Here is a 116,927-nt window from a genome sequence, read left to right as displayed (position 1 = left end):
GATGAAGAGAAAAGGATAATTGCATTCCTTATTTACTCATTGTCATAGGTCTAGTCAAACTCCCCCTTCTGGACACTCACCAGGCTGCTGTATCCAGGTTCACTTCCCACACACTGGACCCATATGCTTTTAAGCTCCCTTTGTCTGGGCAGACTTCAGTCTCTCCCATTAGTCTTTCTGGCACACTCTCTCTGTTTGGTACCCCTGCTGGAAGTGGTAGCTCATAGCCCAGCTGCCTTAGGGCCATACAACCAGTGCTGACCCTCTACATTCCAGTAGCTTAAGCACTCCCTTTCCCAGAGGCAGAGCTCCACTTTGTGGGCAATCTGGTGTACTGTTTAAATCTTCAGGAACATGTGATAGTTGAAGCAAAAATACATGGACTGAAAAAGAAATTCTAAACCAGTCATACTTTATGCAGAGAGGCACAAGAGATACACACCTGTATGGGAAAACAACAAAACCTGTACACAAATCCTTGCCACAGTGTCCTCACTCCAAAAGTCCCTTGGTCAGTGTCTGTTAAGGGGAGTCCAGAATTCCGCTGCACCCCATCTCCTCCTTCCTTCCTTCTACTCAGTCTTTCCTTCTCGTTCTGGTCTCTTTTCACTCTCTGCTGCCCACAGTACTTCCCAGAAATTGTATTAATTCTGTCTTCTTCTTAAAGAAGTTTCATACAGTGTCACACTAAAACATAAATATTTTCATTTGTAATACAATGAAGTTCTAAAAATACTTAATTCAATAATGTTTAACTTAATTTAAGAAGGTTTGTTCAGGTTATTGCCATCTGTCACAAACAGTTGCCCAACAAAAAAGTTATAGTACTAGTACCATTTTCCTTATGCTCTGCCAACATCACTCACTGCTGGCCCATTCGCACTCTTCCTTCAACTAGTATAGTGAGTATCAAATTGCTTTTGCAGTGCAGAGAGTACTTGTGTACCACTTGCCAGCCAGACAGCAGCCAAGTGGAAATTACTGTGAGCAATAAAAAAAAATCTCTTAAACATGCAGTATGTGAGCCATGTTTAGGAATGTAAGGATGATGAGTGTGAGGGGGAGAACAAGGTTTTCAGACAGGCTATAGGCAGCAGGCTAGATGTATTGGAGCCCTGCATGGGACTAGTGTAGAGCCCTGCAGTGGGACTGGGATCCTGTGGGTCCCGCACGACCCGCTGCAATAATAGTGGGAGCAGGATTAAAGAATAGTCCCATGCAGGGATCTAAAATGTACCACAGAAGTACTAACAATATAGTAACTCAGCTTTCTCTCTGTCTCTGATTTTGAATATTACTACACTGAATTACTACATGAGAGCTTTGCCATCAACTTCATGGGATACAAATTTTCATTGCTGATGTGGTGCTATGCCACCTTAATTAATTTTATAATATTTGATAATTGCTACTAAGATTATTTCTAGTATTTTTTATTTAAAGGGGAGCCTAACCAAAACCCCAACATTCAAAGAATCCTAAAGGGTGGTGAAGCTCAGCGTCAGATCAGAACTTTGTGGGAGGCCACTTTTCTAAAACAGAATGACTCAGAAACTCAGATCCAAACAAAGCCAAACTTTAGAGAAATTTTCAGATCCACTGGGCCCATCTCTAATTGTATACTTTGTTGGTGATTTTACTATAAGGCGCATAAAACATGCATTATGTGTACTAAAACAATTTCATGACTACTTATATGATTTGTGCACTCAGTCTTTGTAAATGCAGGTGAGGGCAGCAAGTATGCTGGTTTGGGAAGGCTTGGATGCCAAGTGGGGCTCTGCTGCATTGGCTTCCTCATGGTGAGGTTTAGATGCTTTCTTCTCTAATCTGTTTTATTAGCACTACAGGACAGAATGTGCTAGTACTTGCCCAAGTAGTAAGAAAATAAAATTACATTTATAGTGAATTGTGCAAACTTTAATAATATGATTCTTCCTCTTTTTTTCATATATGCTTTGATCTGCAGTGAAATAATTAATGTTGACATTTAAATTTTCATTATTGGGCATCTTGAGTCAACACCCCATTAGAGCTATTCTTTCATGCTATCAGCAGATGCAGGCAGACAGTGAACACTGCACTGGTTTTCACTCAGATTATGTTTTTTCATGGTTTTCTTTGCAAACATAAGGGCAGGAGATTTAGGTTTTATCTATATAGGAAGGTTACTCTGGAATAAGGTAGGGGAACTGAAAGTGCAATAGCTATTCCAGAATAGCTCCCCATGTAGACACTCTTATTCCAGAAAAAGTGTTTTTTTCCCAGTTTATCTTAATTCACGTCCCGTAGCTAGTAGGGTTAATTTCTCTATGTAGACAACCCCTTAAAGAAAGCAATTCTGAGATGTCAGTCTAGGTTGCCAACTAGGTTGCCAATCTGGCATTACCTAGCCCAAGTCAAGCCGTGTGTGTTCCTCACAAGAAAGGTGGGAAAAACACTATTTTGGTCAGCCTCCCAGGATATTTATCAGGAATCCCTATTTCTTCCTTTTAACGTCTATTTTCAGCCCTTCAGTTTTATACTCAATTTAACTTGACTGTGTAAAGATATCCAGAAGACTTCAACCAGAAGCCTTTAGACTTTCTAGAAACAACTTTTAGGCATTCTATTTTTCTCTGCTTCCCCCAACCATCCTTTAACCAAAACGACTGATTTCTTGAGTAGTAATAGCATTATTTTCTCATTCATTGGGTCTGCACATTTGCCAGCTTGCTGGGATTGTTGTGTAAAGAAAAACTAATCAAGTAATGCATTGCATATGCCTGTGCTTTACACTCTGCTGCATTTTGCTGGCACCGTAATCTTTAATAGGCATAAGTGAAAAGGAATAGCAAATATTTTACAGCCAAATTCAGCCCTAGCCTGATCGGACAGAACTTCATTGACTTCAATTAATGTGTACTATTTCATTAGTTAATGTGAAAGGGTGCCCTGGAGTCTTCTGTTTTGACCTTTGCAAAGGTGACACCCCCCCTTTACCTATGGCATCTTACGGGAATAATTTCTTTAATTAAAGCTAATATTAAAATTATCTAATACAAAGGTTAAGGAAAGAGTTTCTATACAACTGGGTATAATGTACTGCAAGATGAGCAGCATCAACCTTGTACCAGTTTATTAGCAGACTAATTATTATTACTGAGGGTATGTTTGCACTACAAGCAGGGCCAGGTTTACACCTTATGCGCCCTTAGGTACAACATCTTCAGCACCCCCTCTGCCTACAGCTGACCTTTGTGTTTTTCATAATAATTGAAACTTTTAACCCATTTTTAACTTTTAGGTGCCTCTAGGCACGTGCCTACTGTGCCTAATTGGAAATCTGGCCCTCACTACAACAACAGTGTCAGTGGCCCAGCTGTGGTGCTCCGCTGTGATGCAGACCCTTATTTCAGAGATGGATGGAAGTAGGGTGACCAGACAACAAATGTGAAAAATAGGGACGGGGGTGGGGGGTAATAGGAGCCTATATAAGAAAAAGACCCCAAAATCGGGACTGTCCCTATAAAATCGGGACATCTGGTCACCCTAGATGGAAGGGATTTTCTGTTGCAGTAGTAGAACCACCCCATCCAGAGGTGGTAGTAGGTGGATGCAAGAATTCTTCATTGTACCTAGCTTCATCTACGAGGGGGCTAGGCTGCCTTAGGAGCAAAATTTTTCATAGCCCTGAGAGTGGCAGCTAGATTGACCTAGGTTTTAGGTGTACTGTACACCATGCCTTAGAGGTAGGGCCACAGAAAGCCCCTCCCTGCTATGCACCCCCAACCAACCACAAACAGGCTGTGCTCAGACCAGCCCCAGCTCCTTCCGGCCACATCTGCTCATGAATAATTAACAACGTCATAAATAATTAATGACGATTTACCACGGTGGTAAAATGGTTAAATGCACTACGCAGGCGGGGAGCAGCTGAGGCAAAATTACCTGCAGCGACGACATAGTCGCTAAACTTCATTGGTCGCTGGCGTGTGATTGACTGGTGGCATCCTACGGATTTGATTGGCTTTCACCGCACGCAGCAGGTTGGACCAAATGTGTTGATTGGTTGCTAGAGCTTGCCGTGGCTGGTATTGGTTGTCTGAGCTCGGCGGGGGCGCGGCTGAATGCTTTGATTGGTTGTGATGTGGACCGCGAGGGGTGCCTGTGCTTTGGTTGGTCATTGGCGCTCTCAGAGGTGTAGGGAGGGGTCGAGCGGCGATGGCGTGGTTGTCTGGGCCCTGCTGAGCCGGGCCCGGCTCTGCCCGTCCCCTGTTCCTTCCCTGCCGCGCGGGTTGGTTTCGCCCCGCGCACTGGTAGCGCCCGCAGCTGCCGCCGCCCGGAGGTGGCGGGGCGGCCGCGGCGATGATGAAGGGGGCGCTGGGGAGCCCGGTGTCCGCCGCCATGCAGGAGAGCTTCGGCTGCGCGGTCGCCAACCGCTTCCACCAGCTGCTGGACGATGAGTCCGACCCCTTCGACGTCCTCCGCGAGGCCGAGCGCCGCCAACAGCAGCGCAGGAAGCGTGATGAGGCCGCGGCGGCCGCTGGCGGCAGGAAACCCGGCCCCGGCCAGAGACCCGGCCCCGCCGCCGGCAAGAGAGAGTCCCAGAAAGAGCGCAAGGTCCTGCAGCCCGAGAGCCCCGCGGCCTCCGGAGCCCCGCCGCAGCCCGGTACGGGGAGCGGCCCGGCCCGGTCCGCGCACACCGCGGCCGGCGGGAGGCAGTTGAACTCTTCCCTGTGGGGGGTAGGAGAGCACTGGGGGCCGGCTGGGCAGGGGGCCAGGACGCGCGAGAGTGCGTGCATGGGCGGGCGGAGCGGCGGGTTCCTGCTGCTCAGGGCTGGGGCCGGCAGCGGTTACCGCCTGGCCCTGTGCTGGGCGGTGTCTAGCTGAACGCGGGGAGTCTCTCCCAGAGTAGCTGTGAGCCTAGGGTGCAGCGCTGGCCAGCAGAGGGTGGGAAGCGCTTGGCCATTGGCCTTGCGAGAACGGTTCAGCGCGTTGCCGGGTTCAGCGATTGCAGGTAGGCAGGAAGCCTGTGTGCGGAACGGGAGGACGCGGACAAGTGACTGGGCCCAGGTCACCTAGTGAGTCTGGCGAGCTGCCCACAACACACCGCCTGACTTCCAGCCCTGCCTGACACGAACCACAGGACTGGCCTCTCCCTCCCTTGCTGTCTCTTATCTTATTTTCCCCAGGCTTTTCTCCTCCAATCATCTCTTGATGTTTGAGAACTGAAGAACTTGGGGATCAGCTGGTTGTGACTTTAAAGAGGCTACATTTAAGTCAAAATACATGATCCAGTGATTATCTTGGTTCAGCATTAAAACAATGAGGTTAGAAATGAAGTTATACCGTTGTTCAGCAGTAGGTGAACTAAAATCTGTGTACAATTGAGTTTATGCTTTTAATGTTTTTATTGTTCTGAACACAAAAATTGTTCAGATAGCAGATAATCAGATGCACAGACTAAACTGTGGTGGCGTGACTTAAACCCTTTACATTTTGTAAGTAAGTCCACTCTTTGTTGAAGGCGAGAGTGCTTCTGGTAGAAATGTAGTGAAACTACTCTAATAGCACTGAAACTAAAATAAGTAGAGGTAACACAGTTTCAAGTGCATGAGCCAGAATAATTTAGGAGAGTGGTGACATTGCGATTGAGCATTATTTAGGTTGTCTTTACTTTTTAGCATTTTGGAGGCGAGCCTGGATGCTGATGAAACAAACACAGCTCACTGATTTAAGGAACTAATTTAGTAAAGAGAAACTCCTGATATCTGTAAAGTGATTTAGAAGAAGAGGGCTAGTGTTACTAAATAACAAAGTTGATAAGCATTTGTGGATCCTATAATCAGACTGCAGTTATATAACATCAGTTGAACATGAACAGCTTAATGGAGCCAGGATGTCACTTCTGTTTTTAAGTCCAGTGTTGCAGAACTCCTGCCAGGACAGTCTGCATCTGAAAGTTCACTATTTTTTTATATATAGATGCTTATATTGCTTTCAATACTGTAGTACCTGAGCACCTTACACCTTATGTGTAGAACAACTTTAGATACAGGCTTGCCAAGGCTGTGATTTGTTTCCAGTACAAAATGAGCTGTGCAAATGTAAATATTGTATATCTGGTTCTAGATATTGCAATGGATTCTTTATATTTTGGAGCACTATAGTAGTAGTTGATTTACTTTGAGGGGTTAGTAAACTGAACACCATGGGGTGGTTCTGTGTGGTGCTTGTCTTCTCAGTCCTTCAGCGTGTTTGGCCAGTTTAGTGTTTTGCAGTCTCCCCACACCTGAGGTGCTAGAGAGCTGACTTAGACTTTTGAAGAGCACAGCAGCACCTGCTTTGTGAGCTCAGATCTGTTTGTTTCATGCCTGCATTGGTGCTGTAGCATAATTCCAGTCAAGGATAAACAACAAATCCCTCTTTTCAGTTGTTTTCTTTTCAAGTATGACATCAAATGAGGAAGGAGAGCCATTCTGCAACTTCAAACCCTGTCTGTGGCAGCATTGTGCTGAAGACCCATGTTTGTTGCATTGTCTGCCTTGAAATTGACCAAAATGCTCTGGGGGCCAATGTCACCCTGAGCACCGAAGAAGCATCAGTAAAACCTCAGGGAGATTACAGTAAGAATGGCACCAGGCTGGCTTTGACTACTTTGAAGGGTAATTCCTTAAAGTTAAAACTTTGAGTTGGTCAAGACTGCTGAGTGCTAAGATTTGGTACTAGAGCTGCTTAAACAGTGCAGGCCCAACTCTTCTCTGTTAAATCTGGCAGGGCAGCTTTTCTATCAAAGTAGCTGGTAATGTGATCTTCAGAGCTGAAGGCTCTGCAAGGCATTTGTGGTCATTGGTACTGCTCTTCAGGTCACAGGATGAGACAGTCTCTTCCAAAGAGGGAGGAGTTACTGAGGAGTGGCTAGCAGCACCCCACTACTCGGTTTCTGCATTGTAGCCTCTAGACCAAAGGTGGGCAAACTACGGCCCGCGGGCCACATCCGGCCCATGGGACCGTCCTGCCCAGCCCCTGATCTCCCAGCTGGGGAGGCTACCCCAGGCCCCTCTCCTGCTGTCCCCCCTCCTCCGCAGCCACGCCGCCATGCAGGCAGCACTCAGGGCAGCAGGGTTGCGCGCTCCTGCAGAGCAGCGTGTCTGGCTCCAGCCGGGTGGCGCGGTTGCCAGACATGCTGCTCTGAGCGGCATGGTCAGGGGGTTGGATAAGGGGTGGAGGTTTGGGGGGCAGTCATGATGGGGAACAGGGGGTGGGGAGTTGGATAAGCATGGGAGTCTGGGGGGCCTGTCAGGGGGCGGGCGTGTGGATAGGGGACGGGGAACGGGGGGGTTGGATAGGCGTGGGGTCCTGGGGGGGGCTATCAGGGAGTGGAGGTGTGGATAGGGGTCAGGGGGGCAGTCAGGGGTCTGGGAGCAGGGGGTTTGGATGGGAGTGAGGTCCCAGGAGGCAGTCAGGGCAGGGGTCCTGGGAGGGGGCGGTTAGGGGACAAGGAGCGGGGGGGGGGTTGGATGGGTTGGGGATTCTGAGAGGGGCAGTCGGGGGGTGGGAGTGGGGGCCAGGCTGTTTGGGGAGGCACACCCTTCCCTACCTAGTCCTCCATACAGTTTTGCCACCCCAGTGTGGCCCTCGGGCCAAAAAGTGTGCCCACCCCTGCTCTAGGCTCTCTCCCTCAGTCGTTCATGTACAAGTAACAAAAGGGGATGCCTCTTCACAACTAGTCCTGTGCAAGGCTGCCATGAAGCTAAAAGTTAGGGCCCTACCAAAATCAGGGTCAATTTCACGGTCAGAGGGTTTTAAAATCAGTCAATTTAATGTTTTCAGATGTTTACATCTGAAATTTCATGATGATATAACTGTGGGGTCCCAACCCAAAAATGAGTAGTGAGGGGGTCACAAAGCTATTGTAGGGGGGGTTGCAGGATTGCCACCATCATTTCTGCACTGCCTTCAGAGCTGGACTCTGAAGTCAGCAGCCATGGAGAATCCTGCAGCTGGAAGAGGCTCGTGGAGGTGGGTCTGATCTCCCCCATGCAGCTGGGGGCTCCTACTGTGCAGGGGCTCCAGCTACAAATCCTGGCCGGGCTGGAGAGAGATGGGACTTCCTCTTTCCACTGAGCTTCCTGCAGCTGAAGAAGCTTCTCAGAGGTGGGTCTGATCTTCCCCCAAACTGCTGGGAAAGCCCCAGCTGTGGGCTCCTAGTTGCTAGTCTGGACAGGCTGGGGAGGGACAGGGCTTCCTCTTCCCCTGCAGGGTGTGTGTGATTAGTTGATCCAGATACTTCCTGCTAATCAAAATGACAAAAGATCTCTGGCCCACCCTAGATTTCAGGGAACTAAATCAGTATGTTGTTAAAGAGAAATTGAAGATGGTCACCCTGAGAGTGGCCATGCCTCTTGTAGAACAAGGCAGCTGACTATGCGCTCTGGACTTAATTTCAGTGCTCAGAAAGTATTTCTATGAGCATATATACAGCCATAATCTGATTTGCAGTTGAGGAACATTGCTACCAATTTTGTGACTTGTCTTCTGGGAGAGTGTTGGCTTCATATGTTTTCACAAAAGCCACAACTACAATCAAGCATATCTGCATAGGCAGGAAGGGTATATGATGTCTGTCTTGAACAATTGACTGATTAAGGACACTACTCTGAAGAGTTTTGGATGACTGATCTATATCAACATTGGGGTGTTCCTAATATTAGGGTTCATGATAAACTACCAAAAATCTAAACTTGTCCCTAATAGGCAATTAGAATTCTTTGGAGCCTTGCCTGGATGTGGTTTGACTGAAAGCCTACTGCCGGACCCAGTACAGGAGCCAGAGTATCACCAATTTGGCAGAAAAGAATACGCAAGAGCTTGTTAAACTCCTTACAGGCTGAATTTGGCAAAACTGTAGAGTTTTCTAATGATCCCCACATGTGTTGAAGGGTACAGCTTTATTTTAAAGATAAGTGAGGTTTTCTTGAATTGGCTTGTAATAGACTTCAAGGGACTTGTTACTAGACTCTTTGCAAATTAAAAGTTTAAGTACTTGAACAGCCAAGACTGATTCTGGTATTAGGGTTAAAGTACTACTGTGCAATTTTCATTATAGTAGCTTGATCTAAATTATTTTGTTATGTAGGTTGACTAGAAAAAAATTGCTAGTTAAGAGCTGTTCCTTGCAACATGTAAAATCTGAATATAAACATTCAGCATTTTTTCAGCAAGATTTGAATTTCACTCGTCTAGACATCCTGTGACTTCAGACCTTCAACTAGTAAAACTGTCCCTCTGTCAGGCTCTGCTCAAAAGTTCTATGTAATATTCTTCAATATAATTTTTTTGTGTGGTTTGAATGGAGGTTTTGTTGTATTTGCATACTACTGTAAATCAGCTGCCTTTTTTTCTTTGTCTTGACTGGTTCTCAACCTTTATTCCTAAGTGAGTTCCCACTTAATCGTGGAGCTCACCTGAAAGCGAGCGGTTCGTAAAGCAAATGGAAGTCACAAGTCCAGTTGTCTGTTAGGTGTTGGCCTTGCACAGCTTAATATTAAATCTTTTTGAATCCAGAATACTCTCTCTCTAGGCTTTGTTGTTAATTAGATGACACAATAAGAAGAGCAGTACCATTGTCAGTAGTTAATTGATCTAACCTTTATTTAAAAAATAGATCTCTATTCTTCAGACTACCAAGCTTCTGGTGCTTCCTTATTCTTTCAGAATAGTGGTGGATGTTTACTGTTTGCAAATGCCTTGTTCTTTGGTCCTTGAGCTGTTTTTTGTGTGTGGTGATAGGGCAAGGGGAGGGGTATGAAATGTAGGTATTATAGCTTTTGTAATTGTCTCTTGATGTTAGTTCAGCTCACCCATTCTTAAAACAGTGATCAAATTGCATTTGCCAGCAATTTATTGAAAGGGCCCAGTGAAATGCAGAGCTTGCATTCTCTACCAGTCCAGGCAAATAAAAGTTGCTGATCCTGCAGTAATAAAAAGCTCTGTTCAGTTTGTCTCTAAGCCTATTATGAACATTTTAGGTGATTGCTTCCTATCTTTAGCATGTACACTTTGGAGATGGTGTAGTTTAGACATCTTCCCTGATTGCTAAAAGATTAATTGTATTATCATCCACCATTTTAGTGGGTAGTAAGACACTGAATGTTTTGAAGAATCGAAGATCATGATGGTAGCTGTGAAAACCAGTCTTTTTTTTTTTTATGACTAACTTCAATATAATTATTCCAGATATATAGGCATGAGGTTGTACAGGGGGAAACAGCTGTAGGTGATTCCGTTACAGAATGCTGGCATATTGAAAGCACAAGATCACAAGGTGGAAGTCTATCTCCATTTAGTTCACTGTGTTTATTGTATGAAATAGATATCAAAAATAGTTCTCTTTTTAATGCAATTTCCTATCCTTTTTAAGGGAAAAATGAAAAACAAATCTGTTGGTTACAACTGTACTTCTTCCTGAGTCATTAATGAATTAATGTCCTGTGTGGTGCCATATCTTATGTCAGTGACCTTTGAATTCTAGAGCACCATCCACCCTTCTCAATTCTAGTCAATCAGGACAGTAACCTTGCTTTGATGTTTAAATTCATTGTATTTTGAGCTTTCCCAAAACTTTCAATTTTGTGTGCCATAGATTTTTATATTTAAAATAAACGGCACTCAAGTCTTGAGTACCAAGGGGAGAGAGGTATGATAGCTGGGTGTTTTGGCAACTGAGTAGGGAATATTTGGATGGGAAGGGGTTGGAACACCTATTAAGTGTGGATGTTGGTTTTGTGTTTTGATAACCACAAGGCATTTGAGGCTTTAGACAGTGGGTTTTTAATTCCCTTTTTTTTTTTTTTTTACCGTAATGTCATGACAGCAACTAGCTGCCCTGCTACTCATTTTCAATATCTGTTACTACATGCAACAGCAGTGAAGTGTGTTAGCTTGACATTTCTTCAAAAATGGTCAGCAGTGAAAAAGCTAAGTGTTGACAGTCTTATCATTCGGCTTCAATGTCAACAGCCCAGTGGGATGAATGGGGCAGCTGACCCCATTCACAGCTAGTTTTGATCTGCCTACATGCTCATGCAAATATCACAACATCAGTTAGCATTTTGAAAGCTAACCTTCATAACACAAAGCTAGAGATTTTTTTAGTTGTGCTAAGTTTTTAACTGTTTAAGAATCCGTTTTCATTTTTGTGGCAAATTGAGATATATGGACGGGGCAATTTATATGATCATAATCACATTTTTAGGGCCCTGTGTTAAGTTTGATGATGGAATTGCTCTGTTAGATGGGACGTAATAGTGTGGCTCTGATCACTTGTCTTATGTAACGTTAGCAACCAATTTGGACTAGATTAGGGATGTTAACCTCAGCTTCTGGCCACATTCCAACATTACTAAATATATTCTGCTTATCTACATTTTCCCCTTTGGTTTCAAATCAATAGTGTTCTTCACTTACTGTTTTATATAATGTTGTGTATAATCTGTTGGCTGCACTTCAGTAATGGGCAGAATGATTTATATACAGTTTTTAAATTGCTTTAGTTTCCAATTCTGTAGGAAAGATACTACATAAAATGTTTGCTCTAAGGCTAACCTGTTTGGAGTTTTCAATTTAAGTTGGGTTAGTAATTTTCAGTGTAGTAACCTGCATTATATTTCCTTTATGGAAGGTTGAGTGAACTCCCAGAATCCCATAAATTTCTGTGGCATACATTAGCTGCCCAAAAGTGAGAGAGTGGAAGTTAGTGAGGGATATGTGAATAGCTTAAATAAGCCACAATTGATGATGATGTTGCCTGTGGAACTTTAATTCAAGCCCCTCCTGTGCATGTGTTGTGAAAGTCCTGAATTACGTGATCATATCTGACCTTTTCCACAGGACCCCTGCTTCATTCATTGAGTGTCTCCAGGTGTTGTTTAACACTTGTCATGCAAACCCTACACTGAACCCATTATTTTCCATGTGTGTTTCTATAGTGCCCTGGTGATCAGGGTCCCGGGGGTGGCCACAGTGAGGTTAGTCAATTGGGGCCAACTGCAAAGAATGGGGCAGCAATCCCCAAAGCTAGTGTATATTCCAATACTTAGATTTATCAAGCCAGCACAAAACAGCTTCTATAATACCTTACTAATTACCCAGAAGTCAAAACACAGTTCCCTTAAAAGCAGTCCAGTTTTTGGGCTCCCTCCCAAGCAGCCAAGTCAAATATGAAAGTTCTACTAATACATATTATCTCCCAAAATAATGAATACGTGCTTACAGCCAATTCTTATTAACTAAACTAAAAATTATTTTAAAAGAAAAAAAGTGAGTGAATATTGGTTAAAAGCTCAATATACATACAGACATGAGTACAGTTCTGATATCAGTTTCATAGTAGAGATGGTGAGCTTTGTAGTTGCAAAGAATTATTTCAGAATTAGACCATAGGTTATAGTACAATGTTCATATTCATGGCTATCGAGGTGGGACTGAACGTCTGTCTTATGGACTCAAGCTTCCCCTGCATAAAGCCTCAAGATCTGAGATCAAAGGATCAGGTCCCAAGAGTCTTTTATATAGTTTTCTAGCAGCCTCTTGAACAATAGGCTTTTGATGTAACCTTCTATTTCCTAAACATCACCGATAATTAACTACATGGATTAACATAAGGTAAATTATTCATTAAGCAGTTCATATACAGTTTACTACAAACTTCAAACAGACATATAGACATTTTCACCCAAGATTCATCTAAATGTTAATATTCCCTTTTGATCTCTGAATCAATAGCTATAGTAATAGACAGGAACTGTCTGTTTACATGGCTAACATCTAACAAGATATAAGTAAACACATACAATTAATGTCACTTCTAATTCTCTAACAATACAGGTTTGCATTTCAAAGTCTATCCAAAGTGGAATGGCCCTAATTTACCATTTACATACTCTTCTAAAGGTTGAACCTGGGTTAATTAGCCTGTGAGCTGCTTAACCCTTTCTGGCCATGTTTCACAGCTCTCCTCATGGTGTCTGAGTGCTTCATAAAGATTAAGGAATTCATCCTCACAACATCCAGGTTAAATTCAGTGGTGGTATTACCTTCATTTTATAGATGAGGGAACTGAAGCACAGAGGCCAAAATTGCCAAGTGACCACTAATTTTGGATGCTCACCTTGAGACACCTGTGCTCTGGTTTGTTTTAAGATTACTTAGGGTTTGTATAGCTCTTCATATGTTCAGAACTCATCTTCCATTGACTTCAGTTGCATTTGTGTGCTCAACACATCTGTGTATCTGGGCCTTCGGTCACATTTTGGGCACTCAAAAAAAGACACCACTAGTAGCTAACTGTAAAAAGTTTGGTTGAAGTGATTTGCCAATTAACCCATTGGAATTCAATGGCAGAGGCAGGGATAGAATTCAGTTCTCCAAGGTGGCATTAACTACAAGACCATCCTTTCTTGCTTTCTGTGATCCCCTGCCTCATTCACTACACACCTTCCAACTTCTGCAACAATTGAGGCAATGATACTATATACAACAGCCTTATTCATTTCCAGAGCATTCTGTGCACTGAGTAAGGCAGGGGTCCTATGAGAAAAATAGTATGGGATCATGTAATTTAAAGACTGTATCGTGGTGCTTACATAAAAGGGGAGCAAATTGATTGCATGGGCAACCTCAATTCTGGCATTTCCTGAGTGCTTGGCTTTGCAACCTTTACATACTCTCATACGTAATTTTTGTGTAATTTCCTAATTTAGAAAAAAAAGTTTTTTTTTTTAATAGTATGGTGTGATAAATAAAGGGGGGGATAGCTCCCTTTGATGGACAGCCAGCCAGTTAGCTGTAAAATCCCTCTTGGTAGCTGTTCTTTACTTGCTTTACCTGTAAAGGGTTAAAAAATCCCCCAGCTGTAATGTAATAAATAAATAAAGTGGGCACCTGACCAAAAGTGCCAATGGGAAGGTAGAACTTTTTAAAATTGGGAAAGAAACTTTCCCTTTGTCTGTTGTTCTTGGGCTGCAGGGACACGGGCAGTAATGCTGTAACCAGCTTTAAGCCAGGTATGATTATAGATTATCAATTCATACGTTGAACCTACTTATCTGGAGCCTCAGATATGTAAGTAAAATTAGGGAATATCTAAAAAGATGCAATTAGGGTTATTTCTTTTATTTCTTATTGGCTTGTGGACTCCTCTGTGCTAACCCCAGATGCTTTTGTTTTGCTTGTAACCTTTAAGCTGAACCCCCAAGAAAGCTATTTTGAGTGCTTGATTTTTGGAATTGCTCTTTTAAAATCTAGCAAAAGCCTAAGTTCCAGATGTTTGTTTTCTTTCTTGTTTTTAATAAAATTTACCTTTCTTAAGAACAGGATTGGATTTTTGGTGTCCTAAGAGGTTTGTGTGTGGTGTTTGATTAGCTGGTAGGCACAGCTAATTTCCTTTGATTTCTTTCTTAGCTCTTCCCCGGAGGGTGTGTGTGAAAGGGCTTGAGGGTACCCCACAGGGAGGAATTCCCAAGTGCTCCTCCTTAGGTTCAAAGGGCTTTTTTTTTTTTTTTTTTTTTTTTTGCATTTGGGTGGTGGCAGTGTTTACCAAGCCAAGGTCCGAAAAAAGCTTGGGAGTTTAATACAAGCCTGGAGTGGCCAGTATTAATTTTTAACTTCCTTGCAGGCCCCCACCCTCTGCACTCGAAGTGCCAGAGTGGGGAATCAGCCTTGACATATGGCATCATAATTACACCCACATGTTTCATCAGCAGGTTAGGTCCATTGCACAGACTTCTTCCATTTAAACTAACGGAGTAACTGATAGCCGTATAATTAGAGCAGGGGTAGGCAACCTATGGCACACGTGCCGAAGGCGGCACGTGAGCTGATTTTCAGTGGCACTCACACTGCCCAGGTCCTAGCCACCAGTCCGGGAGGCTCTGCATTTTAATTTAATTATAAGTGAAGCTTCTTAAACATTTTAAAAACCTTATTTACTTTACAACAATAGTTTAGCTATATATTATAGGCTTATAGAAAGAGCCCTTCTAAAAACGTTAAAATGTATTACTGGCACGCAAAATCTTAAATTAGAGTGAATAAATGAAGACTCGGCACACCACTTCTGAAAGGTTGCCAACCCCTGAATTAGAGTCAAGTTGGGTGAGGTAATATCTTTGCTTGGACCAACTGCTGTTGGCGCGAGAGAGAAGCTTTCACACAGTTTCCGCTTCAGCTCTGTGTAAGCTCGAAAACTTGTCTTTCACACCAATAGCAGTTGTTCCAATAAAAGATAATACCTCACCCATCTTGTGTCTCTAATATCCTGGGACTGGTATGGCAACAACAACACTGCATACAGCAGTAGTAATTGTCACTCTCTATGGACCACCACTAGAAAGGGATGACTCTTTGTCAGTGGGTTTCACATCTGTTTACTGATGGTAGAGGAATGTAGACACTGAGGACTCCTGGGTTCAATTCCAGGTTGTGGTGGAATATGTTCTAAGGGGTATAAATCTGCCTGTTTTTGTCCCCCTCTGCTCCTATTTACATCCAGCTCCCTGACTCCTGTTCCCCATCCTCTGGCTCCTGCGGCAGCCTCGCTTCCCCTCTGCCCATTCCTCATCCCTCTGTGTTCCAGTCAGGCTGTTCTGACATCTTGCTGTCTGGGTGACCACAGAGGGAGACAGAGTTCCTATAACATTTTTTTTTTAACATGAGCAAAATGAGGTATTTTTCCTAATCTTGTTTTCTGAAATGGCTGCACTATGTTAGCCGAAACATTCCAGAATTTTCAGCCTGGGGCAGATGCCTGGCATGGTAATTTCAGCCTGAATGGCTAAAGTTTGGAGTTATAAGCAGCAGAAAATATGGTCTTTGATAGTAGGAAGTGTTAGCACCACCTGTGGTCAAGGTTGCCTATCAGCTCAGCCTATAGTAACTTGGTAGAAGTGCAAAACTAGAGGACTATATGGTGGCATAGTCATCTCTTTTGAGCCAGTAGTCCGGTAATTGCAACTAAATCTATTCATGTTGCTTATGTTTAGACTCTTCACAATTTTTTTGTTTGCAGGTCAGAAGCGAGCTCCTAAAAGGGGAGAACAACAAGGATGGAATGATAACAGGGGAACGGAGGTAAAACAAGACAAAGCCGAATGGAGACCTTCCTTCAGGGAATACCGTCCCTATGAAAAGGAGAGACAAGTGGAGTTCACAGTAGAAAAGTATGTATTTCTAAGAAGATGCAAGGTGGCCCGCAATGAAGGGTTTGATGTCCTGAGAGGCTTTGATGGACTACTATTTAGTTAACACCTAGTAGTGTGGTAGCCTAGTTTTGGCTGTATAAAGACTGATATGACAAAAAATCTATCAGTTCTCAAGTAAATTATACTGTAGTCAGAATGTTGTATGGGTCTGGTGTCTTCATGTCAGTTACATTTCTAATGGAATAATACAAGCTTTTTTGGTAGTTAAGCAATTGGTTTAAAGGTCTGGGTTCAGTGTCTGCCATATAGAACTTAATGTTTCATGACTTCTGCATATGGGTATTAACATCACCAACCAGATTTTAAGTAATTGTAAATCTAGGCCCCATAGACTCTGAAGCAAAATAGGACCAAATTCCATTAACCCTTAAATTCTGTGGCAATGCTCACTTATTGTATCTCCATGAAATACCTCTGCCCAACTGTATACAACTAGCTCGTAGCTAAAAATAATAGATGTACAACTTGTCAATGCTTGTTTTCAGCAATGGCTGTTTGTGATCCCCTTCTCCCCTGCCCATGTGTGCTGCCCCCTCCCACCCAAGACAGCCCATCTCTCTGGGCTTCAGTGGTTAGTGTTGTCTGGGCAGTCAAGCTCAGAATATCCTTCCTGCCACACAAGTACTAGGTGGGTGGGGAGCTTGTTGTCAGCTTCAGCAATTCATTTCTCAGTACCCTGGGTCTCCGTTGCTGCTCTATCCTCTAAGTTGCCTAGCTGTGCAACCTGCATTTCTTGTTACCCCTGCTCCTTGGCTGAAAGCTGTGCCTCCTTTTCACCACCACCCCTCTTTCCTTCTCTCCCCAAAAAGAAATGTGAAGAGCATGCACTGTAATGCAGTTCCCCCTTGTGGGGAAACATGCAGAGCAAGAGGTAGTTTCAGGCAGATCCCAGCAGGGCAGGGAGACAGAAAACAATGTGGGTTGCCTGGCTGCAGCAAAGTAACACATGCTGCAGTAAAAACTGTTGAATTCTGTGGTATCTTGGGGGGGAGGGGGGGAATGCCAGATTGCACAGAGTCAGTCCAGGGGCCCTGAGTGAGATGAATGGGGCAGCTCACAGACACAGATGGTTATCGGTTAAGCATGAGTCACATTTTCAAGGTTATTTTCATAGCCATAATGGTTAGAAACTTAAAAAAAATTAAATGAAAGCTGAGATTATGGAGTATAACCCTGCAGATAGGGGTGGATTTTTCACCCAATTCTACAATTACAAGAGTACATGGGGGGGCCCTACTTATACCCACATTAGTTAATAAACCAGATCTACTCCTGACCATGCTGTATGCTGCTTGGTTAGTGAACTCAGATAAGTCAGTCTTGCTTTCTGTGGTTGTACTAGAACAACTCTTGAGTTTCTTGTACTCATGGGGTTGAAACTGTTTTGTTAATTATTTCTCATGATAGTCTGACTTTAAAAAATCCAACGCTTACACCCTGCTACATGCAAATCTAACATATGAGGGCAGTAATAGTGCCTAATAAAATGCTTTTAGATGTTTGGCATATTTAGAAAAAAAGCAAACAATTAATAGTCACTATTACTGACATAAGGATAAAAGAATGCAGACCTAAAATTCTGCTCACATTTAGCTTCTGTCTGTTTTTAATGCTGACAAAGAGCACCAGTCTGGGCATAAGATCAGTTTAGCGTAAGATGTGATCTAAAAACTTCTAGTAATAGTGAGTGAGTATAATAATTCATCTATTATGACAACTGCACTAAAGCATCCCTATAACACCAGATTTTCCCCTACTAACTTTTATGAAGAAATAGTCTAACTAGAAATCTTCCTTGTCTTTCAGGCCAGTTGACAGATTTGACCGGGAAAGACCAATGCGAGGTCGTGGGGGAGGAAGAGGTGGAATGCGAAGCCGAGGAAGAGGTGGTGGGACGAACAGAAGTCTTAATGGCTATGACCAAAGAGGGAAACGGGAATTTGAAAGACAGAGTGGGAGTGATAAAACGTAAGTGCTTTGTGTACCTACTGCTCTCATCTAATATATTGATAACAAACACATACCTCAAACATTTCAATATCTTTTTGAAGGGTTGGAGTGGGAAAGGAGTATATTCAACAATTTAATACTGCTTTTGGTTTGGTACATCAATGAGGGATGAATTTCTTAATTTGAAGAATACTGTTTCTGTCTCTAGAGGAATCAGAACAGAAGACAAAAGGGGTGGAAGTGGAGCTCACAACTGGGGAACAGTTAAAGATGATCTGAGGTACATGCAAATTTGTGCCTATTCTAGTTTATAACGATTTCTGTAAAGTAATATGTTTGGTCACAGTTGCCTTTATTTCAAGCTTTATCCATTCACCCTGTCTTTAACTGTTATGGCCCTTTTGCTCAAGCTTACTGAATAGATCCTAGCCTGAAGGAGATTCTTCATTTATGGCAGGCTTCTAAGTATATATTTGCCTAAGGTCAAGTCATCCTTTTGACTAGAGTGAAATATAATTGGCTTTCCTATTTTAGTAAATGATGGGCTTGTGTAGTAAATGGTGGGCACTGTGACTGGCCTGTGTCAATTTTAAGGAAAATTCTACAACTCTAACAAGTATCTAGGTCTTAAAAATTGTTCTGTACTCTTTATCTGGTTCTGTTTGAAATCGCCTCGAACTGGAAACAGGACCATAAGCCACCTTTTCTACCCCTTGACACAGCTGGAGATGTGCTGCTATTTCAGCTAAATATTATTCATAAGCCAGCTTTCCTCCAGGACTAAGTTGCTTATCTGGGTGGTCCTGAGCTGGTTTACCCTGGGGAGAAGGGAGGCAAAACTTCTAATTTATAGCAGTCTCTGTAATGGCCATTAAATTCTATTCTTACTATTGCATTGTCTAAATAACGTGTAACGTGCTACGTCTTTATATATAAACAACTTAATAGCTCACAAAGGCATATTTTGGTAATTTGAACTTAAAATAACAAGTTTTTCAAGGGTTAAAAATGGGAGATAGTTAGTTATAACTTATAATAAATCAGTTAGGTAATCTTAAAGGCTTAGGGTAAAATTTTCAAAAGTTTGTACCTTCCATCAATAGAAATTGGTCCAATAAAAGATGCTACCTCACCTACATTGTGTCTCTTTCAAAAGCATGTAGGTCATCTGGGCATTCCAAGTGCTGTTGAAAGTCAATAAAAATGAAATTAGGCATATGAAATGGTATAGAGAAGGTCAGTTGGGTATTTCTAGTTTACCTTTTCTCATAAAACAAGGGAACACCTATTGAAACTTAAAAATAAAATTTAAAGCTTATTAGGACATACAACATATTACACAGCACACAACTAACTTGTGGAAATCAGGGCCGCAAGATGTTGAGGCAGATGTATATGATTCTAGAAAATTCATGTAAATGCATTAGGTCTGATTGCTGTGGAATTTTCTCGTATCCTGAACATGCACACTTTTGACTTTCACATATTTGTGGATACCACTTCCTCCAGCCAAGGATTTCCAGTGCTTCCCACTGTATAATCCTTTATTACTAGCACACTAAACTAGTCTCATTTAATGGTTTTGTTGTGGTTTTTGGGTGAACAGTAGATTGGGAACTCTTATGATCACAGACAAGTTCTGATAGAATTCATCTATACAATTCCAGAAAGGGTACTATCTTCAGTTGGTCATGAAATATGCACATTTACAAAGAATGGGGTTTATTGAACTGTAAGCTTTCAGTATGACCTAGGTATGGTATGTGTGTGTGTGTGTGTGTTTTTTGTTTTTTTGGTTTTTTGGTTTTCCTTCCCTTTCTTTCTATTTTGCAGTGAGATGGAACAGACTGCTCCTGTGGAAGAGACTGCAGAAACAGAGGATCACCAAGGGGCACCTGAAGGAGAACCTCTGACCAAGTACAGTCTGTCTTGAATATCTTAATTCTAAAATGCAAACAAAATAACTGGCCAGTGCCAATATTCTTGATTCGTGTGGGGAGAGATTCCAAGACCATGCCTTTCAATGTGTCTGTAAAGCACTTAACAGACATTTGGCACTATATAAATATTTTAAAATGGAAATATATACCTACAAAAAAAGTTGTTTCCTGGCAAAATGGGGCTCCAATCTCAGTTGAGGCCTTCAGATGCTACAATACATACATACTAATTCGAAGTAGTGGCAATATTAACCTGTTTAAAAAAAAAAAAAAAAAAAAAAAAAAAACCCTCTAGGTCAGTAACTTAGATGATAAAATTCTGTAACATATAAACTTGTATTTAAATGAGAGAGAGTGCTCTCTAAGTTATTCTTAAACCCTATAAGGAATATAAATGATATAATGGTGTTGTAGTTCCCAGTTTATTTTTAGATATATTACAACAGACATTTTACTTGTAAAACAACCCCTCATCAAGGTACCTGTGGAACCATATAGTGATAACATGATTGAAATACATTAACAAAAAATTCCCGTATGCATCAGTCAATCAGGGGTGTCTCCGATACAACAGGAACTTCTCCCTTGAGATTCATATGGGGCAAGAGTGGCCTTCCTCCTCCAAACCCAATTTTTAAAAAATGACTGCTTGGAAAGAGTGTTGTGTTGTATTGTTAAAGCTAAGGTAAATTGAGATGTTTGCATCCCGATACTCAGTCGTTGGTTCTGACTAGTGTCCAAATGTGAAAATTAATTTTGCTTCAAAAGATCTTAATTATCAAGTTAAAAATTAGATCAACTCAACTGTTTTTAAATATCTCCAACTTGAACACTACCAACACAAATAACTTGTAATGAAGGGGTGGTGACATCGAAGTAAGGAGTAATATTTCATCCAACTTTCCTTTACGTTTGAAGTTGGAAAGAATATCACTATCTAACTGACTGTGTTTGGGTCAGCCATTAGACAAAAGTTGAAGGCATCTAGTTATTGCCAGCCACTTCACTACGATTTATGTACATCCATGTTCAAGTTGGAGCTATTTTAAAAGATTCTAAGTTGACCTAATTTTTCAACTATGCAATTAACATATTTGGGTTACTCAGTGGTTTAAAGTAACTGGAGGTGAGGAGGGTCTCTTGGACAAACTTAAGTTAGGAATGTTGAGTTTCCAGAAACTTAGTTTTCAGCAGACTTAAATTATGTGGGCAGTGCAGGTAATCTACATAGAACTTAACTCGTATGTATGCACTACTATACACTTTAACAGAGCTAAATATTAAAACTAGCGGTTAAGCCTTTTTACTTGAGTATCCTGGGTCATATTTCAGAGTCTCACATAATTTTCCTCTTTATGGTAGTTGAAATCAAAATCAAATTCAGCTGTCCTAGCTCTTTCTGTGTAAGTACATGTGTTCTAACCTCAGTTTTCTATTGAACATAAAGACATGAAAAGTACATCCAACTGTAGTGGGCAAATCCGGTTGGCTTTTAATTATGAAACTATTAAATGTGTAAGCTTATCACTCTGAAATAGCAACAGACTATTCTCTGCAGAATCAATAAGATAGCTCTGTATTTTCTTACCCTGCTAAGGCTTTTGTTGCAGACAGGAAGGCTAGAAACTTTCCTCCTCGATGAAAGTTTAGATGTAGGAGAAGTCCACAGCAATCTGGAAGACAGCAGTATATACAAAGGTTCTGTGAAAGGCACATAATCGTATAGTATCTTACATCAATGTAAATGACTCTCATCCTGAGAATTCTCAAAGCTGTGTGAAAACTAAATACTTATTAAATATATGGGCTTCACTGTGACTACCTCTGGTGGAAGATAGTAGCACAATGCGCCCACACTTCAGAAGAGCGAGTAAATACCATATCTAATAGAGGCAGAATATATAATTAGGGATTGAATTTATTCAGAACATCTGCTAACACCTACACTCTTGCATAAAGTCAGACTGGGACAGTATCTTTATTTATGACCTTTGCTGTTCAGAAGCAGGGGTTAGTTGAATAGAATACTAGTTTTAGTCTGTTTAAAATGACTTGTTTTGGTGCTCCTGTGTGCCTAATGCTCCCCTTCCTCTTGGAGGCCCTGCCTTCCAGAATTGCAGTCTGTTGGCAGGTAGTGCAGTAGCAACAGAGGCCTCCTGGTCAGGCAACTCAACAGGGGCCCCAAAATAGCTTTAATCTTCCCAGACTTAAATAGTTAATTTTGACTTCTTAGAGTTCAGTGATTCCAGCTGCCTTTTAATAACCACTTGTAGTCAGGCACTTGGTTTCAAGTGTCATCTGAAAGCTCTAACTATTTAGTCATTCCCTCCCTTCTCAGTTTATTAGAACTGATCCTTTTAGGAAAAAGACTCCAGAAATTGGGTATAGCATTTGTGAGGCTGTAGAACTATTGTTACTTTCCTGGTATTGGATTTAATAACCTGGGAGGCTTTTAATAGTATTGCACTGCAAGCCTGTATATAACTTTTCTGCCATTATCACTAGATTCTTGTCCATGTTACCGTTCTTCAGCTTTCATTTTTATATTGGTGCCAGGCAGCATAGTTTCTTGTATTTATCTAAGTGTAACCTTATCTTAGTTCTATTTGCCCATATTTTTGAATTGTTTAGATTCCTTTCTAGCTTCTTTTTGTTTGCAGCCTCCCCTAACATAGGCTATATGCATGCTGTAGTATGAACATGTTCCAGGATGTAATTAATATATTAAACTATAAAAACAGTACTGGTCCCAATTGTCTTTATATTCCCATTTTTATAATTACCTGGAAGACTTCTATGGGGCTTGTCTGCACAATTGGTTTAGGATGTTAAAGCATTTTTTGAGTAGTAGCTAGTAATATTTACAGATATATTCCTCTATTTTCTTATTTTACCTCTTATTGACATTAGACTTATTTCCTTGATCATCTACTTACTCTTGGTATTAAATCTGTCTTTTTTCAGTTCTCTGGCACCTAATAAATTCACAGCTAATTACCACTATTGGTTCTACATTTCCTTCTGATCATTCTTTCTTTAGGAAACCTCCAATTTCCATCATCTAGTTTGCTGATCTGGCTACCATTTTAATAGCTCTATACAGCTAATCTATAGGTTTAACCAAATCCTCATTAGCATTTCATTCAATATATTTCTCAGTTTTGTTTGCAAAACTGATAGTGTTGATTGTCTCACCTACCAGCGTTGTTGGTCTTCTGGAATCACTTATTAGCTTGATTAACCTTTTTTCTTAACCCTTTGGCTAATTGTCTTAATTTTAACCTTAATTTTGGCACTAAAATGTATTGTTGCTGTGGTTTTCTGATTTTCCCGCCCACCCTCCATCAGCTAGTTACACAATGTAGGTTGAATCTTTTCAGTTGAAGGTAAAGTAAATAAAGTGTTTGCTGTCACCAAACTAACCCATGTTTAGTGTTTACCAGCTCTTAAGGTTTGTCCCTGGCTACTTTTAGAACTGGTAATGTGCTATGAGGCAGATATGTTTGTGATTCCAGCTCCAACCCCTTCTGTATATTCCTGTTCATTCAAACAAAGCAATCTCTCTGCAACCAAGAGGAAAAGATACTTTAAACTAATGCTTAGTAAAGGGCTATATAAAAAAAAAATAGAAAAGAGAAACTGAAGCAGAATTGAAAAGCAATGTGCAGCATTACTAAAAGCCTCTTAAATGTATACAGGGATAACAAACTAATCGAATTACAAACTTATTTTATTACTGTCCTGCAATGAGGCCCCAGTCGGGGACTCTGCAAGGTATTGTGCAAACGTTGTAAATGGTCAATCCCTGAACTCAGAAGCTTATAACTTTAGTTAATGAAAACATTCAACAGCTGGATAAAATAAATGGGTAGGAGTGGAGAGCAGGAGAATGAAGTAACAGTATGAACATCCTTTCAGTAGACCTTTAGTGTGCACAATGTAGTTTGCCACAATGATATCACTATCTTAAATCCAAATTGAAATTATTTTCTTCGGGTCTTTTGTTAAGCCCTTGGTCTCAGAATTTTAGATCCTCATGTGAACCTGCTTGTTACTTGCCAGATAAAACCTATACTTCAAATAAAGGATCCACTCAGGCTGCCTAAGTGACTTTATCTTCTTTCCGGAAAATCTCTAGAATGTATATCCCCATGCACTTCTTGGGCAGTTGGCATGTGGTCAGCTTTGATACAGATGTATATCAGTTAAATCTCACAGCTCCCTCATTGCTTTCCAGTCTTCAGCACTTAGTCTTCAGATTGGCCATTTGCACTTAAGTAGTAGAATCTCCGCCTGTTGTACTATAATCTGTAGCATTTTTGAAATACAAAAAGAATTCAGGAAGAATCCTAATACTTACTCTTATTGGCTTCCTTCTCCATTCCTTGCTTTCCTGAAGGTAGTGTACCTTTATATAGATTCCCATCAGATCCCTCTTCAACATAGTGAACACACCATATAATCTTTCTCCATACTACTTATTGTCCCAGGGTCACCGTTAAATCCTCATTCTCAGCACTCCATCCAAAACTGTTTTAACTACCCTCAACTTTTGGCTTGTGTAAACTGAACATAATTTGCGAAGTTCCTAGACAAGAGTATTGAGACATGCCAAGAGATGGGTTTATGTAATTCTTTTATGACTATTAAGTGATGATTTACTTGTTTTAGGAAACCTTATTTTAAAAGGTCTTCAGTCTGAGAGCCCAAATTAAAATTTTTCCTTTGCTTGTTTTTCCTATATTATCTTGATATTCAGTTAAGTGCTTTCTCCTTCTACCAAGTTTCTCCTGCTAGATCCTGCAGTAAAGTGACACACACTGTTACTATGGAGACAGATCTGTCAACATTATGACTTCTACTGCAGGATCAGGTTGAAAGAAGGAGTAAGCCCTTTCTCTGATAATCTAATAGGCACAATCTCTAAATTTACGGTTATCAGATGTTCATTGAACGCACTCCTATAATCTAAAAACAAATACATAATATGCTGCTGAAGTTAGTTCTGACTCCTCATGCCTCCAAGATAAAACTGTTCCCCCTTTCATGTTTCAAATTTCTATTTACAAAGTACAAAATGAAGTAAATCTATTCTAAGCCAAACCCTAATGATTAAAAGTGTTGTGCTTGAGGCCAACAAGAGAAGCAAAGTGCAGATCTTGAGAGCCTTTCACCATAAAATGGCCTAACAAGCTTTAGGACATTCAAAACTTGTTCGTAAAACACTTCAATTAATCTCTACCATTGTGGCAATGCATTGTGGGGAAAAAACAGCTTCTCAGATGGTCATGACCCAAACCACATTTATATCAACACCTTGAATTACAACCAAAAACTAAGATGATGAGCTCTCTGCAGCTACCACCACATAACAATGCACTAGCTATAGCTTCCAGGTGCCCTTCAGTGGTAGTCACGTATGGAGCATATTGTAATAGTTAGCTGTACCAGTCTGGATTGTGGCATGGTCTGCATCTTAAAGATTGTGGGAAGTGTAGCCAAGTGTTGATAGAAAGGGGCTTTCGGACACCACCATCTCACTCTGGGGAATCTACAAACGATCAGATATAGAAGCCTTTCAGATTAGGAACTTTGTCTGCCCTGGGTATGCTTGCTTTTTGTCAGTCTGTCCTACTTTATATGCTTCCTGGGACATACCAGCATTGTCAGTCTTCAACCTGATTGACGTTTAGCCAGCTTGATCTCATCCATGCCTTTCTTGGCCAGTTAATGAACCACATCATCTGGGTCTGACATCAGAGCTGCATGTTACATGCATATTGATGACTACACAGCCCAAATTATATCTCTTCCCTCGGTCTCCTATACACATTTTTAAAAAAGGGCTAAACAAAGTAGAATCCTGTGATTACCCAAAACAACGTCCTGGGATCTCCCGAGAAGTGTGATTCTCTGAAGCATGAGTCTGTCTAGTCTTGTCAGTCAGCAGGACTGGCCAACAAAACCTTGTGGTCAGTGGTGTCCAAACCTGCTGACATGTTGGTCTGAACTTATTGCTAGGAGTAGCTCCACCAGCAAAACTGCAGGGTCTATGCTATACCAGATCAAAAGCCAGACTGGCTTAATCTGGAGTTCATGTTCCTTGACCCTTGTTAGCTGTCCCAGCTATGCCAAACCTTTTCATGATAAGGGAAGTTAGACACGGCAGTAGTTAATGATTGGTTTCAAATATAGCATGAGAAATTATGAAAAGTAAATGGGTCTATGCTTCAGGTGTGTATTCTGTAGTATTGAAGCTCTTCAAATACAATTCAGAGATGGCAGAGAATCTGAAGCATTCAAAATACTGTATTTAGCAAAGTAGTCTTACTTTAGGTTTTTTTGTTCTTCCTGGAATGTAACAAGCTAATGGTTTTTACTTTACAACTATAAACCTTTAGAGTTGCTGAAGGGGAGCCAGTGGAAGAAGTAGCTCAAGAAATGACGTTAGATGAGTGGAAAAATCTGCAGCAACAGAGTCGACCAAAGCCTGAATTCAACATCCGGAAGCCAGAATCCACTGTTCCTTCCAAAGCAGTGGTGATTCACAAGTCAAAGTATAGAGATGATGTAAGCATTGCTTTAGTATTCTCTAAATTCTGCTTTCACCCAGGGTTAAGACACTGGCTCCTACCTGATTCTGAACAAACTGGAAATAAATATTCATATTTCAAGCTCCTGTAATCGTGTGCAAAAACCCCATCAGATTCATTTTGTTCAGTCTCCAGGCATCCCTTTTGTATTATGAGCATGGAACACTTGACATATCAAGTAGTATTAGCCCAAGTAAAGTTTCAGTTCTGCTTACTTTATGGCTAAGTTTTAGGAGATTGAAGTCTGTCGTCTTGCCTATGCCACCTTATGTACAATTCTGTTAACTGAATTGTAGGCACAAGTGAACTCCATTTACTAAATGTTTTATATTTTAACTTTGAATCACTTTTTGATACACCTGGTGTTTAGCTTACTTGTTGCTTTACTAATGAATTTTTATCTGTGTATACTGGAAATTCAGTTTCCCAGCATCAGCATACCAAGTTGTCCTGAATCTGGTCACGATCGCTGAACCACTTGAGCACATCTGAATGATTTTTATGAGGACTATGGTTCTGCTTCTTAGAGATCCAGGAGAGCTTGTTTTATTTTCCATAACTCTTGTTCTGTTCAGAGCCACTACACTGTTATAACTAAAGTTGTAGGGTGAAATCTTGGCCCCATTGATGTCAGTGGAACCAGATTTCTACCGTAGATTCTTGCCTAGACTTACTTAGACTGTAAGCTTTTCAGGGAAGGGAAGTCGCTGTGTCTGTTCAGTATCTGGCATGATGGTGGGGGCTTGATCCTTGACTGGGAGCCTTACCCACCAAGAATCTGAATAAAAAATTGATTTAGCATATAGACTCATAGACTTTAAGGTCAGAAGGGACCATTATGATCATCTAGTCTGACCTCCCGCATGATGCAGGCCACAAAATCTGACCCACCCACTCCTGGAATAATTCTCTCCCTTGACTCAGCTATTGAAGTCCCCAAATCATGATTTAAAGACTTCAAGTCGCAGAGAATCCTCCAGCAAGCGACCCCTGCCCCATGCTGCGGAGGAAGGCGAAAAACCTCCAGGGCCTCTGCCAATCTACCCTGGAGGAAAATTCCTTCCCGACCCCAATATGGCGATCAGCAGAACCCCGAGCATGCCGGCAAGATTCTCCAGCCAGACCCACATTGACCATTGATACTAATTACCAGCGATGGCACGTTATTGACTAAAATCATGTTATCCCATCAAACCATCCCCTCCATAAACTTATCAAGCTTAATCTTAAAGCCAGAGAGGTCTTTCGCCCCCACCGTTTCCCTCGGAAGGCTGTTCCAGAACTTCACCCCTCTGACGGTTAGAAACCGTCGTCTAATTTCAAGCCTAAACTTCCCGACGGCCAGTTTATATCCATTTGTTCTCGTGTCCCCATTAGTACTAAGCTGAAATAATTCCTCTCCCTCCCTGGTATTTATCCCTCTGATATATTTAAAGAGAGCAATCATATCCCCCCTCAGCCTCCTTTTGGTTAGGGTAAACAAACCGAGCTCCTCGAGTCTCCTTTCATACGACAGGTTTTCCATTCCTCTGATCATCCTAGTGGCCCTTCTCTGTACCCGTTCCAGTTTGAGTTCATCCTTTTTAAACATGGGAGACCAGAACTGCACACAGTACTCCAAATGAGGTCTCACCAGTGCCTTGTATAACGGAAGCAGCACCTCCTTATCCCTACTAGAAATACCTCGCCTAATGCATCCCAAGACCGCATTAGCTTTTTTCACGGCCACGTCACATTGCCGACTCATAGTCATCCTGCGATCAACCAGGACTCCGAGGTCCTTCTCCTCCTCCGTCACTTCCAACCGATGCGTCCCCAGCTTATAACTAAAATTCTATATTGGTCACTGTTGGACTGTGATAACTTATTGGGCAGATTGTACTTGGTAGGCTGTTTACAATCCTACATCTGTGTTCCTGTAGTGTGGCTTTAGACTTCCCCCAATTACAAGCCTAGTGAGTTTAGGACCTGTCTTTCACAGAATCTGAAAAATATGCCTTTAATTTTATTTTACTCCTGAGTAGACTTTATGGCCGGCAGTAAAGGGGCCCTAGTATGGCAAGAAACGGGCCCTAGAGGAGTAGTGACTTGTCTGGTACAGGTATTCCTTAACATGGGCAATCTATTAGACTTCAAAATGGGTACATGGGGAATATGATTTGCTGTACCTTTATAGCAGTACCAGGCACTACTGGTGTATTTTAAAGGCTGTTATGGAAAATATTCTTTTAGTACACTAGCTATATTAATGCTAATTAAATTGTTGCCCTCTACAGTAACACTAGAGCTATAACTGTAGCAAGGCCAATACCGGAATGGATCAGTGGTAGCAATTAAGTAAATTGCAGTGTTCCATTCTTCTTCCTTTCCAGCCCTTCCATAGAGGGTATCTCATGAGTAAACGCCTTGGGCCAGATTGTGTGGTCCCTCTGGAACTGTTGAGCTCTTGCCACAGAGAATTTTCTCAGTGTGGGAGTTCTCTGGTGGTATAGAGCTGGCATAGCAGTTTCCTATGTGCTTATGCTTAACTGCACCCGAGCCAGTGTAGAACTAGCCTGAGAATGGAGGAGCTGTCATAGTCTCCCTTGTTACCCCCACTGCCACACAAAATTTAGGGACTCCTGGGGATCCAGGAAGTCTGACTTTACTGGTGTGCTACTTGGTTTGTAATATAGTAACTTTTTTTTTGAAGCTCTGAGCAGCATGCTAATTGCAGATAAATTCACTTTTAGATGTTAAAGGAGGATTTTGAGGATGACTCCCACATCTTCCGAAAAGCAGCTAATGATATAACTTCTCAGCTGGACATTAACTTTGGGAATCTTCCTCGTCCTGGGCGTGGAGCCAGAGGAACACGAGGAGGTCGTGGACGTGTCAAAAGAGTCGAAGATACTGGGCCTAGACCAGAAGTGGTGGTAATTTGATTTTGTGGCTATACATTTCTAAATGACATGAGAATTCGAGGTCTTTATTTTTTTTTGCTGAGGACTTGTTAGTGTTTGCTTACAATACTGTACCAGGCTTTCAGTCCATAGTATGTTGCTATATGTGGTGAAATTGCAATTCAGATTGCAAATAGCTTTTTTATTTGTGAAGAGTTCACATTCAAAGGTCAAAGTTCAGGTCACTCTTATGACAGCTAGGAGGAGTAGTACAGGAGAAGTAACTTCTGGTTTCTGAAAAGAGTTCTGATAAAATCAGGGAAATAACTCTGCACTTAACATTACTAAAGGCTGTAGCCTTCAAGCAAAATTACTGTGTAATAAGATTCTAATACTTCCTCTAGCTACCAAGAGTAAAGTTAATAAATGTTGCATGTTTGATCCTGCAGGAGGTACAATCCTCTATTAAATAAATGACTAGATATGGTAAATTGTTTCAAAACAAAAGTAATTTAACTACTAATGATCATAGTACCTGCCACTTTCCATAGAAACCCCTGATTCCCTGATTTAACCTACTCAAAACCATTCTCCTCATAGAACTGCTTCTTTCACAGTTGGTATCTGCCAAGGGTTGCTACCGTTGAGGTATAAAAACCAAACATCTGGAACGATTCTGAGTCCATAAAACTGGGCAGCTGGCTGTGTGTGCTGAGCACCATACAGATTTCCTGGGGGAGCTACCTCAAAAAAGGGACAGTCCTGGAGCTACCTGGGCTGGTAGCAACCCTATACTGCTTGAAGGTGAACAAATATGGAGGATTTTTTTTTTTTTTTTTAATTAAGTAAAATCCCCAGGGTTCTTTCAGTTCAGCAAGGATAAAGTTTGGAACTTTAAAATGGATATGGAATTAATCCCTCTGGTGCTTTTGTTCGGTAAAGCTACATTCTGAAAACACCTAGTAAATCAAGTGTGCATCACTGTAGCATTTTGCATACAACTAAAAATTAACTCCTCAGTTTTTCAGTGTTTAAAATAACTTCATTCACTTTTAATGGTGAGCTGCTTCCTGTCTCTGTCTATAGCAGGGGTTGGCAACCTTTCAGAAGTGGTGTGCCGAGTCTTCATTTATTCACTCTAATTTAAGGTTTCCCGTGCCAGTAATACATTTTAACGTTTTTAGAAGGTCTCTTTCTATAAGTCTATAATATATAAATAAACTATTGTTGTATGTAAAGTAAATAAGGTTTTTAAAATGTTTAAGAAGCTTCATTTAAAATTAAATTAAAATGCAGACCTCCCGGACCGGTGGCCAGGACCCGGGAAGTGAGAGTGCCACTGAAAATCAGCTTGCGTGCCGCCTTTGGCACGTGTGCCATAGGTTGCCTACCCCTGGTCTATAGCTTTCCAGTAGCTAGAATCTGAAGTATCAGGAAAATGTCACTTCCCCTTCAGTCACTATCCCTAGACCATAAATATACCCATACCACAGTGACAGGTACAAGTCTAGTACCTGCATAAAAATAATGATGGATACAAAACAGTTTAGAAATAAGCATTAAATGCCTCTAATGTAATTTAGCAAATAAATAAAATGGAACTAGTTCTGAGTTAGATGGGAGACTCCAGATGTGTCCTGGATATGCGTATTTTTCTAAACTTACTTTCTCCTTTTGTAGACACAAATCGTTGCTCCAAATCCTGATGACCCTGAGGATTTTCCTGCTTTAGCTTGAAAGAACTGTCCTGAATGACAGCATCTCAAAGTAGCTGTGAAGAGACCAGTTTTATGTTGCTGTGGAAAAGGATCATCTGAGTCTGAAGGAAAAATGGATTTTTTTTTTTTTCTTGTGTGAAATGATTGCACTTCTGTGGTATTGAAGGGGGCTCTGGAGAGATCAATGGACTGGAATCTTGCTACAGATTCCAGCACCTCCTTTTGGGATAACTGTGTGAAGGCTTATGGTATTATACTCAAGGGATTTCAATAAAGTTCAAGAGTACAGTGTTTAAAATGTGTATATAAAGATTATTTAGAATTTTCCATGAAAGCACAGTGAAATGTAAGCTGTACAACATGGTCTGCTATTGGAAATCTGTAGCAAACCCCTGTAGACACTTGAAAGCTGCTTTCCCTACTCCATTGAGTGAAATGTACCTTTGCATATTTTAAGCAGTTATACCGCAATTTTCATAAGTTGACAAATAAAGAAAACTGCTAATTGGTTTGGGTGTGAGGTGCTTATCACTTACTTCATTGTTCCTTGGTATTGGAGTAGCAAAGTGTGACTGCTTCTGCTTTACTGCAGTCTGAATATCGATTTGCATTTCTCTTACAGCCGTATCTTGCTTGCCAACCCCAAAAGTTTGTTTTTGTACTGAAAACAGCAATCTTGACATTGTAGGAGAGGGATCTAAATTTAAACTAAATTTCTCTGCGGAACATTTACACTTTCAATTTTTTAAAATGTCCTCCTTTAGTAGAGTGTGAGGCCTGGTCCACACTAACCCCCCACTTCGAACTAAGATACGCAACTTCAGCTACATTATTAACGTAGCTGAAGTTGAAGTACCTTAGTTCGAACTTACCGCGGGTCCAGATGCGGCAGGCAGGCACCCCCGTCGACTCCGCGTACTCCTCTCGCGGAGCAGGAGTACTGGCGTCGACGGGGAGCACTTCCGGGATCGATTTATCGCGTCTAGACAAGACGCGATAAATCGATCCCAGAAGATCGATTGCTTACCGCCGGACACAGAGGTAAGTATAGATGTACCCTGAGAAATGGAAATCCTGTTTGTGTACTGTAAAATAGCCAGGTCCTAACCACAACTTCTTGTATGTGGAAGAGTTGAGTGTGAATTGAAATCTTTGGTTCATCCCTTGCTGTAGAAAACTTTGCTTTAAGAAGCAACTCCAGCTTTTGGCAGTTGCTCCCATTAAAGTAAATTCTAAAACTTTAGGTACAAGTCTACTCACTCATGAGGAAGCTGAGTGTGGGTAGAGGAAGAGATGGGCTCTGCTTTAATGCTGAGGATAAGAGATCTGAGTGTGGCTGCTCAAGTTGGGTACTACGTGATTCTTTCCTTTTTTTCCCACACAACTATTGCAAAGGCTTAAATATGAGCTGCAAGAGGGACATAAATTGTTAAAGCTGCACTGGAGCAGAGTTGGTGTTTGGACACTGATTGCAAGGGAAGGAAATGGGAAGAGGGGCTCATTAGTGGCCAACAGGAGCAGCTACCAATTTTTTTCTTAAGAGATCCTGTCATTCCTCGTGCAGTGATACTACAGCCAAAAGACACTGCCTCATCTCAAACTAGCAAATGAAATAGCTTGTTGAAACTTTCAAGAGGCTTAAACTACACAGGAAACTCTGTTTAGTTACCCAGCCATTGTTGTCAGCATGTGGCAAAAAGACATGTAGACAGTTAACAGCCAAATGGATAACAACTGATAGCGGAGGTGTGTTCTATTGCTTCCTCAGTCCTGTTTAACTGTACTCCAAGTCAGGTTGCCTGTGAATGTTCTGGACAGAAAGGGGAGGACTACTGCCTCTTACAAAGTGGGCATAAAGTACCCTACTTCTAAAAATCATTTAATTGATTAGCACTGAGCAGCTGCTCATTAAAATCTGGGCTGGATGAATGTTCTGCTTTTAAGATGCAGTCGCATGAAGACTGAAATGTGGCCAAATCTCACTGTGTAAGGGTAGTGGAATCAACTCCTGTCTCTCTTGGCTTTTTTTTTTTTTTCCCTCAGGGGAAAAGTGGAGGGTAAATTAACCTTTATTTTTTTTTATTTTTTTGGTGGTGGGGAGGAAGATGCAGGGCAGCAGCCTGGGAACAGAAAGGAGAACTCACCTCTGCAGTGGTGGAAGAGAGGAGTGTGGTCTGTGACTTCAATCAGGACCTGTTTCTAGCTGCTTTTGTCCAGTGTTCTTGTTTCAGCAACACTTTCCATTGGAAAAGCAAAGTCATGTTACTCAATGTAAATGGGCCTGAGTTCAAAAGTTGAAAATCTTTTCTTTAGAGCTCTGAAACATCAGCTGAACTTTGCCTGAGATCAGACTTTCATATGCAGGTTGTAAACCACTTGAACACACAAGTTTTGGTGCAGAGTTGAGACTACTACACATACAGTGGAGCTGCAGACCTGATCAGTACTGACTCCTCAGCCAGCTCCCACTCCTCCCCCAGTGGAAGGGGAACACTAGCTGCTCCACATGCCTAGGGAGGAGACTTTTCCTTATCACATGCAACAGGTGTGAAAGGCCAGCTGCCACTCCCTACCAAACAGATTTCCTCACAGACTGAGGTCTTCTCTACTGGAGGACTTGCGGCAGGGTCTGAAAATCCATTGACAGATCTGGGATCACTTTCTGCTTCACTGGTGTGTTTTAACGACAACAGTGAAAGCTGTTTAACATCCTCCAGTAACTTTATCAGGGGGTTCAAGCCAGAAAATGACATATTGTAAGTACCTACAAGGAAGTTTTTAAGCAGGCAGCATATACCTAATAGGAATCTGATCATGAGACGACTCCCAGACAAGACCTTGAATTTTCATCTCCAGACAGCAACACTGCTCCCATGCTGGGAATGGGTTCAGTATGGGTGCATGGCAGATTCAACCTACTCTATCAACCCCACTTTCCTTACAGCAGCTGGGTTTTCCTTTGAGGTCTGCCATCAAACTTCTAATTATGCCTGAATCTGCTTAGCATGTGCAATCTAATGAAATCAAAAGCCCAAGTGCTATGAATATAACTTGGAATTATTTTTTTCACTATCTTAGAACAATTGCATTAGGTTTAAAATTATTTTTCCAAAGGTGCAATGAAATCCTAGCCCTGAAAAATTAATGCTTAATTCATTTAATTCCCACTTCCACAGTTCTGATACTGGAGAACAGTTATTTGTTCAAGTCCTTCCTGCTGCCAGCATTGACTGTCTTTCAAAATTATTATATACTTTTTCCTGTTTACAAACAGTGGCAAAAGGTCTAGAAACAACAAAATCCAACCCTCTTGACTTAGCCATCGTTTAATTCTGTGGCTCATTTCATGACTACACAGATGCTCCATTCTTTTATATTTGAGAAGGCAAGGTCAATTTATAGCAGTCAATATATGTACATAAACCCTACCAAAATACTACAAAGCATGCACAGTTCTGCTGCTGGGGAGAGGATGAGAGAATGAACTGCAGCTGACAGATATATGTTAGTCTCAGCACTTAATACTACCTGAGTACTTTTCAGTAGTGCATGATGGGAAGGGTGGTTTGAGTCTATGGAACGAATCTTGGGTAGTGGTTTCTCTTCTATTCACTGAGTCTAGAGCTCCTCTCTTCCTCCAGTTTGTTTTTGCCCCCTAGCTGCTGCTGTAATAAATAGATGGTTAATTTAGCTTTCTGTGGTCTGGTCAAGACAGACACTCCCACCCTTCTGGGCTTTCCAAGGCCAGGCTTCTACAAAGCAAGACTTCCCCTTGGTTAGGGAAGTAGAGCAGAAGAAGGAGCCTGTCTCTATGAGCAAGAAAGAATAAGGAACCCAGCATCTGCACTTTCAGACTGAGCAGCAGAAAGGGAGATTAGCTGTTAAATGGAAATGCAATTTGCCTTTTCCAAAACTGCTACTGACTGGAGAGCAGTTAACTGCGATTGTTGTAAACCATAGAAGCTTGTGTGTAAAATCCACAGGGATCCTGCTTCAGCCTTACTAGTTTTATCTGACCTGACTGCATTATCTTTAGACTTATCTTTTAAGACAAACCTTGAATGTACTGATGCATGTTGTAGTAGGAAAGCTTGTTCCATTTCCCTCCCCCCCAGAACATTATCTAAACTTAGCAGAGTATCACAGGTACATTGAGGGTAAAGGGATGGAGAAAAATAGAATTTATATTCATAGACAGGAAGAACCTACTTTACAAATAGTATGCTTGGGTAATGCTGAAAACAATTTTTCCTCAGAAGAATTGGTTCACTTTCATATGAGCAGGAGCTGGACAAGCATGGTATGGTTAGCTACAGAAATAGTAGTTTTGCTCTAACGAATGTATTCTGTGACAAACACACAATTGGAACCTGGAGTTTTAAATACAACTTGTAGAGATAGCATGGAATGCACTTCAAAATGACTCAGAACAACCTTTTTGTTTCCTTGGAACTTTCATGTGAATGTCTTAACCTCAAAGGGAGATTAAACTCAGTGTGACCCAGCTTGAGGCCTGAACCATATGAATGCCAGGAATGACAAAACCCTGGGGAGCTGGAAACTGTGGCATGGAATAAGTAGGCAATGTTGGGCAGCTTTTCCCTGCAAGAGACAGTACCAGTTAATTAAAGTGAGACTTCTTGCCTGTGTTTCAGTGTGTGTGTACACCTCATGCTTTGCATGTCTGGTAGGTGCTTCTGAGTAAGAACTGGAGTGAGATCTACAAGAATCTTATTTACCATCTCTTCAGAAAGCCCTGGGTTGGATGGAGCTGTATGACCAAGGTGGTGGTTTTCCCTGACAGGACAAATGCTTTTGAATATAGAAGCCATAGCCATGAAAAAAATAAAAACAGCTAGTCCTGCCCATCTTCTGTTCCTTTTCCCTTTGAGTGTCTACCAGTTGGAGGGAGAAGAAGTTATTTTCAAGGACAAGTTTCCATTGAGCAGGAAGACCATCCTAGCAAAAATCTTAAATGCTCCATTATATGAATAATTCACCCTACAGGAAAACTTATTGCAGTGGCTGAAGCTTTTCCATAATTACCAGAATCCTGTCACAGTGCCAAAGTAGAACTGTAAGTGTTGCCATGAGGGTGGAGAAAAAGCACCAAACTTCCCCACGCTCCTGCATACATGGTAGGTGATTTCCAGGGCCGGCTCCAAGCACCAGCTGACCAAGCACGTGCTTGGGGCGGCACCTTAGAAGGGGTGGCCAGTGGCAGGGGGCGCTCGTGGTGTTTTTGTTTTGTGTCGGCCGGGCAGCACGGAGGGTGTTTCGGCGGCGCGGCACTGGTGGGGGTGGGGGTGTCAGGGGTTTGGGCGGCCCGGCGCGGTGCTCGGGGGGGGGGGAGAGGGAAGGGTTTGAGCGGCACGGCGCTCGGGAGGGGGGGCGGGGGTTTGAGTGGCCCGGCGCGGTGCTTGGGGGGGGGTTTTGAGCGGCACGGCGCTCGGGGGGGGGGGTTCAGTGGCGCAGCGCTGGGGGGGGGTGCCGGTACTGGGGGGGGGGGGGGGTTGTTACAGCGGGGCGGCGCTCTTCATTTTTGCCTGGGGCGGCAAAAAAGTTAGAGCCGGCCCTGCTGGGTCCTTTCATTTAAATTCCAGTAACTGTATCCTCAGCTATATGACAGGTGATGGGCATTAACATAAGGTTTCTGGTTTTGACATGTTTTCTTAAACAACCAGTCATCTTTTCACAATTTGCATAAAAACTGCTAAAGTGAGTAGTCCAGGTAGTACAGCATCCTTTGCCTGACAGCATCCAAAGCTAGGTGACTCAGGAAAGAACAAAACAAAACCAAGGGACAAATGGTCATTTAAAAACAGATACAACTTTTTCTAGCACATGCAGTTAATCTGTGGAATGTACCAGTATGGGATATGATTGAGGCAGATATTTTTTCTCTAGTAGATGCAGGTGAAAGGTAAGTGTTCTCCATCCTTGTGCTTCAGGCTAAACTCACCGGTTGGAATCAGGAAAACACTTTCCTCTCAAGACCACAGATTTCCTAATGCATCTGAAAGATAACCCACATCACCTTTGCTATTTTATTCTGTCCTGTTTCCTGCACAGACTGTTAAGTGTGGAAAAACAAGGAGTGCGGTGGCACCTTAAAGACTAACAGATTTATTTGGGCATAAGCTTTCATGGGTAAAAAAGCCACTTCAGATGCATCAAGTGTGTAGACTTTGCAATATGGACAAATAGAAACTATAGGTAAAACAAAATCTTTAATTCCAGAGGTGACTCCGGTGGTGCAGAGGCCTCTACTCTCATTTGACCACGGTAAGAAAAATCCAACTCAGCCTGGTACACAACTGTTTTTAAAGTTAGAAAATGTCAGAAGCACATATACTGGTACAAACTGGATTGTTTAGGTTCAAAGACTGGTGATAAAGAATATTCAAGGCTGGTAGTGAAGTCACAAGCTGACTGAGGTGCTGCTAGGGTCCCATAAAGAGCTAAAAGATTGTAGCAACGGGAGGAAACGTTTACAATTGATGGGTTAATGTGATGTCACCCCTTCTTGGACATTGTTTATGGGGGGGGTCACAGTGGGAACAGGTGGACTGAAAGGAGCAAGCTTCCCCATCACATCTGCCACCTCATGGGACACACCACCACCATTGGACCCTCATCATCCTAATCCTGAAAGGCATGCTGGCCTTACTCTATCAAAGAGAGGGAACCAGTGCTATCACCAACTGCCTTGGTTGACTCCTGAACATCTGGAACGTGAAATGTGCTGCCACTACCTCCTTTGTGCATCCTTTTCCTTCCCCACCTCTTACCTCATTTAGCAACACTGCTGTAAGTTTGACCAGTGAGGCAGCTAAAACCTGTGCCATAAACAGCTCAGTGCTGATATAAATTTGACATCGCAGTGGCTAAGAGTGAGCTGAGCCCACCTCTCTCCAGCAGCAAGGTTGCAAGATACAGTCAGTGCTAAAGACAGAAGCTGCATTTTTTCTAATCTTTTCTCATCTCTTGTGTTTGTTTTGTCTTCAATGAAAGATAACTGGACTAACAGTAGCTCCAGCCCATTTCATCTCACTACTTTCCCCCCAAAAAGTACAATTAATACCAGCTTTAAGACTGTCAAACAGGGATTTTTCTTATTAAAAACTCGTCACAGCTAAAGGGAATAAAGGATATTGTTAACATCAAAGCCTTACTTAATATTTTGTTTCAAATGCATTAATGCACTGTTTCCTTTTTCCTGCAGCTTTAGTAAAAGGTTAAAAAGATCAGTGGTCATGGTTACAGTGGAAGTGAGCCAGCAACTTGACAAAACCCCAAACCTGCTTAACTATTTAGTGTTGTAACAGTAAACACAGGTTTCATTAACATTTTATCCCATTGGGCCTGAGATAACCCCCCTGCTTTTTCAAAACAACACAGCATAGTGCCCAACTCTTAACTGAGAGTAAATGGTTTTGATAGGACAGCACATTCTCCCTTGTGATGCCCGTCATTTTCATTTCCTCCCTGCAGATCTGGACTATATATAATTTTTTTTTTTAAAACGTGTTTGACTGTTGGTCTTTGCAATGATAAGCCGTCACTGATTGACACGCAGGCTTAGAACAATTACACACAGTGATATCTATTGACGTGAGACTCATTCATTCTCTAGCATGCAGCTTATTCAGGTCATGAAAAACTTTTATATTTATAAGAGTATAATTATCTTTAACCAATTTCAAAGCAGAAAAGGATGAGAAGTGAAGATTAGCATTTTGCTGTACAAGGCCAACAGGATGATGTTATATGCATGGGAAACATATCAGGAGGATGGGAGGAAGGTTTATTTATGCTTTTGGGAAGAAGGATGAGGCTGTGTGTCAGAGCTTTAAAAATTTGCAGATTAGCTGAGTCTAGTGTGTTTTTGTTGTTTGACAGAGGCAACCACCAGTGGCAAAGGTTGACTTTAGGCTAGCCCAGCTTGACCACTTGAGTTTATACAGAATTTTAGAGTTGGACAATAAACAATTTTTTTGTGAAATTTTGAAGTTTTCAGTTTGAGTTTGCAATGGACCCTTTTTTGCAACATTTTGTGTATTAACATAATTTCAATAAAATTTGATATTATATACTTTGCACTTGATATTTTTATCTTGCAGCACTATACAAAGGTAGGTACTATCCCCACTTTACAGGTGGGGAAAGATGCACAAGAAGGTTAAGTGATTTGCTCAAAGCAAAGTCAGTAGCTGAGTCAAAAAATAAAAACCCTGGCTTCCTGAATCTCACTCCTCTAATCTTGCTATAGGTAAGCATCTTCACAGAGTAAACATATTTAACAAGGCAAGAATAATTCATGAGAATTAAGAGTTTTTATCATTTTAGTAAATGAAAAGTTATCCCTTACAATTTTGCACTTTGATTATATTGGTCAGGGAGGCATGATTAGTATATTATGCATTTCAGTGAATAGTCACAAAAATGTTACCATTTGTTGATCTACTGTTGGAAGCCACCCACACCACTGCAGACTCTGACTAATCTGATTGTCAAGGTTTTTGGGAATAAGAAACATCAGGTTAATAGTTTTATTTGTACACAATTCATAATTTACAATTATTACTATTCAATATTTTGTATAAAACAAGTTACAATATGCAAGATTTCCAAATGACAAATGCATATCAAACTAAGTTTACAAGACATCATGAAGCTTTATCTTAAAAATACCTTCAGCAAAATAAAACTCCCATTCTGTCATTCAATCTGATTTAAAAAAATATGATTAGAAATATACAATTTAAAAAAAATCAGGATGAGCAACACTGATTATTCAGTACGTTTTAAAGAACTTTTCAGACTCTGTACACAAGACAAATGAAAGTCTGCAAACCATTATTATAAAATTGCAGAGCAATCTGATTACATAATTGCTGATTTTTCTTCCACTTAGAATGTGCGTCTCATTTTATACAAATCCTAGCTTCATAGTTTTTGTCCAGTCTTTAAAAACAGCAGCACATCTGCAGCACTTTCCTATTTACAGTTGAAACAACAGGTCAAGATCTGGGAGTAACTTTAATATAAATTGCTGACACTTTGCTGAAAAGCAGCAACTTGACCCAAGATACCCAATAGTTACTATGTATTTTAAGTAGGATTTTCACTAATATTATATATATATATATATATATATATATTTCACTAATATTATATATATATTTCACTAATATTATATATATAATCAGTATAAAAGGGCGGATGGGGAAAAACTGATGGGCCACCCACCCAGAATTATACATCCATCACAGCAGGGATAACTAGCTTCTCAGCACACACAAGTTCTAGGTCTCCAGCTGCCTGTTTTACAGGTACATTCCATTTGGCACACTTTCACAAGTCTTTAGAAAAGAAGCACTTTCTCCCCTCGCTTTCAGAATTGTGTGTAGACAACTTTGGTACGTATGGTGCAAAAGCAAGGCAAATGTCAGATTGAAAATACGAGCTAAATGTTAAAATGACATAGGCTATGAGGAGGTAATGCTGGTCACTAAATAGTAATACTGATTTGAATATTCAAATACAGAATGGCAGTAGCATTTGTGCGTTTCTCCGCAACCGTCAGATGTACAGAAGTGAAAAATGGTAGCCCAGAATCTTCATACTAACAAAACTGTGAAACTTTGTTTAGAGACTTTCACTATATGTAATAGACATTTGTGACGGGCTTTGTTTTTCAGTTAAAATCAGTATTTGATGTTTAAAACAATGATACAAAATTGAAAGTCCGAGAGTTCATCTGGTTTTTAAAAATGTAATTTAAAAGTTTGCTAAAACTTCATATGTTGGGGTGATTCTTAAAAACAAACAAACCCTAGTCTGATTCTTTTCAGGTTCAACGGACAGTACAAACAATTCAACCTGTGCATATGTATAAGCAAATTATACCTATTACATTATTTTTGGGCAGACTTTAACTGAACAAATGAGTTCACTATTTGCCAACAACAGACAACTCCTCGGTTTCACTCTAGTGCTGAGGTAAAACACAAACATGTACACAAAATATGAAAATACCTAGAAAGCAAAGAACTGGGTAGGCAGCTGGGAAGTTAAAACTACTACATACTGTCCAAAAGCCTTATTGTTTAAAAAAAAAAAAAAAAAAAATCTAATCCTCCCAACCACCCTACCTTCCCCTCATTCAGCTGTTTAGGCTTATAAAAAAAACAGAACTGTGACCTCCCCAGAGTTAGGACATTTTTACCTGTACAGCACCTAGCACCGTGGTGTCCAATCCTTTCAGCTTTAGAGGCAAACATTTTATTTTTGAAAAAGATCGAGGCAAAATCTCTTGCCTTGCATCACTCAGGTAATAAAAGGAGTGGAATCCCTCACAATGTCCCTGCTGGGGATTCTACCCACCTGGAGTGCATGGGGCCAGTATAGCAGGGCATAGGTGGCCTAAGAGGGGGAGGAGGGAAGGGTGAGAGTGTGGAATGTTCAGCTATCCGCAACAGACAGACAGTCCCATTGGGACGGTTAGCTGGCACAAGTTAAGAGCAACTGCTAGGCTGGCTCTGACCAGGATAAGGGTAGAGAATCATGGAGTTTTAATTGAGTGTTGTCTCTGTGTCTTTATCTCCCCACTCTCTTGGGCTGCCCTGGCAGCTGCTGGAAAGGATGGGGCAGAGGGGAGTCACCCTTTACTAGGTGCTCCCCTACGTTCAGGCAGGCAACTGCTCAGAGCATTCCAGGCTTACCCAAGAACTGCAGCTGCAGAAGTGAGAGGTATGGGGGAGGCAGCCCCCACAGGGCCTGGGTGACACACACACTTCGGTTTAAAAAAAAAAAAAATCCACAGGGATGGTTCAGGGAGCACATTTTCAATTCATCATTAACTGCACATTCTCTCTTCTAGGTCACTGGTGGAAGTTGGACTCACCAGTCTAGCACAATAGGGCCTCTAATTCTTGATCAGAGTAAAGAGCGCTCCGCTACCCCAAATAAAAAAAACAAAGGGGCTGTATTAGCAGAGAGGGAATTGTTTTAAAAAAAATCCATTGACTCATTTTGTCCCTCCTCCCCTCACAAGGTTAACAAGGCTCTTGTCCCCAAAATGATGTGGCTCAGCCCCTCGCTCCCAATTGTTCTGAAAGGCAATATAAACACAAAGATTACCATTTCCCTGGAGACAAGAGTGTCTCAGCTGTACAAAGTAAAGGAGCAAAGTCAGATGAATCAAAGGGGTTTCTTCTTCTAAAAAAAGATATTAAATACCTGTTCAAGGTTTGGATTCTATACTGGAAGAACCTTTTCTTCTATCTTCATTACATTCAAGTTTGCATAATTAAAAGTTTCAGAACAACTTGGGAGGTGCTTCTGTTAACTTAACAAGTAACCATATCCTGGACTAATACTCTTCTGCTTTTAGCATCAAAAGCTAGTCAAGCCAACATATTGTTACTTACACTATCTAGGGAACACCCTTCAATTACCATGATGATTTTTTAATGCTCTAATAAGGGGATTAAATTAGACCTGGGTGTTTAAATTTAGTAGGAACATTCCCTCCCACTGCAAGACAGTAGGTCTTTCTTCAGGACAAAAAAGTCTGCTGAGTAACATTTCAACCTTGCTCCCCAGATGTATTTATATAGAACTCATAAAAACAAACCTCTTTTTACTGTTGGCTATGCAGCAGCAGATCTATTCTGAGGGGTGTGCACATTTCAAATGTGATGTTGGCAAACACAGATACTAGGGGGAAAATAAGCTGTTCAAATATAATAGGATAAATCTGGAGGAAAAACTTTTCTGATTTAGAAGAAGGTATTGAAAAGGAAATAAATAAAATTTCAAATCCTAGGTCACCTTTAAAAAATTACAATGACATTTAACAGATAATTAGGTATCTAGGGCTTTTTTTTTTTTTTTTTAATAATCAAAAGTACCTGGATGTTTAAACGAGCACTGCCACCTTGAAATAACCATTTTTAAAAAATTACTGACTACACCTGCTTCCCACTGCCAATTTCAGTGGTTTTACAATCACAACTCCTCTTTTTTTTTTTTTTTTTTTTTTTTTTTTAAGTGCCCCTATTTCCCCCACCCCTCAGTGTGGAAGAAAATGATTAAACAAGGAAAACTATGACAATGACCATAAAGCATGGTCTGATGCATAAACTTTAGGAACCATTACCATGTCTGAAAGATTGAGAACCTTAGGTATTACCTGTAGCACAAGTAGGCAAAAAGTTTTCAACTAGCCGTGTAATCTAATTTGATGGTGCTGCTTCAAATTATAAACTCTGGTAGGAAAATCCATGTTTTCAAGCAATTTGAGCAACTAAAAGCTATTACTAATAAAACAGTTAACAGCTTTTAGTTAAATTGTTTAAAAAAACCCTTTGAAATAAAGCAGTCTTTGGTGTCCAGTAATTAGTTTGGGTATTTAACATTACAGCTTCATAAAAAAAACATACAAAAGAAGGAAGGCTATCCAAATCAACAGGAAAGTACAATGTTATGAGAATAAAATCTTGCCTTCCCAAGATTTGCTCTGTATTGGAGACTGAGATCAGCTTGGACGGACAACAGTGAATTAAATATTTAAAAGCTCCCACCACATCTTCACTTCTTATGGTGGCCAGCAGCTAAGTGATTGCCATCACAATTACACACATGCATCATATCCACTAGTAAACCCTCTTTATAATAGAGAGTTTAGATATTTACACCTGAGTCTAAATTTACAAGGTTTTTTTTAACAGTTGAGAAAACATTTAGAATTAGAAAGCTGAACTGTTTGTCAAGCATCTTAACAGGTTGTTTTCTTCTACAAATTAGGAGGAGTTTTACTGCTAAATCTTAGCTGCATTTTGCAGTTAATTTCTTTGAAAGGAAAGACTTTTTAAGTTCCATAGCAATATTCCATTTTCCCCCCCTCAGCATCCTCTTCAGTCACTTCTTTTTACTTAACGCAGCACTGTCCTGGTCCTTGGTATGGAGTGACCACTGAAATGATAAAACACAGATTTATGAGGAATAAAAACCATCCGATTTGAAATTCAAAAAACAAAGCAAGCGTAAAATCTTTCTAACATTTCTGCCACTGTAAGCTAAGTTAAGCATAATACTACAAAGAAAAAAATTGTAAAGAAAAAAAGACTTGATACTTTTATAGAGAATAAATTATCAATTGTAAAGAAAGCACAGACTACTATTCTGATTACAAAGAGTAGGAAAAAAACCTTTGTAAAGAAAAAGCAGATGATTCAAAGTACCATAATTTCATTAAGCGCATTTGCTGTAAAGCATTCCTTTTCCTTTTCTCCTTCTGAGGTATCAGACTGTGGGAAAAGTAGAAAAGAATGGAAAAGAAATATTAATTTTTTTTAAACTAGAATTAGATCACAAACAGACAAAGCTCTGGTGTGCTGCATGCCATTTCCATCTCAACACGGGAGCAGAATGCTGCTTAATGGCTCCCTTCAATAGTGAAAGCATATTGGGTTAAGTGTACTCTGTTCGTTTTTATGACATGCTTCTCTGGTGAGAAAAAAAGCTAAGAGACCTATATATTAATTGTTGCATATATTTCCCCTTTCCTGCCAACAGGTCACAATTATTCCTTGGCATAATGATTCCTATAGTCCAATTCCATTGAACCCCCAAAATCCTCACTACACACACTATTTCCTCTCTTCTAAATTGCTAACAACAAAGGAGCTCAAGAACTTGTTAAATACATGGAACGCTAACAGTGTAATGAGTGGGACAATAGCTTAATTTCTATCCATTTTGAAGGGAAGAGGGTTCTGTTAGTTTCTTTACTTCATGCAGCTGGTGTTGGAATTTCTCAAGACCCTACTGGATAGGTTACAAGGTAGCGGGGGTTGGGAGACGGGGGTCCTTTTCCTGGCTCAGTCACTGCCTTGCTGCATGCCTCCGTTTCCCAGTCTGTAAAGTGGGGATACTAACACATGCTGTGTCCACCTCTGTAAAGCACTTTGAGTTCAATGGATGAAAAGCAGTTTAAGTGCTCAGTATTAGGATTATTCTAGTTTTTTGTTTCAAGATGGAATAATTATTAAATGTTGCCTCTACTGTAAATGGTCCAATTAAATAGATTAACAATAAGAATTTAAGGAGTGTCTGTATTTTGGAAGGAAGAGAGAAGAGGATAAAATTTCACCATAAAATGATCTGATAAATGCACATTGTAAAATCTGAACTCTGACCTATCACTTATGGACCAATCTACAGCAGCCATGTCCTAGCGATGGGAAAGTGAGGTGCCAATTGACCAAGTCAGTTAACCTAAGGTCACAGAGCAGATCATGACCCTAGGCTGCAACATGAATCCCTTGCAGTTCCATTACATTCTCCCATCCACACTGCCATGTTAATGTACTAATACCCCCTCTCATTCTAGGCAACCAGGCATTGACTATGGTAGATATATAGTGTCACCTGAAGGAAAAGGCACGAATATTGTACATATTGGCTTGATTAAACTATCATGAGATGGCTTCATAAATCTCATCAGAAAACTTGAAGTAAATATTGTAGTTTTACTGAGAGATGAGTCATTCTGGACCCACTACTTGACAATTTCTTCACATTTTGAAGGATGAGGAAGGACTCAAATCTGGTCATATAGGAAAGACTATTAAAATACACAGACACCAAATAAAATAGTACTGGCTAGGCAGTGATGTCCAAAGAATCAAAGGGTTTATACTGGATGATAAAGTTTACATAGATAAAATAATATTGTGTCACAAAAGACATGCTGGGTTAGATTAACAGCAATACTACAGTATTAATAGAAGTCAGAACTGTTCTCCTCTACCCTGCATTTATTAGGCTTGAATTGGAATAATGCAGTCAGTTTGGGGGACCCAATATTTTTTTTTTTAAGACAAAGTTGAATAAACTTCAGGCAAAAAGGATGGGAAGCCAGTTTTTGTTTTGTTTTGAATACACTAATGGAAGCTCCACGATGTCACCCATTGACTGCATATGCTTTACCAAATGGAGAGCTGCAAAAGCCATCTCATTCTGTGCTAGACTGGCTCCATATAAGATTTCTCCAGAGGCTACAGGTAAATAAAAACACATCCATATTGTAGGGAGGACATTCTTTATAATGCCCATGAGAGGGTATAAATTTAATCACATGATGCGTATATGAACTACAACCAAGCAGCCTTTTTTTGAAGGAAAAATGTCTAAGAACTCCAGAATTGTGACCCTATTGGATGGTACTATTTTGCTTTGAGATATCTTGAATGGCAGGATCTGGTCATCAACTGATTGAAGCAGTATGGTCTCAAAGTTAAGTATTAGAAACATGATCAGATACAGTTTAAAGTGAAAAATCTGGGGCAGAAGTTTCAGAAGCACTGTCAGAAAGCCAAATTACAAAGACTCTACAAAGTTAGTGCTCATTTATGAACTGAGGAATCCCTCTTCTGTAAGAGCACAAGTCTTTCCTCAGAGCCAGGAGGCATCATGCCAGGTTTGTAAAAGATATCTCCGAAGTGGCAGCACTTCTTCATATAATAATTTATCAGAAGGTCTTTTTCATTGTGACAAATGAGAAGAAAGGAACTGGGGAATGCCTGCTGTTCTCTAGGAGGGAGGATCTACTCATAAGGATGCTTTCCAGGAACTGAAACAGTATGTCACTGAATGGACAAATAGCTACAGAGCTAAGAGGCTCAAAAACAGAAGAGGGATGAAGAATATAAGAAATAACCAGAACCAGAGAGGACAGCATGGACAGAAATCAGTACTGATAAAAACATTGCAGTCAAGGAGACCTAATCAAACCAAACAATTATGCAAAAACTAAATATAGTGTTTCATAAAACTGGTATTTAAGGTAAGGTTAAAAAAAGTTGTTTTTAGCTTTTAACTATTTGTTAATATGAATCAAATGCTATATAATACCCTGAAAATTCTCTCAATGTTACATTAGAAGTGTCCTGCAGGTTATTTGATACGGCGTTTCCATCTTTTACCAACCATTAGAGGATTGATTTTGTTTGTTTATTTTTAAAATAGTTTGCATTTCCCTTTAAGGATGAGGGCAGAAGGGAGAGAAGAGAAAAGGAAATTCTATGAAACTCTACCACATACTAAGTTTGTATTTATGGCATATAAACACCAACTCATAAGTCCTAGTTGTAAGTCTAATGATTCACTCCCTCCCAACAAAATAAGGCTCTTCTCTTCAGCATTTATTGATAGACTAATTAAAAGATATTCACAACAAGCACAAGACAAAAAATTGTCACTTTCAAGAATCAAAAACTATTTGAAACTGCTGTATGACATAAGCGCCACAGATTATACGTGATTTGGATTTAATTTGCTTAGATCTTTTGTTTTCAAACTGAAAGTTGCAAGCCCTCTTGTCAGTTTCACTCCCAAAAAAGAGAAATATACATTTGGTATCTCTCTTCCACAGTGTACTGATATCTGTGAATGTGAAAGAGGACAGCACTAGAAAAAATATATACTGATGGCTTTAAATTCCCCTAATTAATGGTTGTGTAACCTACAGATCTGAGCTAGAACCTCATGCTCATTTCCAGCACAACTTGAGACGGTCTAAGTCTGCATACTGGCTTTTCACATGGATGGATACAAGAACTCGTGTGGTAGCTGTCAGAAGTAAATATACTTTGTACCCATGTGATTACACACAAGAAGGCACTCACACTCTTGTTCTAAACCATCCACACTTTTAAATTCTCCAGGTGCTTGTAGAGCAGACTACCTACTTTAAATTCTGAATCCTTTTCCCATTATAAAAATCTCATTACCAGTACACTATACACCTCTACCCTGATATAACGCGACCCGATATAACACAAATTTGGATATAACGCGGTAAAGCAGCGCTCCGGGGGGGTGGGGCTGCGCACTCTGGTGGATCAAAGCAAGTTCGATATAATGCGGTTTCACCTATAACGCGGGAAGATTTTTTGGCTCCCGAGGACAGCGTTATATCGGGGTAGAGGTGTATCTATCATACACACACACACACACACACACACACACACACACACACACACTCTATGCATTTTCTACACCTCTGTGATACAAAGCCAGTGTGCTTCTATGATTTATTTTCTCATATCTCATTAGTGGTCAGTCTAATTCCTCTTAGTTTTTATATTGCTTTCTCTTTCCATATTAATCCTTGCCAAGACAAAGGAGGAGTCCCTCTCCCCAAAGAGAACTGTGAAACATTGTCTAGTGTTTTCCCTCAATATTAAAGATACCCTCTTTTCCACACAAGACAAGGAAATAGATCTTTTCTATGCTGAATGGTTGGCTTCAATCATTCATGTTCTTTGACTTTCTGGAAAGAGTGGAACTTTTAATGTTTATTTTCTTATTGGATGGTTAGACCAATAGAAAAAAGGATGACAATAAATTTGATCTTACAGGAGTAGAGAAGGGTGTTACAGAGGAGATATTTATGAACATTTGACGGAAGTTAGTTCTTTGCCATCTGAATTTCTAATTTGTTGCACTTGTACTGTTTCTCAACTCCCCACTGCACCCTTCTCTCCACCACATTGTCATATACAATTTCTCACCAATTTTTTTTTAAATTTGTTTCTGGAGAGGTTTCTTCACAATACCTGTAGAAATTGTGATGGGAACTATTAAGTCAGCAAACTCCTAAATTCAGTAATCCTTAAATCATACATAATAACCACAATACAAGTCTCCCAGTTTCCAAAATTCACTCAGAAATGTATGACACAAGAGATTCAAAGCTCCAGACAGTCTCATTACATGATAAATAAAATATTTTAAAATGTAATTCCTTGTCACTAGGAGGCTAATATTCCCTCAGACAAAGTCCATCACCAGCAATGGACATGCCAGCTCAAAAGAGTAACTCTCACCTTTTTAAACTGCTTTTTCTTGCAGCAGACCTGGTAGTTCTTTTATTAATGTCTGCACTGCCAGAAATGCTAGGTTCAGACGTTTTACTTTTCTGAACACTGGACTGTAGAATTACTCTGAAAAGAGTAGGAAAAAAAATTATATAACCTGAAAGTTTTCCAGAAAAAAATAAGAGGATATAATACTATAGCACAAAGAACAGATATAGCGGTATAGGTGTCATATGGCTCTCCACAAATAAATTCTTGAAAAAGGGTTCTTTGCAGACTGAGGTATACAACTTCCCCTTGTTAATGCCTTGTTAGTAAGTTAATTCTTGCAGTATTACTAGTTTATTTTTACTTTACTTATTTTACATTCAATAAGATTGTCAAAGTGCTTTTCTTTTAGCATTACCACCTTTTTGGGAGGAAGGAGAGAAGGTAGAAATGAAGTGAACAAAAAGCTGATATTTTAAGTGTTGTGTACTGAAAAAAAGAGCAACACGAAGAGCCTAATAGAGAAACAAATGTTATTTTCCCACAAATGACATCTCAACTGATGCAAAAGGAATCACAACTCTCAACAGCTCCTTAAGATCAGAGTCCAAATCTCCAACCCGTAACATGGTCATTTGGAACACACAGTCTGTAAAAAGCTTTGTTACCGTTGACCAGGGACAGTTTTTAGTTGACAATGCTGGTATTTTGCTGTTAGAAAACAGGGAGTGACCACACCACACTTTGTCTGTTACAGCTGTCCCCCTGCTGCATTCCTTTTTTCCCCTCTCCTTTCTGTTTGTCCTGTGTGGCCGCCCCTCCCGGCCATTGTGCTAACTAAAGTCACAGCCCTATTCATAGGAATGGCTTGTACAGACTAACTGGAGCCATTGCTCTGCCTAGGGAGGGGGCTTCTTGCGTCTTTGTTTGGTTCCTTTGTTCAGACCTGGGCTCGGTGTGGGGGGCGCTGCCCAGAAATGCAAGACCTGAAGTGGCCAACTAATTAAGCATATGAGTCATACCTGTGGCTCAGAACATGCCCAGGCATGCCTGTGCTTACCTGCAGCCTTTCCCTGCCTTCTCTCCTCCCCTGTATCAAGAGGAGCCAATCAAAAGTACTGGTGGGAAACTGCCTGAGTTTGCCTTTAAAGCCGGACATTTTCTGATCAGACCTCGGAGAAGGTCCTTGCTTTGCCACCTGGTCTGATCACCTAGAGGTCTTTGGGGGGCCCTCTCCCCGCTCTCGTTTGTTTTTGAGCATACCCCCGTTTTTAAACTCCCCTCCCACGAACAACGAATTTGTGCCTGGAGATCTCCTGATTATTGTAAGCGAATTGAGTCCTCTCTCCATCCTCCGATGCTACTGCCGTTCCTGTCTCTGTGCTTGCTGCTGTCCTGTGGAATGGTAAGAACTCCCTCTAGCAAACTCCCCCTGTCCTAGCTGCTGGCCTTGTTTCCCCAGCAGACAGACTCAAGCTAACTCCTTGGTCTGTATCTGTAATCTGTTTCTGGCTCCGCAGCGCCTTTGCTGCTAGAAATAAGCCTGTGCCGCTGCTAGGCTGTGCCTTCCTGGACTGTATCCTGGGCTGCCGGCTTGCAGCCACCCCACTGCTGCGGCCACCACTAGCCCCCCCTGGGTTGTACCCTGGGCACACACCACTCTGCCCTCTGGAACTGCTCCCCCTCCCAATCAAAGAAGTGGCAGGGAGTGTAAGGTGCACCTATTAGAATCAGGTTCTTAGTCCAGATAAGTTGTAATTTCATTTTGCATAGCTGTGGTTAAGTTAGGTTTAAAGAATTGTTTGTATTGTGCTCTGTAAGTTAGGTTTAAAAAATTGTTGCACTGTGTTCTGTTACTTGCTAATTTGTGTAGTCTTGGTTAAGTTAGATCATAGATAAGATTTTGCTGTGTTCTGTATAATTGTGGTTAAGTCTGTCCCCCGTCCCCCCCGAGCTTGCCCGTGTCTCCCCCCGAGCTCCCCAGTCACTCGTTGCAGTCTCTCTGCTGTTTAAACTTGCAGTCTGTCTGCTCTCTGTGTCTCCCTGAGTTGAAATCTCCCTCCGCAGCGCCTCTGCCTTTGGTCTCCGCTCCACCACGTGCTCCTCATTCCTCTACCACTGCCTTTCTCTCTCTCTCTTTTAATCCCTTCCCCCACGTGCTCACCCCACTCCTACTGCTGCCAAAACTCAATTGTATTACTAAAGTCTAGCATAAACCCCCATTGGTTACCCTTTTCCTTTCTAACACACCTCACATTTTACATTTACACCACTGTGACATATTTTTACCTAGAGTTGTTGGTTATTTAACACATTTTACCCATAACTGTTAGTTGGTTATATGCTGCTGTGACACACCCTTTACATAAAAACTGTTAGCTACCTGTTACATTTATACTTCAGTGTTAATTGGTTACCAACTGTATTGTACCCCACTATTGAAACCCCCTATCCTATTTACTAAAAGAAACCCCTCCCCAATTGTCTACCTTAACAAACCCCATACCCCTCACTATTGAATTTTCCCCGTTTTTACATTTTCTTAATAAAGTTTATTTTGCACCCCACCAGTGCAGTAGTTGTCCCCCAAGATCCCCTACCTGCTGGCAGGGTCACACTTGTGGCATGATTTTCAAAAATGCTGACCACCCGGCATCTCCCAATAGAGTCACTGGCAGCAACAGGCAAAAAACACTCTTTAAAAATCAAGTCACTTGTACCCTTTGCCAGCCCCCATTTTCCCTCTCTCTTCCATTTTGCCTTGCCACATCCCACCATGTTTCTGCTTAGACTATGGGAGAGACTTTTTTTTTTTAAATTACTCCATATGGCACCTAGCACACTTTTGGATACTCAGTTAATATATAATAATTATATAACAGAAGGGTAGGAGGGACTCTCCTCTCATTACATCAATTAAATTATTTTAGCAAGGCATTTCTCACTCAATTTGAACTCTGCCCTCACAGAGCCAGCTAGATTCTGAAACTATAAGAAGTCAAATTTGTCCATGAAGTGAAATAGTTCATTGTTATGCATGAGACATATTCTGGTTACTTTACCTTACAAAAGGTCCTGTGGCACCTTATAGACTAACAGATGTATTGGAGCATAAGCTTTCGTGGGTGAATACCCACTTCGGTATTCACCCATGAAAGCTTATGCTCCAATACGTCTGTTAGTCTATAAGGTGCCACAGGACTCTCTGTCACTTTTTAAATTAGTGGAGATATCCTATCTCCTAGAACTGGAAGGAACCTTGAAAGGTCATCGAGTCCAGCCCCCTGCCTTCACTAGCAGGACCAAGTACTGATTTTTGCCCCAGATCCCTAAGTGGCCCCCTCAAGGATTGAACTCACAACCCTGGGTTTAGCAGGCCAATGCTCAAACCACTGAGCTATCCCTCCCCCCCTTTTACAGATCCAGACGAACACGGCTACCCCTCTGATACTTTACCTTACAATAACTTGAGTTCTTTGAGATGTGTGGTCCCTATGTGTAGTTCACTTGAGGTGCACATGCATTTGATGTGCCCGAGACCAGAAGATTTTTCATTAGTAGTATCCATTGATCTGTGTCTGCGCACTCTGAACACAGAGCATAAGGGGTCAGCGTGGACAGGCCGCCTCTCCAGCTCCTACACCGCCACAAATCACTTTAGGAAAGGATCCGAAGTAGAGGGGAAGGAGGACAGGTAGTGGAATACATATAGGGACCACACACACAGGTAGTGGAATACATATAAGGACCACACACACTAAATAACTCCAGTTACTGTAAGGTAAGTAACATGAATTTCTTCTTCGAGTGATGGTCCCTATGAATATGTCGCATGAGGGGACTCAAAAGCACTACTCATTGAGGAGGAGGGTGAGAGGACCCCGATGTACTACAGATTGCAGGACGCATCTGCTGAAAAAGCTTGTACCAGGGCATAATGTCTAGCAAAAAGATACACACACAATCACATGTTGCTGCTCTACAGAAAGGAGACAACCCGAAGAAAAGCTACTAAGAGAGCCTGGGTTCTGGTCAAGTGGGCTCTCTCACTTTGTGGGGGAGGTGTCACCATTAGCTCATAGCAAAGCAGGATGCAATCTGAAATCCATTTGTAAAGTGTCTGTGAGGAAATTACTTCCCCTTTCATCCATTCAGTAAAGGAAACAGTGTCAGATTTCCTGAAGGGTTGTGTCTTGCAGATAGAAAGCCAAGGCTCAACAGACATCCAAAGAATGGAGCTTCCTGTCTTTTCTGGTGGTGTGAGGTTTTGGGTAGAAAACAGGTAGATATATGACCTAATTTAAAGTGGAATTTGGAGGAAACTTTTGGAATGAACTTGGGGTGTAATATCAAAGAAATCTTATACTTCTGGAAGACCGTGTAGGGAGAGTCTGCCGTAAGGAATCCAAAGTCACCTATGCTTCTGACGGAGGTGACTGTGGTCAGAAAGGCCACCTTCAAAGACAGATGAAGGGAGCAGGAAACTACAGGTTCAAAAGGAGGATTAATGAGTGCTGACAATGAGAGACTGAAGACTCAAATTGGTATAGGTTTCAGTACTGGGAGGAAAGGTTCTATATCAAGGTCTTTTGAAAACCTCATAGTGGATAAAGACCAAAACAGTTTTTCACTACAGAATGGAAGGCCTTAATCATTGCCAAATGCACTTTCAGTGAGCTAAGCGATAAATCAGACATTTTTAACATAAAGGAAATAGTCCAGAATGGTAGGGATCTCTGAGCCCTTTGGACATATCTGAGGATGCAGACATCAGATAGAAAATTTCTTCCATTTCATCATAGAGACTTTCCTGCTATTATTGAGAATGGCTTGTTCTGCCTCTGAACTTGATCTCTCTAAGCTCATCATCCATCCAAATACCAGGCTTAGACTGAGCGATGCTGGATTTGGATGAGTGGTCTTGCCTTTCTCCGAAGTCAGCAGGTTCAGAGCTGGACAGGACGCCATCTGAAGAAAGCTGGTGAACCAAAACTGTCTCAGCCACTAGGATTGGCCAATGCTTTTTTCCTGCTCGATTTTCCTCAGGCTTGAGAAAAGAAGGGAATGGGTGGCAAAGCATACATTAGTGGCTCTGACCATTTTACTAGGAATGCCTCTTCTCAGGAATTGTACCCCTGAGCTGCCTGGGAACACTAGACCAGGCATTTTTAGTTTTCTTGGCACAAAAAGACGTCCCACAACAGGAATCCCCACTGTCAGAAAATGCTCTATCACTGAGCTGTGAAGTTTTCAATCCTGGTCTCTGGAACTGCCTGCTGAGGCTGTCTGCCAAAGTGTTCATTACTCCTGGGAAGTGCACTGCCAAGAGAGTGATCTGGTGTCAGATATACCAATTCCAGAGCTTGATCATCTTCATGCAAAGAGTGGTGATCTGCTCTCCTTCATGTTTGTTCATGTACTATACTGTAGTCATATTGCCCAACATACTGAATATGTAGGGCATGGATGAAAGGCAAAAGCCTTCCATAAGATTCGAGTACTGCTTGCAGTTGGAGGAGACACATGTGAAGCTTGAATCTTGCCGAGTCCAAGAACCTTGAGCCACCTGTTCATCCAGATGTGCTCCCTAGCCCGACAGGGAGCCATATGCAATTAGTTTCTTCATGGGAGGAGGGGGAACAAAGGTAACAGTTATGCCCACAGCTTCTATTTTCCCACCAGGTCAAAGATCTTGAAAACATTGTGAGGAACTGAAACCCGCTTGCCCAGCTTGTCTCTACTCAGAGCATAAACTGTTTGCAGCCACACCTGATGATTCCACAGATGGAGTCCTGTGACGGATATCACATAGGAGACCATATGGCCTAGGATCTCCCAGGGCTCAGTCAAAGCTGGAAGATGAGGTCCATCAGAGCTTGCAATCCGTCCTGGTTAAGTATGCTTTGGCTGTTATCAAATCCAAAAATTGCTCCAGTAAAAGTCTATAGTTTGCACAGAAACGAAAGTGGACATTTCTAGGTTTCCTTCGAGCTACAAGGATTGAAGGAAGCTGAGTAGTGATAGAGCTGCCAACTGTACCCCTTTCCCAGTATGACTAACTTATGAGCAGCCAGTTGTTGAGGTAGGGAAATACTGGGGTGCCCTGGTGATGCTGGTATGCTGCCACCATGGATAGCGCCTTCATGAAAACCCTTGGGCGATCAAGAGACGGAAGGAAAGCTTTCTGTACTGGTAGTGGTCTAGGCTCACTGTAAAGCAAAGCAACCTCCTGTGTGCTGGGTGAATGTATAGGCATTCTTCAAATCTAGAGTTGCAAATCAGTTGTCTTTGTTTCGAGAGGGGATTATAGAGGCCAGGGTGACCATTCTGAACCTTGATCAGCGGATGAAGATATTCAGTTGTTTTAGATCCAGAATGGGTCTCCAGCATCCCTGTTTCTTGGGTATGAGGAAGTATCTTGAATAACAGCCCTTCCCCCGTGCTGTGGACGGACCAGTTCTATAGCACATAGACAAGAGGTAGACTCCCAGCTCCAGCTGAGAGTCCTCTTGTGAGAGGGATCCTTGAAGAAGGATGGGAAAGGGAGTTTTGAGGTAGGGATGGACAGAAATTCTATTGTATAGCATTTGCCGGTGGTAATGATCTCTAGAACCATCTGTCCGACATGATCTGATGCCACACCTGAAAGAAACAGGTTAAGTAGCCACCAAATGGAGCTCAGGGTTCCCGGGCTCAGGGCTGCTGCTCCCCACGGCTCCTGCCCAGGCTCTAGGCCTCCCAGGCTCAGGGCTTCTGCCCCCCCTCCTGGCTCCTGCCCAGTCTTGGGGCTTCAGCCCCTGTGTCTCCTGCTGTGGCTCCTGCCAGGGATGAGGCACCCATTTTTCAAATTGTTCATGGCCTCTGGGTACAGGCCCCATGGGCCCAGCCTTAATCCATCACTGACACTAACTAGCAGCTAGGTTGGGGCACTCTCACCAGTGCTGGGGAGATCGGACCTACCTCCACCTCTGGGAGCCTCCTTCAGCTGCAGGAAACTCCGCAGCTGCTGCCTTCAGAACTGGGCTCTGAAGGCAGCACAGGAGTGAGTATGGCAATGCTGCAATCCCCCTACAACAGCTTTGGGACTCCCCCACAATCTCCTTTTGGATCAGGACTCCCACAGTTACAACACCGTGAAATGTCAGGTGTAAACATCTGAAATCATGAAACTGACCAATTTTAAGACCCTCTGGCCATGAAATTGACCAAAGTGAACTGTGAATTTGCTAGGGCCCTAGTTAAAACCATGAAGAGGAACCAGATAAAGCTGGAAGGGCCAGTTTGAAGTTCACTGTATTGACTCAGGAGTCAACCAAAGTCTCTCACCAACTCTACCCATTCCTGATTAATAAGGCCATATTCCCTGGTAATGAGTTTCTGGAATATCAAAAACAGTGGGATTTTTCTTTTACCATGGAGAACTCTGTGTTTAAAATGGTCTGCTGACTACAGGATATTTGCAGGAACTTTAATAGTTTCCAAGGGTAATACAGAAAGACCCCACTTTCTTCTGGAGAAAAACATGGAGAAGGCTGCTCCAAAGACATGGACTCATCTCCAGAGAAGTCAGGTAACTGCAGTTGGAGCCTGACTTCTGCAGCGTGGAAGGAGCCAGTCAGGCTTTGTGATGGGTCTGGATGAGGTGAGCCCAAAGAGACTGAAGCTTGATGTTTTCTAGTACTGCTAAGAGACCTTTCTCTAGATGGAGACGCAGTTCGATAAGAGGATGAAGAGCCCAAAGAAGACAGATTACAAAGAGGAAAAGAATGCTGACCCAGCGCAATGTAAAGGCTCAGCAGATGAACAACAGACCTACTACTGCAAGGGTAAATGTCACCTCTCCAGATAGAAGAACTGAATAAGGCTGGAGACAGCCTTATTGTGCCAAGGAACCCCAGAATGAATCTCAGACTCCATTCCACACGGTAGTAAAGTTTACTCTGGAGGTTCTCAGAACTAAGGCATCACTTGGACCCACAGTCACAGAAACCTCAAGAGGTATTACTGGGGATGGCCCCCTGCTAAAGCAGATGATCGAGAAAGAGGAGGAATTGCTACCAACTGTCAAAAGACGTATCCCCTTGCACAGTCTCAGCACTTAATTGTAACAGAGCAGCTAACATCTATATAGACATCACTGAGACAGAGGTACACAGTACCAAGACATTACCCAGACCTCCCTTGGCTCTGATTAGTCCCCATCAATAACACCCTCTGATCCAAAGAATTATTTGGTAGAGAGGACTCTCTTGTACACTTGCCCCCAGAATCCTCGCTGCAAGACTTCTGTGAATAGGACTGAAAGGAAATGTCATAGTGAAAAAGAAAAACTCTTAAGTGTCAAAAAAGGAGACGCATCCAGCTCCAGTTACCCTTCCTTGCTTTCTTGGGGTTTGTTAGGTCAAAGATCCAGTCTGCCCCTACTTTGGAGCCACCGCCAGATCTCATTGAGGTTCCATGCTCAGAATGGTTCCTCTGCAGATGCAGGAATATTTGCCCCATAGCCTTCTCCATCGATAGCAGATGATGGATGCTTCAGCATCCTCTCTTGTCTGGATCTTTGGGTGTAGTGGAAAGTGAAAGCCACACAATCTATACACTGCCTCAGGGACTGACCCTTGTGCAGGCACCAGAAATGCTGGTCAGTTAGCAACATCTTAGCATTGACATACAGTTTAAAAAAAAAAAAAAAAATTTCCAGGGCAGATATTTTGTCTCCAAACTTTGATTTAGGAATCAGACAGGATGTACACCACAGGTGCCTGGAGACCACACTAAGTTGAACACAGCCACTTTCCCCACAGAATTATACAAAGAAGAGGAATGAAATTAACATAGACTACTCTATTAATACCAAAGCAAACATTCACGACAACAACTCATAACTATACACAAAGTAATGGAAGAAAATGGCCCAGACAGTTCTGGAGTAAAAAAAAACCTTACAGATTCCAAAAAATGTGAAGTCTCTTTGTAATTTATATTGCATTATCAAATATTATGTAAATTCTAAGCTTTCATATTAAAAATAAATGGTGTATTTTCACTGCTGTGGTACAATCGTTAGAATGTGAACCGATCTGATGCCACTTTGTTAATTCAGTTTGGCAAGAAAGTTGTCTCCAAGCAACCAATACTAACAGCAACGAATGCTAGTATTCCCTCTCCATCAAACTAATCACTTCAAAGCCTAACTGGAACAAGAGACCCTGCCTACCCTACAAAAATAATCACTCTTAAATAGGTCTATGGCCAAGTCATGTTACAACATGGTTTATTCTTGCTTGTGTGGACAGAAAGGAAATAGTGAGAGAAACTTGTTTTCGTCTTAGCAGGGCTTAAATATTAACATTGAAGCAGCATAAGCAATCTCACCATAAGAACATAAAAATGACCATACTGGGTCAGACCAAAGATCCATCCAGCCCAGTATCCTGTCTGCTGACAGTGGCCAATGCCAGGTGCCCCAGAGGGAGTGAACCTAACAGGTAATGATCAAGTGATCTCTCTCCTGCCATCCATCTCCATCCTCTGACAAACAGAGGCTAGGGACACCATTCCTTACCCATCCTGGCTAATAGCCATTAATGGACTTAACCTCCATGAATTTATCTAGTTCTCTTTTAAACCCTGTTATAGTCCTAGCCTTCACAACCTCCTCAGGCAAGGAGTGCCACAGGTTGACTGTGCGCTGGGCGAAGAACTTTCTTTTATTTGTTTTAAACCTGCTGCCCATTAATTTCATTTGGTGGCCCCTAGTTCTTATATTATGGGAACAAGTAAATAACTTTTCCTTATTCACTTTTTCCACACCACTCATGATTTTATATACCTCCATCATATCCCCCCTTAGTCTCCTCTTTTCCATCACACACAAAAATAAAATTAGAACATCTACAGAAATGTCAGTCTGTAAGTAGAAAAACTAGGTGGCTAATGAAACATCAAGGTTGCTAAGTTAAGGAAGCTAAGTAAATGTTCCCACATTGAATGTTAACTCTGCCACATTGCACATTCTTTATACTTTATGGTTTTGACAATGTAAAACAGAGAAATTCAGGTACACATTTAGCTAGGAAAGCAGGAATATAACTAGGGCCCTACCAAATTCATGGTCCATTTTGGCCAATTTGACAGTCATATGATTTAAAAAATTGTAGATTTCATGATTTCAGCTATTTAAATCTGAAATTTCACCGTGTTGTAATTGTAGGGATCCTGACCCAAAAAAGAGTTGCAGGGGGGTTGCAAGGTTATTATAGGGTAGATTGTGGTATTGCTGCCCTTACTTCTGCGCTGCTGCTGCGGGCAGCAGTGCTGGGCAAATGAAGAGCGGTGGCTGCTAGCTAGGCACTCAGCCAACAGCTGCTGCTCTCCGGCCACCCAACTCTAAAGGCAATGCAGAAGTAAGGGTGGCAATACCACGACCCCCTAAAATAACCTTGCAACACACACCCCGCAACTCCCTTTTGGTCCAGGACCCTCAATTTGAGAAATGCTAGTCTCCCCCATAAAATCTGTGTATTATAGGGTAAAAGTACATGCAAGACCAGATTTCACAGGAGGAGACCAGATTTCACACTCCATGATGCATTTTTCATGGCTGTGAATTTGATAGGAACCTCAATGTAACATATTACTAAATATCCATAATGAGGCCAAATTAACATTAGTATAGGAATCTTACTTTTTGCTTTTCCAGGCTTTTATATTTTAACTGTGTAACCTTAACACTTACTTTATGTTTTGTGCAGTTAATACAGATTTGCAAATATAAAAAAAAGCATTAAAGCAAATATGTTCGCAATTCTGATCATCTGTTGGTTGTGAATCTTCTCTGAAGTACGTATGCTCTTCCATGACACTATGAAGTTAGGATGACTGTCCATAAGAAACTTAATCCTGCTTCTAGGTCTAAGGCTTAACTATAGGAAACGGTACAATTCTCTCAATTACACACACACACATCCATTATTTCACACATTCATGGATTTTAAGGCCAGAAGGGACCTTTCTGAGCATCTAGTCTGACCTCCTATATGACACAGAACATCTCGGTATCAGCTCCTGCTTCAAGTCCAATAGCTCTGGTTGAACTAGAGCATATCTTTTAGAAAAACATCCAATCTTGATCTGAAAATTGCCAGTGTTGGAGAATCCCCACAACCCTGGGTAAGTTGGTCCAATGATTAATTATTCTCACTTAAAAGTTTGCATCTTATTTCAAGTCTGAATTTGTCTAACTTTAACTCTTCCAACCACTGGTTCTCGTTACACTTTTGTCTGCTACATTGAAGAGTGCCCCTATTATCAAATTTCTGTTCCCCATGTAGGTACTTAAATATTGTGAACAAACCATCCCTTAACCTTATCACTACAAGACATATGTTCCAATAATTTAATCATTCTCAAGACTCTTCTCTAAACCATCACCAATTTATCAACATCCTTCTAGACTTTTGGACACACTATTTGAGCAGCAGTTGTACTGTAGTGCAAGGAGTCTCCATTTATAATTAATCTGTAATGGAACCTTCACTTTGTTGTTCCATTGCCCAGAACCTCATGTTTTCAGAAGGCACCCTATATTAAACAGAAGTACCTTCATTACTCAAAGACACTACTTCTGTTCCAGCTGGTACACAGCACCTTAACAAGCAAAGAATTGTTAAACCGGACATAAATGCAACAACAGCAAGGCTGGTAAGTCCAAACTTCACACTTTATCAACTAGTATGTCAGTGCTTTAAAAATCCCCTAAAATGTTAGTAACTAATGTGGGAATGGGCGACAGGGGATAGATCACTTGATGATTACCTGTTTTGTTCATTCCCTCTGAAGCACCTAACACTGGACACTGTTGGAAGACAGGATACTGGGCTAGATGGCCTTTTGGTCTGACCCAGTATGGCCGTTCTTATGTACATAAAACGAAGGCAGGAAATCAGCAAAGGTAAGAAAACATTTTAATTTCAAGCTTCACTGGGAAGAGACATACAGGAGCATCTCTCCTCTGGACTGTCTAGAGTTTGTAGAGATTTCTTATATGCTATAGGAAAATGAAGACCAAGGTTTTAAAAGAACAGGTGCCTAAAGTCCAGTTTTTAAATCTATACTTAGGCAGTAAAAGACTTGGTTTTCAAAAGTACTGAGAGACCCTAAGCAGTTCCTACTAATCTCAATTCAGAACCTTTGAAAATCAGGTACATTAATTTAGGTGCCTAAATGGGTGCCTATTCTCTGCCTAAGTCTTCTTTGTAGACTACTAAAGATTTTAGCTAGCTAAGATTAATATGACAATTGGGTTTTACCAGTAGGATGGCACCATTTTCTTCATTCAGTGGATGGACATTTAGTCTGAATTTTCTTCCTTAATAAAAGATAAATCTTTCTTTTTTGATCATAGGTTTTCCAGTTATAGGGCTGTGCCACCTGATCAAGAATTGTCCGCACTCCAGGGACTTTGATTATTGCGTGGGCATTTTTCTTCCTTAACTTTAGAGTAGATTCTTACTTTTTTGGGTGCTGTGGTGAAGCCAAAGTAGCAGCAGACTGAAAGGCTTAGCTTTCATATTTAACATGAAGGCATAGAAGACTGTTTTAAACTATGCTTACCACTCTAGGATATTACATTTTGGACCCACTTTTTCTAGCAGCAACTGAAGTTTCTAGTATGCTACCAGAGTAATTATTCTTGCTGGGTCAGAGTTCTCTGCACAAGCAAACTCCACAGTGACAAGACTTACACAAAAGGAGAGGAATGTGCAGTGGGTTTATCAGGCAAATTTCTCTGATGCATACACCTTACTTATCCAAAAGGTTGAGGTTTTGGGGGTCTTTTTAGGGGTAAGGGAAAAAAACACCAAAAAAGATCATAAATGCAAAGTGAAAACTAGGTTTCTTTGGCAAGAGCTATTTATCAGTGTGATCATTCTGACAGAAGAGGTAGTCAAAGGAACCTCAAGGCATGAATATGCAGAAACCGAAATGGCTACTGCAATCTGAGTGACAGAGAGGACAGACTATCGTCACAAAATTTTATTCAATAAAATATCAATTTTTCAATCATACAAAAGGGCTAAATTTGTAATTATGCATGGCTGGACTAAATATTGCAGGCCTACACCCATGGCAGACAGATTTTAGAAAAGATTTTTGTCCTGTTGTACACACAATGTAGTCCATTAGCAAAACCAGATCTATTGCCAGAAATTGAAAATCCCAACTCCAGGGATTAAAGCAGTTAACATGGGCAAACTCATCTGTGGGGAAACTAAGCAATTTCACAGCCAGTTCAAGAAATGGGAGCTAAACCTCTCCAGATGCATATGCGATAGGCAAAGGACAAAAAGCACACTTTAAACAATGTAATTTGTTTTTAAAATTATATTTCAGAATATTTGCAGTAGCATGCAGAGAAGAAAACTTCAGAACTATGAACTGTCCTACTTGTAATTGCTCTGCATCTTTCAAAGAGATATTGCAAGCCAGCCACACAATTACTTTATTTTAAATCACTCAAGAAATCTTTTCTTAGAAAAAGGTAGAACAATGAAATTTACCCTTGCAACAAAGCCAATAAGAAAGCTGATATGAAAGCATGCAGTTATGAAATATATTGGACAGAAAAAGTGAACTATTGTAGAGAAATGGAATGGGACACTTACACAGTGGCTCTTTCTCAGGGGGTCCTGAGGTTACTATGTTCTTAAACCATCTAGACTGAATAGCAGGCTGGGAAGAAGGGAGCCACAAACAATCCACCAGATGACAATGCTACACAGTGTAGAGACCAGCATAGCTAGGAGCCATCTAGAAAGGGTTGGGAGGGGGAGGAAAAGATGAACAAAAATTCAAACGGGAATGCTATTGGTGCATTTTAGCCAGTTAAAAGTTTTAAAAAAGCAAATCATCCTTTAAACTGGGCCAAGCATTTTCTCCCTTTCTACTGTTACAACAGTCATGCAACCATTTCATGTGGAAAGTTTTATCCATGTGTTACTTGGGACCAACTTAAACTAGGTTTTCTGAGAACCTGAAATAATCCCACAACGGCTTTCAATTCCAAGGAAAGTCTACTGCACTATTTTAAAGCGAAACAAATTCTGAAATAGCTTAATAAAGCAACAAACATTTGTTGCCCTCTCTTCAACCATATTAGCAATACAGGCTGGTCAAACTAAACAGTCTCGGTGAGCCACTGGATTCACTACTTCTGCTTCACAGTTGTATGGTGTTGTAATATCAAAGCATCAAAGCCATAACCATCTACTAACAGAGCAAACAGAATTATACAAGATACTCAGACGGTGAGGGCCAATTGCCTTTCTACATTCAAAATTACAACTACTATTCAGTAGGTTGTTACCTCAGGTACAACATATTTCTAACTATAACACACATACAAAGGATCCATTCATCAAGGCATAGAGGATTTATGCAAGTAACTTTGATAAACTCTAATGAGCATTACACACAAATCCCTTGTGCCTTAATAAGAAAATAACAGCCCTAGCTCTTAATTCCTCTCCCCCCCCATTCTACCTTTTTGTAAACAAAGTGTTTTGTTCTCTGAGATAGTCTTACACTAAGGAAATACAAATCTCATTCTGCTTTCTTCCTATTAATAACCTTGCTGTTCAAATGATGAGGCTTAATTATGTGTAGGAGAATCTGAACTTAAAAAAAGTCTAATAGCTATTCAACCTGGAAGGATACCCTACTTGATTAAATTTATTAGTCTCTAAGGTGCCACAAGTACTCCTGTTCTTTTTACGGATACAGACTAACACGGCTGCTACTCTGAAACCTACTTGATTAGGATAGCAAGAGAATATTTTTGTAGTATTGTTATTTTGGGAGTAACAAAATTGATTACATATCACTTAGCTCCTTGATGAAAATTATTTCAGTATGTACAGCCAACAAACATGATGTCGGGAATTAGGAAGGGGGAAGTCAAACTCCCCAGAAGAAAGGATTTAAGAGATTTTTCTTCCTTCTAACCACAAAGCACAGTACATAAGGATACTATTAGCTTTAGCTCATTTATGTTAATCTTATGGAAAGGCAACCTAGTAAGTTATTTTTGATTAAAACAGTCATGTTATGAAAAATTTCTTTATACAAGCTTATTGAATAGAACAGCCTATAAACCAGCAAAGAAAAAAAAACATTTAATGCATCAATATGATGGTTATGAATGTGTTCTGTATCATACAATGAATACTCATTCCAATGGTGATTCTGCAGATGTAGTTTGTTATATGAGAGAGGGATAATGCTTATTTATTATGTTATTTGACTTTAGAAAAGTGGTTTTCTTGCAACTGAAGTGTGAAGGAGCCAGGCGCAGGCTGTGTTTAAGTTAACTATATCAGAAGACTCTGGCTGTAGACCTAATTTTGCAACATTTTGTAGTTTGGATTTTCTTCTTTATTTACAACATATTCTATAGTTAGCTTAAGATGTATTTTCATTGTATAAAATCCTTTATTTACCTAGTTTCCTAGGGCACTTAAGTTAAAATATTTATATTTTTATGCATTTATAAAAGGTACTTATCACCACAGTATCTAGGCACCAAAGCAATATTTATTTGGTATACAGAATTAGCTGTCCATGGTAATGTAATGGAAAATAAACGTAGGACACTGATAAGACAGAGTAGTTTGGGTGTTTTAAAGATATATTCCTTTACTGTTAGATTAGTGTATATTTTTTACTACTATTTGGCTCTCTGCTCTCCTGATTCAGAAAGGATCACAATGTTGTTTGTCTTCTGTAGAACTTGTACCATTTTTCTGTCAGTCCAGCCACAGCACGGTGATATGAAACAGAAGAAAGGAAGGCTAAGTTTAAAAAAAAAAAAAAAAAAAAAAAAAAAAGCAGCTGGCTATGGGTCTCAGAATGTAACTCCTAGGTGCAAAGACAACCAGGGTAGAGACTAAGTTTCCTTTATTCTTGAGCTCAGGAGGCATGGTGGCTGTGAAATCTAACAGGTAATGATGAAGTAGATAGTAACAGTCCTGGCTATCCTCTCTCTAATTTTGATAAAGGAGCAAAGGAGTTCCCCTGCTGCTGCAGAGGCTCTTGTATTTCTCTTTTACTATATGTGAAGGCACCAGGAAACCAATCTATCTTGCAACTGTCAGCAACAGATGCTAAGGTCAAAGGTAGATATGTCGCTTCCCTTGCAGCTGATGTTGCACTGTCTACCAGAGACAACTGATAAGTAGCCCGTGGGCAATGCTCTCTTCTTGGCCTGTAATCAGTGTCTTGGGATCATCATAGGTACATACATCCCCTTTTGAACTTATCCAGTGAGAGTTCTCTTGAAGTTTTACTACTCCTTGCCTAGGCAGAACTGCTCACATGAAACTACCAGCAGTTCTTATAAAACTAGCAGCATCTAGGGAAGGACCTTCCCCCAGAAAGATGAAAACAATAGGAGTTAAAAGTAAAAAACATATAAAAAAGAAAGTTTCATCTTCTAATATTTATTTTATACTTATTTTAATAAATTAACTACACAAATTGAGTGAGTTGATCAAACACTACACCTTAGAGAGAATGACCTCTAATTTTTTTAAATACCATAATACTGAATTCAAGGAAGCGTTTGTGTTCTAACAGACTGAGCTGTCAAGAACATGCAGATACACAACCAGGCTAGTAGGCACATGTAGCATATACTGGCAGTGGGTCATTCTGGTGACAGAGGAAACAGACAAGAGAAGGAGAAAAGTTGAATACCATTGTTTAGCCAAAAAATCAAAACAAAAACGATCAACCAGTCACTAAGCCTACAGTGAATTAGTGAATCCATGCTTCCTTTAATCAATGTGAGCATAGCCTTTCCAATGAACGTTCAGAATGGGCAAAATGGAAGACACTTCCCCCTCTCTCTTTTGGTATTTATATACACAAAAAGTTGACTTACGTTAGTGGAACTGTGGTTGCAGCCTTTGCCTGCCTTTTACTCTTCAGGGCACGAAGCTTATCACCTTGTGTTACACAGTTTGCATCATCTTCATCACTGTACTGGATAAGTAAACAAATGATAAGACAAGGATTTTAAGTTTTACCCATTAATATCGTAGTTTTATTTTAAAAATTATAATGTACACACACACTAACTTCTTCAAGAACAAAATTTGCAGGTGTAAATTAAAGCACATTTACTTGTATAAATACAATTATATCTTCCCTAAGAAACAGTTACTCACCTTCTTGTAACGGTTGTTCTTCGAGATGTGTTGTTCATGTCCATTCCAAGCAGGTGTGTGCGCGCCGCGTGCACGCCAGCCGGAAGATTTTACCATAGCAGCGTCCGTAGGGTCGGCTCCGGCGCCCCCTGGAGTGGCGCCTTCATGGCGCTGTATATAGGGGCCAGCCGACCCCCCACCCCCTCAGTTCCTTCTTGCCGATACTCCGACAGAGGGGTAAGGAGGGTGGGTATTGGAATGGACATGAACAACATCTCGAAGAACAACCGTTACGAGAAGGTGAGTAACCGTTTCTTCTTCAAGTGATTGTTCATGTCCATTCCAAGCAGGTGACTCACAAGCCCAAGTCTAGGTGGTGGGGTCGGAGGTCACTGCAGACTGGAGGACTGCGCGGCCAAATGCAGCATCCTCCCTGGCTTGGTGCGTAATGGCGTAGTGAGCCGTAAAGGTGTGGATTGAGGACCAGGTGGCCGCTCTACAAATTTCCTGTGTTGGGATGTGGGCCAGGAACGCAGCTGAAGAGGCCTGCGCTCTTGTGGAGTGGGCCGTGATAGGCGGGGCTGGTACACTGGCCCGACTGTAGCACTCCTGGATGCAGGTTCTGATCCAAGCCGAGATCCTCTGTGACGTGACCGGGAGCCCCTTCCTACTGTCGGCCACAGCGACGAAAAGTTGGGTCGACTTCCTGAAGGGTCTCGTCCTTTCTATATAGAACGCGAGAGCCCTGCGAACATCCAGAGAATGCAGCCTGCGCTCCTTAACCGAGGAGTGTGGTTTGGGATAAAACACAGGGAGAAAAATGTCTTGACCCATGTGAAACGGGGAAACCACCTTAGGTAGGAACGCAGGTTGCGGCCTGAGTTGGACCTTGTCCTTGTGGAAGACTGTGTATGGAGGCTCGGATGTCAGAGCTCTGAGTTCCGATACTCTCCGTGCTGATGTGATAGCCACCAAGAACGCGACCTTATATGAGAGGTATAACAGCGAGCATGAAACCAGCGGCTCGAATGGGGGCCCCGTGAGGACAGACAGGACCAAATTGAGGTCCCAAGCAGGGACAGGTTGACGGATATGCGGGAACAATCTGTCAAGACCCTTAAGGAATCATCCAACAAGTGGGTTTGCAAACACTGAGGTCCCCCCCTCTCCAGGGTGGAATGCGGAGATTGCAGCAAGGTGTACTCGAATCGATGAGAGAATTAGTCCCAGGTGTCTCAGATGTAGCAAACAGTCCAAGATGAGAGGGATCGGGGCGAGCAAGGGGGCCTGACTGCATTGTGTAGCCCAGAGGGAGAAGCGCTTCCACTTGGCCAAGTACGTAGACCTTGTCGAGGGCTTCCTGCTGCTCAACAGGACCCGTCTGACCTGATGGGAGCATCGTAACTCCAGTGGGTTTAGCCATGGAGCATCCAAGCTGTAAGGTGGAGCGACTCCAGGTTCAGGTGAAGGAGGCGACCGCGATCCTGCGTGATCAAGTCCGGTAGTAGGGGCAACCTGAGTGGAACCCTCGTAGACATGTGTAGGAGAGACGTGTACCAATGCTGGCGCGGCCACGCAGGAGCTATGAGGATGAGTCAAGCGTGATCTCTGCGGGCCTTGAGGATCACCTTGTGAATCAAGGGAATAGGGGGGAAGACGTAAAGAAGCCCGTCTGCCCAAGAGAGGAGAAAAGCGTCTGATAGGGATCCCTGACTGCGTCCCATGAGGGAGCAGAATTGATGACACTTCCTGTTCTCGTTGGATGCAAACAAGTCCACCCGGGGATGACCCCAGAGTCGGAAAATTGAGAGAACTACATCCCAGCGGATAGACCACTCGTGACCCTGGAACGAGTAGCTGAGAGTGTCCGCGAGCGCGTTGTGCGTGCCGGGGAGGTAGGATGCTATCAGGTGAATTACGTTCTGTACGCAAAAGTCCCATAATGCCTGGGCCTCCTGGCAAAGGGGAGAGGAGCGAGCACCACCCTGTTTGTTGATATAAAACATCATTGGAGTATTGTCTGTGAGGACAGAAATGCACCTGCCTGCCAGCTGGGACTTGAATGCGAGGCGTACCGCTCGTAATGCCCTGACATTGATGTGCAGTGAAAGATCCTCCCTCGACCAAAGACCTTGGGTCCGGAGGTGGCCCAGATGTGCACCCCATCCCTGATCCGACGCGTCCGTTACCAGGGTCAGGGAGGGCTCCGGTTTGAGGAAAGGGACCCCCGCGCAGACCACCCGCGGGTCGAGCCACCATTGGAGGGAGTCCAACACCGGATGAGGTAACGTCACCACTGAGTCTAGGGAGTCCCTGACTGGCCGATAAACCCCTGCCAACCAAGATTGGAGAGGGCGCAGTCTGAGCCTGGCGTGTCTCACGACATAGGTACATGCTGCCATGTGCCCTAGTAATTTGAGGCAGCTTCTTACTGTGGTGGTAGGGTAACTTTGGAGGCCGAGAATGATGTTGGATAAAGTTCGGAATCTGGCCTCTGAGAGATATGCTCTGGCGTGTGTCGAGTCCAGAAGTGCTCCTATGAATTCGATTCTTTGTGTTGGAGAAAGAGTGGACTTGGCCTCGTTGAGTAAGAGGCCGAGTGAGCTGAAGGTGTGCCTGATGAAGACCACCTGAGCCTCCACGAGTGCCTTGGTCCTGCCCTTGATGAGCCAATCGTCCAGGTAAGGAAATACCTGGATCCCTTGCCTGCGCAGGAAGGCTGCCACGACTGCCATGCACTTCGTGAAGACCCTTGGGGCTGCTGATAGACCGAAGGGTAGAACCGTGAACTGTAGATGAACGTTGCCGACGAGAAACCTGAGGTAACGCCTGTGCCGAGGGATTATCGCGATATGGAAGTATGCATCCTTTAGTCGAGGGCGGCATACCAGTCTCCTGGATCCAGGGAAGGAATGATGGAGGACAGGGAGACCATGCGGAACTTGAGCTTCTTGACAAACTTGTTGAGACGCCGCAAGTCCAGAATAGGTCTGAGGCCCCCTTTCACTTTCGGTATTAGGAAATATCGAGAATAGAAGCCCTTGCCCCGTAGTTCCCGAGGCACCTCCTCCACTGCCCCTGCTGTAAGGAGGGACTGAACTTCTTGAAGGAGAAGTTGCTCGTGAGAGGGGTCCCTGAAGAGGGACGGGGAGGGGGGCTGGTGGGGCGGGAGGGAGGAAAACTGGATAGAATATCCCTCCTCTACCGTGCGAAGCACCCAAGCGTCTGACGTGATCCGGGCCCACGCATGATAGAAGGGGGACAGACGTGATGAAAAGGTAAGGTTGGGAGGATCCAGAGATCTGACCGGTAGGCCGTCCTCGACCGAGCCCTCAAAATGGTGGTCTAGGCCCCTGTGGAGGCCTTAGTTGGGTAGAAGACTGGCCGAAGGGCTGCTGTTGTTGCCTCCTCCTGCCAGTCCTTGGCCTTCTGTGCAAGGCATCACCTCGATTTTGAGGTTGGTACGGATGCGGGGCCTGCGGCGGCCTAAACTGCCTACGCTGAGTAACAGGGGTGTGTAGGCCTAAAGAACGGAGGGTGGTCCGCGAGTCCTTTAGGCTATGGAGCCGTTTATCCGTCTTTTCTGAGAAAAGTGTGGGCCCTTCAAAGGGTAAGTCCTGGATAGTCTGTTGGACTTCGTGAGGTAGACCGGAAACTTGAAGCCAGGCTCCGCGCCTCATGACCAGACCAGTAGCCAACGTGCGCAAGGCCGAATCGGCTGCGTCCAAGGCTGCCTGGAGGGAAGCTCGAGTAATCAATCTGCCCTCCTCAAGAAGGGCCGAGAACTCGGTTCGTGAGTCCTGCGGGAGGAGGTCCATAAACCTAGACAAAGCCGAGCACGTGTTGTGTCCATACCAGCTCACTATGGCCTAATTGGCAATACGCAACTGTAGGCCCCCCCGTTGAATAGACCTTGCGTCCGAAGAGGTCCAACTTTTTTGCCTCTCTATTTTTAGGTGTGGATCCCTGAAAACCCTGTCGCTCCCTCTGGTTGGCCGCATCCACCACTAGGGAGTCCGGCGGGGGGTGCGTGTAAAGATATTCATAGCCCTTGGTTGGAACAAAATACTGCCTCTCTGTCTTTTTGGCTGTAGGAGCCAATGAGGCTGGGGTTTGCCACAAGGTGCGGGTTGTGTCCGCAATGGTCTTTATGAGGGGTAGGGCTACTCTAGATGGGCCTGACGGGGTCAGGATATCAATTACGAGATCAGTGTCCACCTCAATCTGTTCCGTCTGTATCGAGAGGCTCTGGGCCGCTCGAGTAAGGAGCTGTTGGAGGAGTCTATTATCCTCTAGAGCCGGAGCAGCAGAAGTTCCCGCTACTGCCTCATCCGGAGATGAAGAGGAAGATGTCCCATGTAGCTGCCCTTCATCTACGACGTTTCCCTCTGTAAGGGCCTGCGGCACACGGTACTCAGGCTGCGCGGCCGGTGCGGGCTCAAGATGCGGCACCGCGGCCGGTACCGGGGTCGCCACCGAACGCCGAGGAGTGCTGGGCGGTGCCTGCGCTGAAGGAAGCAAAGTCCCTGTCGGTGCTGTTGTTTGACCTGGGGGTGCCGTAATGCCTTGTGGCACACTCCTGTCAGACGGCGGTGCCGGTGGCATTAGCGGCGGTGCTGCAGACGCTGAGGAGACGGAAGCGGTTCGTGAGCGGGGCCCGTACGCCTGACCCACCGACTGATGGTAGGCCCATGGCGTCCAGAACGGCCACTGTGGAGGTGGTTGCCACTCCTGCTGTTGATGCCACTGTGGCGGGTACGGTTGGGCACTCCTACGCGAGGACGATCGTCTGCTCCTCGATCTGTTAGAACAGTAGGAGTCCGCCTCTGAGTCAGAAGTCTCTGAATATGAGGACATCGGAGGAGCGGTACCCACTGTCGCCGGCAGGGGTGCTCGTGCCGGTGCCGCTAACGTGGCGCCGCGTGGAGAGTGCGGTGAGCAAGTCGCCGGTTTACCCTTAGAGTGATACTGGGGCTCGGCGGCAGCCGGAGGTTCTCTGCACCGGTGCGGCGACGCCTGCACCGGAAGGCTCAAGAGGTCTGATGCGGCCTCGAACGCCTCCGGCGTCGATGGGAGGCGGACCTCCTCCATCATGTCCAGGGATCTATGCCATTCCGGACTCGACCTTGCCCTCTCCGGGGCAGGAGTCAACAGGATGGCCGGATGGGTCTGCGGCGCGGGTTGTCCCGTAACACTCGTGGACTGCGCCCGACCTTTAGAGTCCCGGTGGGGAGATTGTTCCGTCAGCGGCCTGTTCTTTTTAGCCGGCACCGGCGATGGAGAGTGGCGTCTTGTAGAAGACGATTTCTTATGCGCCGACTCTCTCCGGTGCCGGGGTTTCGGGGCCTTGGCCTCACGACTTATCTCCGGTGCCGGGGCACTGCGCACCGAGGATGAAGTGCTGGGTGCCGGCTCTGAAGGTCTGGGATCCGATTGCGGCCGCAGTGCCGCCTCCATTAGGAGGACTTTAAGTCTCTGCTCTCTATCCTTAAGAGTCCTGGGGCGAAAAGCCCTGCAGATAGTGCACCTGTCCCTTTGATGGGCCTCTCTGAGGCACCGTAAGCACGAAGAGTGTGGGTCACTTTTCGGCATAAACTTCCCGCAGTCCCGACAGAGTTTGAACCCTGGGGACCCGGGCATGCCCCAGCAGGGCGGCGAAAAGTTGGGGAAAACCCCCCAACTGATACCTAACTATCTAACACTAACAACTAATAAACTATTTACAAGAACTATAGAACGCTGCCACGATTGCTAAAGAGCAAGAGAAGTTCCAGCTAGCCGTCACCGGCGGTAAGAAGGAACTGAGGGGGTGGGGGGTCGTCTGGCCCCTATATACAGCGCCATGAAGGCGCCACTCCAGGGGGCGCCGGAGCCGACCCTACGGACGCTGCTATGGTAAAATCTTCCGGCTGGCGTGCACGTGGCACGCACACACCTGCTTGGAATGGACATGAACAATCACTCAAAGAAGAACTCAAAGTTACTGCATTTAAATGTGCAAAGCATTAACTCATGAGCTATTCATTCAGTATACCACCTGACTTTGAAATATTGGAAAGTATTTTCAACAGTGCTGCTTAGATATTGTATTATCTTGGTTTCTATTCCTTCTTGGCATTCACATCTTTTCCTATACTTGGCTTTTAAAGACCACCACATCTCCTTTTACACTGGATGCCAGTGACTAAACAAAGGTATCAGACAGTGTTATAGAAGTCAGCTGTCATGGTAGGAAAAGGCATTTCAACAATTAAAAAAAAAGCACATTTGAAATAGAACAAGGATACTTCCACTTGCAAACTTCAAAACCTTGATTTGTGTCTGTTCTAATATTTACCTAGTGAATGAAAAAGTTTAAAATATAACAATGATGCTCCTATTTCAACTGCAGAGTGCACTTCCATTTTTCACACTTGCTGTCCATACCTTTTTGCCCCCAAATCTTTTAGTATGAAAAGGAACATAGCAAAATATACAAAAAGAATCTGATATCTTGAGCTTTATTGTACCCATGGCTATGTCCATGTCCTAAGAGGTCCTCAACAGCAGTTAAAACTTTTACAACAGCAGAACATTCGGATGATTACCAGTTCAGAGTCTTTTCTGTTGGCTCTCCGGTTTTTTGCATCATTAATTGAAATATCATCTACTCCTGTGAGGATTTTTGTAACAGCAATTTTGCGATTTCCCTTTAACTTTGCACGGAAAATATCTCCTTCTGTCCAAAGTTCTGTCTGTTTCCTATTATGGAATGGAAAAGATAACGATGTTATAACTTTCCAGAAATTAGCAGCGTTGCTTGCTTTGTTTCTAAAGGAACTAATTTCTAATTTTTCTATTAAAATACAGTTTTTAATTAGTTTTCCAAATTATTAATTCTAACATAGTAACAGTCTACTTACTCTACAAGGAAGTGCTGCTGTGGTCCAATTACTGAGCCGGGTCTATTTATTCTAATCCAAGCAATGGTTTCAGCAGCTGTCATCCTATAATGCTTCATAATATAACAGGCTATAAGTGTGCCAGTTCGGCCAAGACCAGCTGTGTAAGATACAAGAGAGGCTTCTTTTTATATACATATTTTTACATAGAGTTTAGTTTTAACTAAACTTTTAAGAACTAAAACTAAATAACTTGTGTTGCTGCTTCTATGATTGACAAATATTTAATTGCCCATCTTACTAAATCTATCGCTAGCCAAACTTACATGGGGAGTAGTGTTTTCAAAAATTATGTCCAATATTTGTAATTTAACTTATTGTTTGAATAAAAGTATTACACATTTTAGGTTTAGAAAGTGACTTTTCAGTATATCACAAATATGCTTTTGAAATCAAGCCTTTCAAAGTCAGCTGCTTTTTATGTACAGGAACAAATTATAAAGACAGTTGTCTATAGCACTATGCATCATAAAATACTTTAATATACCAATAAAACCTGCATATGAACATAATATTAAATACTCAACTAAGAGTATATGAACTCAAAAATTGCCTTAAAGTAGGATAACTACCAACGCATCCCCTTATCAAGATCTCAGGGGGAAAAAGAGACAGGCTTTGCAGTATGCCCTAAAGATAAACAAATCCAAGTCTCTGGGAAACAGAGGCAGGGAGAACCTTTCACAGAAAATGCCCTGTCAATAGTCCTCTCCCAATTTAACTTGCCAGGCAGGAGGAGAGAGAAGAAGGGTGTGAAGGAAGAGAAACTGGCTCCAGCGTAAGTGCCTGGACTGATCACAACTGCTGCCTGGGATGAGAGACTGTTTGGCGATCAAGTCCCAAAACTATTTAGGAATTTACTGAACACCACCAATATCTTCAGCTCTACCTAAAAGCTAATAGACAAGGCAAATCATGCAGCACTGATATAAACAGGCTTGACAGAATTAGATTTCTATTTTTCGTAATTTTGATGGCTGAAAACAATACTTAATCTTTTTTTCAATTTTTATCAATTTAAATGTTTACAGTTGGGCAAAGTTATAGGGGAGGGGGTTAGACAATTATTTAATGACAATATATACTGAGATTCAAAAAGTTAAAGCTTTATAACTGTCAAAACATCAATTGTCAATATCATATGTCAAAACATAATCAAATCCTTAAATCAAATTCTAAAGTTCTCAAGCAGCATTTTTCTTACTTTGCCCATCTGTAAATTTCTATCATTATTGATGGAAATATTTTTTTGATAGTTTGAGTATAGCAAAATCAATGTTAATCAACATTTACCAATAAAAATGTAAGTCTTCCAAGCCTAGATATGTGTGCTTTGAATATGCTCCTAATGTAGGGTTGGATGTAAGCCTTCTTTAATAATGAACACTGTGTGACATACACAAAATTATCACCTCCAGTCAACAGAAGGTCTCCTCCTGGCTTCCAGACCAGCACACCTTTCCTTAGACAAAGAAGGCAGGAGGGATTTCTGCTGTGCTTGTGTGTCATCTGGGCATCTATGGCCTGGTCTACACTATGAGTTTAGGTCGACTTTAGCAGAGTTAAATCGAATTAAGCCTGGACACGTCCACACGACGAAGCCCTTTCTTTTGACTTAAACGGCCCTTTAAACCGGTTTCTTTACTCCACCTCCGACAAGGGGATTAGCGCTAAAATCGGCCTTTGCAGGTCGGATTTGGGGTAGTGTGGACGGAATTCGACGTTATTGGCCTCCGGGAGCTATCCCACAGTGCTTCATTGTGACCGCCCTGGACAGCACTCTCAACTCAGATGCACTGCCCAGGTAGACAGGAAAAGCCCCGCGAACTTTTGAATTTCATTTCCTGTTTGCCCAGCGTGGAGAGCACAGGTGACCACGCAGAGCTCATCAGCACAGGTAACCATGATGGAGTCCCAGGATCGCAAAAGAGCTCCAGCATGGACAGAACAGGAGGTACGGGATCTGCTCGCCATATGGGGAGATGAATCAGTGCTAGCTGAACTCCGTAGCAGTAAACGAAATGGCAAAATATTAGAAAAAGTCTCAAAGGCCATGAAGGACAGAGGCCATAACAGGGACGCAAGCAGTGCCGCGTGAAAATTAAGGCGCTACGGCAAGCCTACCACAAAGCCAGAGAGGCAAATGGAAGGTCTGGGGCAGAGCCGCAAACATGCCGCTTCTATGCGGAGCTGCATGCCATTCTAGGGGGTGCAGCCACCACTACCCCAACCGTGTGCTTTGACTCCGTCAATGGAGAAACACGCAACAGGGAAGCGGGTTCGGGGTACGCAGAAGATGATGATGATGATGATGAAGACAATGAAGATAGCTCACAGCAAGGAAGCGGAGAAACCGGTTTCCCCAACAGCCAGGATATGTTTATCACCCTGGACCTGGAACCCGTAACCCCCGAACTCACCCAAGGCATGCTCCCAGACCCTGAGGGCACACAAGGGAACTCTGGTGAGTGTACCTTTGTAAATATTACACATGGTTTAAAAGCAAGTGTGTTTAATGATTAATGATTAATTTGCCCTGGCAATCGCGGCCAGTACAGCTACTGGAAAAGTCTGTTAACGTGTATGGGGATGGAGCGGAAATCCTCCAGGGACATCTCCAGAAAGCTCTCCTTCATGTACTCCCAAAGCCTTTGCAAAAGGTTTCTGGGGAGGGCTGCCTTATCCCGTCCGCCATGGTAGGACACTTTACCACGCCAGGCCAGTAGCACGTAGTCTGGAATCATTGCATAACAAAGCATGGCAGCGTATGGTCCCGGTATTTGCTGGCATGCAGACAACATCCATTCCTTATCGCTCTTTGTTATCCTCAGGAGAGTGATATCATTCACGGTCACCTGGTTGAAATGGGGCAATTTTATTAAGGGGACATTCAGAGGTGCCCGTTCCTGCTCTGCTGAACAGAAATATTCCCCGCTGTTAGCCACGCGGTGGGGGGGAGGGGTGAAGTGATCATCCCAGAGAATTGGGTGTGTGTGTGGGGGGAAGGGGTAGTTGGGTTTGTGCTGCATATTAACCCGGAAACCCCAGCCCCTCCTTTTACATTGCAAACCCATTTTAAATGGCCAACCCAATGGGTCCTTGATATGGGAAATGAGGGCGCTACTGTTTGAAACCATTCCCACATGTTAAGAAGGTTAAAAAAGCCAAAAGACTGTGGCTTACAATGGCTGCCTGCAAGCCGAATTCTGTTGCCTGGCACTGCGTGAGTGATCTCTCACACCAAACCGGCAGGCCCTCAATATAAGAGGAAAAATGCGACCTTGTAACGAAAGCACATGTGCTGTGTAATGTGAACAGCAAAATTTAACGTGAAAGAGTGTACCCATTGTTCTCTAAAATGTGTCTTTTTTAACCACCTCTCCCTTCTCCTCCACCAGCTGCAAATGTTTCTCCTTCGCAGAGGCTAGCGAAGATTAGAAGGAGAAAACGGCAGACTCGGGATGATATGTTCACAGAGCTCCAGATGTCCTCCCACGCTGAAAGAGCACATCAGAATGCGTGGAGGCAGTCAATGTCAGAGTGCAAAAAAGCACAATATGAACGAGAGGAGAGGTGGCGGGATGAATCGCGGGCTGAACAAAGCAAGTGGCGGGCTGAAGATGATAGGTGGCGTCAGCTTGCAGACAGAAGGCAAGAGTCAATGCTCCGGCTGCTGGAGCATCAAACTGATATGCTCCAGCGTATGGTTGAGCTGCAGGAAAGGCAGCACGAGCAGAGACCGCCGCTACAGCCCCTGTGTAACCAACAGCCCTCCTCCCCAAGTTCCATAGCCTCCTCACCCAGATGCCCAAGAACACGGTGCGGGGGCCTCCGGCCACCCAGTCACTCCACCCCAGATGATTGCCCGAGCATCGGAAGGCTGGCCTTCAATAAGTGTTAAAGTTTTAAAGTGCAGTGTGTCCTTTTCCTTCCCTCCTCCCCCACCCGTCCCAGGCTACCTTGGCAATTATCCCCCTAGTTGTTTGATGAATTAATGAAGAATGCATGAATGAGAAGTAACAATGACTTTATTGCCTCTGCAAGCGGTGCTCGAAGGCGGGAGGGGAGGGTGGTTAGTTTACAGGGAAGTAGAGTGAACCGGGGGGAGGGGGGGGGTCATCAAGGAGAAACAAACAGAAGTTTCACACCGTAGCCTGGCCAGTCACAAAACTGGTTTTCAAAGCTTCTCTGATGCGCACCGCGCCCTGCTGTACTCTTCTAACCGCCCTGGTGTCTGGCTGCGCGTAATCAGCGGCCAGGCGATTTCCCTCAACCTCCCACCCCACCATAAATGTCTCCCCCTTACTCTCACAGATATTGTGGAGTGCACAGCAAGCAGCAATAACAATGGGGATATTGGTTTCGCTGAGGTCTATCCGAGTCAGTAAGCTACGCCAGCGCGCTTTTAAACGTCCAAATGCACATTCCACCACCATTCGGCACTTGCTCAGCCTATAGTTAAACAGGTCCTGACTACTGTCCAGGCTGCCTGTGTACGGCTTCATGAGCCATGGCATTAAGGGGTAGGCTGGGTCCCCAAGGATAACAATAGGCATTTCAACATCCCCAACGGTTATTTTCTGGTCCGGGAAGAAAGTCCCTTCCTCCAGCTTTCGAAACAGACCAGAGTGCCTGAAGACGCGAGCATCATGTACCTTTCCCGGCCATCCCACGTTGATGTTGGTGAAACGTCCCTTGTGATCCACCAGGGCTTGCAGCAGCATTGAAAAGTACCCCTTGCGGTTTATGTACTCGGTGGCTTGGTGCTCCCGTGCCAAGATAGGGATATGGGTTCCGTCTATCGCCCCACCACAGTTTGGGAATCCCATTGCAGCAAAGCCATCCACTATGACCTTCACGTTTCCCAGAGTCACTACCCTTGATATCAGCAGGTCTTTGATTGCGTTGGCTACTTGGATCACAGCAGCCCCCACAGTAGATTTGCCCACTCCAAATTGATTCCCAACTGACCGGTAGCTGTCTGGCGTTGCAAGCTTCCACAGGGCTATCGCCACTCGCTTCTCAACTGTGAGGGCTGCTCTCATCCTGGTATTCTGGTGCTTCAGGGCAGGGGAAAGCAAGTCACAAAGTTCCATGAAAGTGCCCTTACGCATGCGAAAGTTTCGCAGCCACTGGGAATCGCCCCACACCTGCAACACGATGCAGTCCCACCGGTCTGTGCTTGTTTCCCGGGCCCAGAATCGGCGTTCCACGCCATGAACCTGCCCCAGTAACACCATGATTTGCACATTGCTGGGGCCCGTACTTTGTGAGAGGTCTATGTCCATGTCAATTTCCTCATCACTCTCGTCGCCGCGCTGCAATTGCCTCCTCGGCTGGTCCTGGTTTTGCTTTGGCATGTCCTGGCTCTGCATATACTCCAGGACAATGTGCGTGGTGTTCATAGTGTTCATAATTGCCTCGGTGATCTGAGCGGGCTCCATGATCCCAGTGCTATGGTGTCTGGTCTGAAAAAAGGCGCGAAACTTACGGAGGGAGGGAGGGGCGACTGCCGACATGGCGTACAGGTACAGGGAATTAAAATCAACAAAGGTGGCTGTGCATCAGGGAGAAACACAAACAACTGTCACACAGAATGGCCCCCCCCAAAGATTTAACTCAAAACCCTGGGTTTAGCAGGCCGTTGATTTCACAGAGGGAGGGGGAAGCAAATGAATACAGAACAAATCTGGTCCATCTATTTTTTACATCTTAAGCTGGCAGCAGACGGTGCAGCATGACTGATAGCCCTCAGCATCTTCTGGGTGCTTGGCAGAAGATACTGTACTACGACTGCTAGCCATCATCGTCAAGATGGTTCAACAGGACTGCCGGCAGGACTGAGTCTCCAGGAGACAAAGCATGTCTGCCCAGGTGCCTCTGATCGAACTGGAATACGACGATGACGGATACCAGTCGTAATACACCATCTACTGCCAAAAGGCAATTAGCTGCTGCTGTGTAGCAATGCAGTACCACGTCTGCCGGCACCCAGATGACATATGGTGACGGTGAGCTGAGCTGAGCAGGCTCCATGCTTGCCGTGGTATGTTGTCTGCACAGGTAACCCAGGTAAAAAGGCGCGAATCGATTGTCTGCCGTTGCTCTGATGGAGGGGGAGGAGCCTGACGACATGTACCCAGAACCCCCCGCGACACTGTTTTGCATCATCAGGCATTGGGATCTCAACCCAGAATTCCAATGGGCGGCGGAGACTGCGGGAACTGTGGAATAGCTACCCACAGTGCAATGCTCCGGAAGTCGACGCTAGCCTCGGTACTGTGGACGCGGTCCGCCGACTTCATGCACTTAGAGCATTTTATGTGGGGACACACACAATCGACTGTATAAAACCGGTATCTATAAAACCGGCTTCTATAAATTCGACCTAATTTCGTAGTGTAGACATACCCTATGTCTACCTTGTAGAAGGCTGAATAGGGTCTGGGGACATGCTCAGTGCAGTTGTTATGTAGGAGCTCCGTAGAGCAGAGAATGTTCAGTGCAAATGGAATGTTCAGGTATTTTGTCAGCAAACCTCTAAAAAGCTTTATTAAATCTGTGCAAATGTTTATTTTAAAAGTCTTATCATTTAGCCAGATTTGGCTAGCTACTAAAGAAAATAAAAGCAGCCATCTCCATGGCACTTAGGACTAACACTCTGCCAAATTTATAGTTTCTGCTGAAAAGCATGGAGATGCTAAAGCTCTTCAAAGAGATGGTTGGAAAAAGAAGTGTTAACATTGACACCAGGGAAAAATAGGCTTGCAAATCTCATAAGCAGCTGAAAAGATTTGCCAAAACAAACCAACAAAATCAGCTGAAGCAGAGAACATGAGCCAAAATGGTTACAGTTTGGCTAACTTATAATCAATTGGAAATAAGGGCTTATGATGCAAAGTGTCAGGTAAACTTAACTATAGGCTTTACTATCAACTCCACCTTGTAATATGAACTGTGCACATAACATACCTTTGCAATGAACTGCTATAACACCTTCAGCATTTTCACAAATATTTAGGAATGTTTTGACTATAGTATCACTAGGTATGCTTCCATCAGCAAAGAAGAGGTCATAATGCTCAAAACCAGCATCTGCAAATCGTTTGGCATCATACATTTTTCTGTTAAGACGTATTATGGTAGTAACCTTGTGTCTTCTGAAATATGGGAAATAGGCCTCAGGAGCATGGTGGGGATAACCTGTAGGTAGAAACAAAGGAACTAGTCATGAAAATTGCACATCCAAATGAAAAAACAAACAACATGTAAAATACCTTATTTTAAAGTTATGTCCAATAGAAAAATTCCATTTTCAGTCAGTGAATTTTTAAACAGTCTAATTCAAATAGAGCTAAAGGAAGTCTTGAGCTTTTTTATCGCCAAGTGTTCCTCCTCCCCACCCCACCCCCCAAAAAGCTAAGAAAAACATACCATTGGAGGAACAATTTTTTTTAAAATGATAAAGTTGCTGTTACTCATAACAATCAATCAAATACATAGTAGTAGCATATGGGTTTGTGTCCCCAAAGCATACCATTTTCAGTTTTACTTCTTGAATGAGGTCCACTGAAGGCAATGAATTTGTTTGGTATTATCCAGTTAAAATCCCCATTTTCTGCTTTCTGTTAAGAGAAAATGCATGATTTACCATTATCCCTATATTTCAGGAGTGGGCAAACTACGGCCCGCAGGCCACATCCAGCCCGCCAGCCGATTTAATCCTCGAGTTCCCGCTGGGGAGTGGGCTCTGGGGCTTCCCCGCTCCTGCCGGGGAGCGAGATCGGTGGCCACTCCACGCATGCCTGCTGTGGCTCCCAGAAGCAGCAACATGTCCCCTCTCCAGCTTCTATGTTTAGGGGCAGCCAGGGGCCTCCACGCGCTGCCCCCACAGATCCCATTGGCCAGGAACTGCGGTCAATGGGAGCTGCGGGGGCGGCACCTGTGAACAGGGCAGCACGCAGAGCCGCCTGGCCGTGCCCCCGGGTAGGACCCAGAAGGGGGACATGCCGCTGCTTCCGGGAGCTGCTTGAGGTAAGTGCAACCCGGAGCCTGCACCCCTCAAGCCCCACCACGCCCCAATCCCCTGCCCCAGCCCTGATCGCTCTCCCACCCTCTGAACCCCTAGATCCCAGTCCAGAGCACCCTCCTGCACCCCAAACCCCTCAACCCCAGCCCCACCCCAGAGCCTGCACCCCCAGCTGGAGCCCTCACCCCCCAACACCCTGCCCCAGCCCACAGCACCCTCCTGCTCCCTGAACCCCTCATTTCTGACCCCACCCCAGAGCCCACACCCCCAGCCAGAGCCCTCACTCCCTCCTGCACCCCAACCCCAATTTTGTGAGCATTCATGGCCCGCCATACATTTTCCATACCCAGATGTGGCCCTTGGGCCAAAATGTTTGCCCACCCCTGCTATATTTGCTTCAAAAGTACAAAGCCAAATACAAGCCCTGTCGGTGTAAGCACCTTTCTAGTCTGCCCTTTGCTTCATCAATAAAATGCCAAATGCTCTCAACCTCTCCAGCGTTTTTCTTTCTAAAACAAACTTCAAGTGATGCAATTAAGTCCCCCCAAAATAGAGCCACACTTGGATTTTTTTTTTTTAAAAAGCTTTTGTAAATTGTCCCATTTCACCTTTATCTACTATATTAGTAATTACTTCATGCAACTCCAACAAGTCCTGAGTTTTCTGTATAGATGCCGTGCTGCTTTGCCTTTAAAAGAGTATATTTATCCAAGTCTTGTAGTACTTTAGCTGTACAGTTACACACAAGGAATTTCCCATAAACTGAGGTGAATTTCATGGGTTTGGAATTCCCAAGATCAATTATTACTTTTTTTAAAGGGATAATGGTGCTGCACTTCTGTCATCTCTCTATTACTTCCCACGTAAGTTTCTTTTAAATGAATGCCAACTGGTCTAGTGATTAGCTATACTTGAATTTGTTCAAGTTGCTCATTAACTTCTCCAAGAGCAGATCCTGCCTATGAGAAGTGACGTTGGAACTGAAGTTTATCATCATCCTACAATGGATAAAAATCAGATGTGGAAAAAAAAAAAAGTATCTTTAACTAACTACCTCTTTCCAGATACCTTAACTCCACTTTACTTCCTATGCTCTTTCATCTCTTGAGCCTACAGTCACAAATGCAGCCTTCTAACTCCCCCGTGTTTAAGCTTAAATTACCTGTCTTGCTCTCTTAGATCCTTAAATAAAGATGTATGGTAATAGCTCTTTTAAAAGCAGAAATGGAACTGACAGCAACAAAAGCAACAGTGCATATCACAAAAAAACTGTCTTAGCATTTATAGTAACACTACCACCATCTAGTGCTTATAATCCATCAGTAGATCTCAATACACTTTAGCATCTCAAAAGAACATAAATATCATTATTCCTATTTTAAAAATGGGGTAACTGAGGCACAGAGGGGAAATAACTTGCCTCAGGTAACCCAGCAGGACAGGAATAGACCCCAGGTTTTCTAAGTCACGGTTCAGTGTTTATCCCCAGGCCACACACTTACCTCATAATGCTCATATTCATTTACATCAAAAGCACTGAAATCCAGGAAGCCATATCGCAAAGCCTAAAATCCACAATACAACTTTTAACAAAAAGAACTTTCATCAAAAGACAAAATGCATCACCATTTTAAATTTCTGTATACCCCTTATACTGGACTCTCAAGGTTCCTTTCAGTCCTATGATTCTGTGATCTCTTTTTCACCACTGTGCCAGAGTAACATTTCCTCATTATACTAACTCCATTAATTGGACTGAACTCAATTGAATTCATAAACATTTTAACACTTGTGAAAATGCTGGAGTTGTGGAAAATATTTAGCATTCAGTCTTGGTCCAAAACAAATCCCTCCATTCCTGTATCCATGTTATATATACACATCAATACAATTAAGGATAAATAAGCAAGCCCACTCTTTTCTGATTTCACTTAAAAATAAAACCAGAACCAGGCCACAGAATCATTCATGGCAACAAGTCTCAGAACCCCAGTCAACTAATTCAGGCTCACCAGGCTTGTTCTATGGACTAAAAATAGCAATGCAGACAGTCCTGCTGGGGCTGCAGCTTGGTCCCTAAATAAAATCCCTCTGACAGGTTTCAGAACCCGAGCGGGAATACCTATACTGCTATTTTTAGCCCTATACCACGAGCCCGAGTCAGCTGACCAGGGTTCTGAGGATCGCTGCCACAACTTCTTCTCCCTGCCCCCCCAGTGTAGATATATTCAGAGTTGCAATAAACCCTTGGATGACTAAATTAGTGGTGCAGAAGGAATGAAGGGGCCTGGCAACCAGTTACCTGATTCAAGTATTTTGTCTTTCAAGTTCAGAAACAAATGTTGAAATAATAAGGCCACGGAGTAATGCAGGCTCCTTCCTACAGTTATCATTAAGTTACACACAACCCCTTTATAATATTAACTATGCTGACTGTTTGGAAGACCAGTCATGGAGGGCTGTTTGGTCCAACAACTTACCAATTTCCACATTAATATCAGGATGTTAGAGGTAAAATGACTGGCCTGAACAGCTTTGCCCATCTGACTCCATGGCTCCTGCTAAGATTTTCCCTAGGTAACTCCCATCCAGGGAAGAACTTGCTCTATATTAGGGTGCCAGACCCCACCTAGACATGCTCATTGGATTCCCCAGATATCAGTCACAGGAGCTCAATTACTATACAAGATATATAGACTAGGCAGAGTCAGACACATTGCTGTGACGAAGGTCTAATAATTAGGCCCTTAGTTTCATGAGCAAATTTTGGCTGTATTATAATTAGCTGACAAAAATAAAACAAAAAAAAAATTATTTTTCTTACCTTATTTATTGCATGAAAGCTGTCAAGCAATGTTAGATGAAAACTGCAAGTACCAAATGAAGCATCCCTGTAACACAAACATGTGAAATCAATTTTGACAGCCGACAGCATTTCTAGTTTCATAAGCAAAACCGCAGGAGTTCCCTCATGCAGATCCAAGACTAAATGAATTAAAATGTTATTTTCTCAAGAGCACGCAGTAAAAAGATTTGATTATTAGTTACTTTAAAATACTCTACTGTTTTCCAATCTTGAAGTTTATTGATTTAAGTTTTAACTTATTTTTTATTGCTTTACTGGTATCTTATGTTAAAACACTTAGACGATCCAACATTAAGTTTATTTTAGCCACCTTTTTTTCAACAGAACTGCCACTTTCAGTTTTTGTTGGGAATAAAAGACTTTGGCAAAGTTTAGTGAATTTGGACAACACCACTTCCTGAAAGATGTTTATCTTGTTTGAAAATAAAAGTTTTTTAGAAAATAGTTTGTATACTGTGATTCCTTGTGTACTGTAAGATTTTTGGAATCTGACAAAAACACTGCACATGTGGCTGGATAAGACTCAAATTACTTCTAACACCAACATTCCCTATTTAAGTAATTACATATATGGCAGTTTAACTTTTCTAACCAAAAGATTAAAGAAATAGCTATAGTAATATTTAAAAGAGAATTTTCCTATACTTAGAGCTTTCAAATATTTAGCTGGACTATGCTTAAAAATAACAGTCTGGTTTTCATTATAGCTCTTTTTCCTGCCATTCTTCTTAAATCATCTTAATGTAGGAATAGAATGTTCTTGGTACTATGTCAGTTACTGAGAAAGAAATGACTCAATGAAACTGATGAAACCACGAACTTAGAACTGATCTAAGGTAGGAAAACCCTATTCCCTATTGTATTAAAAAAAAAAAAAAAGTCTCTGAATTTCTGGATTATATATTTTAGTAGAATAACTGTTGGGTTTAAAACATTTTAGAAAGCCAGCAATTATACTGTCAATGGCAATTTATAGTGGCACACAACACTTCCTCCCCTCTCTCCTCCATTGCTGTCAGAGCATGGAAAGAAGCACTTTAAATTGTCCACTTCATGCTGCACTATGGGATTACATATTTGGAGTGTCACTGATTTAAAGTCTCTCTTCACCCTAGCACTCTCTATGGTCATGTCTATCCCTCATTGTTGCTACAGATTTATCACCCACTACTCTCACCAGCAACTGTGCTGTTTGAGGCATTAGAGTGAAGTAGTGTCTGGTTTAGGGTTTTTTTAAATGTGTAACAAGAGACACTTTGTTATAATGTTCTGACTAAAAATGACAAAAAAGTGAGAATTTCAGAGATCTGGCTGCATCTACTCTCTCTGCACTCTCCCCTCCTCTAATGAGTTAGTGTGAAAGGGGGAGGAAGGGGAAAGGGAAGTAATAGAAAGAAAAGGAACTCATTCAGGAAACTGACAATAGGATACAGAGAATTTCTCTAAGACTTTAATATAAATTCCTCTATTATGAAAGACCATAAGTAACTCATCTGATTGCAAAAAGCAATTCCTCTCTCACTGGCTAATGAATAGTCAGCATGGACATAATCTAAAAACAACAGGACCCTAAAGCACCATCTCAACTCATAATTCTCTTCAGTGACTTCCTCCTCCTAGTTGCATCAGGCTTGAAAACCCTGGGCAAACTCCTGGTCCCACAGAGCTCAGTGGGAGTTTTGTCTTTACTTTAATGGGGCCTGGATTTCATCCCAAAGGCTGTACATAGCTATGCTGCTGCCAGAACTCACCTCCTCTCATTCCCCCTCATGTCCTCCTCATTCCTTTCTCCCTAAATGATCTCTTTAGTCTCAAACGTTATGCTTCTCATCATACCACCTTTACCCTTGTGGAAGGTCCCCCTCTTACATGATAAACAACCTCACACTCCTCCAAATCTCTTTGCAGCTTAGGTTATAAGCTTTTTGGGGCAAGGTCCATTTTTGTCATACACGTGTGTGTACCTAACACCATGGGACCACGGTTAAGGCCTCTAGGTACTACTGCAATATAAACAAACAATAAAAGTCAGTGGTGTGAATTAACTCATTTTTCCATCACTAAACTCTGTTTAGATGTTCTAAATAAGGTATTAGAATAGAGAGATTTAAAAAAAACATATTAAAATAAATTCTAAAAACGAACATGATCAACTTCCCTTGAAATATAATACATTACCATTTGTCTACTGCAATTGCTTTTTTTCTATGCGCTCATCCCCAGCACAGTCTGTTTTTCACTGTCATCCAATTTAGATTGGAAGCACCTCAGACCAAGGACCTGGTCTTTCTATAGGGCTTTAAGTCACCATATGTATCTGTAGCACTATGTAACTATAGTAAAACCTATCTTAGGTGACCAGAGGATGAGACCAAAAAAAAAAAAAGGATTAGGTGGCCCCTTCTACAAGTTTCTCTGCAATACTAATCACAACTGACATCACCACTCTTCTTGACAGCCTCTGACGCATGGAGGATTCAATAGGTATGAAGGCTGAACGCCTCTCAATCCCAGTGCACATTGTCATAGCTTGGAGAACCTTGCACTGGTTCCACTGCTTGTGTAAGACATATTTTATGGATAAATAATGTCACTATTCAATGTCACCAAGTCTATCGAACAACTTTCATAAACACTGAATTTACTCTATGCACTCTAACAAGTTACTCCCAGAAACAGATGCATGATCTGCTGGGAGGGCAAAAACCACAGTAAAAAAAGGGTGGGGAGGAGAGAGAGAAGAGTTTGGTAGAGAGTTATTCCTCAAGAAGAGTCCTATTACTGTCATTTATTGGAACTCTGAAAACAGGCAAAAACAGCTCCCAAAGGCCTACTACTGTTGATAAGGGAAAGGGAGCATGCCAGAAAACCAAGACATTACAAAAAATCTTGATGCTCCCAAGAAAGGGAGAAAGACATGAGACAGTTGCTCTGATAAGAAATGCTCACTTGCTTTTAGAGTCAGGAGTGAACGGATCACACTATAAATCTACATGTCTAGATAGTAAACTGGAGTTTTTTGGTTCTCCCTTTAACTTCCTGCATTTTATGAAAGCCTGTTTGATTATTGGATAGTTTTATCTAACTTTTGAAAGCCTTACTGTTTTAGTTCTTAGGAGAACTTTACAAAATTGTTCATGGTCAGGACCTATCAACCTTGTTTATCTACTGGATAAAAACAGAGTGGCAACAAGAAGTCTGTAGTCTGGAATACCTAAAATTATATCCCCTCAGAGGTGAAGCAACCATGAAGCAACCTTTTTATTTTTATTTATTTATTTTTAGATGTTTCCTCATTGGTAAAAATTTCATTTTACACAAAAAAGTACTACATAATAAAGCATTTATTTTAGGGGAGTGTGTTCAGCAAGTGACAGAAAAGATGTGTCAAAATTATTGCAGTCACCACAAAGTATTTATATAAATAGATATTTTAGTATGAGTTTAAGAGAATTCAGACTGGGTGACTAATGGTATTAATTTAGAATTCGTTATCATTAACTGTTCCAATCTCTCTTTTTAGTGTGAATTCAAAGGGGAAAAAAGCTAATGAAAGTAAATAGTTATGTAAGCTTCCTCATATACTGTACGTTTGCCAGCACACTTCAGTACTGACCTGCAATATCCCTGTCACTCCACTATCTGACCTTGTTTTCATCAGAGACTGCCAAATATGTTGAGATGTGCAGCAGCCATAGGCAAGCGACCCAAACTCAGTGCCTCTGAACACCGTTCAGTGATCATGACACACAGAATTCTAACATTTTTATATTTACCTGAAAGGAAGATAAGATACGTTTCCAGCCAATAAGAGCCTGTACACATCTTCGGGTGATTCTCTTAAGTATATTATCTATTTTTGGAAGAAGGAAAGAAAATATTTTTAATGGTAACTTTAAGCTACCTATTAATAACTTTCAATGTTTATTGTAAAATATTAAACTAAATGCCATAAAAAATACCATATGCTTGAGAACGTCTTTTTCCTATAAGCACAGCATCAAGAATAAAAGAATATAAGCAAACAATTATGTGATAGACAGAAGCAAAGCATATATTATATAACATACTGGCCATTATCAATGTAAGAGTATGAATCATAGCATGCACTGCATAGACATCAGGATTTGTGTTGAGTTTCAAATCCCAGCGAAAGTGCTTTTGTGACACTATTGTACTAAATATACAACATTTTTGCTGTAATTCTCTGTAACATATTCTTCATGGACAATTTTGTACAAACTTTAAAGTGATTAAAATTTAAAAGAAATATAAGAGAACATAAAACCTCTAGGGCACCAGCAAAGCTGCTATACAGTAATAAGGGGGAATGTTGATCCTTCTAACGTTGGAGCTGTAGGAGATCACAGTATTCCAAATCTTGCATCGCCTTCACTGCACAACCTGAACAAACACTAGGTTAAGCAGTGTCCATTAATTAAATCCAGATGCCACCAAAAAAAGAAGAGTATAGCAGCCTAAAATGTAATAGAAGGTAAGAAACCCCAAGAACATAATGAGGGCAAAATATATCTAGTATTAATTACTGAAAACATTTTACTGTTAAAAGAAATCAGGAAAGGATGCCAGCTTCACAAAACCCCAGTTCATTACAGATTATGTCTAAAAAGCTGTCTGCACCAGGAGATCGCTCCCTAGCTGCCAGCCACTGTCAGCAATGGTTTCTCTTGAACCAGTACTATAAATTGTTTTTTCATCAGTCAGCCTTTCTGCAACTGTGCTGAAAACAATTTTGCCCTATTTATACTAGCTATTACACCATTTTCAGCACTGGTTAAAGGGCACCTATTGTTGACAGGAGTTGTCAGCAATGGGTCAGTTTCCAACTGTAAGATGGGGCCAGAGAGTTTACAGTAGCCCTTGTGACTGACATTTGCCATCTCTCATTAGAACCACTATGTTATTAAATATAAAGAAAAAAAGCTTTATATAAGAACACTGTACTTTACTGAAGTATAAATCTTAAATGTTTAAATTGTTGAGATCATGTTTTAACATTTTAAATTACTTCCTAAGTCTTTGTTTTTTAATTTGCACAACTGACAAACATTAAACTAAGTACTTTAAAATCATTCAAATTAGACAAATTCACATTTCCTTTACTAACAGCCACTTTCCTCAAAATTTCTTGCCAACAGTATTTTTAGTTTGTTTTTAAGACAGAAATAAAGTAAACAAGTGTCTACTTAAAATTTTCCCTCACCGTTTAAGACTTTTTCTAGGCATATTTTCTCTCTCTTTTTTTTTTTTTAAGTTGGCATTGCCTTGTAATTACAGTTACACAGCTGTAAAGCCAAATCTGAAGTTTAACAAAATCATGGGTGAGGGGAACCATGTTGGTAATAAAGCTGGAAACAGTTCCAAAAATAACATAACATAAAATGACATAACATAAAACATAAAATAAAGTGTTGACTTTTACTGTTTTTTCTCTGGCAAGGAGAATAAACAGGAAAATATTTAACATTGCTGATCAATTAAAAGGTTTGGCTGTATTCCAAGAATAGTAAAGCTTGTTTTGATAAAACGGACACGACACATCCAGCATCACTACAATGCAGGTTATTCTCAACCTTTAACATAGCGCCAAAAGCTGCACACAGCACTCCACAATCCATCACCTGTACTAGGAAAACAAGATTCCCTTCCCCACAGAACAAGGATAGCAACTAGAGGTGCAAGCAAACAGTAAGGGCCTACACTAGTGCCTAGTCTACACTAAAAAAGTAGAAATGCAGCTTATACCATCTATCCTCCTTGCACACATGCAGCTTATACTGGCAAAAGAGTACATTTGCCCAAATGAAATAAACTATACTGTCCAAAGCACTTTTTTGCCAGTATAGAAGTGTTATTTAAAAAACAAACAAACAAACAAACAAACAAACAAACAAACAAACAAACAAACAAACAAACAAACAAACAAACAAACAAACAAACAAACAAACAAACAAACAAACAAACAAACAAACAAACAAACAAACAAACAAACAAACAAACAAACAAACAAACAAACATCACACCCTTAAACAACATTATTATACTGGCAAAAGTTTTAAATGGAGACCTGATCTGAGCAGTAAAATGGTTATAAAATGATTTTAAACACAAACACACAATCTTAACGCTCAGCATACAGACAAGGACAGTTGTTTTTAAAATTATGTCAGTGAATATGACTTTCAGCACAGCAGTCCTTAACTACACTTATGGCTGACATGTCTAATATTTGCACACACGTACACAGTAACAGGATGTCATCTTCCAGGGTAGACAAAACCTAAAGAGTGAATCAGTGTGGAACACAAGTCACTGTAGAAGGAAGCTTCACCGAATAGTTGAGTTTTTCAGAACTTGTGCAGACAGGGAATGATCTTGATGAACTTCAGGAGGGAGAATGTTCTAGATCAGTGGTCACCAACCCATAGATTGCGATCGACTGGTTGATCCTGGAGCCTCTACCAGTCGATTATGATCTCCGGCCACTAAAAGTCCGGCAGCGCAGAAGAGCTAAGGCAGGCTCCCTGCCTGCCCTGGTCCCACACCGCTCCCGGAAGCGGCCAGCACACTCCCACAGCCCTGGGGGGAGAGGAGGGACAGGGACACAGGTCTCCACACAGGATGCTCCTGCTTGCAAGCACCGCCCCTGCAGCTCCCATTGGCTGGGAACGGGGAACTGTAGCCAATGGGAGCTGTGGGGTCCATGCTTGCAGGCAGGAGCAGCATGCAGAGCCAAGTGCCCCCCACCAGGGGCTGCAGGGGAGTGCTGGCCGCTTCTGGGAGCAGTGTTGGGCAGGGGCAGGCAGGGAGCCTGCCTTAGCCCTGCTGTACAGGCGACCAGAAGCCACCCAAGGTAAGTGTTGCCCAGTGGGAGCCCACAACCCATACCCCCTCGTGCACCCTGAACCCCCTTCCACACCCCAACCACACACCCCAGCTCTGAACCCCCTCCCAGAGCCAGAACTCCATACCCCCTCCTGTACCCCAATATTCTGACCCAGCCTGGAGCCTCCTCTTGCACCCAAACTCCCTCCCAGAGCCCACACCCCCCCTGCCCCAGGCTCAGCCCAGAGTCCCCTCCCACACACACTCCAAACCCCTCAGCCCCAGCCCTGAGCCTGCACCCCCTCCCGAACCCTAACCCCAGCTTGGTGAAAATGAGGGAGGATGGGGGAAAGCGAGTGATAGGGGGATGGAGTGAGCAGGATGGGACCTCAGGGAAGGGGCAGGGTAGATCCTGGGTTGCACTTAAATTCAAAAAGTGATCTTGTGTGTACAAAGGTTGGAAACCATTGTTCTAGATATAAGAGATGACACATAAGAAATTGCAAAGACAAGTGCTGATGAAGGAGTTACATGGTCCTATCAGTAAAAAGTGGCTTGCATAGAACTTGGGTACAGGATATGGTGAGTAGGTGTGATGTTATGGGGTGCTTTAGAGGACGTGAAGAGAGGCTCAGCATTTACACTAGGGTAGTCAATAGTGGACCATGTGCCAAATCCAGACCGCCAGATGTTTTTGAACGGACCCCCAAATTTTTATTTACTTATTTTTATTCTTATTATTTTATCTGGAGTCTGGACATTGACTATACCTTGACAAAAAACAATTACCTCTGCTTTACATCATAGATGGAAGGCTACGAAGAGATTCTATACATGTTAAAAAAAAAAAAAAAAAAAATCTCTGCAGTTGCACAGTGGAGGAGGTTATAGTAGTCACAGTGAAGAGAGGTACAGACTGGTGCCTTGCCAGTGCAGATTTTAACTAATGGTCAAATTACAGAAATATTGTCGAACAACCAGCAATGAGATTTGATGACGACGACTAGATGGGAGGGAAGGGAGAGTATAGACAAAGATGATGCTGAACTTATTGTAAGCTTGGAGTACAGGTAGGATGGTCTGTAAACAGTGACAAAGGAAGGGGAAGAGGAAGGGTTTAGGGAAGAAAAACTCAAGTTTTGACACACTAAATTTAAGATGGCAAGGGAACATTCAAGAGAAAATCTTGGCCACACAAGCAAACATGCAAGACTAAACCAGAGGATGAAAGGTGCAAGTAGCAAAATAGGTTTGTGAATCATTGGCACAGAGTGGTTGATTGAATCTATGGGAGTAAGCACAGGGTAGAGGAAGCAGAGGAGAAGACCGAAGTATGCTGACAACAAGAGAGGATGGGGTGGGGTGGGATGGGGGAGAGGGTGAAGCTGCATCCCAAAGGGAACACTGAAGAAGAGTCTGAGGATAGGATATAAAGAAACATGGGATTTTCAGAAACCAGGGTGTAGAAATTGTGGAAGAGATTGATCAACAGATCTGAAGATGGCTGAGAAATTTAAGAACTTGAACAAGTGACCATGAGACTTGATCAAGAAGAGGTCATTTGAGAGTTTAATGAGAGCAGGTTCATTGAAGTGAAGTGGGTAAGCAGAGTGCAGGGGACTGAAGAAAGAACTGGAAAAGAGAATTAGTGAATGGGAAAAGACCACTTGCTTCAGGAGTTTGAAGGCAAAGGGGAAGAGGGAGATGGGCAACAGTTGAGGCAAGTGGGAACTTGAGAGAAGATTTCTTTAGGAGACAGAAGACATGTACTTGCTTCAAGGAAGAGGCGAAGGAGCTAGAGAAGTGTGACTATAAGGGAAGAAGAGGTAACTAAGGGCATGTCTACACTTCCCGTGGATCGACACTTCTAGTGAAGACCCGCTAAATCAACCACAGATCGCTTTCCTGTCAACTCCAGTACTCCACCGGAACGAGAAGCATAAGGTAAGTCGACAGGAGAGTTTCTCTCATCAACCCAGCACGGTGTAGACACTGCAATAAGTCAATCTAAGCTACGTCGTAGTTGCGCAACTTACGTTGACTTAACCCCGTAGTGTAGACCTGCCCTAAGAGACATACGGTAAGATTAGAAGTACATCTGAGATTTCAGAGTACAAGATTAACAAAAGGATTAAAGTGTTGGAGTGGTGAATAGGGTAGGATGAAGACAGAGTTCCTAACATGTTTTGCAAATTTAGGAGGCAGGGAACTAGGTCTTAGGCCAAAAAAGGAGAGGAACAAAGAAGATGGTTTGCCTTTCGGGGATAAAGACACTGAAGTTGAGATTGGTTTATTAGGATACGTAATGTAAGCTTTTTCTAGTAAAACCCCTGGGTATTTTCTAGTATTTCAGATGCAAGCCCCCCCTCCATCTTGGATACACACACGACCTTTTTGTGAAATTTATAATTTCACTAATGCAACAAATAAAAGATGGTATTAAGAAGAGAACAGGCTGCAAATAATCGAGCTGTGCTTATATCAAGTGATATATCCAAATACATCTTGCTGGTAAAATACAAGATCATACCAAAAATGAAATGGGAAACAATCTACAAAAATTGCACATGTCCAACTTCTCTGAAAACTGTTCTCGTTATCAATCTATTCATTTTCCAGGAAACAGTCTTTCATTCACATGACAGCTAGTTGCTCAATAAAAACTTGTTTTTAAAAGAAGGAAAATCCCATTATCTAACACCTTTAATACAATAGTTGTACAATACATATATTTTATATTTATTTTAAATGTGAGTGTGCATACAGAGAAAAAAAGTTTCACTCCAAAAGACTGGGGGTTACAGTTATAGAAAAGCAGTTTTTAAAGTTTTTTTTTTTTTTTAAATATGGTAAGTAACGGTTAGTTAACTTATTAACACAGAACAGACATTTTTCATTCAACCATAATAATCCATTGCAGTTTCATCAATGGATCAACGTATATAAACACTACTACTGTTCTAGATAACCTAAATTCCCCTGTTGGCTTTATATACATAAAAAAAAAAAATCCTCATCTCAGAATACATAAATAATATGCTTGTAATTAGCAATGGGAGCATAATATCACCCTAGCTAACTACCTTTATAATTATGGCATCTGGGGTGCAAGTTTGCTAAGAGTTGAGAACAGAAGATTTTTTTCCAAATAAGTGTACTTTTCTGCAGATACCTACAAACAGCTCGTGCAAACCCTTACCCTTGTACATAATCCTATTGACATCAGTTGGATTACACAACAGAGTAAGGATATGCAGACTAGACTATCCCCTCTCCTGTCAAGAAGAATGAGCTCTGTAGGGAAATTGAGGAAGTGACCTTTATGTGTAGCAATATATACCATGGGATGAAGGAAAGAATAGTTCTTTTACTAGAACCTGTTAAAATTGTAGATTATCACCAAGAGATTGTTCAAACCACAATTCAATTATTAAATACAGATTTCATGGGATTAGTGATATTACTATTAAGAGAGATGAGACAAATGGTTAATAACAGCAAGGGAAAAGAAGTTCCATCTGAAGGAGGCATCCTAAACTTTAGTACACAGGGTTATCAAAGAAGAATTTTACCTCATTCTGTAATGTCACCATATAAGTTATTTTACACTGCTACTTTGCCTTTTACAGAAAATTGGTCTATTTAAATCTAATTCAAAACAGTTAAAATTGCAACAAACCAACTCTGTATTCTAGTGATATACAACACTTTTATAGCATTTGAAATGAAACAGTGCTCATAAAGTACTCTGAACATTCAAACTCCACCTCCACTCTCCCCCCAACAAAAAATCCTTAAATTTTAAAATCTACTTAAGATAGTAAATTAATCACACCATTTACAAAACTCAAGCAATTAAAACCAAAAAAATAATGAAATGCGCTTGTGGGAAGTGTAAAATGTATGTCATCATGACACAACAGCTTTAACACTTACCCAAAATAATAATTTTAACAGCTGTAAACTGCAAATAAACACATCACAACCCTCTTCTGAACAAACACAGAATCTACAGTACCTATATAGCACATTGATCAGCCTCAAATACAAGTCCACACAGATGCATACATTTTACCATAAATTAATAGTGAACAGTTCTATTACATAGATGATTGCGGTTTCTCAAGAATATATAAATACTTTACAAAAAAAGATTCTCAACAGCTGAAAGATTAACTGATATTTCCCACCTAATCATATATCTTACAAGAAAATATTTAGATAGCAGAATCAAGATAAAAATACATCAAATTAACCTATAGGTCAGAGTTAAATTTGTTGTGTCCAATGGAAGACAAATGGTTATTTGTTTTGTTTTTTAAATTAAAGTGGATCAAAACAAGCTCACAAGTAGAGAAACCCTCCCATCTCTGAAAAACTCAGTGCTAATCATAAAAAAGGAAGAACCTTAAAAAGCCTTGCAAGTGAGGAGGGAAGATTGCAGCTAATGGCTTTCTTGGGGTGAGTCTAGTGAGGACACACTAGAAGGGAGCACTGTCTTAAGTACAAGCACATCCTGCGCAACCTTACTTCTACCAAAGAAGAAGGGGCAATCAAGTAAGTATAAGAGGGAGTAAACTTCAAGGCTACTGGAAAAGCCTGGTAGAGAGAGAGATATGGAATCAAACTGCTACTGTGAATGCTAGTTATGGTAACAGTTTTTATACAACTTATTTTAAAAAGTCAGAGTAGGGAAATGTTGTAAAGGGCAAATTCTGAAGGAGAAAGACAAGACTCAAGGCAGATTTTGCTTACATGAAGGATAAGCAATGGAGTCTTATACTTCCTCCCTCCAAAAATACACTGCTGCCAACTCCTTTCCACATACACCCATATAGCCTTAGCCAAAGATTAATCACTACGCAAATACTAAGAGAAGCTGAGCACTGAGTATCACAAACAGAATGGCTATTGCTTCTACAGCTCCTTCCTTCTCTCCAAAATACTGTTTTTCCTGGGTGTGGCATTTTCAAATTGAGATTGCAAAAACAGAATAGCACTATGGATCAGAATGGGTGAAGGAAACACTGCTTACCCTGAAGAAAGAAGATGAGAAAATAGACAAAGTACAGAGATGAGTCCTGGAGAAGGTGACCTGAATTACAGCAGTTCTTGGGGCGGTACCCATGGAGGGTTGCCCTCCAAGTACATAATTAGTGCCAAGCCTGAGAAAAGAAACACTGTTACTAAGTTAATGCAGCAAAGGGAGGTAGGAGTTAGGGAGGAGGGGCTGGAACCCAGGAGGTTAAATTTGGTTTATCTGAGTATAGACACAAAGATGGAAGAAGGAGGCTTTCTCCATCCACACCTAAGTCCTGGTGAGGATCAAAAGAAGTCATTACAGAGACATTATAGATCATCTCAAAGAATCTCTGTTTGGTAGAACAGTAAGGCCTAAATAATGTAGATTGCTTCCAGATAAAGACAGTTCTGCCTTAAGGATGACACAAAGCTGGATTTGTTTTTAAATAATTAAACCAAATACTTTTAGCCCCCAGCCTTTGGGTTTCAGTAAGATACATGTTCTGTGCTGCTGATCATGTTACGTACACCCCAATCTCATATGGTCAGAAGCTTATATCCCTGCTGGTACATTCTGATCACTCTGATGACAATTTAATAGACTACGACATTACCGAAAAGTGCAAGGGAGGACCAGAAATGAAAGGGATTAAGATTTCAAATCCCTAACAGAGTAAATGTAGTGACAGAAATACACTTACATTTTGTTATAGATTTGGGATCTTAAAGGAGTTTGTTTAAAAACAAAAACTTTGCTTTTTATCTTTAAGATCATGTACATTGAAGAGCTCTGGCTGCTTGAGTTAGGCCTGGCTGGCACATGAGGCACACCTGGAAGAAAGCAGTAGATATAAAAAGAAGTGTTTAGGCTGGATGGCCCATTCGGAAACTAGAGGGAAAAAAAAGTTGTTAAATGAGAAGGGATGGGGGTTAAAACATTAAAAACACGTAACAGTGAAGAAAAGAGTTGGAACTTTGCACATAAACCAAATCATTGATCTCAGTCTCTCAGCCTCACAACAATTAACTAGGACTTTCATAATTAGTTTAGTAAGTCAGGAACAGTATAGCTCACCTCACCTCAATGACAAATGTTGCTATGGTATGCCTTGATTTGCTTAAGTGGAAGTTACAAGGATTACATGATGCAACCAATTATTGATCATTGCAACTTTAAGGACAAACAGGTTTCAAAGCAAGAGGCTTTCAAGTTAATAGTACTGCTGTATCGGTGAATGCTTACTATTGATTGTTCCTAGACAAGCTCTGAGGAGTACTAATTATTTTACATTTATTGCATTATAAACTTGGGGTGCCACCTCACGTTTTATTCAGCTTTCTAAGTGTTAAAAAAGAGCAAAAATTCAATGTCAGTTCCCTAAAACTGGACAATCTTTGTAGATGTGCTAAATAAAAATTGTTTATCACACAGAGATCTGGCTTATCTTAAAAAGAGATTACTTAAAATTAAACACATTCAAGTGTGATCATTCCCTTAAAAGTAAGTCTTAAAATGGGCCCAAAAATGTTCCCCATAACCCTCCAAATTGAGAGCTGCAACAGTTTTAAAATCCTAGTTACAAGGGCTCAGTGACCCAACAACAAACCCATCTTGCTGCATATTTTGGCAATGTAACTGAGTGTATGACTATTCTGTTTAATAGAGATAAGATGGGTGAGGTAATATTTTTTACTGGACCAACTCATGTTGGCAGAAGAGACAGTCTTTGAGCTGCAGAGAGCTCTTCTTCAGTTCATTCAATTCTATTCTTCTGAACTGGCAAGAAGTGTGAAATAATAAGAACCTTGATCTTTCTCATGAAGAATAAAAAATCCTTTTTCATTTCTGTATTTTCGAACAGACTTATTTAACAGCAAATTGGTGTAACAATTTAACACATTTTGGTTTGTATTCTTCTCCATCCCATAGAGTAAAAACACAGCACTGTTCATTTCACTGTTGCATCTCTGATGACTTCCTCCCCTATCTAATTTCTTCTGCTTCCCACCCAAACTCCTCCCTTCCCCAATGTGCAGTGTGGCCAATACATTTCCAGAACTGGAACAGAAGCGGGTTGTAGAAATGAGATCCCTTCAGGCATCTAATACGACTCAATTGACAAAAGTCAAAATGTCATGAAGGACTCACAATCTTGACAGCCTAGAAAGCAAGAAACTAAACCCAGATCTTCAACAGAACAGTGAAAAGCATTACTGATAGGCCAATGGACTGGAAAGCTTAAATATATATATATATATATATATATATATATATATATATATATATATATATATATATATATATATATACACACACATACACACACACACACACACACACACACACTTAAATTTTGCACTTCCCTGTACTGAGCTTTAGAGAATTTTGCCCAATAACTGAATATACTCTTGACTACCAGAGGCAAGAACTTACATTATTCTAAACACTGAGGCCTAGTTACTTAAACCCATTTAAGTTTAACTCAAACAATACATGCTTAAATACATATATTTCCCTAATGAGATAAAAGCAGCACAGAATATTTTACAAATTAAATAACTCTCTCTGAATATACATGTATCATACATACTGGGGCAGTTTCTAAGCCATTTTTCTCTTAAAGCATGATTCAGTTCCCACTACAGACAATAGAAAGACTTGAGGGGGACTCCACGTCCAAATGTCTGGGTAGTTTAATGGCAGGTCTGCCTTTGGGGGTACAGTTCTGCAAGGTGTGGATGATTTTCACATAACCCTCTCAGTCCACAAATCTAGCTCTCCATGGAAGATCTTCTATGGGGTTAGTGAGTAAGGAGATATCCCCAGAGGCAGTATTCTCTTTGTTACTCCTAGGGGAATTTTGCGCCACTGCACATGCACAGAATTCACGTCCCCCCCCAGATGTATTTTCTGCAGAGAAAAATAATTCTGCCTCAGAGGCATTGCAGTTATGCCTTTCGTCCACCAGGGGCTGCAGTAGCACCAGAACAGAGGGCGGCCAGCTCACTGGCAATAGCAGTCAGCAGCCAATAGGGAGGAGAGGCTGGGTTCCTCACAGCACCCTGCCTGCCGGGCCAGGTGAGAAGGCATGGGATATATGGGGGTGGGTTGGGGGGACAGACAGAGTGGGGCACATGGGGATACTGGGAGGTCACAGACTGGGGCTTAAAAGGGCTAGTGCCAGGGACAGAGTGGGGTGGGTGCTGAATGGGAGTGGGGATGAGGGTGGCGATGTGCCTCACTGAATGGGAGACACTACGGGTCAGCCAGGGTCTGCACGGGGGAGGCTCCCCAATTCCCTAACAATCCCTCCCACCCCCCAAAAAACCTGTTCCATACTTCTCCCACCCACACCTAATAACCCTCCAGGTTCACTCCCAGCAATTACTTCCCTCTTGCTCAGCTCCTCTGTTATCTCCGATTACCCCCAAGCCTTTGTACTGTTTCTGAGGTATGCGGGAAATATGTTTCTGTATTGTAGTTTAAATGAATTATTACTCAAAGTTATATATTAATATGCCTACTAAGTAATCTATTTGTCAAAAAACATTTCCTGAATCTTTTTTGTTGTCTATATTGTTACAGACATACCTGTTAGCAGGTATTTTGAAATAAATTACCAAAATAATTGAACTGGTATGATTATATTGTACTATTCTGACAAATAAAATATGTAGAATTTTAAAATATTGTGTGCATAATTTTTAATTTTTTGGTGCAGAATTCCATCAGGAGTAATCAGTGCCCTCTCCACCAGTATCCAACAGGGAGGAGAAATTATGGCCCTATGTATTTATGAAGGTTTATACAAACAGTCCCCTCCAACCGTTTGCTCCGGTTTATGGTGTCCTGGCAGGAAAATTGAATGGATGATCAGAAGCAGGATTGTTAAAAGTTAATTTTAAAAAGGTAGTTTACAACAAGTTACGGAAATCATGGATTACTTTGCCACTGATTACTATTATTTCTGCATTTTGGGTGCTGTATAGGATGACCATAGCTATGCTGATGCCATGGTACTACACACAGGACCAAAAATAAAAGAAACATTCTATAATAAAAGCAGTCCACATTTACTTTTTGGCCTACAGAGTAACCAAATTACTTCTAAGGATTGGGTTTTTTTCTTGCTTAAAAACTGTGACCGATCAGTTGCTTTAGTATCTTGACTCCAAACAATTAAGCTGAAGCAAGATATGTTGCAGGTTTCCATTCAATTTCAGAATGCTGCAATAACGACGTAACATTTCTAAACACTTGGAGGTGTCAGTTGGAAAAAAAAAAAAAGTCACATTTATAATGTCAAAAGCTTCATTTATAAGTACAGCAGAACAGGCAACAGGAAGACCCTGGGGAGCTGGAAACAGACCTACTCCATAACACAAACCAGCAGCAGGGAAACACTCAGAAATGCAGGAGCTTTATAGCCCTCCAGAACTCTTAAAGGGGAATGACTCAGGGCTGTATGGAGTCTAAACTCCCTCTCAAGTCACCAGTAAGATGAAGAGCACAGGTCCTTCACCCCACTCTTTACTTTTAGTCAATGCTCAAAGAGAAATGAAAGAGTCAAGTGCAGTCAAGGTACAACACAAGTCAAATACCACAATATTAACAATCTACAGTCTGTTGCATCTTTACATTTCAAACATTCTGCATTTTAGACCTTCACTACACATTTCTGAGGTTCCTGCCTCAAACTTAGTCTTCCAGAGATTGAGCAATATGAACGCAATCAGTTATTAGGTTTTTCCCTTCATGGCCAAGCACCTGACACAGTGCATCTTCAGGCACTCTATCTACAACCCCCTCTACACCTCTGGATATTATATCCGTTCCAAACACACCACATAAGGCTTTTTCTTCCTTCCCCTAAGTTCCATCCCTGGCCTGTGTCAGCAAAGGGATAGTCTGGAGAAGATACATTTCCCAACATATAAACTCGGAAATAAAACATCTGGTGGTATTTGGCCTTTACAAAAAGGATGAAATATGGTAAGATATCAAGAATTAGCCAATTTTCTTTTAAAAAATTAAATATTGGGAATAAAAGACAGAAGGTGCTTTTGGAAAATGCACCTAAGCAACTTTAAAAGAATCTATAGGATTTGTGCACCTATATCAGGTGAGTACCCACCCAGAAGATTTTTGTGCAGCAGAGGAATAAAAAACTCTTAGGGGCTTTTCCTGTCACATAGATCACTTTGTTGGGGAAAAAAAAAGTTTGGGTAATCTCTATAGCAAAGAAAATGTCAAGAGCAACACCAGGAAGTCAAACTCTCAGCCCTCTCCAGCACCACTTTTTAAAATAAGGGGGGAAAGTATCATTCTTCGTATTTTAAGGACTGCATATGGGAAAATGATAAAACACAAAACTTAGCAATTCAATTTTTAGTAAAAGGTTAAATACTTACTGCGTAAGAGCCTATGAGGAATGCAGCATTTGCTTGTTTTTTCTGATCAAACCCAGTATAATGAATTATTTTCTTCCTTATCAATGTAAATGACTGCATCAAGAAATGAACAACAGTGTTATAATTTGGCACTTCGAACTTAAGTCTGCATAGCCTGATAAAAATAAGTTTTAAATCACTGCAGCAGAACAACCAACTACACACAGAAATTGGCCTCATTGGAAATAAGGTTTCCAAAATTAATTCCAATGGTTGCAATGCCTTTCTGGTTAAGATATGATCAAGTGTGTTATTCCATTTTCAATCCTGAGAAGTGCTCAGCATCCAGGCAGGATAAGGATTTTAGTGTACTGGTTGATGACAAAGCATCAAATCTGTTGAAAATCTAGTTACACTGGACCAAGTTAAGCCATTCAAAATAAGTGTGGCAGAGTGAACATTTTTACAAATTTCAAATGTAATTTTTAGGGCAGTCAGGCGATTAATCGCATTGTTAAACCATAATAGAATACCATTTTTTTAAATATTTGTAGATGTTTTCTACATTTTCAAATCTATTGATTTCAGTTACAACACTGACCACAAAGTGTACAGTGCTCAGTTTATATTTATTTTTGATTACAAATATTTGTGCTATAAAAACAAAAGAAATAGTATGAGGTGAACTGAAAAATACAAGTACTGTAATGCAATCTATCATGAAAGTTCAACTTACAAATGTAAAATTATGTACAAAAAAAACCACTGCATTCAAATATAAAACAAAGTAAAACTTTAGAGCCTACAAGTCCACTCAGTCCTACTTCTTGTTCAGCCAGTCACTCAGACAAACAAGTTTGTTTACATTTGCGGGAGATAATGTGCCTTCTTCTTGTTTACAGTGTCACCTGAAAGTGAGAACAGGCGTTCGTTCACATGCCACTGTTGTAGCCAGTGCCGCAAGATACTTACGTGCCAGATGCGCTAAAGATTCATATGTCCCTTCATGCTTCAACCACCATTCCAGAGGACATGCGTCCATGCTGAAGATGGGTTCTGCTTGATAACGATCCAAAGCAGAGCGGACCGACGCATGTTCATTTTCATCATCTGAGTCAGATGCCACCAGCAGATGGTTGATTTTCTTTTGTGGTAGTTCTGTAGTTTCCGCGTCTGAGTACTGCTCTTTTAAGACTTCTGAAAGCATGCTCAACACCTCATCCCTCTCAAATTTTGGAAGGCACTTCAGATTCTTAAAGCTTGGGCCGAGTGCTGTAGCTATCTTTAGAAATCTCACATTAATACCTTCTTTGCGTTTTGTCAAATCTGTAGTGAAAGTGTTCTTAAAACAAACATGTGCTGGGTCATTATCCGAGACTGCTATAACATGAAATATATGGCAGAAAGTGGGTAAAACAGGAGACATACAATTCTCCCCCAAGGATTTCAGTCACAAATTTAATTAATGCTTTTTTTTTTTTTTTTAAGGAGTGTCATCTGCATGGAAGCATGTCCCTGGAATGGTGGCCGAAGCATGAAGGGGCATATGAATGTTTAGCATATCTGGCACGTAAATACCTTGCAATTGCAGCTACAAAAGTGCCATGCAAATGCCTGTTCTCACTTTCAGGTGACATTGTAAATAAGAAGCAGGCAGCATTATCTCCCGTAAATGTAAATAAACTCGTTTGTCTTAGTGATTGGCTGAACAAGTAGCAGCACTGAGTGGACATGTACGCTCTAAAGTTTTACATTGTTTTGTTTTCGAGTGCAGTTATGTAACAAAAAAAAATCTACATTTGTAAGTTGCACTTTCACGATAAAGAAATTGCATTATGGTACTTGTATGAGGTGAATTGAAAATACTATTTCTCTTGTTTATCATTTTTACAGTGCAAATATTTGTAATAAAAATAATAATATAAATGAGCTCTGTACACTGTGTGTTCTGTGTTGTAAGTGAAATCAATATATTTGAAAATGTAGAAAACATCTAAAAATATTTAATAAATTGCAATTGGTATTCTATTGTTTAACAGTGTGATTAAAACTGTGATTATTTTTTTTAATCATGATTAATTTTTGTGAGTTAATCACGTGAGTTAACTGCAATTAATCGACAGCCCTAATAATTTTTCATTATGAAAAATAGTAATTTTATGATGAAGGGAAAAGCTACTGTGTTCTTTTTGGTGGTATTTTCTTCAGTTATTTTAAATATTACAACACTGATATTAAATATCTGTTCTTGAAACATTAGAAAGTTGTAGTTATTTTAAAACAGACATACACAAGTAAATATTTTTCAAAAACTCCAAAAATTCAAAGTTATGTTTCCACAACCAACCTTAACTCCTGTCCTGCATATCTGCCCAATCTCCTCCTCTCATCTAATGTGGTATTTGTATCCAGTGCCACCAATTCATTCTCATTAGTCCCATCATTTTTCAGCATTAATATTGCTTTCTCACAAGTTCCTGGCAGCTCACAATTTCTACTTGAGCTGAAACTCATGCTAAAATTCTGGCTGCATCCACCAGAGGCAGCTGTTGAGAGCCTGAGCTGCAGGCAATAGGCTGAAGTCCCAGCTGCCACCAACAGAGGCTGCTGCTCTAACTGCTGCCTTCAGAATCTTGACTTCTCTCTGCTTTTGCTGTCTGTGCAGAGCACAGGTGCAGCAGTCCACGAGGACAGGCAAAGAAAAGGGGAGCTGGATCGGGACCAACAGGTAGCTCCTACCCACCAACGGTTAGCGTAGCAAAGGTGAGCAATGGGCAGGGGGAGAAAGGATCCAAGGAGTGTGTGTCCCCCTATCCCCTTCTCTCCAGCCTGTCGGGAGTAGGCTTTAGCCCAGTTGCACTCTCTCCTCCTTTCTTTCTCCCACCGTCAAAATCCTATATGGAGGGAAATTGTGTGTGGGCAATACATGGGGACAGAGGGAAGGAGAGGGAGCTGGGCATGGGCAATATCTCAGAGTTGCTAACTAACACTATTTTAATTGCAAGTCTTGGGATATATTAGGGGGTTCTCTTAAAGCTCCTTGAGTCTAAAAATTACATTAGACACTCAGCTTTCATTTAAAAAAAAAAAAAAGTTTCTAGGTGATGGGGAAAACCTTGAAAACATGAACCCTAAAGGCTCAAAGCCAGGAAACAAGAACAAACCACCCCAAATTTACTCATTAAAAGCTCATGATTGGGGGGGGGCTGACTCATGATTTTTGAACACTTGGAATTAGCAATCCTGATATCCTGAAGGGAAGGGGGAGTCCAGAGAATGCACAGCATGAGACAGGGTAGTGCCCATTGGACAGTGGGAGCTGCAGGGAGCCTAGGACAATACCTTGGGAAGGGATTAGCCCCACCTATCAGCTAAAAAGAAAAGGAGGTCTCCCAATTTGTATTTATTACACATCAGGAATTCCAACCTGAAATATGCAAACACAAATAGGGGCAATTCCATCCACTATTTCAAATATCTGAGAACAAACCATAAATCGAATGCAAGTTTAAAAAAATAATCTTGTTTTTTAAAACTAGTCACATGAATATTTTTGTCTGTCTCATGGTTTTAGAGCTGGCAATACTGTGAATCTTATTAGGAAGTTACAAGTATGTGCTCTATTACAATCAGTAAGTATAACAGAAGTTGAATAATGTAAACTGGCTTCTTCAATTCAATGGAATCTGAGTATTTCGGCAAAATTTAAGTCTATCAGACCTTCTGAGACAGGCCTTCTGCTGCTATTGCCCATGACTCAGAAGCAGGCACTGCTCCTCTCTCTTTTCCCACCTACACAAACATGTTCCCCAGTATTTCTTAAACTGCCTGGCTAGAGGAGACATTCCTCCCTCCCCTTCAGCAAAACTCTCACTCCAGGAAAGTTTACGGACATTGGGGGCATAGAAAAGGATAACTGTATTGGCTCACATACTGATGGAGAATGCTGGCAGTTTCTACTGGTGGCACTGCTGATAAATGCAACGAAGTCTAGAATGGGTATCTGAAGGAAATTTTAGGAAATTAAGATTATACTGCAGCCTCTACCCACCCCTGAAAGTGAATGAAGGAAAAAATGAACACTGCTAGAAATAAAAACTGAAACAGCAGCTCTGGGTGGCTGTTACTGGAGGATATGGGCAGGCAAGAGGCAACACCAGCAATGACAACAGGTGAGGTAGGAATTCTGGGATTTCCACCATAAATTCAGAAAAAGTAGCCATAACACAATAACTCCCATTACAAGTTCATATTTTGAAGCTATGCACTGCGAAGGAGGGTTCTATAGAGTATCAGACCTTTAGCAATGTTTTAAAACTAGGAACCATATGAGATTTCAAAATAGCTATATGAAATTACTCCAACATTTTTCACTTACCAGTCATAGTCCTGTACACTAGAGATAAAATTTTCATAAGCACCCCAGTCCCATTTTCAAAAGGGAGATGGCTAAGACAAATCCTGAGCCTAAGGGTCCTGGACAAGATTGTGGGTAAAATTTTCAAAATAGACTACATTTTTACTGCAAGCTATTTCTGTGATATAGCTTGCTCAGAAACCTCAGAATAATCTTCAAAATATGAATTACATCCATATTTTTAAAGTCCTAAATCAGAAACCACTTGTGTTTGAATCACCTCAAATTTTGCTAAACCACCATCCAACTTCATGATACACCTTGTTTGGGGGAGACAAAACTGGATTTTCCAATAGAAAATTACAACCTTACTAATGAAGCGATGGCAATATGTTTTAAATGTGCACTACAAATGAACAATTTCTCTTATCAGCCCACAATGCTTAAAAGTGAAACAAGTCACTCAGATACCACTATGATCAGTGTAGAATGAGTTCTGCACTGAACATCCCTTTAAAACATCTAGCATGCAAGTATATTGCTCTCACAAACCAACCCATTTAAAAATAAATCACAATTTGGAAACTTCTGTGGAATAATTTTCAAGCAAAATCAGAGCAAATTGTCATAGCTAACCGAATCTACACATTGTAGTGTATATGGCACAATGAATCTGAAGCAGACAGCTTGACACCAGTGGTAGACAGCAAGGAACATTCACAAAATGCCGAGATTTTCTGTTAAAGAAATATTGTATTGCATACTTCCAGTTTTCACAGTTCAATGTAGGGTTTCAAGATCTGACTAATGGGCTCTTGAATAAGCAAAGAGCATATGAATTTTAGCAAGATTTTTATTTTCCTAACACATTTTGTACTCCAACCTCTGTTAGAGGTTGACAAACTTGCATTGGATAACTTGAATTGATATAGAAAATATAAGGCTTCATTATTTTGATTCATAGAGATACTATAAAACACAACATCTACCAAGAGCCCAATTCTGAAAGGTACAGAGCTCCTCAGAGATAGCAAATTACCTCAACTGAAGGAGTAAGGGTGCTCAGTCACCTGGCAGGAGTGAGCCCTAAATATATTTTTAAAAAGCAAATGTGGCTCCCTACAGAAATGTTGTGAAGACCAAAAAATAAAAAAAAATCAAACTAAAACAAATCAAACAGAAGCCAAATCAAATCAATGTGTCTCTCATTGAGCCCTGAAACTCACTAGACCTTGGCAGATTTCCAAGGAGACTGAATTCCAGAGGAGGGGGCCTTCTACTGAAAGAGACCTTTGCCCACTAAGAGTTCTTCTAGTTGTTTCTAACAGCACCAATACTTGGGAAATTGCACTTTCACAATAATTACTGTAGAACTACTATATCCTAAAGGCAAATAGTTCTCCTCTTACATCCCTCACTCTCTGTCTCTTCACTCCACCCCACACACCCCCACACACCCGCCTGAAAATATAATCTGGTCAAATCTGAGAACACAAATGTATACTGCATACAGTTTAGTGTACACATCCAAAACACAAGCCTGAGTGGAAATCCACATAGCAATTTGAAGATATTTCTCAAACAAGGAACATTTTTTCACCTCACCATTTTTACAAATGGGCTAATTCCAATATTTTATATCTATTTGGTACAAAACAGTTTTTACCTTTAATTTCTTATTTAGCTTGCAACAATATCTGTAAACCATTGCCAGATTGAGAGGTCCAAAATCTGCGTAGAAGCTTGTGGGGAGGGAAAGAAAGAAAACATTTTGCTTGTACATGTTTTGTAGAAATAATTTTAAAGAAATCCACATGCACCAAATGAAAACTAATAATTAATGCACACATTATACTAGGTACAAAACTTCTTGAAATTGCCATCTTGCATACCATAAGTATAGTTCTGTAGTTTTTCATCAGCTTTTAAAACGTTATTTTTAAAATTATTCTGCTTTCTTCTCCACAAAAGACCTCCTAAAAGGTCAATGAAATGATGCAGTGATCAAACTTTTGAAAGCTCACAGTAAACTAACATTTTTTGGCATCACATTAGGTACTCTTGATTTTAACGACAATGCAAAAGCATGCCTTCAAAAACAAGGTTATTGACTAATTCCAAAATGCTTCTCCTGGCACTATGTTTAAAAGCTATCAGATTCACATTAAAATATTATTAATATATATTACTCATTAATCCTCAAAGCACTCTAACACTCTAGTGTATACAGAGCCTCACTGAAATACAGAAAACGAACAAATCACCACAACCTGAGTAAGGTGAGCATAGAAATTTTTAACTAAAGATATCCTTATTTTTTTCAAAAGTACTAAGGGCTCTTTAATATCCATGCAGGATGTCATAAAATAAATAATAAAAAAAAATGTCAAGGACTTATCTGAAAGACCTATGCAGTTCACTGCAGAGTACTTAATGTATCTATGCCGGGGTCATGAAGTGCTGAGTCAGCAACTGCCAGGTTTTGACCCATCTATTATTCTAGGAAGTTTAGATATTTTACCCCTGGTATTTGGGCAACTAGAAACATCCCTTCTGGCTAAATATTTCAGTTAATGCTTCTAAATTTTTTTTATCTTGTTGTAAAGTATTCCGATATCTTCCAGTAGGAATAAGGTATAAGTAAGAAACAAAGTTTCTGAAATTTTTCAAGACAGAAATTGGTGGGGAGCCACCAGGCCCTCTCACATATAAGCTCCCATTGCAAGTGAAATTAGCGGGGACTAGTACACTAGTTTTGAGAATAAACTCCATACATAAACTTCTATAATCGGTATAGAAGTTTTAACTACCACTAATAAAAACAGACTAAGAATTACATCACTTGCTTATTAGTGCTTTTCTTACCAATTTACTGCAATGTTCTGTAGAATACAAGAATAAGGACTGTACTTACTTCTCGTATACAAGTTCATCATCTATGCAGAAATAGTGTGTATTTGCAACACCACTCTTTGGTTTTTGGCAGAGAATTGCAAAATAAAGGCGACCTGAAATGCAAGAGATTTTAAACTAATACTACCCTTAACATTACAAATTTCCACAGAAAACTTGAAATGATGTTCTTAAATGTAATACTTTAAATGGTCACAATTTAGTATCAAATTTTCCTTTCAGGGTTTCCAGATTAGAGGGCATTATTTTTCAGGTGCTAGGCAACAAGGAAGACAATGATTAAGCTCAAAGCCTACGTTTTGGTTACCAAACAGTTTAAAACTTACTTGTTATTTAGTCAAAAGCTCTCTATGGTTTCCCTCCAGTAAACAAGTTGTTCAGAGGATAACCAGACTGCCCTCCCATAACCGGTTTGGAAGGCTTTGTGTGTGTTTACACACATATATATGTATGTCTATTGACTACTGCAGTTCAGAGAGGTGCAAACCTGGTTCTCCTTTGAAATCAGAGAACCAACCAACAGGCCACACACACACACAAAAACATGACCTGGACACTTCTTATTATAGGAACCTAAAACAAGATATTTTCAGTCTATTGGGGTGTGCTGGTGAAGATGGGAGGAGAGTGTAAAAGTTACCAAAAGAGGAAAGGAAAGCACAGTAAAATTTGATAAACGACAAATAGAAAAAGAAGGTCTCAAGTTTGGATTCTTCCTGTGAGATTTCTTTGTTTGACAATGCACATGCATTTGTTACGCAATACGTGATTTACTTGTATTAACTTTTAACTAGCTTAGGTAAAATATAAACAGGCTGAAAAGGCCAAGAAGTTACAGACAGCTGCTGTTTACTGCCTCCCAAATCCACATTACATTAATTCATAATAGTTCAAACAAAAGAAAACGCGTTTTGTTTCAAAGAAGCGAACGCTACAAAAGCGGTGCAGTAAAAGTTATGACGATGCCATCGTCATGATCTCCTTGTTCACATGCACGATTACAAAACGAGTTTTGAAAACTTGTTTCTTTAACAAACCAAAAACAAAAAAATCACTTAAACTGGCATTTTAAGTTGCTCACCTTTGATGAACTCCACAGAGGGGCGAGATTCCTTTCTGACGCTCATCGCTTACAAACACTGAAAAGGGGGCCAGCCCCCACAAGGTTACCGAGCCCGCAAACAACCCGCTGCGTTTGTCACTGGAGTCTGACAGCGCGGAGGAAACGAAAGCGCCACTCCCCGCAGAGTTTTAAAGATTAAAGGGCAGCCTCGTCTCGAGGCGCATCCAGATGCAGCGTGAGCCCCGGGGTGTCTGCCCTGGGCCCCGCTGGCCAGCCCGCCTCCCGCGCTCCTTCAGCAGGCACCACGACCAGAAGTGGGTCGCCAGCAGCTGGCGGGCTCGGCCCGCATCTGTCCCCTTCCTCGAGAGACACTTTCCAGCTCCGGAAGCTTCCTTACGGGCATTCAAACAGAAGCGTCCTCGGGCCCGAATGAGCCTGATGCGCCCACAAGACAAATCCCAGCCCTAGCTGGGGAGAAAACCAGAGCGCGGCGCGCAAGCCTCGGCAATCGCTGCCCCCGCAGGCGGTGAGCGCAGAGCTCGCCAGCGAGTCCTCCCAATCGCAGCAGCCATTGGCCGGCAGGCGGCGCAGCCAGTGGGGCACAGCAGGGCCCGAGCCGCTCCTCTCCGCGTACGGAGAAAACAACTCACCAGGGGAAGCCCCACCCCGCGGGCTGCGGCTGGAGGGGAGACCGCCCGGCCTCGCAAGGCGCCTCCGGCACCCGGGCGGCTGGTGCTTAGAAGGGACTGCGTTAGTGCCCAGGGAGCGCTGTCCTCTTCCCAGCGCAGGACAGCAGCGCGCTCCTTGAGTGTTATTTTTAAACGAGGGCCTGTGTTCCCACACTGTACGGTGTGACTATAGCCCCTTAATCAACCACCGCGCTGCCAACTGGGCATCTGCCTGCAGCGCACGTACCAGTGTGGCGTGGCCCCTCTAGTGTTCCCTGCAAGCGGTGCGCTCAAAATCCTTAAGCCCAGGGCCTTGCAAACACAACAAAGGTGCGGCTATTGTTAAAGCCATTAAGCTACTCATAAACCATTTTCGCTCCGCTCAAAACAGTGACGAGTGTCCAAAAAGAAACAAGAAAACCCCAATTCCTTGGTTTGAGGGTGGGCTTTGTGCCTCACGTTGCTCTTCAGTGGCCACCTGAAGGAGCAGCATCGACAGGTTACAAAAAGACCTGCCCGTTCCCCATACTAGAGAGGAAGAGTTGCTCCAGTTCCTAACTTTTTCTGGGAGTGGCAGGACTAAACTACACTCCCAGAAGAGTGGAAGGAAAAGTGAAAGGGAAGAGCCATGTCGGAATTGGGAGAAGGGGCGGGGCAGGTTGAAAAGGAGAAATAGAAAAACAAAATGCAAGAGTTAAAGCACGAAGGGGCTTTAAGCGGAGCGGCGGCGGATGGAATTGACTAACGAGTTGGAGTTCAGTAGTTTGATGCCATAGTTATTTTGAGTTTAACCCCTGTAAATTTTCGCCCATTCTAAAAAGTATGGTGTGCCAATACACAAAAAAGAAATCCCTGAGAATTACGTGAGTAGCATCTATTTAAAAATAAAAATATGCATGCCTACATCTTTTTTCACATTTGTATGGTTATTTTAAAAACAGGCAACATGCAATTGCCACTAATTCATATCTGAATTTGTTTTATATTGGTGCTATAATAGTATCAAAATGAACTTCAAATTTTTAGTAAGTAGCAGCTGTATGTTGCATTGCTGCTGGTAATCAGGCCATAAAAACTGTAACTTGCAGCAGTATACCAATACTTTTTTTCTTTGGAAAAACAACACTGTAAAATTCTATAACATACAGATAAAATTTGAGCCCGAATGATGGAATTTATTTAGTGCTGTGTTAAAGTGCATGAAATTGACAGATTTATTGCAATATTAAAATAGATCTCTAAATAAGTGTAAATGCATAATTTTTCATAAATTACACTACTTCTCTTGTATTCTCCCTTCCTCAAAGATTCTGCTCATTCACTTATTACATCTTGAGATAAAAATCTTCATTTACTGTAGCCTCATTAAAATCTTGAAATCTTTAGCTGTGTTGTGAAACTGTACTACTAAAGGAACGTATAAGCCAACATTTGACCCGAGAGTACAAAGTTAGCCCCAGTATTTTTGATCCTCAAGTGAAATTGTGAAATGCACAAATGTGCAGCAAAGCACTATTCCAGAATAGCATATGCATTTTTAAACACTGGCCATATATAAATGACAAGTCATTTTTTGACATCTTCAAGCCAAAAGAGTTAAAATGTTCAAAAATATCCATGTGATTTAGGAGCCTATGGGCCAGATTAAAATATATATTTAAGTGCCTAAAGATGCAATAGGCATCTAGCAGGATTCACAAAAGCTCGATGTGATGATGTCTCTTTTGAAAATGTCACCCAAAAAGTGTGTACACTCGAGGAGAAAGAATATGAAGATGTGATGCACAATACAAGTTTTGCCACTCTTGCACGTGCAGGCCAAATGTTTAGTGTAGTTTAATAACTTTTGCTTCATAACTGAATTGCAGTAAAGTAACGGGTTTTATCAGGATTTGTTTCACTCAGCCAAGATTTTTTGCAGTGCTCAGACCCATATGTTTGCATACTAATCTCACAGGTATTAATCAATGCTTAAAAGAATATTTTACAATTGCACTAAAACTTTGCAGAGTATCTGTTTCACTCAGCTTTAGAACTTATTTTAAAACTACAAAATCCAAAGGATTTAGTTTTCTCATTCATGATGATAATCCACAGACATTGTTAGAATTCTTGACTAGTACAACATAATGTTTCATTCAATTAGTTTGCAAAGCTTAGTTGGCACTACAGCCAAAAACTTATTGATTAGACTGAAACAACCTCCGTTCTCTTATATCCACTCGTTCTCTCATACATTTGTTTCTAGATTAATCAGTTCAATTTATTGATGCATAAAGAACGAATTTATTTAAAAAAAAAAACAACCCTAAAAAAACACAACAGCCACCAACCAACCACACTAACAACCAACAAAAAAGAATTAATGTAGGATTTCCTCAAGCAAAATAGAAGCTTCCAGACAAAATTTTCCAAAAAACAGGTGTTTTAAATTAGGTTCTTGGAGTATGTATTTAGAAAATAAGGATAAGTTTTTAAAGGGAGCCTATAGGAGTTAGGTGTCCAAATCCTGCAGAAAGTCAGTGAGCATTAGGTGCCTAACTCTCTTAGGCCTCTTTGAAAATCCCACCCTAAATAAGTGATTTGGCATTTCTGAAAATCAAATAACTTGTTTAGGTCTATAAATATGAACTAATGAGCCTAACTTTAGGCATCTGTGTTTGAAAATGTGGGTCTTTCATTTTGAAACACAAGAACTAAGGGACACCAAATAAAATTAATAGGCAGCAGGTTTAAAACAAACCAAAGGAAGTATTTTTTCACACAACGCACAGTCAACCTGTGGAACTCCTTACCAGAGGATGCTGTGAAGGCCAAGACTATAACAGGGTTCAAAAAAGAAATAAATTCATGGAGAATCAATGGCTATTCACCAGGATAGACAGGGATGGTGTCCCTAGCCTCTGTTTGCCAGAAGCTGGGAATGGGTGACAGTGGATGGATCACTTGATGATTACCTGTTCTGTTCATTCCCTCTGGGGCACCTGGCATTGGCCACTGTCGGAAGACAGGATACTGGGCTAGATGGACCTTTGGTCCAACCCAGTATGGCCATTCTTATGTTCTTATGAAACAAACCCTTAGGTTAGCCTGGAAAAAAAATCCACTGTCAAATGTTGATCACATTCTTTTAAAGTACTTACATCTTCCATAACTTATGCTAAATGTCAATTTTGGGGAAGATACAATTTATACCAATAAAAGAGTGCTTTTGCAGGTATAACTTATACTACTAGTTTCCTGAATTAAATAAGCTATACAACTTTTTTACTGGTATAACTGCATCTAGGAAGTTGCTCGCATAGCTAAGTCAGTCAGGGATGAGGGAAAAATAAGTTACCCTGACTGACATAGCTATGCCAGCAAAAGTTAATGTACAATGAAGGTCCAGTCTACCCTTAAAGGAGGGGGGGGGACTTTTTATCTTATTTAAATGGAGTCATTTCGAGTGTTAAGCCTAAACTAACGCATAATATGTTAATTCTAAACTTTGTGTTCATACCACAAACAATTCCAAAAGAAAGACTGACTGGAGAGTCTCTAATATTGGCGTTACAAATGCTGTTTTTCTTACTGAACACAGTGTAAGCAGCTTCTGACAACCTATAAAAAAAATAGAGTATTTGGCTGGCTTAGCTTTTCCCCTTTATGTCCATTCAAGAAAAGGACTCAATGATTTGTTTAAAACACAGATTTTTATGTTTCAAATAATTAAAATCATCTAATAGTAGTGCAAAACAAAGTAGAAACAGCAGCTTAATAGTCCGTGTATATTGTTCACCCAAAATCTGAATCCCATTTCACACTTACTCAGTTTAATGGAATTCAGATTATGGGTGAACAATATGCATGGACTATTAAATGGCTATTACCCCTTTATTATTCATTGCTCTCTTTGGATCATTTTAATTGTTGCTATATTCAGAACAGCTGAATACATTTAAGAAATGCAAGCTTAATATTCTTAATTTACACATCAGCCTAAAAATAAAGCCTGTGTGTATTAAATGCCATCACCTAGAGAAGCTGTCAGTACTCACAACAACTGATCTGCAATAAAACTGCAAATAAACTCCATATTTTTAAGGTATTCCCTACTGGGAAATTTAAGAAAGGAATATAAAATTAAGTAATTTCAGAACAGAATTAGGTTATTTACTTTTGCCTACTCAGATTGCTATTTCACTACAATGCTGAGTATTTTGGCCTCAATGACAGTGTGAGGAGGATGAGAAACTACTCAATAGAACTATTTTATTCAGGTTTCCTCAAAAGCATTTCTGGCTCTGTTTTACGATAACCAAGTATTAACCTGTTACAGTTTTAAACAGCACTATTATACACACTATGAAATGATTACAACTGAAATTAAGTCAGTGGGGCTCTGTAAGGGTCCTGATTGCAGGAGAAGGACTTATGTTTTCTTCCACTTATTTAAATAAAAGTTGTGCATCTTAAAGTTAAAAGCCACGCATTTTGTTTTATTTACAACACATTTGAAAACTATTTTTCATATACATTATTTCAATAGAAAAGAAAGTTATAGTGATGAAAATCAAAGCTTAATTTTACACTGGAAGAAGCTAAGGGGAGCTTGCTAATCCTGTGTCAGAGGGATGGAAGAGTAGGGCTGGTTGCCTCACAGAAGGAAGTATTTCTTGTCTCTACAAGCAGGCAATAAGCTGTGAAAATATCTATGCAGGGTATCAGCAGGATACCTTCAGCTTCATGATCTTATTTACCGGATTCTGGAAAAGGAATGAATAGCACCTCCTAAAAATATCCTCCTTTCCATCACCCACAACAATCCTGATGTCTCTAGGGCTCTGCAAGTCAAAGTCTTTATAGACAGAACTTTGAATTCAAAAGGCAGCTAATACACAGCAGCACTTTAATATCAGACAGCAAGTAAACACACCCGTTCTTACCAGAGAGACTATTCTGGTGTCTGAAGAGTGAAGATTCATTTTGTCAAAAGAACAAGTGTAAGTTCTTGAACTTGATGGTAAGGCAGCTAACAAGTCCCTCAGAAGATAAACGCATAAGAGACTGCATTTATATAAAAAGATATTACAGACTTCAACAAAACTTAAATTATTTGAATCTGAAATGGTCTTGCTCATACTGAATTATAAAGAATATTATTATCCTGGAAGTCTTCATGCCTTGAACACTGTTGATAAGAATGGTTTGGGTTGGCTTGATTGCACTGCATATGCCAAATAATAAAGAACATAGAGTAATTTGCTGTACTACTAGGTAAGTGTTTTATAGATCTGAGTTATGTAAACAATATTTATTAAAAGTAAAGGTTCAGAGAATCCAAACAATTCTTTCTAAACCTAGCAGTTATCAAAAAGATGCAATAGATAACATACAGGTATAACACTATGTGATGCCAAAGTAATATACACCTCTACCCCGATATAACGCGGTCCTCGGGAGCCAAAAAATCTTACCGCGTTATAGGTGAAACCGCATTATATCGAACTTGCTTTGATCCGCCGGAGCGCTGCTTTACCGCGTTATATCCGAATTCGTGTTATATCAGGTCGCGTTATATCAGGGTAGAGGTGTACATAAAACTGAAGTTTTTCAATCATTCATTTTATAAAGAACTCACTCATCACTGCAGAAATCAAAGCCAAGAAATGATAAAACTAGTGACCATGATAGAAACCAAGTATCAGCATACTTTCTGAACAAGAGTATGAGAACACAGGTTAAAATTAAATATAAAGTTAAAGACATCATTTGAAAATAAATAGGGTTTTTTCCCCAGAATGATCATATCTGTTCCACAATCATGGCCCTACTTTCCCTAAAATAATATATAGACCCTGTTCTCTGCTGCTCCCATGTAATGTAGACATGTAAATCTGAAAGAACAGAGTTCCCACGCTTTCAGCACTGGATTAGACAACAAAAGCCTTAACCAGTTTCTCAAACCAAGGAAGATTTTGAAAGAGTCATAAGAAAATGAGGTCATGCTGATAAAGGATTACATACTTCTCCTGTAATGAGAGAGATTTATAATGAAAACTCACTGAAAAATGTTTACAAACAACAACAGTCTGAAAAACACAAATCTCAATTAAAAAAAAAAAGTTCCTATCGTTCCAGAAAATTTTGTTTTCTCCATAATGCCACAATATCAAGACGGAATTGTAAATTACGTTGTTTAAAAAGAAATCATCAAGGCATATATTAAGCCAACAGAATATTTCATCTAAATTCCAAGTGACAGCTTAAGTAAAAAGAGTCAGAATTAAAGCATGAGCATATTGCAGACCCTACAGTACTTCTCTGTAGAAATGAATTTCTCAATGTAAAAAAAAAATGTACACCATCCTAAATAAAAGGATTCCAAAGCAGGGCTGTCGATTAATCACAGTTAACTCATGTGATTAACAAAAAT

The 116,927-nt window shown here is 41.4% G+C and overlaps 2 protein-coding genes across 5 annotated transcripts; one reads left to right on the top strand and one right to left on the bottom strand.

Annotated features, from left to right (window-relative positions):
- The first annotated feature begins 4,320 nt into the window (after positions 1 to 4,320).
- On the top strand, positions 4,321 to 31,836 carry HABP4 (hyaluronan binding protein 4). Of its 2 annotated transcripts, none has more exons than XM_065406291.1 (8): positions 4,321 to 4,651; positions 16,052 to 16,202; positions 18,051 to 18,212; positions 18,403 to 18,474; positions 20,028 to 20,111; positions 26,536 to 26,704; positions 29,460 to 29,642; positions 31,290 to 31,836. In XM_065406291.1, the coding sequence occupies exons 1-8, from the start codon at positions 4,348 to 4,350 to the stop codon at positions 31,344 to 31,346; spliced, it is 1,182 nt and encodes a 393-aa protein (XP_065262363.1). In that variant the 5' UTR covers positions 4,321 to 4,347; the 3' UTR covers positions 31,347 to 31,836. The 2 variants fall into 2 exon arrangements, with proteins under 2 accessions (XP_065262363.1, XP_065262362.1); XM_065406290.1 differs by having other exon boundaries at positions 16,052 to 16,206; positions 18,031 to 18,212.
- An 11,229-nt stretch (positions 31,837 to 43,065) lies between these two features.
- CDC14B (cell division cycle 14B) lies at positions 43,066 to 109,951 on the bottom strand. 3 transcript variants are annotated; one of them, XM_065406121.1, is made up of 15 exons: positions 109,860 to 109,951; positions 108,780 to 108,873; positions 107,532 to 107,607; positions 101,530 to 101,622; positions 88,026 to 88,102; positions 84,208 to 84,274; positions 82,886 to 82,948; positions 80,892 to 80,979; positions 80,327 to 80,557; positions 73,316 to 73,454; positions 73,001 to 73,154; positions 66,149 to 66,249; positions 49,228 to 49,344; positions 44,578 to 44,643; positions 43,066 to 44,308 (listed from the first exon to the last, which is right to left on the bottom strand). In XM_065406121.1, exons 1-15 carry the CDS (start codon positions 109,903 to 109,905, stop codon positions 44,269 to 44,271), a joined length of 1,452 nt encoding a protein of 483 aa, XP_065262193.1. In that variant the 5' UTR covers positions 109,906 to 109,951; the 3' UTR covers positions 43,066 to 44,268. The 3 variants fall into 3 exon arrangements, 2 of the variants coding, with proteins under 2 accessions (XP_065262193.1, XP_065262192.1); XR_010561482.1 differs by lacking the exon at positions 49,228 to 49,344 and adding an exon at positions 62,874 to 63,018 and having other exon boundaries at positions 44,293 to 44,308; XM_065406120.1 differs by lacking the exons at positions 44,578 to 44,643; positions 49,228 to 49,344.
- Positions 109,952 to 116,927: the final 6,976 nt, after the last annotated feature.

Source organism: Emys orbicularis, chromosome 6 (genome assembly GCF_028017835.1).
Source record: "Emys orbicularis isolate rEmyOrb1 chromosome 6, rEmyOrb1.hap1, whole genome shotgun sequence".
Classification (NCBI taxonomy): Eukaryota; Metazoa; Chordata; order Testudines; family Emydidae; genus Emys; species Emys orbicularis.
This window is presented reverse-complemented; position numbering and strand designations above follow the sequence as displayed.

Coding starts and splice junctions, on each gene's coding strand:
- HABP4 (XM_065406290.1), top strand. CDS start 4,348: ATGATGAAGGGGGCGCTGGGGAGCCCGGTGTCCGCCGCCATGCAGGAG. Junction 4,652..16,051: donor CGGAGCCCCGCCGCAGCCCG/GTACGGGGAGCG, acceptor TTTTGTTTGCAG/GTCAGAAGCGAGCTCCTAAA. Junction 18,475..20,027: donor ACAGTTAAAGATGATCTGAG/GTACATGCAAAT, acceptor TCTATTTTGCAG/TGAGATGGAACAGACTGCTC.
- CDC14B (XM_065406121.1), bottom strand. CDS start 109,905: ATGAGCGTCAGAAAGGAATCTCGCCCCTCTGTGGAGTTCATCAAAG. Junction 108,874..109,859: donor CTCTGTGGAGTTCATCAAAG/GTGAGCAACTTA, acceptor CTTGCATTTCAG/GTCGCCTTTATTTTGCAATT. Junction 73,455..80,326: donor TATAGCAGTTCATTGCAAAG/GTATGTTATGTG, acceptor TATCTTACACAG/CTGGTCTTGGCCGAACTGGC.